The 122286-nt window shown below is 48.8% G+C and overlaps 1 protein-coding gene across 1 annotated transcript; it reads right to left on the bottom strand.

Moving 5' to 3' along the window:
• Nucleotides 1-20273: 20273 nt before the first annotated feature.
• On the bottom strand, nt 20274-112463 carry PDIA5 (protein disulfide isomerase family A member 5). Its single transcript, XM_082839860.1, has 17 exons — nt 112305-112463; nt 90874-91000; nt 87895-87982; nt 78494-78577; nt 78191-78236; nt 74202-74294; nt 71174-71234; nt 66279-66346; nt 59698-59789; nt 59533-59604; nt 53100-53236; nt 36513-36583; nt 35816-35976; nt 31585-31715; nt 27212-27282; nt 21000-21134; nt 20274-20495 (listed from the first exon to the last, which is right to left on the bottom strand). Exons 1-17 carry the CDS (start codon nt 112350-112352, stop codon nt 20415-20417), a joined length of 1566 nt encoding a protein of 521 aa, XP_082695986.1. The 5' UTR covers nt 112353-112463; the 3' UTR covers nt 20274-20414.
• Nucleotides 112464-122286: the final 9823 nt, after the last annotated feature.

The raw sequence follows: 122286 nt of genomic DNA, 5'->3' as shown, positions 1-122286 counted from the left end.
AAAGAGGAAAACAGGATAAGAAAAATCACAAATGAATATTGTCATAATGAATTAATGGAAAGGGTGACATAAATATAAACCCAATATAGATTCCAAAACACATTGGGGAATAAGACAAATTAATATCCTATCAATAATCCTGAAAACATCCTTGAAATGGAAAATTTTTCAGAAAAAAATACCAAGATTGTCTAGAGAAGGAATATAAATCCTAGATAGACCAATAACTAATTTCAAAAATTCTGTCAATAATCAAAAATTGACCCCCCCCCAAGGCATGGGGCCTAGACTTTTTTAACTTTTTATTTTGAAATAATCATGGATTACAGAAAAGTTGTAAAAATAGTACAGAGAGTTCCTGCATAATCTTCGCTCAGCTTCCCCTACTGGTAACAAATTACATCACTACAGTATAATTATCAAAACACAGAATTTAACATTGATGCAATAACTAAAAAACTATAGACTTATGGAGAATTTTACAAGTTTTCCCAAAAATGTCTTTTTGTCTTGGGATTCAATCTAGCATCCCACATTACATTTAGTAACCATATCTCCTTAGTCTCCTCCATCTGTGACATTTCCTCAATCTTTTCTTGTTTTTCATGACCTTGATACTTTTGAAAAATAACAGCAAGTTACTTTGCAAAATGTCCCTCTGTTTTCTTTTTTTTAATTATTATTATTATTTTTTATTTTATTTTTTTTGCGGTACGCGGGCCTCTCACTGTTGTGGCCTCTCCCATTGCGGAGCACAGGCTCCGGACGCACAGGCTCAGCGGCCATGGCTCACGGGCCCAGCCGCTCCACGGCATGTGGGATCTTCCCAGCCAGGGCAAGAACCCATGTCCCCTGCATCGGCAGGCGGACTCTCAACCACTGCCCCACCAGGGAAGCCCCACACTTTTTTTAATCCAAGGAAATGTACCATTATTTTAAGACATATTAGAAAATACCATATTTTAATATAAACTGTACATGCATAACTTCCCCTTTCTTGTCACCTGTATTTTTCTACTCATATGAATTGAAGGGAAGATGAAATTATTTCAAAAGTAGTGAACCAAGGCCTCCTTAGCTAAGAACCAGAACTTGAAATAAATTAGGTTTGGTTCAGTCTGGAATATTAATTGGATTTAATTATTTATAAGCTAAGTGTCATATGGGTCCCTGATCCTTAAAAGAACTAATCACACTTCAAAGGGCAATGAAAAGCATATAAATGTAATAAAGTTGCCCAGTCTAATTATCAGCACATTATCTGAGAGTCTGTGGAGAAAGTGGCCTATTTGACATTCTAGAAACTAGCCTAGACTTTTGCATCAGACTTTGTACAATGTCATTTAATACCCATGGAGAAGAAACAAAGATTTTACACACACACACACACACACACACACACAACACAACACAACACATACTTCATAAGGATACATGCATATTTAAAAACATATATCAGGTGCATTGGTGGATGACTATCTGGGGGAGAGTAGAGATGAATGGGTAAAAATAAAATTATATGAAACAAGAAAGGGACCTTATATGGACTGACAATAATTTACTATGAATTGAAGAATAAGATTAATCCAGCTCTCAGCACTTGAGATTACAAAAAAATTCAAAATACAAAAAAACAAATACAAAACAACCTGGACCTTTCCTTGACCTTAAGGTGCTTATAAATTAGAGGGAAAATGATTTTGTAATATAAATGTGATAGCTTGTAAGGTGCTAAGAACTTCTGGATTCTTAGCCAAAGAAATAGTACAGTAGGGCTTCCCTGGTGGCGCAGTGGTTGAGAGTCCGCCTGCCGATGCAGGGGACACGGGTTTGTGCCCCGGTCCGGGAAGATCCCACATGCCGCGGAGCGGCTGGGCCCGTGAGCCATGGCCGCTGAGCCTGCGCGTCGGGAGCCTGTGCTCTGCAACGGGAGAGGCCACAACAGTGAGAGGCCCGCGTACTGAAAAAAAAAAAAAAAAGAAAAGAAATAGTACAGTAATCTTTCACTTAATGAGTTACCCTAATGCATTAGTAATTTGGTTACCAAAACAATTTTTTTCCAAAAAGGGGGAAAGACTACCATAATGCATTCAGTGGGAGATATCTCATAGTTTATACCATTCTTCATGCATTCATCTCTTTTGAACTGTCACATTTGGCTACAAGTGAAGAACTAAGGCACACAGGTTAGAGAGAAGCCATAGGGAGAACAGTGAGCCTGGTGAAAGACGTTACAGCCCTGGCATGGGTAAACAGGAGCCCCTCTTTTGTTTTGGAGTGAAAAGAATGTAAAGGCAAATATCCAAGTGATGCTACACATCACATGTAAGGATGCAGACTGCGTGAACATCTGATCCTAGTTACATTGCTAAAGCAGAATATATAAACCAAAATTATTCACAGTTACTGTGATATGACACCAACCGTCTAATGGGAGAATTCGGGAGTTTCTGTGTTAAAATGCAGGTTTGTTTTAGATTAGACAAGGTAGGCTCAACACAATAAAGTTTTACGTATCACTCATGTCATGGTCCAGTGTCTTGGGCTGCTCCCTTAGCAGCTATTCTCCAAAGGGGGACCCAGGGATCTTGGTTCCTTCATCCAGAACACATGGCGTCCAAGGGAAGAGAGAGCTGGAGGATCATTACAGGATGTTTTAAGAGTCAGACTGAAGGTTGTTTCCACTGCTCCCCCTGCATTTCACTGCAGAGAAGCCAGTCATAGACCCCACAGCATAATTATAAGGAAAGCTGGGAAATGCAGAACCCCCCGCTCCCCAGCATCCAAGAACAAACAGAATGAGGAACGCCCTGTGTTGCCTCTGCCAGCCAACCGGTATCAGGAAAATTATTGAAGAAATCAGAAATTGCTACTTTCTGATGCTTCTGACAATACACAATATGTGACCACTTATTTATAGACACAAAATGCTAGTCATTAAAACAACTAATCCCAATTTTTCAGGTTGATCTGGACAGCAAGTCTCAGAATAAAAAGAGCAAAAATCCAGCCCAATTTTCCCCTAGTTGTGCAGAAGCTCAGTAAAATGGTAGAATTTACGGTGCTCCTGTTGAGACTGATCTGATAGAAGTAAATAAACCTGTATTTCATTAAGGTTCATTACTCTGTATCTCTTGAAGTGTAGTCTTGAACCCAACAAGGTAATTTTATTTAGTTGAAAAAATTCAAAATTCAACCATTTATTTGGATGTGAATTTTAAAAAGAAAGAAAAGGAGCAAATTAATTGTACATAGCGGCAAAACTGAAAAAAATACCTTTGCCTGGCCTCCCTTTGGATTCCACAAAGCTCACAGAAAAAAATAACCAGTATTAGGAATTCAAAATGTCCAGGACACCAAAAGAATGCTTTTCCCAACATAATCTGCAAAAGCCCTGTGAGTCAGGGAGGTACCCTCCTTGCCCTCCTAACTTACAACGAATGACCAACTGGCAGACAGAGGGCCTTGCCACTGAGGGTGGTGGTTCTTAACCCTTTTTGGCATTGTGGATCCCTTAGTACTACCACCACTAGTACTAATACCACTACTATTACGACTCCTATCCCTAACTTACATTTATTGAGATTGCCATATGTCATGCACTCTGTTCTGCACTTACACAAACTCTTCTATGTTAATGCTCAAAACAACCCAGTATGGAGAAATCATCATGATGTCCTTTGTGCAGAAGAAGAAACTGAGGCACAGAGAGGTCCAGGTGACTTGCCCAAGGTTGCATAACTAGTTATCAGCAGCCTGGAGCAAGGACTGTGACCCAGGTCTGTCTGCTCCAGAGCTTCCTTAAGCTCTTAACAGCACTGCCTCGCTGGACCTCTGATATTACATAACAGTTATTACTGATATACTTTATAAGACAACGCTCATTATGAATACTGGTTAACACCAAAAAATAGGAAGCAAATGAAAATCAACCTGTCATCCTACTATCAAGAGGTCATGGCTACTAATTTATTGCTCTATTTCCTTCAACCATTTTTAAAACAGCTTTGGGTCAAAATAAAGGTGTCATTCTTTTTTCTGTTTAACTGCGTTGTTGAAATATAATTCACATACCACATGATTCACCCATTTAAAGCCTATAGATTCAGTGGTTTTAGTACCTGCACAGAGTTGTACAATCATTACCACCATCTAATTTTAGATTATTTTTGTCTCCAAAAAGCTTGGCATCCATTCCCCGACCCTCCTACCTCCCAGCTCTGGCAACCACTAATCTACTTTCTGTCCCTATTGATTTGCCTATTCTGGACATTTCATATAAATGGAATCACACAATATGTGGTCCTTTGTGACTGGCTTCTTTCACTTAGCATGATGTTTCTGAACATGCATCAGAACCTCATTTCATTGGATAGCATGTATCAGAACCTCATTTCATTGGATAGCATGTATCAGAACCTCATTTCATTGGATAATATTCCACGGTATGCATATACCACATTTTGTTTCTCTAGTCATCTGTTGTGGACATTTGGGTTGTTTGTACTTTTTGGCTATTATTAACAATGCTTCTTTGAACATCCATGTATAGGTGTTTTGTGTGGGCATACATTTTCATTTCTCCTAGGAATGGAATTTTTGGCTTATAAGGTAACTCTATGTTTAATCTTTTGAGGAACTTCCAAACTATCTTTCAAAGCAGGTGCACCATTTTACACTCCCACCACAATGAATGAGAGTTCTAATTGCTCCACATCCTCTCCAATGCTAGTTGTTGTCTGTCTTTTGATTACAGCCAACCTACTGAGAGTGACGTTGTAGCTCACTGTGGTTTTGATTTGCATTTCCCTAATAATTAGTAAGGTTGAGAACCTTTTCATACCTTCTTTGGAGAAGAAGTCTATTTAAATCCCCTGTCCATTTTTAAAATTGGGTTATTTCTTTTATTGTTGAGTTATAAGAGTTCCTCGAATATTCTGGATACAAATCTCTTATCAGATATCTGATTTGTAAATATTTTCTCCCATTCTGTGGTTGTTTTTTCACTTTCTTAATGGTATCCTTTGAAGAACAGAAGTTTTTAATTTCCATGAAGTCCAATTTATTTTTTTCTTTGGTTGCTTGTGCTTTTGATGTCATATATAAGAAGGTCATGCCTTATTTTTAATAAAAATATTTTTAAACAAACCAGAATCATATTAGATGAAACATTTTATATCTAGATTTTTTTCACATCATATTTCATCATATGCATTTTCACCTGTAATTTACCTAAAAAATTTCCCCAAAATTTTACTTTAAGGTTATGCTACTTAGTTTTATCAAGGCTTCAGAGATATAGTGGGATTGGAGAAGATGCTGGAAAACATTGCAAAAAAAAAATCCCAAACTAGCAAATCAAATCTCCAATCCAAAAATTTAATAACATTCTTTTTTTTTTTATTTTTTTTTGTGGTATGCGGGCTTCTTGCTGTTATGGCCTCTCCCGTTGCAGAGCACAGGCTCCGGACGCACAGGCTCAGCGGCCATGGCTCATGGGCCCAGCCGCTCCGCGGCATGTGGGATCTTCCCGGACCGGGGCACGAACCCGTGTCCCCTGCACCGGCAGGTGGACTTTCAACCACTGTGCCACCAGGGAAGCCCAATAACATTCATTTTTAAAGTAATATAATTACATTACAAAAATGTAGAAAGAAGAGAAAACAAAAATACCCATAATCTCATCACCATAACAGCCCCATCATTATCATTTTAATGTATTTTCTTCTGGTACTTTTTTTTTTAAGCATACCTTTGAAGAATTGCAATCATACAGTATATACAAATTTGCATTCTGCTGTTAAAATTTAACACACCATAAGATTTCTTCCATGTTTCTCCCTAGTTTTCATAACTATCATTTTTACCAGCTGTAGAATATATCAAATGAATGTACTATAATTTACATAACTATTCTTTTATTTGACATTTGGCATTTTTTCTGGAATCTCTCCCTCTTCTTTTTTTTCTTTTTTCCTGTTATGAGTGATGCATAGATTAATGTTTTATTGCTTATAACTGTTTCCATGCTTGGGATTATTTCCTTAAGATACATTCCTAGAACTGGAATTGCTAAATTGAAAGTTATAATTTTTTTCATGTCTCTCAATATTATATTGCCTGATTACTTTCCAAAAGATTTGAATCACTCTGAAATGCTATTGATGATGATTGATGATGATGCTTTGGGTACTATCATTTTTTAAATACTTTGTTAATTTAAGTTTTTAAAAAAGCTTCTTGTTTTAATTTGCATTTCATTTTATTACTCCTTAAACAGCCCACATAGATGGGATGTTCTGGTTTCATTTCCTTTTAAGTTAATTATTAATGCGAGGAACACAGTTAAGCCTGTAATATATTAAATATGTAGCTATCTATATTTATAGATATATGAATACAAATATATATTTCAGGGGATGCACTACTTTCAAGTTTTATTTCAATGGTAAATTTATGTTTATAACTTTGCCATAGAGATATAATTCTAGTAAATTTCTTCTGTACTTGTTGAATCAGGGTCTATATATTAGTGAGACTTTTTTTTTCCCTAAGCAGAAGGGCAAGTGGGGTGAAAAGATAAATTAGTAAAAAAAAAATTCATTTAGATAAGGTATTATTATATCTTGATATTGCTCATGTTAAAATTTTATAGCCAAGTTCCCATCATTTTGTAGACATCTTTTAGTATGTATTATTTTAAATATAGCTTATTATTTTAATTATCTCCAATTAAAAGCACTTTTACATATCAATGTGTATTCTAGTAAAAAGGAGCTTTGGATTCTTTCCATTTTGTAATATATGGCCTCTATTTCTCTCTTTAAAGTAATTTTAAATATAGCCAATAAGTCCCAAGGAGTTCCTTTAGATAAGCTATGAATTTAAAAATTAACCCACATTTTATTTTATTGTGCTACAGAATAAATGTTAAAGGATTTTCACTAAGTGTTTTTGTGCCTTCGCTAAGTACTTTTCTTTTATCTGATTAGGCACACACTGCTTTCAATGAATACTAACTACTTCTATTTGGCATTCTATTTCTTAGTGAGAAGGTGGATTCACCACATCTTAATTATCATTATGATTCCATTACTCAGGTAGTCCTTGGAGACCACAAGAATTTGTCCAGTTACTTGCAGTTACGGTCAATCATTGCCACCTGAAATTAATGCACAATTAAGTCAAGTCATGAATATCCCGATTCAGATGTCTATCTTGAAAAAATGAAGTTAAGAAGGCATTTTGGCAATTTCAGAATACATTTTTTCTTCACTGCTTTTTAAAAGAGCCTATCAAAAATTTACAAAATGGGGCTTCCATCGTGGCACAGTGGTTAAGAATCCGCCTGCCAATGCAGGGGATGCGGGTTCGAGCCCTGGTCCAGAAAGATCCCACATGCGGCAGAGCAACTAAACCCGTGTGCCACAACAACTGAGCCTGCGCTCTAGAGCCTGCGAGCCACAACTACTGAGCCCTTGTGCCACAACTACTGAAGCCTGCGTGCCTAGAGTCTGTGCTCCGCAACAAGAGAAGCCACAGCAACAAGAAGCCCCCACTCATAGCAACTAGAGAAAGCCTGTGGGCAGCAACAAAGACCCAATGCAGCCAAAAAGAAATTTAAAAAAAATTTTACAAAATGATATCCATTTACTTACCACTTAACTTTGGATTTTTTAGAAATTTAGGAAGCTCTGAGGGTGGGCACTTATTTGAATCAAAACGAGGGCATTTTTCTGTTCCACTTCTCCTCCTCCATTATTATTTTCATCCCTCCCTGTGGTTGGTTCCTTCTTTCTTTCCCTATTACTCTTTTAACTTTATCTAATCCAGGTCCGTATTCCCACTTTACTCCCTCCTTCTGGATGCCCCTCCTTTTGTCTTGCCCTGCCCTTTCTTTGAACACCACCAAATATCTAGCTGTGTCTCTAGTTATCTCATTTTTCATAACTCCTATTCTTTTTTATATTAATATTTGTTGTCCTAATTTTCATAGAGTATCACAGTAATTCATGCCCATTACAAAGACTGCAAAAACAGAAAATGTAGGAAGAATTGAAAACCACCAGTTATTCCAAGAAGTAACTACTATTAACTCATTCCTGTATGTCTTTTGTCTTCTTTTCATTAAAAAAAAAAACAAAAAAAAACAGGGCTTCCCTGGTGGCGCAGTGGTTGAGAGTCCACCTGCCTATGCAGGGGACACGGGTTCGTGCCCTGGTCCGGGAAGATCCCACATGCCGCGGAGCGGCTGGGCCCGTGAGCCATGGCCGCTGGGCCTGCGTGTTCGGAGCCTGTGCTCCGCAGCGGGAGAGGCCACAACAGTGAGAGGCCCGCGTACCGCAAAAAAAAAAAAAAAAAACTTAAATCAGGATCTTATTAGATATATTTTGTATCTAACTTTTCTCACTTCATATTTCATCACAAGCATTTCACCTCTAATTTATCTAAAATGTGTAATACCTCATTGAAAAGAAATTGGAATATCTATAAAAGCAAGATGAAGAAAATGAAAATCACCCAGAGATAATCACTTTTAACATTTTGATCTGTTTATTTCTGGTCTTTATTCCTATGCATATTGTTACAAAAGCTGGATCATACTCTACATATATTTTATAAAATATTGAATTTTGTGTAAAAATTTTCAACATTTCCTCAACACACATTTATTGAGCACTTAGTAAGTTCTGGGTGTTGGGAAATATAGAGAAGGAGACGGAAAATGCCTTCACTTTCATACAGCTTACTTTCTAGTGAGGAAGAAAGACAATAAGCAAACAAATAAGAGATATGACATCCTGAGGGACAGGTGCTAGAGAAAAAGAAAGCAGAACGAGGGAATGGAGAACAATGTAAAGGGTGTTGGCTCCTTTGTATGGGGTGGTGAGAGAAGGAGGGGCGCCCAAGGAGATGATATCTGAGCAGACATGTAAAGAAACAAATTTAAAAAATATTAAAAATACAATATATTTTTTCTGGATTTTGTGTTATTTGTAGTGGATTTCCGCTTTTTTAAGTGTTTAACTTGAAATTTCTCCTTTTTATCTTTTTTTTTAAAAGATTTTTTGACGTGGACCATTTTTAAAGTCTTTATTGAATGTGTTATAATATTGCTTCTGCTTTGTGTTTTGGTTTTCTGCCCATGAGCCATGTGGGATCTTAGCTCCCCGACCAAGGATCGAACATGCACCCCCTGCATTGGAAGGCGAAGTCTCAACCACTGGACCGCCAGGGAAGTCCCTCTCCTTTTCATTCTAAATAAATATCTGCCTTTATCCCAAATTTTGTATTCTTTTTCTTAAAGAGGGCCCCTAAATAGAATAGGCATCAGTGCCCACAAATCGCGAATCTCTGGCTGGCAGTGCTCTCTGCGATGGGGGCTGGCAGACATAACTCTTAAAGGGAGAATGATGTTGGGTGTCAGTCCTTAGACTCCACCATACTGATGGGTGGTCAGCAGATCAGAAGCCCAATCTGGCAGTGGAAAAGCCCAGAAGCAGATTCACATTACATAATTCTGAGCAGGTTTAAGATTTGGGTCAGGAATTCCCTGGAGGTCCAGTGGTTAGGACACGGCACTTTCACTGCCATGGCCCGGGTTCGATCCCTGGTTAGGGAACAAAGATCCCACTAGCTGCAGGCGCGTGGCAAAAAGGATTTGGAGCCCCAAGTACATCTGAAAGTGATGCTCGAAACAAGAGGATGGGTTGAATACACATATAGCAAAATACACATATGCCCAGATTCTACCGCCACCTCATGCATCACCCTGGCTGATGGAGCTTGGTTTACTCCAATTCATTCTCTGAGCTATTGCTATCAGCAATTTACCTTCTTCAGACACCTCTGTTTTTTTTTTTAACATGTCAAAGTCTTCTGAAAACCCAGGGTCTGCTTGCACTCAGATAAGCCCCTCTATGCCTTCACGGGTTCGTTTATTTCTTGACAGAAGAATTTTGAAACCCAGACCAATTTGTTTCCACGCTGCAGAAAGTGGAAGGTTTTAAAGCAGTCAGATGATGAAGGAATTAAAGTCTGTGTCTGCTGAGGTTCTAACGTCCTGTAAGAGGAGACATTTGCTCGGCACACTCCCACCCTCGATGCCACGCAGAACACTCAGTGATGTGGCAGCGTTTGAAACGCCATGTTCCACACGTGCTGCTTATTCTGTGGTCTGGAAAAGTAGAGGGGGGTATTATTCCTGTCACTTACTTTGCTGCCTTTTGCGTATTAGAGCCAAGATTATTTCAGCTGCATAGATCCTGTATTGCAACGATAATGTGGATGGATTTACATATATAGCTCCCTAGCGAATGATTTTTAGAAACAATTTTCAGGAGAGTTAAAGGCAGCAATAGATGAAAAGCAACTTAATTACTTAATCATAATGAAAAATTACCAACCTTTCGGAGGATAATGTTGTTGGAAAAACGTCTTTCCCTTCATTTTTCCATTGTCCCAGCCTTGGTTCCATATATACAGGTAAGCACCGCACTCTGGTGAAGCCTGCCGTACTCAGCCCACCGTTTCTGAACTCCAGCTGCAGTTCAGAACAACCTGGAGGTCTTTTGAAACGTATCAGTGCCAGGACCCCATCCCCAGACACTCAGGTTCAGTTGTTTTGGGGGTGGGGCCCTGGCTCTGATAGCTTTTCAAGCTCCCCAGGTGGTTAATCATGGAGCCAGGATTGAGAACCGTTGCACCTGGGAAAAGATGGGCAGGAATGTGATCTCTCCTGCTCCCAAGGAGCAAAGTAGCAGACAATACTGGTGACTGCAGGGAACTCAGTCCCTGGGGTTACCAGTTTCCAGTGACAACATGCTGATGTCACCTGTTCCTTCCTTTTCCTCATCATGAGGTACTTAGGGCTTGAAATAGGAGGGTATCTGGGGTCTGTGGGGCACAACTCTCAGCTCAGGCTGTGAAGGTAACTGTCATAGAAAGGATGCCCTCCCTCTCAGCTAAATATTCAGAGTCAGAGATATGGGCCAAGAGGATGAGGACATTCTCAAAGTGACGGAGACTTTATTGCTGGAAGTGGTTCAGTGAAAAGAAAAGGAGGATCTACATAAAAGAATCCAGTGGCGGAGGAGCACAGATCACAAAGCACAGGGAGCAAGAAGGGCACACATAAGAGGCCTTGAGGAGAGTTCCTGGAAAGCCTAGCTACTGAGGCTCGCAACAAAACGCTGTGACAAAGTGAGAGAGAGGCACGGACATATGTACACACTACCAAACGTAAGGTGGATAGCTAGCGGGAAGCAGCCGCGTAGCACAGGGAGATCAGCTCCGTGCTTTGTGACCGCCTGGAGGGGTGGGATAGGGAGGGTGGGAGGGAGGGAGACGCAAGAGGGAGGAGATACGGGGATATACATATATGTACAGCTGATTCACTTTGTTATAAAGCAGAAACTAACACACCATTGTAAAGCAATTATACTCCAATAAAGATGTTTAAAAAAAAAGCTATGACAACAGAAAGGGCTGTTTTAATTAAGTCTAGAGTAAGAGGTTCAGGGAGGGACATCTGGGCTCACTAGTTGGAGCCAACTGCATCATTTTAATGGATGAGAAAAGAAAGTGAAACTCCACAACTTTTTATTTCTGTTTACTCTGTCAAACAACATGATCACTGAATAAAACAGGATGGTCTTTGGTTAGAAAGAACTGAGATCCAGGATAGAAATTTTAACTGGAAAAAAAAAAAAAAAGCCAAAACAGCTAAGAAAATTCTATTTGAAAAGAAAGTAATTAAAATGGGGTTTAAAAATAAAATAAAATAGGAATAGATAGATTAGTGGAACAGGGCAGAAAAGTAAGGCATCTGAACACATTTTGAAATTTACCATATGATAAAAGTGGCATTTCAGTGGGGAAAAGGTAAATTAATCAAAATGATGATGAGGCAAGTGGTTAGCTATTTTGAAAAACAAAACGCTGGATTCCTACCTCACTCCTTATAACAAAATAAATTTGAGGTATATTTTTAGATACCAGAAAAGCACCAGTAAATAAATATATATATGATCTTGGAGTAGAAAAGAATTTTCTGAATCTATATATCTATATACACATATACATGTACACACATACATACACACACATGAAAAGCACACTACAGGGACTTTCCCGGTGGTCCAGTGGTTAAGACTCCACGCTCCCAAGGCAGGGGACCCGGATTCCATCCTTGGTCAGGGAACTAGATCCTTCATGCTGCAACTAAAGGTCCTGCATGCTGCAACTAAAAATCCCGTATTCGGCACTAAAAATCCCACGTGCCGCAACTAAGACCCGGCACAGCCAAATAAATAAATATTAAAAAAAAAGCACACTACATGTTTGTTTATGAACCAAAAAAAAGCACCAGACAAAATGCTTGGCAGGATACACACCACACTTAACAGAAGTTATTTCTGGGGCATGAAACTGGAGGGCAATAAAGTGAAACAGTTTCTCTCTCCTCTCTCTCCATTTATATTCTCTCAGAGAGAGAAAGATACACATGTAGATGTAGATATATAAACGCTAAGTTAATAACTAAATACATATTTTATATATAATAGAAATATATAATATATATTTAATATGTATTTAGGTATTAGTTTATTTAGCTTTATAGAGAAGATATATAGAATTTTAAGAACTGTAAAAAATCAACACTGGTTAACAGTTTGAAGAAAAGCACTTGCATGCTCTCAATAATTTCAGATTTTTTTGACCCAGACAAATCTCCCCTCAGGGGTCCTGAAAGAATGTGAGACGCGGCTAAGTCATAGGCAGGAAAGGGAAGACTTCCCGAGCTAGCATTATGCTGGGTAGCTCAGTACTGACTAGTGGGGCCTGGAAAGGAAGCAATAATTACTAGAAGCAAGCATCACCCACAGGAAGTTTTGTTGGTCATGGAAGTAAGGAAGGAAACCTGCACTGCCTCTGAGCTCCGCTACTTACCGCCTCTGTCAACTTCTATGAGTTACCTAAACTCCCGGAGCCTTGGCCTCCTCATTGCAACATCATGGAGTTGTGCGAGCGTTGTACGAAAGGGCCCTAGAAATGATTCCCAACTGTAAGGGGCTGTGCACAGGTAAAGGATTCTTATTTTTTCACAGGGTTATTAGATTGGTTCATCAGAGGAATGTGGTAGACACAGTATATCCAGATCTCAACAAAACATCTGACGATATCTTCCACTGTATCTTTTAGGAAAGGTTGGAAAATAGGAGTTAGATGCTGGGACAAGGGAGGAACTTGTGGAATGACTGTGCCTAGGGAAGCTGAACTAGTAGACTGACAGGAAATTTCTATTGGCCTAATACAGGAGTCTAGCTTACACTCTATCTTTTGCAATGTTTTAATTCTCATCAAATTTGCAAGGGACATGAAGTTAAAGACAGAAAACTTGTCAGAGACAGAAACCCAATCTAAAACATCCTGGCAGGCTAAAACAAAGAATTTTCAAGATAAAAGGTAACTAGAATAACTGTGTTTTATAATTACTTGGGGGTTAGGGGCACCGATCTTTTGCGTGGTCGAAAATAGCGTGTAACGTAGAATTGGCCCCCCACATCCTCCAGTCCTCTGTATCCATGGTTCTGTAGCCATGGATTCAAGGAACCGTGGATCAATTGTGTAGTATTATAGTATTTACTACTGAAAAAAATCCAGATATAGGTGGACGTGCAAAGTTCAAATCGATGTTGTCAAAGGGTCAACTGTATATCAAAAATAAAATGTGCCAAGATCTTTACAAAAATATACATCCCAGAGCTAGCAAGGGTTAAGAAAACAGGTTACTTCATAAACTCTTGGTAAGAGTATAAATAGGTACACTGATGAAGGAAAATTGACAATATATATCACTGGCCTTAAAAAAACAGGCCTTAAAAACAAGTATATTCTTTGACCCAGAAAGCCACTTTTGAAAATGTGTAAGATGCATAAAATAACAAAACCAGAGCTGGCCATCCCAGCATTATTTATGATAGAGAATAACTATATATAACATATATATCTAATGGTATGAATTTATAAGTAAAGGATAGTATTTACATAGGATAAAGTACTATAAAGCAGTGACTCTCAGCTAGGGATAATTTTGCTCCCATGGGACATTTGGCAAAGTCTGGAGATATTTTTGGTTGTCACAACCTGTGGGGAAGGGGAGATGCTGCTGGCATTTAGCAGGTAGAGACCAGAGATACTGCTAAAAATTCTATAGTGTGTAGAAAAGTTCCCCACAACAAAGAATTATCTGTTCCAAAATGTCAATAGTGCCCAGAAATAGTGTTGAGAAACTCTGCTGTATGGTCTTAAAAATTATGTGGAGAAAGAATAATGACAGGAAATGATACGGGAGAGTGTTTAAACATTTTGTAAATTTTTTAAGTTATAAAATACTAAGAGATTTTATTTGTGTGTGATTTTTAAAAATTGGAAGATGATACGCTAATCAATAGTAATTGATGAGTAGCAGGGCTATGAATGATTTAAATTTTCTTCTGCATGCTTTTCTGCATTTTTCAAAGTTTCTTATAACATATATTACCTTGAAAATAAGTAAAGAAAAATATTCAATGAAAATTAATTATCAAGGATTGGTCTTTTCTGTGAGCAGTATGAAAAAGTTTTGATGGTTTTTGCTGACAGTGAGCCTGTAATCTTAGACTACATTAATGGAGATATAGCCTATAAGATCTGGAATGAGTGATTCATGGTCCTCTCCCCCTTGTGCTGGCCAGGTCTCACCTGGACTCTTATGTTCAGGACTGGCCATCACATTTTATCAGGAATGTAGAAGATGTATATTTACACTCTGCCTATTTATACAGAGAAAAGTGTGTGTGTGTGTGTGTGAGTGTGTGTGTATTTTCCTATTAATTGATTTAGTAGAAGTGGTTACCTCAGTCTGATCCAATAAACTGAAAGTTCTCTTTAGGTAACTCTAGGATGGCTCCCTAGGTAAAGGTCCAGTCTTTCAAAGCCCCTCTTCTCCACGAGGTGTGGACAAAGTGAAACTGACAGAGAGAGGGACCTAGATTCACACCAGGCCCTGCAGATCCTAGCGCCCCCTGCTGGTCAAGGCTGCACCTGGCGTGGTGGCTGCTGAGGGTCACAGGGTCCTCCTGCTTCTGGGGTATTCTGTTGCTGTCTGTTCCTAAAGCCTGAGCTCATGCACTTCCTTCCTTCTCTAGACCTGGCTGGGGCACCACCTCATTCCCACTGGTGCTGTGGACCCCCGAGGTCAGCCTGTGATCTCACTGAGGTGACAGCTTCTGGTAAGCACATTACCTAGATTATCAGCCCATTTCTGCACCCCTCTGTGTGGGCACAGAGGAACTCTGGGTCCTGGCCAGACAGGAAGCAGGGCTGCCTAGAGAGAGTTAAAAGTCAGGCCCACTTTGCTAAATTGGGTCACTTAGTTTATATATTTAGGGCATGCTCTTTTTAGGGCATGTGTAATTTTTTGGGGGGTGTGGGGGTTTGGGGAGAAGCACTTTTTATTTTGATGTAATTTCACATGTAAAAAGCCACATATGCCCTTTACCTAGATTCACCAGTTATTTACATTTTGTAAATGTAAATAGCCTTATCTATGTGTGTGTTTGCACATATATATATTTTTTTCTGAATCATTTGAAAGGATATTAAAATCCCAGGAAAAATTCATGTATAGATAAGATTATTCTAAAATTTATATGGAAAGGCAAAGGAACTCCAATAGCTAAAACAATTCTGAAAAAGAAAGGTAGTGGGAGAAATCAGTCTACTTGATTTCAAGGCTTACTATATAGATACAAGTAATTAAGATTGTATGGTGTTGGTGGAGGGATAGATATAGATCAATGGAATAGAACAGAGAATCCCAAAATAGACCTCTGTAAGTACAGCCAACTGATTTTTGACAAAAATGTAAAAGCAATGCAGTGGAGGAAAGACAGTCTTCAACAAATGGTCTGGAGCTATTGGACATTGACAGGTCAAAATATGAACCCTGACTTGAGTCTCATATCTTATAAAACAATTAATTCAAAATGGATCATAGGGCTTCCCTGGTGGCGCAGTGGTTGGGAGTCCGCCTGCCTATGCAGGGGACTTGGGTTCGTGCCCCGGTTTGGGAGGATCCCGCGTGCCACGGAGCGGCTGGACCCGTGAGCCGTGGCTGCTGCACCTGCACGTCTGGAGCCTGTGCTCCCCCACAAAAAACAAAAAACAAAAAAAAAATGGATCATATATTTAAATGTAAAACTTTAGGAAAAAAACAGAAGAAAATCTTTGGCAACTAGAGCTTGATGATTTTTGACTAGCGTGCCAAGACTGTTCAATGAAGAAAAGACAGTCTTTTCTACAATTGGTGTTGGGGAAACTGGATATCTACATGCAAAACAATGAAGCTGAACCCTTACCTTATACTTAACTCAAACTGGATCATAGCCCTAAATGTAAGACCTAAAACTATAAAACTCTTAGAAGAAAACATAGGAGAAAAACTTCCAACATTGGATTTAGCAATGATTTGTTAGAAATCACACTCAAAGTACAGGAGACAAAAGAAAAAAATAGAAATATCAGAGTTCATCAAAATTAAAAACTTTTGTGCATCAAAAGACACTATCAAGGAAGTGAAAAGACAACCCACAGAACGGAAGGAAATATTTGCATATCATATATCTGATAAGGGACTGATATCCAGAACGCATAAAGAACTCCTACATGGGACCAATAACAACAACAAAAGAACCACACGGACAACCCATTTCAAAAATGGACAAGGAACTTGAATACACATTTCTCCAAAGGAGATATACATATGGCTAAAAAGCACATGAACATATGCTCAACATCATTAATCATTAAGGAAATGCAAATCAAAACCACAATGAGATACCACTTCACATCCATTAGGATGGCTATTATTAAAACACACACACACACACACACACACACAAACCCAGAAAACAACTTTTGGGAAGGATGTAGAGAAATCAGAACCCACGTGCATTACTGGTAGGAATGTAAAATGGTGCAGCCACTACTGAAAATAGTATTATGATTCTTAAAAAAACTAGACATAGAATTATCATATGATCCAGCAATTCCACTTTCAAAAGAATTGAAAGCAGGGACTCGAACAGATGATTTGCACAATTTTGTTCACAGCTGCATTATTCACAATAGCCAAAAGGCACAAACAGCCCAAATGTCCATTGACGGATGAAAGGATAAACAAAATGTGGGTGTATCCGAACAATGGAATATTATTGTCTTAAAAGGAAGGAAATTCTGACACATGCTATAACATGATGAACCTTGTTCATCATGCTAAGTGAAATAAACCAGACACAAAAGGGTAAATACATGCTTTCACTTATATGAAGTACCTAGAATAGGCAAATTTATAGAGACAGAAAGTAGAATGGTGGTTACCAGAGGCAGGGAGGAGGCGGGTATGGGGAGTTGTTGTTTAATGCATACAGAGTTTCAATTTGGGATGCTGAGAAAGTCCTGGAGGTGGATATTAATGATGGTTGTATAATAATATGAATGTACTTAGTGCCACTGAACTGTATACACTTGAAAATGGTAAATTTTATGTGTATTTTACAACACAAAAAGGCACACACACACACACACACACACACACACACACACACACACTCCTCAGTTCCAGCAGCTACATTTCAAATACTTAATAGCCACATGTGGCTAATGGCCACTGTGTTGGATATTCTAGGCCTAAAATAAAGGATTTGGGGGGAGGCGTATATTTGGTGGGCTCGTAACAATAATTTGATTTTCACATGTAGCTCAAGGATATCAGTTTCATCTTTCCAGGCTTAACATAATAAAATAATGGTAAACAGTAAGAGCATACCGGCAGGGAGCTCAGTGTGACCAGCAATGCCCAGTCACTCTAACTGGGAACAGGACTGGCCCCTCCTCCATTCTATGTGATTTGGGCAAGTCACGTGAGCCACAAGCTTCGCCTCTGATACATAAGAGGGCCCAGTGCTTTCCAGATGAGATTCCACATCTTTTTATACTGGTGGAGCAAATCAGTTCTGGAACCCAGAGCATCACCTTTCTGTGCCTGGCACAGAACAGTTTCTGGAACCAAACATCTCTAGAAAGGGAGGGCACCATGTGGGGAAGAGGAGAAGGGTTGGGGGCCAGCTCTGGGAGGGTTAGTGGTGATGGGGAATCACTGGTGGGCGAGAGGTATGCGGGACGCAGAGTAAGGCAGACCCATGGCGAATGGAAACAGAAGCAACGACCCAAAGCGGGGAAACTGAGGTTATGCCAAAGCCACCAGAACGAAGACTGGGAATCAGTTCTTTCCCAACTCTACACTTGCCTCTTGCAGAGAAATCAGCCTGCAGAGGTAAGATCTAGGGGAACCGAGGGGATAATGGCAGGTCCTCGAGTGAGGGCTAGGGCGGGGTCTGCACTGAAGATCAGTGAACCCCAAATGAACCAAGCGAGGCCACTGGGAATGGAACTAACCAAGGGCCATGATCTAACCAATCTGCAGAGCTCCAGAATTGGGGCACAGGGTTGAGGGGTGGGGGTCGGGGGGAGTGGAGGAGGGGAGCTCTGTCTGCACAGAGGCAGCTGCCCAGAGCTGGGAAGAACTTGCTCAGGTCATGCCCAAAGTCATGGTAAACACTAGACCTTCTGACAAAGGCCCCATAATTAACAAAGCCTGCATATAAACAGTGAAAGGATGCCATTTCCTGATGCTTTCAAGTCCTCACACAGAAGCCAACCCAGGCTATGGAACAGATGGAAAGAAAGCCCTGTGCCTTGAATGTGAGCGCCCATGGTCCTCTGCCAGGAAGTGGATTTTGTCAGGTATTAAAGATGCAGTTAAAAAACAGCAACGTTTTTGGAGGCACAAATAAATATGTTCCTCCACAAATACTCCAGGTGTCCATTAAGTGTGCCCATGTGCACACACACTCCCTCATGAGCCCCTTGCAGGAGAGGGTACATGATAATCAGCGTCAGGACTGCACCAGCTGAGCTCAGTAAACGTGACATCTAAACGTGTGCTCCTTTCATACCCATGCACCTGGGGGGAACCAGGGGGCCACTTAAAAAAGTGGGTGCTTAGGGAAAAGAGAAGGCTGACCTTAGAGAAGCTGGGACACGGGCTTTCAAGACCTTTGACCTCACTTAACGGAGATGTGCGCAGTGGCACTTTGTCAAGGGCGCCATGGGGAGCTCTGCGGCTCTCAGCCCCGCCCTGGGGGACACATCAGAAAGAAGGCAGGGGCTGCAAGGGACGGGCCGGCCCAGGAAATAGGGCTGTGCCCACAGGCCAACTCCCCTGTAAGGCCACCAAAGTGTGCTGCCCAGTGTTGCAGCTCTGGCAATGCCACCTCTGAACTTCCCCGAGGAGCCCAAGGCTAGGACTGCCGCTTACCACGAAGTCAAGACAGGGGAGTGAAGCTGTTCTACTCCCTTCTTCTCCCCATGGAGGAGGACCACGGCTTTGGCAGCATCACTGGGCACAGGCCCGGTGTTAGTCATGCAGGGATGCAGAAAGCAGACCTAGTGGGAAAGAGTCAGGAGAGAGACGTGACAGAGACAGAGTGGGACCTGGGTGGCGCCCATCCATGAGAATGCAGTGCGAAGATGTGGAGGTTCCTGCGGCAGGGCGAGGGGAGCTGGGTTACAGACCGGCATCTGCACACGGAGAGGAGGCCACCACGTCCCACACACCGTCCCTTCCAGCCCGTGTGCCGAGCAAGCAGCTGCACAGAGGCCCCTCCCCCAGTCCACCTGAGATGCCCCTTCCAGCCTGGGCTGGACAGCTGCACTCATCCCTGAGTGGAGACTTACTTTTCTTTAAAGGGAGAGCTGGGAGGGAATGGAGAGAGCAAGAGAAGACAGAAATAGCCGGAGAAAGAGAAATATGTAAATGCATTCCAGGAAAACGCCAAAACTGAAACCGCAATGACCCAGAAAAAGCTAATGCTTGGTTCCCGTCAGCGTCACAATCCCATCTTCCCTGATCATCTTAACGTGTTTCCCCTCAAAATCAGTCATTTTCCAACAGGATATTTTGTGGTCTGATTCCGCTGTCCTGCTCTCCAGTGGCTGACAGGGGCCCGTATCCCATGCCTCCCTCCTCGTCCCCCTGCCCCCCAGTCCCTTCTGGGCTGGCGTGGGGCTCTCCACCTCCCAGGAGAGGACGTGGAAGGAGGGAGAACACGGGTATCTATCTGTTAGAACAGGCTCCCTGGAAATAACCCACACCACCAAACAACTGGTTTAATTTTATTTCAAAATTGTACAAAACGGCCGTAAGCGGCTATAAAAAACTTCATCTTCAGAACACGTGGAAATTCAGAAACAACAACAAAACAGGTATCCTTCACAGTGTAATGGAAAAGCTTTCTCTGAGGCAGAAATTACAGCTCCTCCTTCTTCTTTCCTAGTCTCTCATGGTCTCCCTCCCGGAGTGTTCGAATAAAACTAGTAAATCCCAACTCCTGTAGCGGAGGGAAAGAGAAAAAAAAGGAACTTTAACCTGATGCGGATGTGTGCCCCCCGCCTCCTTACTCCCCTTCCCTGACCGCCACCGCGTGCTCACTCCTCGGGACACAGAGAGGAGGCCGGGGGGGTGGGGGAGCAGGGGGGTGGGGGAGCAGGGCCGCGGGGGAGCGGGCGGAGGTGGGGGCAGGGGGGAGCCGATGCGGGGGTGGCGATGGCTGGCCATGTGGGGAGGGTCTGCTTGGCTACAGAGAAGCCCTAAAAAGTGGGTGAGGAAACTGTCCTGCACCCTGGAATCCGCACCACACCCCCGCACCCCTCGGTTCTGGGGCCAGGACTTGTGTGAAAACCCCTTGAGATTTTCTTCCAGCCCGGCCAGAGCCTTGCCTTCTCAGCTCTGAGCACTGCAGCTGACCTCTGTGCTGTCCGGGAAGCCTCCTCAGCGGCTGTTTCCCTGCCCGTCAGCAGACAGAGCTTGGGGCAGGTGCCTCCCTGCAACTCACCGTCGGATTGGTGTCGTACTTTTCTGCAAACTTCCCGTAGTGGTAGTAGTGGAAAGTGGGGTAGGCCTTGATGGCCTCCTGCTGACACAGGTCCTGGTTCTTCTCTTTGATGCAGTCAACAGCGGCACAGGCAATCTGTGGGGCCGAAGACAGGGAGGGTCAGCACAGGGGTCTCCAGTCTGAGAGCTGAGGCCTGGACCAGGCTGTACTTGAGACCCACATCATCTGCTTTTGGATCTCCTCCCCAAAAGCAGGGATACGCTGAAGCAAAGCAGCCCCATTCCAGAGCTCCACCGAGACCGAGACTGCCTGTTTTCAACCCCCCAGGCAGACAGGTGAGGTTAGGGGACTTAGCTTGGAATGCCCTCAGACCACCCTTTAAAATCAAGAGTGTAATGACTGTAAAGGAAATTATGACTTGAAAGCATCTGTAAATACCACAAGTTTTGTGATGCTTTCTGTGAGGCGCTGTGGGACTCATTCGTTCATCAACTCATATTTCCTGAACATCTTCTGGGGGAGGCAGGGTAGTACCAAGGTTAAGAATAAGAGCTTTGAAGTCAAGTTTCCCATATTAAGACTTAAGGAGAATTACCAGCCTCTTGGGGCCTCAACGTCTCGTCTGTAAAATGGAGATAACAGTACCTAGACTGTCAGGACATTATGAAGACTGAGCGAGAGAAGTCAGGTGAGGTGAAAGGGCACACGACCTGGCACATGGTGAATGGTCAGTACACGTTAGCTGCTGTTAGAATGACTCCTACTGGCCCCGGACACAAGCTCTGTCCCCAGTAGGAGCTCAGCATCTGGTCAGGGAGTTGGATAAAGAGGTGAATCCAAGGCATGACAGGAGGTGTGTGGAGGTGGTCCAGGGTGCCAAGACGGCCCAGGGAGTGGCACAGAGGCGCTCTGCAAAGTTTGCCACGTGGGCCAAGGCCTGATGGCGGAGGAGAAGCCGGTTCCAGCCAGGGGAGCACATTCCAGAAACCGGGACAGAGTTCAGCATGAGTAAAGCAAACAGTTTTTGGTCAGAAGGAGGTTAACTGGCCGTTGGCCTATTCTTGCCCACTGAACAAATTCCACATGCAGGGTAGTTTTTCCTTATTTATTGTTCTTTCCCAATAAGAGGGTAAAAAGCAGACATGGGAAACTTTTCTCCTGTTGAGGGTCACAGAGCAGGGAAGGAGGGGAGAGGGTCAATTAAAGGCAACAGCAATCCACAAGCATTACAGAAGAGGGGCCGGCAGCTTCTGAGGAGAGGAGGCATTGATGGAAGTCCTGCTATGGGCCAAGCCGGTTCTAGATGCTACGAGGACAGTGGTGACCTTGACAAAGTCCATCATCAAGCGACTGACATTCTTACTGCAGGCAGGCAGTTAACAGACACATCACAAGTGAGATCACTGCAAAGTCCAAGGGACACTCTGAAGAAATCAAAAGAGGGTGCTTGGATAAGACCACGGCTAGAGGGGTTGCTTTCGCCACGAAGGCCAAGGAGGCCTTTCCAAGGAGATAACATTTGACCTGAGACCTCAGTGATGAGGAGGCAGCCAGCTGCGTGAAGGCCCGAGGAGAGAGCACCCAGCTAGGACCAGCCCATGCTGGGACCGGCCTGGGAGAGGAATGGGCGCAGTGCCTCCGAGGGCTGGAACCCACGCAGGAGCCCTGGCAGAACTACTACCACGCTGGAGGTTTAAAACTACTGAACAGCCGTGTCTCACAGAGTTTTCTGGCTGCTGGTTATTTCCATTTGGATGGAGGCCCCCTTTCCAGGTAGGAGAGCCCTGCAGGCCGCCAACAGTCAACGCTTACCGGCCTCTTACCTGTGCCCAGGTGAGCGGGGCTACCGTTCCGCAGGCAGCAGCGCTGACAGGCAGTGAAGAGTGAGCTGTGGCCTGCACTCTGGTTACCAGTCACTCATCCTCCCTCACCTGCCCTCATGCCCCCCTTCTACCTCTTCGGCTACGTTACGTTCTACATGATGAGACTTCTTAGAGCAGAGTCTGCAAACTCTGCACGCAGTCCCTATCTGGCTCTCAGTCCTGTTCTATTTGGCCCACGCAGAATATTTTAAAAACATAAATCTGAATTAGCTGCCAACCTAGAAAAACAGCCAGAAGATTTGATGTAAAGCTTGGCTCTCCAGCTTCTCTTTAAAAGCCAAATCTGAGGGCCCTTGCCCTGCCTTCCCATAGGCAACGTGTGGCTGGAAAAGAAGGGCGGCTGTCTCCTTCAGGCAGGGTCAACTTGCCGTTTGCCTGCGCCCCTGCAGGCTTCTGAGAACCCCAGCTTGCCCTCCAAAGACCTTCCTGAATTATTCAGAAACGTGAGGCAGAGCCTCCTCTGGCCGTCCTCAGGGTTCCGTTTCTCGGGGCAGGTGCTGAGCAGCCGGCCCAGGGGGGGACCATGCACATGGGGCAGCCTCTGTGTCCAGCCCTCGGCTAGGGGCTGTCACTTCCCTGCTAGGCTGTGAAAGCGTCTGATGAGCGCTGCTCCGGGCCGCTGCTCTCCCTGCATCCAGTTTAAATTATGAATTTAATTTGTATACATTAAAATGGGGAAATGTGGGAAGCAGTGGGAAATGTCGTGTACAGTTTTACAAATCGACTAAAATAAAAATGGGTCCTCATTCTGAATCCCCTCGAACAGCTGCCAGCCACATACACAAAATGCTACTTCTGGCTGCAAAGGCTCCTTTGCTCTCAGTCTCTGTAGGAAGAGGGGAGACAAGCCCAGGCCCTCTCCAGGAAGTGACTGAGACTCTTTGGAAAGAAGGCAGCAAATAAACCTCTTCGCATCTATCCCAATTTCACCTGTCCAAGCGCCTGCCCCCCCTTATACCCACTCAAGATCTGCAGTGACTCACCTACGGCACCAAACGTACACTGACTTCTAGATTCGTTCCATGGTAGGTGGCTGTCGTGCCCTGCAATGTCCCCTTCGCCCAGCACTTGACTTGCCACTGGCACCTGCAACTCTTGGCTGCAGGGAGCTAGAAGTAAGGCCCACAATGGACGGGGCTTGTAGACATGTCCCCTGGCTTCCTCGCCTCTGAGGGGGATGGTTCTGTCCCTGCTGAGGTCTCCAGGGACTGAGCCTAGTTACCCATGCAGTAATTTGCTCATTAACACACCTGCTCTGGCTTCCCTTCCTCCATCCCCTCAACTGCTTCCTAAGACCACCTCCCCCAAAATCCCCTGCGTAAGAGTCCCAGGCCCTGAGTCCACATCTGGGAGACCTCTGACGATGCCTATTCTTTCAGTTCTGATGCTGCCCCTTTCCAGCTGGGTAACTTTGGGCTAATCATTTAACATCTCTGAGAGTCAACCTCCTCATCTGTAAAATGAGTAATAATACCTAGCTGACTAAACGACTGTGAGGACAACACAACGTAAGGCTTTAAAAGTACTAGCAGAAGAGGAGCTCACAGGAAACATCAAATACATCATCTGGTTCCTTCATCTAGCCAACGTTTACAGAGGTTTCAGGCGTCAAGACTGTGGGGGATTCAAGGACAAACGAGGTCCCTGTCTTCAGGGAGCTTTCCCTTCTGATGGAACTCGGGGGACCACACACAGCACACGCAACACGGCCAGAGCCTCGTCAGCCAATCACAGAGGGGCTCCTGCTGCCCCAGAGCCCATTCCTGGGACGACCTTGCACCTGGTCGGGAGCTGTGCTGCACTGCTGTTCCCTCAGCCCCTACCCCCAGGCTGGGACACCTTGAGGTAGAGGGAGAGAGAGGCCCCACTTTGCCAGCCCGGTGATCCCCTGACCCCCACCTGCACCCACCAGCCTTCCACCTGAGATCCTTGTCCTCCATGGCCACGTCCAGAATGCTTCTGTTCCAACACTAACAGTGTGCAGCCCTTTCTCCCCCGCAGCATGTCAACTGCTAAAGTCCCCAGTAACCTCCTGGGAGGGGGAGGCTCCCCAGTTAAAATATGGGCTGCCTCACACAGCTTTATTGATTCAGTAAAATAAATCTCTGCAGGAGCTAATATTGACTTTGGCTATGAAAATGGAAGTGAACAACCAACTGCACATTGATTGGGGAAGGAACAGGGACCAACTTCTGGGTGGAAAAAAAAAAATGCAGTTCTGGCTCAGAGGTGGCAGCACGGGGTGTCAGGAAGGAGTCAGGAGACCCAGTTCCGGCTGTCAGTGACCCACTGCGCGTCCCTGGGCAAGAGACGCAGCTCCTCTCTGGGGCTTGATCTGCTTGAGGAGAAGGAGAGGGCTGGACAGGCCAGTGGTCCCCAAACACCAGCCTGTGGCCAGCAGAAGAGCCAGCTCTTAAAAATGACACATTCCTGGAACCATCCCCCAGAGGCTCTGAGATGATAGTTCTAGGATAGCACCCAGCCATCATGGCACCAGTACCCCAGACCAGAGACAGAAGGCTTCCCTGCTATTACTGAGAGCCGCCTCTAGGAACCCCAGGCCTGCCGGCTGCCTGGGACAGAGAAGTTAAGTGTGTTCCTGAAAATGAGTGAGAGTGATGCCTGGCTTGGAATAAAGGAAGTTGGAAGGAGGGACAGAGGGAATAACAGGGGGAATGATTCCAGGAAAAAGTCAGCGACATTACTGGCCCAAGTTAAGACAAGTAAGCAAAGGCATATCAGTATCTCAGAGAAGGAGGGGGTCACCATGGAAATGGGACCCCTCTGCATCAGCAGAGGGGACAGGGAAGAGGAGGAATGGCCCTCAGCTGCCTACCGTGGGCACGGCCAGCCTGGCCTCGTTGGGACTGATGTGTTCCCTTCACAGACCCTGGAGCGCGGAGACCTGAGCATCTCGTGGGGCAGGAAGCCCCCACACCTGTCACTCTCCTGCGTGTCCAGAGCACCAAGTGTTCTGGGTGAAGAATGATGGGAGTTGATATGGAGAGACTGCCAGTCTAGTCCTGGCCCCGGGGAGTAAAGGCCTCCCCACACCAACCAGCACCCAGCCCCGCAGGGACGAGCAGCCTGGGCTGTGCTGGAGCTCTCAGACTGGAGGCAGCCACTGTGCTCAGGCCCCGGCTGGCAGAATCGGCTGGAGCGGTGAGGGAGACGGAAGACAGGAAGTCCCTTCTTGCCGTGCCCCTCTCGATGCAGGCCAAGTGGCAGGGAGAGGAGAAAAATGTTTCTGGTCCTTGTATTCCCTGCTGATGGTGAAGGGTGCCTCAAGGGCACAGGCAGGACTTCTGGGTGACAACGGGACTCCCCAAGTTCAGGGAAGGGGCTCGGAGTCTAAGTCTTCACATACGTGCCCGTGGCCTACCCTGGCTTCCTCTGACTCGCTGTCCCTGTACAGCTCTCACCATCCCATCTCCACCACCGTAGGGCTGATGCAAGGTGATCTCATCATCTGTATCCCACCTGCCCTGGCCACACCTGACAATTCCACCTGGGAAAATAAGGCAGCAGGCAGAGATGCACCGGACTTTGGACTTGGGTGTGCGTGAGCGCATTTTGGGGGTCTTTCAGGGGACAGGTTCCTATGATGGAGCCCCAGGCTGGGAAGAGCCTTTGAAACCATCTAGACCAGCACCCTGACTTTAGAGGAAGGGAACTCGAGGCCTGGAGAGTCTTCCAGCTCACGTAGTTTAACAGCAGCCCCGATGCACCAGTCTGAGTTCCGGGGTCTTCTCCCTGCCATACACCCCCTCAGCCTTGGAGTCTGCCCTGGCTGCTGGAGCGGCCTGGGGGAATGTGCCCGGGGCCCCCTCCCCGCTCTCTAATCCAATCTGCAGCTCTAGCTTGTTAATTTTATGCTTCATCAGTCAGCAGCTGCAGGAGCCTTTCACTTAGGTGGGATGAGGCTCGCACACACGGCCGTGCTCTCCTCCACCTTGGCCGCCTCCAGTTGACTTTTGTTGGATTTTTTTTATTTGTACTTTTAATTATACAAGTAATGCATGACTACAAATCCTACCGTAAAAAGATTTGAACACTAAAGAATAAACAAAATGACCCCTTTGCCACCCCCTCCTCCAAGGAAGGGCTGTAACAGTTCAGTGTACCCTTTTTAGTTGATTTTGCAGCATAAATGCAGCCTGCTCTATCCTGCCTTGTGAAAAGGATGTCCTGGTTGCCAGGAATCCCCGGGTCTCAGCAGAACCTGTCTGGGGAGGGAGGGCACCTGAACAGAAGGGAGGAAGGTGTGGGCACTGGTGGCAGGGGGAAGCTGGAGGTGGGACGAGAGGTGAAGAGGAAGGGGGTTCTTACCTTTCGGTCATCTTTGAAGGCATCAGCAGTGGCAGTAAAGTGTGGAATGACCTTCTTACAATGCGGGCACCCTGCGTGAGAGGGGAGGAGAGAGTTACACACATGGGGGAGGCTGCAGAGCCAGGGGCCCTGCCTGGAACCTCCAGAGAAGCCTTTCCAGGAGTTTCTCTCCACCCAACAGACTTTGGGGTTCATCTGATTCCCACCCCCTGCGCACCCCACTGTCAGGGTTCACGTATCAACCCCACCACTCAGACCCTCCACTGCGCATCTGCTGTTGGCAAGAGGGCTCTGCAGGAGGCCCGTGCCAGCATCAGGTCCATTCCTGCCCAGGACCTCCCACCCCACACGCTCCCATCACACACACACCCACGAGGCTGGGGGTCAGGGAGACAGACACTGTGGTCTTTCCCTGCAAGCTCCTTCCACACAGGGCTGCCCTCAGGGTCCATAAGAGCCTGATCCAGGGTGCAGTGGGAGCTTTGGGCTTAGAAAGGAGGACGCGTGCTCGGGATTCTCTGAGCCTGTCACAAGGTCCCTTCTCTCGCCCCAGTGACAGTAGCAAATCTCTCCACTTCATGATTGAGAAAGTGGGGCTGGGGAAGTAGGGGGCTGGGAGCACGCCCTCTGCCTGACCCGGCAACTCTTGCTTTGCCGCTGTTTCCCACATTCCCAGCAGCCCTCACCCCAGACTGAGCAGCCAAACCAGGCCCCTGGTCCTCATGCTGTCCTTCCTCCCTGCTCCACAATCCACCCGAACCCCAGATCCAGGAAAGGGAGACTCAAGGCCAGGCTGAGAGGCGGGTAAGCTGCCAGGAGTCCCTGACGCTTCTCAGGGCCTGGGTTCCCAACCCAGGGACGAGGATCCGTAGTTTTGGAGGCCCTGGATGGGACAGAGGTGTATGTGGTGCCCTGAGCCCCTCCAGCTCCAGTGACAGGTCTCAGGCCCGGGGCTGGGACCTGTGTGGGACCACTTCCTCCTCCTGTTTCAGCAAGCCCGGGGCAGCGTCCACTGAGCGGAAAGCCCAGGAAGCTGCAGGCCACTCTGTCCCAGACCCGCTTCCCTGGCCCTTCCCTCAGTGCTCGCCAATTAAACCCCAAGCCCACTCCTCCCAACCACCCTCCAGACACTGAACCCAACTGCCAAGAGAACAGCACTGCTTTGAGGGAAGGAGTTCCCTGACTGTGGTGACTAATTCTGATCAAAACACGGGTGGGAGAGGCCAGATGCCCCATGGGCAGACCTGGCTCCAGCCAGCTTCCTGACAAACAGCCCTCCCATGGCCTTGGGGAAACCCAGGCAGGGAGGGAACCGAGACAGCCTGGCTCATCTGCTCTTTCCCTTTTCAAAATAAGATAATAATGACTGGCGTTTCAGAGGGCTTTGTGAATCCAAATTAAGGCTGAGCTACATGTGAAATTTAGCACCTGAGCCTTTTCCTGAGATGGGCGGGACCACCCATGTGGCCTGGCTGGCAGAGTGGCCAGCTGGCCCCAGAGCAGCGTGGATGGTGATGGGGAGGCAGCTTCAGGGGATTTTCCCAGCATCCATCACAGGAGTAGAGAAGACAGCTAGGCTGGTTACGTGTTACACCAGAACTGAGATAAAGTACCTCGCAGAGCCGAACTCATGGCAGGTGCTAATGGCAATTACAAGAACACTGTACTAATTTGACCCAACAGAGGGAAGAACGGCTCAAATTCATGAAAACATCATACTACAAAGGAATGATGGTATATAGCTTTCAAAACGTGTAAAGAGCACAACGTGCTGGTTGAGAGCGTGTCAAAGGGTGCCCTGTGGCACCTAGAGGTCCCCTGTGAGCAGCACATGGACACCCATTAAGACATCATGCTGGCCGGAAATAAGCTACTCCTTCCCCCAAATCTGGTGTCACTACTCATTTCTCCTTTCTAACCTCTCTGCTTACTGAAAGTATAAAGGTCACTGTGAGCCTAGTGCAAATTCCTGCTGCCATCAATTTAAAGCATCTAGGTCTCAGATTAATGGCCTTCTGGTACATCTCATTTTCTCATTATCCAAAAGAAAGAGCATGGCAGATGAATAACTAGAGGGGAGGCTGTTTTAGAAAGGGCACGAAGATGTTTCCCAGAAGTGTCAGTTAGGCCAGAACAGGCATGATTTTTTAATTTGGGCTCTTTAAAAAGGTACCACCTCTGTGTAACTGGAAATGAAAGCAGCCTCCCAGAGTGGGGAAAGAGGAACAAAGACCAAGGACAGGACAGAAAATTCCAATTCTAGAGACTCAGCCAAGCTGGCCTAAAAAGGGGTCACCACGACCAGACCATGATTCAGAGCAATGTGGGGGGCTTGGAACAGAAGAGAACAATGAAACAGCAGGAGGAAGAGCCGTGTAGAAACTGGGCAGGTAGGAAGTGGGGGGAGAGGAGAAATGGGGGTTGGTGTTTGCTTTTTTACTTTATACCTACCTTTATCTGTAGTATTTAGGTTCTTTATATAAAAGTATATGTTATATACTACATAAATTATAAATGAGGATATATTATTTTTATCATTGAAAACATTTTAAAGATTTTTTTTGTCTTTAGCTAGTTCCCTCTTTCCCTGTCTCTGTCCACTGATGAACACACACGTCTCAGGAGCCTGGAGCAGAGCTCAGGACAGGAAAGTGCAGCAGGAGAGATGGGAGACTCCAGGCACCAAGCCCTCTGCCAACAGGTGAGTCGCTCAGTGACGGGGCCCCGTGTGGACCGTGTTTAGTTATTTTTGTCAGGGCAGTCTGTGAGGCCCTTGAAGCCGGCAGGGACCAGGCCTCCTTCCCTTGTATCCTGGGTCCCCGAAAACATCCAGCACACAGCGGTTACTTGAGGCAGGTCGTTAGCACCCCAGCAGGGTAGGCGTCCCCTGAGGTCTGGGGGGAAGCGGGGAGCATTTCTTTTTCTTTTTGCGGTACGCGGGCCTCTCACCGTTGTGGCCTCTACCGTTGCGGAGCACAGGCTCCGGACGCGCAGGCCCAGCGGCCATGGCTCATGGGCCCAGCCGCTCCGCGGCATGTGGGATCCTCCCGGACCAGGGCACGAACCCGTGTCCCCTGCATCGGCAGGCAGACTCCCAACCACTGCGCCACCAGGGAAGCCCGGGGAGCATTTCTAGGGAAAGTATTTAGTCTGGACTTTCTCAAATCCACCCAGTGGCTGGTCAAGGACTCCTACTTCTCTGGCCAGGTTCCCGCCGGCTGCCGGGAAAGTAATCGCCCTCTGAATCGGGACTGTGACTAAAGGAGGGCACCAGCCCAGGCTGCAGGAAGGGCTCTGTCACAGACTTGCTGCCGTGGCTTGGGCAAGTCAGGCATCCCCTGAGTCTCAGTCCTGCACCCCCAACTCTGCCCAGAAGGAAGACAACTTCTTAAAATCCACTCAGTCTTCCAGGCTTACTCTAAGGACAGAGGAGGACAGCAAGAAGCTCTATAAGGAACCGACAGGGCACAAGGCCCACTTGCGGAAGAAAAGGCAAAAACAGACGGAAGTGTCAGCTGCCTGAGGGCAGGGTCTGAGGCTGGGCCGGGAGGCGACCTGCCCAGACAGTGAGAACTGAAGAGAGACTTTACAGATTATTGACACTGGAGAGGTAGGGGCAGGAGGTTAGGACTCGACTGAGCTGCCTGCTTCTCTGTGGAGCCCAGCTTTATTATCCCCATTCCATTACACGGAGCTGTAACCTGGGGGAGAGAGAGGGCAACAGAAGAGTGAGAAATCCAAGAGCCTTTCCTTTAGGTATCAATGAACAACTTGAAAATGGGAATACACAAAATTTGAGACCACAAACACCAACATTAGCAGACGTGTCATTCCTTCCACTTAGGCTTGGATTAAAGTGGGGATCACGGTGAGGACCTCTGAGTGACTATGACGGTACTTTTACCCCAGTTTCAAATCCATGGCTTCAGAGCCACTTGGGAAGGTCAGGGAAAGGAGGCTGGGCTGGGAGTGCTCAGCAAGATGAGGGAAGCAGAGGCCTAACCGGGCTGGCTGAATTCCCAGCTGCTAAGTTGCAGGGTTCAAAGGTGAAGTCAGTGCCTGCGGCCAGACTAAGTTGCAGGGATGGAGGGAGCAGACAGGAGGGAGGAGGCAGCCGGGTGGGAGTTTCCAGGCAGTTGAGGGGACTGAATAATTACAAGGCAGGCCCCTGGCACAGACAGAAGCAGAGGGCTTCAGGACTGATGTGAGGACAGAACCTGACAGAGCTGGACCTGGATTCTGAAGGACCTCAGCCTGGAATGAAACCTGCTCACAGCAGACAGCCCGGAGTCGGCCTGCGGCTGCCCTGATCCCTGGGGGGATCTTCTCAGTTCAGTCAGGCCCGCCCCTCAGCGAGCGCCCCAGCTACTTACAAGGGGCGTAGAACATGACCAAGGCGTGCTTCTTCCTCTTCAGGGTGTCCCGGAAGTTGTCCCCAGCCAGATGCACCACGCTGGTCTGCTGCTCTTCCCAGGCGGGCTCTGGGGGTGGAGGGGACTCAGGACTGCAAGAACCGGGGGAGGAGGGGAGACAGTCATTAGGAGAAGCTCGTGTACAGGCAAGCGCTTCCGCCGCCCCACCCACTCGGAGAGCACGTGAGAAGAAAAATCACTTTGCATCCTTTCTAAAACTGAATTTAAAACCTCAGTTTAAACATGAAGAAGTGTGAACCATCTGCAAAGATCCCCTCTAAGGAGCCTATTAAGAAGCCATTTTGTGAAGGTGTGGAAGACCTGAGTCGCTTTTACGACCTCTCCAGTCGTCTCCTTGCCATGGGGAGAAGCCCCTGCACCTGGGCCCCCTTCCCCTCCCTCCTGCCTCTTCTGGGACCCTGAAGCATCCTCCATTATCTTCTGCTCCTGAGCCTTTGTTCTGGTGGACAGAGCATGTGCCACGGAGGTGGGTCTGGGTTCAAATCCAGATTACTGATCACCTGTGTGACCTTAGGTAAGTTACCGAACCCCTCTGAGCTTCCATTTTCTTTTCTGCTAAATGAGTAGAGTTGAGACCTACTTCCTGGGCTCCTTATGAAGAGCAGAGACAGTGTGTATGAAGCACCTAGTCGGTCAAGCAACTGACAGTTGCTAAGAGCCTATGTGCTCTCATAAATGACAGGCATTCGATAAGGGTTGATAATTTTTCAGTCTCCTTCTGTTCACTGGTTCCCTCCACTCTGCCTCACAAAAGTATAGATCTCCAGGGTCTTTTAAAGCCTTTGCTGCCCTTGTCCCCCTCCCTACAACCACACTTCTCTCTCCCTTCTCTGAGAAGTGTCTCTGGGGAGCGGTCCGGACCCCGTGCTGCCACACGCACCCCCTGCACTCCCTCCTTCACGTCGGCACCACCTGGCTTCTGACCACCAGGCCTCAGGCCTTGTACCCAGCGAGGGCAGCATGAGCGCAGCACCAGGCACCCCATGGCCTCTCTCACCTTTCAGAAGCCCTCCTACCAGAGACCCCTCCCCTACCTTCCCGACAGCCTTCTCTCTTCTGGTTCTATTTCCGTGCCCCTGCAATTCTCATAAGATCTCATCCCTCTGCGTGGCTTCCATAATCCCCTGGGCTGAGGATGACTCGAGCCCTGGCCTCTCACCCAAGCCCCCTATTTCCAGGTGTTTTTCAGGTATTTCCACCTGGAGGTCCCACTGTCACCCCAATCCCAACAAGGCTTAGAACTCTTCCCTCTCGTCCACACTTCCCAAAACAGCTTTCTTCCCCAACTTCTTCGTTTTGGTTAACGGCACCCCTGCTCTCGTGACCAAGACTGGCCCCTCCCACCCTTCCTGTCTTCCCCACTTCTTTGCCCTCCAGGTGCCCTGTCAAACACCCTGGACTCTTCGGCTGACACCAACCTTCTGCTCTGCCCTGTCCCTGCATCCTGCCTCCCCGGGCTGGCCTGCTGGTGGGCACATCTCAGTCACCCAAGCGCGGCCACGTGTGCACAAGCCTGGAAGTACCATCAGCCTCCCCCGACACCGTCTGCTTGCCCTCCTGCTGGTGGCCTCAGCCCTTCATCTCAGAGCATCTGCTGTTTATGCTCTGCCTGGAGGATTCCTTCCAAGCTCCCCAAAGAACCACTATTTGTCCCTAGGCAAGGCCCTTCACCTCTCTGAACCTAAGTTTCTTCACCAAGGAAATAGGAATAAAAACGCTGGCCTCAGTAGGATCTGAGTATGAAATGGGGCAACAGCTATCAAAGCACGCTGCAAAGGCTGGGAAGGTTCTAGCACTTAGGGGGTGGTGCTGTCAGTTACAGTGCTGCATGAGAGCTGGCTCAGCGGCCATGGCCCACGGGCCCAGCCACTCCGCGGCATGTGGGATCTTCCCGGACCGGGACACGAACCCGCGTCCCCACAGCTTCCTCTCTTTGAGTATTTCCACACACCATGCACTGTGCTAAAGCACAATAATCCAATTTAATTCTCTGGACAAGTCTATGGGAAAAGTATAGTCTCCACTTCACAGATGGGAAACTGGGGCTTAGCAGGGTCACGTAAATGGCTTGGGGTCACGATCTGCGTGCAGGGCTCTTAGACTCCAAAGTCCATGCTCTTGGGTTTCCCTGGTGGCGCAGTGGTTGAGAGTCCGCCTGCCGATGCAGGGGACACGGGTTTGTGCCCCGGTCCGGGAAGAACCCACATGCCGTGGAGCGGCTGGGCCCGTGAGCCATGGCCGCTGAGCCTGCGCGTCCGGAGCCTGTGCTCCGCAATGGGAGAGGCCACAACAGTGAGAGGCCCGCGTACCGCAAAAAAAAAAAAAAAAAAAAAGTCCATGCTCTTACCCTAGTGCTTTTCAGGCGCTCAGCAGTGGTGACTATGGACAGGAAGGACAGAGACCCTCCATGCTCGCTATTTGTGTCCAGGCTTCTGGAGCAGGGATTAGCAACGATAAATGCTCTGATTCCTCAGCTCTCTAACCACAGTGCAAGCACCAGGGACCTCACCTGAGGCCCCATCCTGCTCAGTCCTTCCCAGTAAAGCAGCACTGGCACCACAGCGAGGCCAGAGAGGCGGGTGTGAAGAGCAACCTGCCTCCTGCACCAAAGGCCCGGAGGAGAGAGCACCTCACCCCTCTTGGAGATGAACCACTGCTCCGTTCTGGTCCCTAAGACAAGGGCTGGCTACTCTTAGAATCTACCCCCAGTGATCAGCAGGAAGCTGAGACCTGGACCTGGCCAGCCCACTCACCTCTTGCCAGGGCCTCTCCCGAACCTAGTGGCTCATCCCATTCCATAAGCGGACATTTCTCAAAACCTCATGGCTGAGGGTTTCATTCACACCTCCTGAATCAAAGCTGCAGGGACAGCAGCCCTAGCATCTGCACTTTAAGCAGCACCTCAACACCTGTAACGCTTACGTCCACCCAGGTTCGAGGACCGATGTCCTAACAAAGTAACTCCTTCTGGATGCTGCTGTTCTGCACAGTTCTCGCGTCACTTTGTGACTCTAAAGTCTTGGTTCTCACGTGGACATCATTATGCCACGTACCAGGGGCCTCTGCAAAGGCTGGAGTCTGTCTTCTTTTACCTCATGTTCCCCCCAGTGCTGAAATAAGGCAGTATTCTCAAATATTCAAGTTATGTGTGGATGTGCGTGTGCGCGCGTGTGTGTGTTTGTGTGTGTGTGTGTGTCTCGGGGGGGGGGGTGTGGACAGGAGAAAGCACCTGTGTGGTGGCCCAGTTAGTTCCCTCACAGGAGGGGGAAATGCTAAGAACTGCGGGTTCCACGGTCCTTGGATGCGCAATTGCAAGGCTCCTCGTGTTCTCTGGACTTGCAGGCTGTCATGGGCTGAACTGTGTCCCCCGCCCCAAATTCATATGTTGAAGTCCTAATGCCAACTACCCTAGAATGTGACTGTATTTGGAGACAGGGTCTTTAGAGAGGTAATTAAGTTAAAATTAGGTCATTAGGGTAGACCCTAACCCAACTTCACACTGGTGTCCTTTTAAGAAGAGGAGATTAGGACACAGACACTGAGGGAAGACGGTGTGAAAACACAGGGAGAAGATGGACATGGAGAGGCCTCAGAGAAAGCAACCCTCCTGACATCTTATCTTGGACTTCTGGTCTCCAGAATTGTGAAAAAAATTAACTTCTGCTGTTAAGCCACCGGTTCTGTGTTCCCTGTTGTGGCAGCCCTAGCAAACTAATACCCAGGCTGAGGGAGCTCTTCAAACCTTTATTTTCAACCCCAAACCACCACAGGCTGCACTGTGGACGCTACTGAAGGCCCAGACCTGGGTCCCTGAGTCCAGCTCTGGATGTGAAGAGCTGTGTGTTTCCTTCATTCACTCAAAGGGAATGGAATAAAATGTAGACGATGAAACCCGGGGCCAGGACACTGGGGAAGGAGTCCTAAAAACAGAAATACACGGTTTACTGGAGCTGATGAAACCGCACCCAGAAAGGCTACCCGTGACCTGCTGGATGAGTACACGTGATCAGCACACCAGAGGTGGCGTCGGGATTGGGAAGTCATAGCTGTCTTGGCGTTCAGGACCTGAGCCAAGGTCAGCGGCTCCTAAGGTTTACTTCATCTCCTCAAGGCCCTCTCCAGCGGCCGACAGCCAGGGACCAAGATGTGCTATCAAGACCAGCAGACTTACTTTTGCATCCACTCAATAAAGCTCTTCTTTGTTCTGAGCGCAGGCACTGCATACTTCTCTCCATTCTTAAAATACTTGAGTGTAGGAAACTCGGAGATGTGGAATCTTTCTGCCAGGGCCTTGTTGACGGTCGCATCAACAGCTGCAAGGACACCAGAGCTCTGGGACGGGGGAGAGGCCAACCATGCATGACAGCCTCAGATGCGGTGCTGGCAGAAGAGGAGCCTGGACACCAGCCGCCAACCCACCGAGGGCCTGCCGAAACCTCACAGGGCGGGAACTTCATACATCCCGAGAACAACTGGACACGGGCATGTCCATCATTCTCATTTGTGGGCTGAGATGAAGCCTTTTAATCTCCCCCACCAACCAGGCTGTGTAGACTGTGGCTGTTCCCAATTGGCAGGCTCCCACAAAAGAGAGGGAGAAACTTGGGGCTTCACCCCAGAGCCATGACCTGGCAGAGGTCACCTGGAAGGGTATGGGAATGTGACTCTAATCTCTCTGCACCCCTCCATCCCTGGTAGGGGCCCCACCTGTCTGACTAAGACACATCTACTCGGGGACACAGAAGTTCCGCAGGCCTCCAGGGGCCAGGAGAGCTGCTACAGAGCTTGCAGGGGAAAGTCACTGTAATGATTCCTATCACTGACTCTTTAGGAGAGAGCGGTGGAGGAGTTAAGGAAAGGAAGCTTACATCTGCTTCTCCGTGGAGGACTTCTGCTGCATTCTCAAACTCTGGTTTCATTTTCTTACAGTGTCCACACCCTGCAGGAAGAAATCAAGAGAAACCACGTCCATGGCACAGAGGCTCCAGGGATGTCCTCTGCCTCCGTAAGAGAGCTGGGTCCTAGTCCCAGATACCAGGGGTACCCAGGAGAAAAGAAGGACAGCACCAGCTCAGAGAAAAGAAATCTTTTGCCTGATCCACTGGGGGTGGGGGTGTGGGAGGGGCACAAGAGGCAAAAATGAAATAATTACATCAACAATACTGGTGATATGCATATAGGTCCTGTGTGCCAGGCGTGGCTCTAAGTGCTTTATACCCTCACAACAGCCCTACAAGGTATGAACTACATTATCTCCATTTTACAGATGAGAAAACTGAGGCACTGAGAGGGTGGATGACTGCCCAAGGCTACATACACAGCCACAGGTCACAGAGCTGGGCTGAAAACCCAAGCAATCTGGTTGGAGGCCACAGCCACTGGCAGCGTGTGCTTCCCAGCACTATGCTACTGTCACCACTATCATCTTCTGCAGGGCAGAAGGGATTTGGGGCCTTGAACTGGGAATAAGAATTCACATAAGCAAGAGTATGGGAAAATGGCAAGTTCCAATTATCCCAATAAGGGAAGAGGTATGATATGACAGGCACAGTGATCTGACTTGTCATTCCCAAATAAATGGTATTTTCTTGGGACAAAGACTGCTTTGCCCTCCTCTCCTTACAACACTTGAACGCAGTAATATGTTATGAATAATGACATTTGATACATTAAAAAGGAAGCAAGCACTTTGTGTCAGTGATGACAGGACATTTATAAATTGCTTTCATTTCAGTAGAAAGAGTACTCTCTGGCATCTACGCTGAAGGGGCTGTGAGGCGAGCAGGACCAGACTGGCTCAGGCTGGAGATGACTCTAAAGGGAAACCTGGCTGGGAGTGGGGGGTAGGGGGGCACAGACAAGGCTAAATGGATGGCGGACATGTGACTTGGCCTTCTCATGGGGTGTGCTACTGCTTGGGAGCTTAGCGCATCACAATTCTACTACTGATTATTGGGAAAAAGAAAGACAAGAAAGGAAGACACGTGGAGACCAAGCAACATGCTACTAAAAAACCAACAGGTCAATGAAGAAATCAAAGAGGGTATCCGAAAATACCTCGAGATAAATGACAACGGAAATACAACTTTCCAAAATCTATGGGATGCAGCTAAGAGGTAGGTTTATAGTGATATAGGTCTTCTTCAAGAAATAAGAAAAATCTCAAATAAACAACCTAATCTACCATCTAAAGGAGTTAGAAAAAGAAGAACAAGCAAACCCCACGATCAGCAGAATGAAGGAAATAATAAAGATCAGAGAGGAAATAAATAAAACAGAGACCAAGAAAACAATACAAAAGATCAGTGAAACCAAGAGGTGGTTTTTTGCAAAGATAAACAGAATTGATAAACATTTAGCCAGGCTCATCAAGGAAAAAAGAGGACCCAAATAAATGAAAGAGGAGAAATAACAACTGATATCAGAGATACAAAAAATCATAAGAGAATACTACAATCATATACCAACAAACTGGACAACCTACAAGAAATGGACAAATTTCTAGAAACATACAACTTTCCAAGACTGAATCAGGAAGACACAGCCTATCTGAACAGACTGATCACTAGTAGTGAAGTTGAATTTGTAATAGAATCATACACCATGATCAAGTGGAATTTATTCCAGGGATGCAAGGATGGTTCAGTATCCACAAATCAATCAACATGATATAACACATTAACAGAAGGAAGGATAAAAATCACATGATCATCTCAACAGATGTAGAAAAAGCATTTGACAAAATTCAACATACATTCATGACAAAGACTCTCATCAAAGTTGGTATAGAGGGAACACAGCTCAACATAACAAAGGCCATTCATGACAAACCCACAGCTAACATCATACTCAATGGTAAAATGCTGAAAGCCTTTCTTCTATAAATTATTTATTTTTGGCTGTGTTGGGTCTTCGTTGCTGTGCACGGGCTTTCTCTAGTTGTGGTGAGAGGGGGCTACTCTTCGTTGCGGAGCACGGGCTCTAGGCGCGCAGTCTTCAGTAGTTGTGGCACACGGGCTTAGTAGTTGTGGATTGAGGGCTCTAGAGCTCAGGCTCAGTAGTTGTGGCGCACGGGCTTAGCTGCTCCGTGGTACGCAGGACCTTCCTGGGCCAGGGCTTGAACCCTTGGCAGGCGGATTCTTCACCACTGCACCACCAGGGAAGCCCTGAAAGCCTTTCTTCTAAAATCAGGAACAAGACAAGGATGCCCACCTCTTGCCCTTTTCATTCAACATAGTATTGCAAGTCCTAGCCACAGCAATCAGACAAGAAAAAGAAATAAAAGGCATCGCATCCAAACTGGAAAGGAAACAAAATTGTCACTATTTTCAGATGACACGATACTATATATAGAAAACACTAACACCTCCACCAAAAAACTATTAATGCTAATAAATGAATTCAGTAAAGTTGCAGGATAGAAGCTTAATATACAGAAATCTGTTGTTTTCTTTACACTAATAATGAACTCTTAGAAAAAGAGAGCAAGAAAACAATCCTGTTTAAAAACTGCATCAAAAAGGAAAGAATACCTAGGAATAAACTTAACAAAGGAGGTGAAAGACCTATATTCTGAAAACTATAAAACAATGATAAAGGAAACTGAAGATGATACAGAGAAATGGAAAGATAACCTGTGCTCATGGATTGGAAGAATTAATATTGTTAAAATGTCCATACTGGGACTTCCCTGGTGGCGCAGAAGTTAAGAATCTGCCTGCCAATGCAGGGGACACGGGTTCGAGCCCTGGTCCGGGAAGATCCCACATGCCGTGAAGCAACTAAGCCCATGCGCCACAACTACTGAGCCTACACTCTAGAGCCCGCGAGCCACAACTACTGAGCCTGCGTGCCACAACTACTGAAGTCTGTGCGCCTAGAGCCCATGCTTCAGAACAAGAGAAGCCACCGCAGTGAGAAGCCCTCCTCACCACAATGAAGAGTAGCCCCCACGGGCCACAACTAGAGAAAGGCTGCACGTAACAACGAAGACCCAATGCAGCCAAAGATAAATAAATAAATAAAAATTTTAAAAAAGTCCATACTACCCAAAGCAATCTACACAGATTTAATACAATCCCTATCAAAATACCCATGACATTTTTCACAGTGCTAGAATAAATAATCATAAAATTTATATGGAACCACAAAAGACCCTGAATTGCCAAAGTAATCTTGAGAAAAAAGAACAAAGCAGCTGGAGTTATCACTCTCTCTGACTTCAGAGTATACTACAAAGCTACAGTAATCAAAACAGTATGGTATTGGCACAAAAACAGACATAATGGATCAATGGAACAGAATAGAGATCCCAGAAATAAACCCACACACTTATGGTCAATTAATCTATGACAAAGGAGGCAAAATATACAAAGAAGAAAAGATAGTCTCTTCAAGCAGTGGTGCAAGGAAAGCTGAACAGCTAAATGTAAAAGAATGAAATTAAAATTACATTTTCTCACACCATATATGAAAATAAACTCAAAACAGATTCAAGACCTAAATGTAAAACCTGAAACTGTAAAACTCCTAGAAGCGAACACAAGCAGAACACTGACAAATTGTAGCAAAATTTGTTTGGATCTGTCTCCTAAGGCAAAAGAAACAAAAGCAAAAATAATCAAATGGGACCTAAGTAAACTTAAAAGCTTTTGTACAGTAAAGGAAACCACTGACAAAATGAAAAGACATCCTACTGAATGGGAGAAAATATTTGCAAATGATATGACTGGTAAGGGGTTAATATCCAAAATACATAAACAGTTCATACAACTGAATATCAAAAAAAAAACCCCAAAAAACAAAAAAAAACCCAAAAAAACCCTAACAAAAAAACAACCTGATTAAAAAATGGGCAAAAGACCTGAACAGACATTTTCCCAAAGACATCGCTAATCATCAGAGAAATGCAAATCAAAACCACAATGAGTTATCACCTCACATCTTTCAGAATGGCCCTCATCAAAGTCTACAAATAACAAATGTTGACAAGGATGTGGAGAAAAGGGAAACCTGGTACACTGTTGGTGGGAATGTAAATTGGTGCAGCCACTATGGAAAGCAGTATGGAGGTGCCTCAAAAAACTAAAAATAGAATTACCATATGACCCAGAAATTCCACTCCTGGGTATGTATTTGAAAGGAACAAAAACACTAATTTGAAAGGATACATGCACCCCAATGTTCATAGAAGCATTATTTACAATTGCCAAGATACAGAAGCAGCCTAAGTGTCCATGAACAGATGAATGGATAAAGAAGATAGATACATATATACAATGGTATATTACCCCGCCATAAAAATAATTCTGCCGTTTGTAACAATGTGGATGGACCTAGAGGGTATTAAGCTTAGTGAAATAAGTCAGACAGAAACAGACAAATACTCTACGTTATCACTTACATGTGGAATCTAAAAGAATAAAACAAGCAAATGTATATAATGATACAGTAACAGACTCACAGATATAGAGCACAAACTGGTGGTTACCAGTGGGGAGAGCGAAGGGGGAAGGAGCCAGACAGGGGTATGGGATGAAGAGATACAAACTACTATGTATATAATAAATAAGCAAAAAGGATACAGCACAGGGAAATATAGCCATTGTTTTGTAATAGCTTTAAATGGAGTACAATCTATAAAAATATTGAATCACTACGTTGTATACCTGAAACTAATATAACATTGTAAATCAACTATACTTTAATTTAAAAAAAAAGAATCTGGACCAAAAAGAGAAAGAAACAAAGGAAGGCAGACAGACACATACCAGTATTATCAGAGAAGACCTCCCACACCCTCCAGGAGCCACTGGGCCATGTAAACAGCTTTCCTGCCTCCATCTGAGCACTTGGCTGGGACAAAAATTCCTCTCTCCTCCAAGGTCATTCCTGCAGAGCTCAGCTCCACATGGCACTGAGACAAAAACAGGTCCGTTCCATTCCTGCCTGTTCCAACTTCCTTAGTCCATTCTCAACTTGTTCCTCCCAGAGACAAGGGGCCTCACAGTGGCTACCCTAACTGCCCCCCTCAACACACACACACACGCTGAAAACAGAAAACCCTGGCCAGTGTTGTCAAGCCCTCCTCTGGACAGAGTGCTCTGGGGGAGCCATGAGATGACTCGGTGGAGGAAACTCACTGATGGAATCCAGCCCAGGGAGTGGCTACAATTCTCAGCCGTACCAACATGTTGGTCCTTCTCAAATGGGCCCAAGCAAGGGGGAGGGACACCCGTGGGCTCATGGTCTGACTAGAGCCCACTTGGGACCCCCATGAACCATACAGGTATCAAAGTCATCATGATATTAAAATGTAAGAACATTATTTTCCAGAAATGAACACTTAAGTGTTATCACAACCCATTTGCACTTTCTAAACAACTGAGTTACAAAAGCATTTTTTGTTTTGTTTTGGTAAATTGTTTGTTTGGAACTGAAAATGTGATTTCCCCACAGAACCAATCTTATACACAGATGCTATGCAGAGTCTCGAGAGTGACCACAAAAGTCCATTTAACAGGATGTACCTGAAGCATGTAGAGCACGCAGTGCTATTTCTGTTTCACTGAGCCGTGCCCCAGATGGAAAGCACACAGACCATGGTCCAGCTCGGGACTCCCAGCGGGCCTCTCTCCCTGCAGGCAGCAGCCGCCCACAACAGCAAAAGGGAGAGCATCCTCCTCCGCTCAGGGCAGACTCCGGGCTTTTCTGGGTCACTGACTTTGTTGAGAATTTAAGCTTCTCCCCCACTTCTCCCGTACTGATGCATATATGTTCCATACTGATGAATAACTGCAGAGGGCTCCGAATGCCCTGAGCCACGCATAGACCCCTGGTTAAGAGGCCAAGGCAACGAAGGGCTGACTGCGAGGCAGTCACTTTCCTGGCGGGGGGCCGTAGAAGAACAACGAGCTGTCCCCACAGGTGTCCAGGCTCAGGTATCCTTCCACGAAGATCTGCATGTCTGGAGTAAATTGGATATCCTGAGGAGGATTCTACTGACTTAACATGACATATATTAAGACTTAAACTTTTTTTTTTTTTGATTCTCACTAAAATAAAAAGAATAAATCACTCTTTGGGGCTTACAGTCAGGAGGCTCTACAACTCTCAAAGGAACCCTCAGGCCTGCCTCCAGGCTGACCGCTCCCTGAACCCTGCCCCGAGGTGACCTCCCCTGACAGGGGCAGAGGGAGCTCACCCTGCATGAAGAGACACGGAGAAAAGGAAGCTCAGAGGCTCTCCTGCTGATGGAGGGTCTGTCACCCAAGAGTTCGGTCTCCCCTGGAGAGTAGGAAGTGAGTGGCCTGAGTGAGAGCCGCTCAGCCCATCAGAGCACAAGGGAGGATGCCCGGGCAGGCCTCAGGAGACCCGGGCTTCAGGCTCCAAGTGGTCTCCATGGCAGGCGGGAGGGGCAGGAAGGGGATGCTCCCCTGAGCACCCTCTCCTCTACCACGTTATGATTGGTGCTGTCAGGCCAGTGCTAGCAGGCCCCACGGTCAAGGTGGGTGGTGGGACTGGGTGGGAATGGGGGGAAAGAAGACAAACCCACCCATAGAAAACCAGTTTCTTTCCAAAATGTCCCAGTCAATGAGGCAGGACCCCTGAAGATGAGGGAGTTCACCTTCATACCTTTGCCAGGCTCAGCCCTTTGATGCCACTGTCCGCTGGGGAAGCAAATAGACTCCACATTGCCTGCCAACTTCTATTGGTGGCGGGCGGGAGATGGCCTCTTAAGACAGAGAATTGGCTCACTGGGAAGAAGAGCTGTGATCGACCCACGATGTCTGCACTGGACACAGGAGGGGTGGCTGGAGGACATGCCAGGAGGCGCCAGATTCTTTGGCTTGTACTCACAGCTCTCTCCTGAACCTCTGGCCCCATCTCCCAGGACTCTGCCAAGGAATAAAAGCGCTCGCTCTCTGCACTGGCCTTCCACACACTATCTCAGCAGCCCCATGAGACACAGGGCAGGGATCATCAGAAATGACGGCTCTGGGAGACAGTGATAAACTGGGGATCCCAGGGCCACCATTAAACAAGATGGGATTAGAAGGTGGATCTTCTGGCTGGAGCTGTGACCACATGAGCTGACCTGTTCCCTGAAGTTCTGTCCCCCGGCACCCAGCTCACTTCGTCACAGCCCCTGCCCTCATGGATGAGACCTCTCCATGCGGAGTGTCCACCTGGGCTCTGGCCCCTACTTTGAGTCTCCAGTTCACTCCAGCCCCACCAAACTACCTATTTCTCTTCTACTCACAAAAGACATCTTATTCATATCCTCCTATGGCATTTCATTTTGTAGTGCCCTGTGACTATTATATTGCTGTCTTTTGGTATTTAGGGGCGGCCAGGGCATCTTTTCAAATCATAAATCATATCAAATTCCCTTGGTCAAAACTTTCTAATGGGGCTTCCCCGGTGGTGCAGTGGTTGAGAATCTGCCTGCCAATGCAGGGGACAAGGGTTCGATCCCTGGCCCAGGAAGATCCCACATGCCACGGAGCAACTAAGCTCGTGCGTCACAACTAACTACTGAGCCTGAACTCTAGAGCCCGTGAGCCACAACTACTGAGCCCGTGAGCTGCAACTGCTGAAGCCCGTGCACCTAGAGCCCATGCTCCACAATGAGAGAAGCCACTGCAATGAGAAGCCCGCGCACCGCAACGAAGAGTAGCTCCCGCTCGCTGCAACTAGAGAAAGCCTGCACACAGCGACGAAGACCCAATGCAGCCAAAAATAAATAAAATTAAAAACAAAAAACTTTCCAATGGCTCCCATCACAAGTGGATCGAAATCCAAACTCCTTCTCACAGCCACAAGTCCCACACTGTTGGACTTTCCTACCCTCCAACCTCAACTCAGGCCATCTCCCTCCTGTCCTCTACTCTGCAGCCTGTGGCCTCTTTCTGCTTTCCTATCTCACCAAGCTCATTTCTACCCCCATGGCTCTTATCGGGCTGTTTGCCTGGAACACGATCTTCCCTCAGGACTCTGCGTGGCTGATCACTTCACATCACGCAGGCTTTAGTTCAAATTTCACTTCTTCAGAGAAATTCCCTGACCACCTGACCACCTAACCCCAAGAAGCCTCAACCCATCACACTCACTTCCAATAGCCTGCTTATTTCCTTGACTGTACTCAAAACAGCTGGAGTAATGTGCTTACTTGAAACTTCCAATCCCCCAAGTGGATATAAGCTCTCTACAGGCTTGGACGTCCGTCTCACTCACCACTGAGGATGGCATCCCACACACTTTGTGAATGAATGAACCTCATGGCTGTGTTGTTCAGGTTATACCTGTGCACACGAGGTTTAACTGAACTAAATCCTTTTGGGGCAAAAGTCACACCAAAGAGTTGCTAGTTTAACTAAACACCTCTACTTAGTAAAACTAGGAGCCAAACCAGTTACTATGTGCATACGCTCCTCTCCACACCACCATTTATATACACTTCCCCCGATCCTTACTAGGTCTGGAAAACAGCTTTGGAAATCTCCAACATCTCTGGATGTTGTTCTGAAGTTACCATACATTCCCAAGAGTTCTCTTGATAGCATTATGGTTTTCACTACTAACATCAATTCCCTCTGCTCCCTAGACAAGATACTAAGGCTAAGCAATAAACCTCTGTAAACAGAGTTTGTGACGATGAGACCAGCCAGGCCCCAAGAAGGAGAGGGGCCCTGGCGGAGCAAACGTCTCCCTCGGTGGCACCCGCCTGGCCTGGGGAACTGTGGGTCATGAGCAGTGACTGCCTTGACCCCAGCCTCCGGGCCTGGCCTTCAGGCTGTCCTGGCCGTGTGGGCTGCAGGAGAGCCAGAGGAGGACGGTCAGAAGCCGGAGCAGGACTCCAGCCCACTGCGTTTTACTGTCCTGATTGTGGTTTGATGGGCCGTTAAGTTTTACTGCCAAACTTCCTTGTTGGGTTTTTATCAGCTTGTAAGTGCACTTACACTGACTTTCATGACCTGGCAAAGAGGCTGCCCGTCAGTTCCTTGACCACACTCTTTTCTGGCTGTGGGAATGTTGGCTTCCCGTCAATCCCAAACCTTCAGATCCCTCTGGATTCCGTTAACTTCAGTTACACCTATGATTTTATTGCAGGCCAGCTATGGAGACTCTCCTGGCTCCTGTAACCAGAATTTTCCAGGAGACCAGATTACTTTGGAAAGCTCCCTAGTACCTGGCTCTCAAGAGGAGCCTGGATTTTCCTACCCACATTCCTGCTGCCTTGCCTGGACCTTGGCTTGGGTGTGCCAGGGAGGTGGGGCTCCTACAGATGCTAGCAGAAACAATGATGCTGTAACATTGTGATGGGCCCCCCCAGAAACCTCTGGGCTCTTTCGAGGCTTCCCGCTGTATATGCACCAAAGCTGACTTGTAGACACTCAGACACTCTGGGGCAGACCCACACTGATGAATGCCTCATCTACCACGCAGCCCTCTTCTTGCACAAAGAGAAAGTTGGGATTTTTTTTTTCTTCCTTTACGTTAGTGTAAAATGTAGATAACAAGCTTTAAAATTTTTTCTTCCAGGATTCTACCCTAAGGAAATAATCTGACATGTGGACAAATAATTATGCACGAAAATGCTCTCTGCAGCCTGATTTATAGTGGGGAAATACAGTAAACAACTCAAACCTTCAACATTATCGTGCTGGTTAGCTAATTTATGGTGCCATTATATAACAGAATATTATATGACCACAAAAAGTATGTACAAATAAGCATTTTTAATAACATAAGAAAATACTTACAAGATAATGTTAAGAAAAATGTAAAGGAAAAAGCAAGGAAAAAAGAATTTAACGAATGAAATGAAATCCCTTCCTCCCACGTGGCACAACAAATGAAAAATCCAGATGAATTGGGGCTTCCCTGGTGGCACAGTGGTTGAGAGTCCGTCTGCCGATGCAGGGGATGTGGGTTCGTGCACCGGTCCGGGAAGATCCCACATGCCGCAGAATGGCTGGGCCCGTGAGCCATGGCCGCTGAGCCTGCGCGTCCGGAGCCTGTGCTCCGCAACGGGAGAGGCCACAGCAGTGAGGCCCGCGTACCGCAAAAAAAAAAAAAAAAGAAAAGAAAAATCCAGATGAATTAAGCAAAATGAGAAAAACAAAAATACTATCACAAAATGCAGGGCACTATTTTTATATCCCGGATGTCAGGATGGGAAAAGGCAGGCTCGCAGAGGGCTTGGTGATGAGGCTGTGGCCTCTAGAACTTGGGTTTTAATCCTGGCTCTACCTTTTTGGCTATGTGACCTTTTGCAACCTTCTCAACCTCTTGGTGCCTCCCTTTCCTAACCTGTAAAATGGGGATAATCACGATATCCACTTCACAGGATTTGCTGTGAAGATTAAACGAGTTAATATATGGAAAGTGCTTCAAACAATGTCTGATCCACAGCAAGTGCTCAGTAAACATTCTAGCTTTTATCTGACTACAAAAATGTAGTGCTCTTTTTTTAAAAAGTTTTTTTTTTGATGTGGACCATTTTTAAAGTCTTTATTGAATTTGTTACAATATTGTTTCTGTTTTATGTTTTTGGTTTTTTGGCCATGAGGCACATGGGATCTTAGCTCCCCGACCAGGGCTCGAACCCGCACACCCCTGAGTTGGAAGGTGAAGTCTCAACCACTGGACCGCCAGGGAAGTCCCGAAAATGTAATGCTTTTTGTACACTGAAAGGCAGCATAAAGAAAGTTAAAGTAAGCAACAGACTAACAGAGAACATCTGGAACACAGAAAATAGATAAAGATTAATATCCATAAGTATGGAGCTCTAGGTCAAGAAGAAAAAGACAACCCAGTAGAAAAATGGGCAAAGGGAATGAACAGGTGGTTCACAGAAGAAACATGGAAGGCTGATTACCACATGAAGAGATGCTCACCACCCCTGGAAGCCAGGGAGCTGTGGACAAGTTGCCCCTTTGCCCTTTTTAGCAGGAATGTAGACAGCTGATAGCATCCACGACTGGCGGGGATGCAGGCTCCGCCATGCACTGCCAGGTGTGGTGAGCCCTTTCTGGAGGGAAGTCGGCAGGTATCTATCAAGGCTCAAGCACACTTACCCCAGGGCGCAGCACCTTCCCTTCTGGGAGGCTAACGTGCCTAAACGTTTAGACACGCTCCCAAATCCATATGTTTACAAATGTTCACTGCATTGTTTGAACAAAGACTGGAAATAGATGTCTATGACGGGGATGGTTTAAAATCTATGGCATATGTAAATTATAAAATACTATTTGTTAGTTTAAAAGATTGAGGTAGATTTATATGCTAACATCTACATTTACACAAAATTATCTTTAAGACCTACTTACTGGTAAGTGAAAAAAATGCAAATCACAGAAAAATGGATAAGAAATGATCCCTGTTGTTTAGGTAGAAGCACAGGAGAAGGATAACCAACTGGCAGCACTGGTCAAACCTGGGAAGGGAGGCCGGGCGCGGAGGGGACTTTCACTCTTTACACCATATTCTTATGCATCCCTTGAACCTTGCACTGCCAATAACAGGAATGTTGTTAATACTGTTCTTAAATTATCTGTGTAATTAAAAAATAAAAGTGGTAGCACAAAGGAGTTTTACAGCAAGATGGTTACACAAGTCTCCACGTGTTAGGAAAACAAATCAATTTAACTTTATGGTAATTTAAAAAGATAAAAGTTAAAAACGAGGGAATGATAAAAGAAAATGCAACTAGGAAGAATGATGACATAAAATGGAAAGTGGTTCCTACCTATGGGATTATAGGTAGTTTTTTTCCTTAATCATTTATATTTCTCTGTACCGTCTATGTTGTCTACAGAGATCACATATTACTTGGGAATAAGACATAAATGAAGTAAGAAGCAGAAATTCTGGAGTCTGACAGGGACCTGCTGCCAAATCCAGAGAGGCAGCCCAGCCCTGGAAGGCAGGTCAGGCCCTGTGGCCTCCAGCACACTCCTGCTGCTGGGAGTTATGGCAAGGGAAACATCTCATCCCAGGCGGCCCGTTGCCAAGGAAAGGGGCAGAGCTGTGGACGGGCCGCCGTAGCCCTGGGGAAGGGGCAGCAGGGGTGCCCTGGTGCCCCAGCAGCTTCTTCTTAGGCCCCTGTCTGCCCCGTCAGCACCCACATGGGAGAGACAGGCTGCTCCTCAGGGTCCCCCTTCCTGGAGGCCCCACTTTATCCCTTCTACCTCCCCACGCGAGTGACACTCACTCGGGGGAGGGGGGGTCATTACAGCACCATGTCCTTCCGGGCCTAACGCAGGGCTGCAGGTACAGGGAGAGGGAGAAGCAGGTAGACATTACTGCAGCAAAACGGACAGTGACAAGAGAAGACGAGTAACAATGTACAGTGACTCTTCTCGTTCAGAACGCTGCGGAAAGAAACAAAAGTCACCACGGGGCGGTGGCCTGCTGCCTCGCCCTCTTCGGACACCACTTAGTGCTCTGTGGGATTAGGGGGCCAGGCCTGGTGCCGTGGCCTCCCTCACCCACTCAGGGCCCCGCGCCGAGGGCCAGATGGACGGCAGAGGGGCCTGGGCTCTGTCCTCGCACCGCATGGTGCCCACGGCCCTCTAGGAGGCCACTGTTTGCATCACACTGTCCTTCCCAGGAGGCCCAGGATCCTGGACAGTGGGCTCTGGAGGGCACACCTGCCTGCGAATCTTGGCTCTCCCTGCTCCCTTGGTGTGAGCGGGGCCGGGACTGGAGCTCACGTACGTGGAGGGCCGCGCACTGTGCTGGGGGGCTGAGCTTATCTGTTCAATGACAACTCAGGCACCAGGAGTACAGGCTGCAGAAGAATCTGTGTGGGGTTTCTAAGGGACTCCAGCTGGGAGGGGAAGGGAGGAAAGGCTGAGATGGGAATTAAAGTGGCAGGAAAGCTGGAAAAGAGGGAAAAGAAGCAGGGGGCCCATGGAGATGTTTACTAATATGCAACAACCAGTGGCCCAGGTGCCTTTCCTGCCAAGAACCGAGGAGTATGGCTCCTCCGAAGGCAGCCAAACAAGGTTCCAGGCAAGTGGGACCCGGAAAGAAACGAACACTGAGCACTTCTGTACAGAAATAACACTGCAAAGAGAGACCATGGCTCTTTCTGGGAGTCGGTATCAGGAATAATGTTAATCCTCTTCTCTATATTTTCTTATATTATCCCTTTATAAAACATACATGGGGCTTCCCTGGTGGCGCAGTGGTTGAGAGTCTGCCTGCCGATGCAGGGGGCACGGGTTCGTGCCCCGGTCCAGGAAGATCCCACATGCCGCGGAGCGGCTGGGCCCGTGAGCCATGGCCGCTGAGCCTGCGCGTCCGGAGCCTGTGCTCCGCAACAGGAGAGGCCACAACAGTGAGAGGCCCGCGTACCGCAAAAAAAACAAAAACATACACACACTCCTTTTTAATTATCAAAAAGGCATCAAGATAAATTCAGCTTTTTAGTTTGAGCTCCACTATTTCAGTCTGTGGGGATCTTTTAAAATCTTAATACCATTGTTCGATATTTTAACTAGCTTCCTTTTTCCAACTCTAACCCTTGCAGATTTGAAAGCTTGCCTTGCTTTTTATAGTTTCAACAAAACTGCTTATAAAAAAAACAAGTACCACCCTCCAGACAGAACCAGGCCAGACTCACAGTCACAGAGCACCAAGGGGATGGTCCCCTCATGGTGGCCGCATCCTGCCCGGTTCTCCCTACTGCACTTAGGAAAACAATTCATTTTTGATAAAAGAAAAGACACACTAATTCATCAGCTCAGCAATCCTATCCCAAGAAACAAACCAAGCACATGTGGCAATCCTTAGTAGAATCTATGGTCTTCTATGTTGATAGATCCCAACTTGTTTTCCTAGGTCTCCAAAATGGTCTGTTTCTTAACCACTCCCTATTTGGTCTGGGATCGGCACCTGTAACACTGTAATTTCCGGAATTCACATTTTATTAGCTTGGGAAACATGAGGCAGCACTGCCAGTCTCTGGCCTCCTGACATTTGTCCTTTTCTCTAGGTCCCTCACACACCACAAAAGTGGTTTTCTGATCAGTGTTTGCTCTCGGGAACACTCTGGCACGAGATGCCCAGCTAGGCAGCTAAGAGGGCCCTGCTGTCAGTTCACCCCTCCTGGGCTCAGATTCTTCTCTAAACCATGTACAGTCCATCCCTTCTAAAGCCCACACTCCCAGATAAAGGAGGAGGACTGTGTAGAGAGATTATTTAATGAAAAGCCACTCCCATCGGATGGGAATTTAAACAGGCAGTTCTTCAGGGAGCTTCACCTCGGGCTTTTGCCCTGATCCCTCTCACTCTGCCAGTCCAACAGAAATACACACACACACACACACACACACACACACACACACACACACACACACACACACACACACACACACAGAGGCAAAGCCAGGGGGCTGACAGACACCTCATCAGAGAATGCAGGGTCCCTAACAGGCAGACACCCACCAATAGAAGCCTCAGATATTTCCATTTCCTAAATTTGAATCGGAACCCTCTCAACAAGGGTAGTGTACTCAGTAACAAAGACTAATGGGGAAAACAAAAGCTGCTATCTGGTTTCTAGTTCTCGTTCTCTAATTTAGCTCTCAACAACCTCATTTGTTCGTTTTCTCATTCATTAAGCCCTTACTCTATACCCATAGGTGACTTGGATTGGGGGAGTGATGATCATTCTGGTTCAGAGAGCGAGGAGGGTGCATTATAAGGGGAGGGGGCAGGGAAGAACTCTATAGCCAGGCTCTGGGGTCCAGACCCTGCAAGCATCAGGTACTACAATGGATTGCTTACAACCTAAGAGTACAAGAAAGAACACAGACCAAAATTTTTGTGGGTCTGCAACCAGGGTTCTATAAAGAAAGGGCTTCATAAACAATTATTAAACAATTCCAATCTATCAGGTACACGTTGTTAGGATTCATCAAAGGGGATACGTACTCTTCACGCTGTGATGCATAAAGCACTGCTCAAACCACTCTGCACTCTTCCAGGAGCCAGATGGCTCTCAACACAGACTGGAAGCACTGACACACAGGGGGGAAGTTCCCAGGGGGGACTGAAAACAGTGAGCTGGTACCTGCTTCTCCTGCTGGGACAGGGACGCAGGCAGGGTGAGTTCAGCTCTGGATGCGCTTCCATCAGCAACGCTGAGACTGGCCGGGAGAGCACACCTCAGCGGGGAGAGCACTGCAGTGCTGCCTGGCGGGCATTCATCAGGTACCTTCAACCACAGGGATGCCCTCACTGAGCCCTTGCAGGGCTGGGCGTGACGTGCTCCTAAGGCCCTCTCTGTCATTGCCCCTACTTAGGAGGCCCTTTGAAACTTCGTGTTTTGGGGGTTTTTAAAGATTTTTTGCGGTCATTCTTCTAGATAGTCAGAAGAAGAAAGGCCAAAAATAATTTTCCTTTGGATTCTCTTAAGAATTTGGCACTTATAAGAAAGGAGGACTTGGGGAAATCCCCAGTAGTGGTCTGTATATGAACAATTCCTGATTAACCAAACCCATGTGATACTACAGGGGAAGCGGAAGACGGGAAGGCCAGGGCTCAGCAGTGCAGGACTCACAGAGCAGTGCCAGTTCTCCGTGCAATAGTCTCCTTGTCTGTAAAGTGGGGCTAATCATACTCGCTTTGCAGCACTGTGGGTAAGATAAAAGGAGATGACCCTGCGGGCAGCCACTTGGCCACCGTAAGGCAATACACAATGAATAGCATAAGGGTCTCTATGACAAAGATGATTAATAAAGTATTCTCTCACTAAAGATGCCTCTGTGGACTGGGCAATTATGACACTGATCCATGAAGTAGTTCTTTTTGCTTTTTTTTTCCTCTTACCCACCATCACTGGGCCCAAGAGCTGGCAAGAAGCTATGAGAGAGGAGCACCCCACACACATGCACTCTGTCCCAGGGTGCTGGGGACCCACCTTCTTCACCCATCAGGATGGGCCCACCTTTCCCAGGAGCTGCTCCCTGGAACTCTGTGCCCAGGGGCTGTCATCCCCTTGCTCACCTTTCCAGAAGCAGCCTTCTCCCTTTGAGAAACGAATTACAATCAATTTTCCATTCTCCACGGGAACGGGGAGGACACTGGCCTAGAAAACTCCTGAGCTACAGGGCTTTTCAGCCAATATGGCCAACACATTTTACAGCATTCCCATGTTTTCCTTCCTTGATGCACAAAGGCTGCTTCAGGCTGTGACGGACGCCAGCTGAAGCAGAAAGAAGCTGTTCTAGGTGCTGCGGGGTCTGAGGCTCCAGCCCTGGCCTCACTGTGCCCTTGCAAGTACTGGGCAAGATTCGGGCCCTCTTGGGGCCTCAGTTTCCCCACCTGTAAGCTGAGGGATGATTGCCGTCCTAGGTAATATCTAAAGGCTCAGAGCGGCGCCCGCCCTGCAGCGGCCGAGGGAGGGAGGCGGTGGCAGAGAGGAGCAAGGTTCCACTCACATGGGGCGTGGAACAGGACGAGCACAGAGGAGTGTTCCTTCACAAACTGGTCAAAGTCTTCATCGGTCAGGTGATAAACGGAGCCGCCCTCATCTGCCCAGGGAGTCTCGGGGACCTGGGGCTGTGGCGGCTGTGGACTGGAAGACCAAAAACAGGCAGAGCTCAGAGCACGCGCCGGAGCCCGCGCAGCCCTTACCCCCAGCGGCTCGCACGGCCGGCTTCAGGGGCGCACCGCGACCCCCCCGGAGGAGCGGAGCAGGACTCCTCGGCCCTGCCCACCTCCACCGTCCCCTCAGAGCCCAGAGGTGCTCAGCTGATAGCCTGTGGCAAACAGTCGCTTCAGCTGCAGCCCTCTGGGCAGATCAAGAAACCTCACTTCCTCCCTAGAATCCGGGGCGTTCGTTAGCATCTCAAGCTCCTTCAAACTCTCAGCCAACAGCAACAGCAAAGAGTGACCTTTGGCAAAGTTAACCGTTGTGCTGCGTGGTGCCCACAGGGCGGGGAGCGGGGAGAGGGAGTTAGAGGGGAGGGGTGGTGGTGAGGAGGAAAGGCAGAGGCCAGGTGTCTGAGAAAGACCAAATACCCGGGAAGGGCTGGGGGCCGGGGAGGCGGGTGCAGGGCGTTCACCGACCAGGGTGGGAGGAGGGTCGTAATGAGGAAGGGTGGGGCCCAGGGGAACAAGGCACCCTAACTATGACAGCATCCAGGCTACATCACGAACCCTTCCTAGAGACTGGAGCAAAGTTATCTGGTTCTCCAGAGGCGGAATGCTGGAGCAGAAAGGGCCAGGTTCAGAAGTCAGTCCAAATCCGCGCTCTGCCACCACGAGCTGCAAAACCTCGGGCTGGTGCGTAGCCTCCCTGGAGCCTGTCTCCACCTGGGACAGCCATGTGCTGACATCTGTGTCACCAGCTGTTGTGACGGGGGAGGCTCACAGCCGCCCTCTCTTGCTCCAAAGTTGAGGATGAGGCTGCTCGTGACACAAACTCCCTGATGCTTTATGAACACCTTGGCCAGAGCACCTTAATCGCTACTTTGAAGAAACGCTTTAGGATGACAGATGTGAAAAGACAACCATTGCTTCCTGCCTCTGAGAGCTTACAGTAGAAAAAAAGTGTAAAGTTCCAGCAGCCAGGGCTAAGAATTCATGAGACCAATGTTGCCCACGCAATGGAATCTGCAGCCCTCCCACGCAGCTGACACAGTGGAACCTGCCAGCCCCACCCTACGGCAGAGCCTGGGTCTGACGGCACCTTCAGAAGCCCTCTCTGGTGCTTTGACGAGGCCCCACCGGTGGCTTCAGCCACCCTGGTCTGGGGAGAGGGCAAACCACTCTGAGCCCGTGCACATCCAATGTCAGGCAGCGCTCATGGCAAAATGAAGCTTTAGAATGAGTCACCAGCCAGACAACAGTCCCAGACCAACACCAAGAAACCCAGGTTCCAAAACCTGGGCTCAAAACACCAATCCCTGAAAACATCACCAACTCCACTTCAGGGAATCTATCTTTCCAATACACCTGGACACATGCAAAATTACGTACATTCCAAGGTATTCATTGTAGATGATTTGTCATAGCAAAGACTATAAGAACCCACTGTTCCTTGGTAGGTAAACTGCAGTCCTTCTGCACGATGGAGGGCTGAGCGTGGTAAAGGAGGACAAAGAAGCTCCCCTACACTCTGATGTGGATAGACTGCTGGGATATACACAACAGGCCATAATGTGCTAACTTCTGCATAAAATAGAGAGAGATAAAAAATACTTATTCATGTTTGCATGCTATCTGCATAAGGACTAATTAAAGTTGTTACCTCTAAGGGGTAGGAGGGAGATAGGATGGAGGAACCAGATAAAAGGAAAACTTCAATGTATAATTTTTAAGTATCTTTTAAAAAATTATTTTAATTATGTGAAAGGAATCTATTCTAAAATTAAAATAATTTTTTAAAATCCAGCAAGATTATACACACAGAATGGAGAAGTCAGGCCTCAGCAGCAGTACAAGCATATGAAAGTGCCTGAGAAATTTCTAGTTAAACATGGAGGACATACTCCAAAACCACTAAAGTAACAGTACAAGAGTTTAAAAAAAAAAAGTATGAACCCACAAGAGCAAAAAGAACAGGAAGACAGCAGCAAAGAGAGAAAAAGAGGTCAGTGCAAATTTAGAAGCTAGAAAACCGACTTAGCAAAAAACTTCTGCCTTTCTTAGAGGGTGGAAACTTGAGGTGCTGAGTGCTCAGAGGGGGCAGGGGCCCAAGAACCACCCTAATATGCAAAGGCTCTGAAGGACCAGGAGGACCCCCTTAAAGCAGGGCTGTGGCCTGGGGCTGAATGGGAGGCCCTCAGATCCTGTCCATCTCCCCAGCAGCCAGGTGGGTGCCCCTCTCCCACCCGGTGGACAGCAGGAAGTTTGCTTTCTAGAGGCCTGCAGAGCTGGGCACAGCAGTAAGAGGCCCTATGAACTATGCTTTTCACTGTCTCTCTCCTTAAAGAATGGGGCTCCCTCTAGATTATCTCTCTACCTCCTACGCCTAACACAAAGCAGATAAACTCTTTTTGAATCAACAAGGGAATGAGGGAAGAAAAGTTGAAGGAACTGGAGGTGTCTAACCAGGAGAAGAGGAGACATGGGGAACACAACAGTTGTCTTCAAACATTTCAGACTGCACTGGGAAGAGAAACGAAGATTTATTTTCTATGGCTCCATAAAGGAGAACCAACACCAAGTGGAAGCTCCAGAGAAAGAAACTTTAGCTCAACAGAACTAAGAATGTTCTATCTACAACAGATAAGAGAGAAAGAGCCGGACTGGGAGTCAGAAGACCTGGCTTTGAGTCCTGTTTCCTCCACCTTCCAGCTCTAGGGGCTTAGGTGACCAGCCTGACTTAAAACACCTACAAGGCAGTATATTTGTAGGCCCTTCGTCATCTGCCTTGCAGGTACATCTAGACAGATAATGGACGTGAATGTACGAAGTACTACCCAAATGTTCCTAGATATCATTCATAACCTCAATAAGAATCATTCAAACATGAATGGACACCCTCAAAATGAGTCGAGGCCCTGTCCTCTGAGGTGTTTAGGCAGGATGGAGTAACTACATCTGTCCTAGAGGTAACACGACACACGGAAAGGGAATTGCCGGGGGCAGATTCGCTGACTTTCACATTCCCTTCCAATCCTGCAACTCTGACTTCCGCAGGTTCTCCAGGACTGGGAAGTTCACACAAAGCACGTCCTTGCCTGAGGCAGGTGCACATGCCATTGATAAGAAGATGCAACTGAAAACATGACAAGTCAAGAATGCTTTGTGTTTGTTTTCAGTCCACTTCTGGTTAGTATAAAAATACACAGGCAGAAATGGGTAGCTAGGTCAAAATGGATCGCCACTTCTGCACCCTCTACCTGCCAAGCCCAACTGAGTAGCAGGAAATCTGCAGAGAGTGGAATAAGAAACGCAGCTGCCAGAAGCACAAAGGGGCACACTGCCAGGATCATCGCATCTACCCCAGAGCCCTGGGGCACTCCGACACCAGGGATGCCCTGCCTGGCCCACTCGCCAGTCACATGTCAGACAGCAGGACTTGGCTCTTCTCTCCTGGGCTTCTGAAAGTCATCTAGAGCAGCGGCCCCAACCTTTTTAGCACCAGGGAGCGGTTTTGTGGAAGACAAATTTTCCACGATGGGGGTGGGGTGGGGGTGGGGGATGGTTCAGGCAGTAACGCAAGCGATGGGGAGCCGCAGATGAAGCTTCGCTCGCTGGCCCGCCGCTCACCTCCTGCTGTGCGGCCCGGTTCATAACAGGCCGTGGACCACTAACCGATCTACGGCCCGGGGGTTGGGGACCCCTGATCTAGAGAATTAGCAAGGCTGGATCCACCCTCATCCTTCTACATTTGGTGACCATAGCCATGAGCAGCCAATGGAGAGGCCCAAGGAAGAAGTGCAGGGCAGCAGGAAAGGTAGGATCACTGCTACCCACCCACCAGGATTTGGTGGAAACCTGGTGAAGACTTAAAACACCTGGCACCAGGAAAACACACACACACACACACACACACACGCACGCACGCACATACGCACGCATGCACGCACGCACACAGCTGGGCATATGTTGGGGGGAATCTAGAAGGAAATTTGCCAAATATCACCACACATTATCTTTGGGTAGTGGAGTAAGGGGGCCACTTTTCCCCTTGTTTAAATATTTACGTTTTTCAATAATGATATAGTTCACTGATAGCCTTAAAATCAGAAAAGACTTTTTAAGAAATGCAGCTAGCTGGCAGCACAGTGACATTGCTAGATCTTGCTGAGGCATGAGATGAGGCAGCTCACTGGGGGTCCTCCCTGCCCCCGGCTGTGCTGGGGGAGTGGGCTATGGTCATGCCTTTGGAGGAGCTGCCCCCATGTGTGCACCTCCAGCACAGGGACCACAGGTGGTTGGGCAGCTCCGGAGGTGCTACCCAGGGGGACCCGGATGCTGTCTTCCCTTCCCCGGAGTTACCCCACCAACCTCAGCCGCCTGGAGACTGGAGACCCAGGGTGAACCAAAAGCTGCTAGCAAGGCCTCCTGTCCATGGGGGTGAGGAGGGGAAGGCGGAGGTGGGAAGTGGGGAGGGCCAGCCCAGGACAGGGATCAGGAGACAGCCCCGGGGGTAGGAGTGGGGCCCGGGACAGGGTCTGGTGGAGGAGCTGCGGTGGGCCTGGGTGGGGTGGGGGACGGAGTGGCGGAGTCCACCGGGGAGATAATGCCCCGTCTCAGAAAAGCCACTGACGTGCTCCCCTGGTCCAGGGCTAGCAAGCAATTCTGAACACTTTCTAAAAAAAATAATAAACCTTATTCTTCCAAGAAGATACGAGTGTATTTTGAAGCCAGAAAAGGTTAGAGAAGGGGGAGGAAAGCAGATTTTATGCTCTGGTGACAAATGAGACTGCCATTTGTTGAAACCTTCTCCCAAAGCAGAGCGAGATATGTCTGGCTGGAGGAGAGGACATGCTTATTATCAAGTGTAAAATGAAAACAGGGGTGCGAAGGCCCAGGTTAAGACACAGGATAATGGGGAGCTGCCTTCCTGGGCAGGGGCTGGAAATGAGGTAATAGATGGAGACAGAGATGTGAAAATGCTTCCAAGAAATAAAGGACACCGTGCAAACATGGTTCTGCCATAGTGTTTTATCTCCTGGGCCCCCGGGAACCCACGGAACAGAAGATTGAGAGTTTCAACCTTCAGAATCAAACAGTTTGTTGTGGGTTTGGGGGTATTTTTTTTTTTTTTTAGTACAAAATTTATCTTCCTTTCCCATTCTGAAAATACACATTTTCAACCTCACTGCTTTGGATAACTAATCCTTTAACCCCGTGCCCCTGCGGTAACGATGTCAATAAACAGCCACCGTGCTGGCAGCTGGGCAAAGGGCAGAGGCTCCAGCCAGAACGCGGGGGAGCTGCTGCCGGGGGCCGACCCCAGCCCTTCTGCTTGGCAGCTGCAGGAGCTTGCACGAGCTACTCCATCACTCTGCTTAGTTACCTCATTCAGGAAATAAGGGTCATAATAGTATCTTCCTTATGGGGCTGTCCTGAGGATTCCATGAGACATAAGGTGCTTAGAACAGGGTCAGCCACAAAGTGGAGCTCCCAAAATGCTCCAGAATGCTGTTCTTATTCTAAGCACTGTGCACAAATAAACACACACTGGCGGTGACAAGTGCCAGGCCGGTGACAGGCAGAGCCCAGAGCAGGTGAGTGCTCCGGCGTGGGCTTCAGGAGAGCTCCGGCCACGGAGAAGGTGTTGGGGAGACAGACTCCCCATCCAACACACCAGTCAGGGTCCAAGCGTCACGCAAAAGTCACACACCTAGCATGGGGGGCGGGGGACTCCAGGTGCACGGGCGGTTTGGGTTATAAGGATCTAACCACATTATAAACAGGACCACAGGTTGCTACGAAGCAGCTCCGCGGGGCTGCACGGTGAACGGCAAAGCAGTCTGCAAATCTAAGGCACGAGGACACTTCTTAGCTTCAAGGCACATAATACAAAGTGTTATGTTTGAAATGAGTGTCTGACTGACAACTCTATTTTCAGAGAGACGTGCAGCGGAACCTCTCTCAAACCTGCCGTCCTGGGTGAGAGATACTTCTAGCCATCAGGTAGACTAAGGGGAAAAAACCTATCTGAAATGCAGTCGTCACGGCCAGTCACATGAAATCCTCCCGACTCGCACATTCTGCACGCACAGATCCCCACCCTCACCTAGATGCAGCCCACAGACAGTTGCGTGGGCAGCACAAAATGGTCCTTTCTTTCCTCATTCTCTTCCCAACCACCAGACGGAGCCCTGTGCCCAGGGACACCCTGGGGCCTGGCGGATGCCCCTCCCCCTCTGGGTACCCTCCCCCGCCCCACCAAGGCAAACGCCAACTTACTTCTTCAGCCACTCCACAATGTCCTCAGCTGTGGACCCATAGCTGTCGTACTGGAACAGAAACCGTCCTTTCCTGTGAAACATGAGGAGACACTGTGGGCTCAGCCAGGGAGGCAAACGCCATCATGGAGGGGAGCGGGCGTCAGCAGAGAAGCAGGGGACTTACTCGAAATAGCAGATGGTGGGGTAGCCGCGCACACTGTACTCCTCCTTGATGTTTTCAAATTCCGAGGAGTAGACATTCATCCCGGCCAGCACCTGGGAGCAAAGGGAGAACAGACCTGTCCACTCTCCACCCACAGACGCCCTCACCTTGTCCATGCCTGCCCAGCCGTCCCACCAGAAACAGATGATGGGGACGAAGCCTCACAGTCTGATGCACAGCCCAGGGCAGCGGGGGATCAAGGATAGCCAAGCCAGCTGGGAACAATGCCCGAGTGCTCTGGAAGAAGCAGTCATCTGGGCCCAAGGGCTGCCCCCCATACAGGCATTCCCTCCTGCCTGCCCTGTGGGAAAAACCATCCCAGAGCAAGACAAAGTTCTGAGGGTTGAAGAAGAAACCTGGCCTTGTTACCAAGGTCAACCAGGTCCTAGAGTGCGCTCACTGCCACCCAAGTACATATTATGCCTTTTCTCTGCCCATGTCAACTAAGGTTGTACTCTTCTCCCAAGTTATGGAATCACCACTGAGCCACTCTGCCACTCTAAGGCACCCTTGGACACCTTCCTGGATACCTCAGTCTGTCCGCCCCGGCTTCATGTGCAACATTCTCAGATCTCACAGTTAAGGTGGCCAAGGAGGTTGCATGGTTCTCATGACCATCCGCCTGCCTAACTCTCCTCCCTCCAAACCCTGTTAGGCCTCCTGTGGGTGACCGTCACCTACAGCATCATTTGAGCATCATCTCTGAAGTCTGAACATGTTCTGGTGGCAGGGGGTCCACATACCCAACACCCCTGAATGGGAAAGGAAAACTGTAGTAGCTTGTATTACTGATGACAAGCCTATGTACTGAGAACAACCCAGAATGGGTCCCCTAGAACTCCTTTCCTGAAGCAGGAACTTTTTTCTATATGGCAGGATCAGGTGCCCGGAAAAAGGACTTTGAATCTGTTCTCACGAGAGAACACAGTGTGGCCAGATGTAAGAGGGCTGTTCCACAACGCCGGGTGGCATAGGGGGGCAGGCAGAGGAAGTTCAAAAAAGTCAGCAGCAGTTACAGAAGCAGAAAGAAGAAACCAGGAAGCGGAATTTTGCTGAATAATATGTAAGGAGGCATAGGGAGAGAAAACGGGAAAGAGCAGTCTCAGTGGACAATGAACTTGATTCAGAGGACTGTTTCCACTTGGCAGTCGCGTGACCTTGGACAAGTCACTCACCCTCCCCGAGGTTCCCTGTTTGGAAGATGTGGGTGAGCCCTATCACAGGGCTCTTGAGAGAACTGAATGGGATGACCCAAGTCAGAGGTTTTAGCACAAAACTGGTGCTCAAGTTCTTTATTTCCTACCAAATCCTGGGTAATGGGAGCTACCTGTGCCTCTGGCAGCTCCATCCCTACAGGCATCTAAACGTATCTTATGAACCATTTTAAGTACCTAGCACAGTGCCTGGCATACAGCAGACACACAATAAATGCTTGCTAAATCTGTTTTTTTTTTCCTCCCACCCCCTTGTGGGATGCTACAAGGAATACAGGGAAAATAAGCCTGAGACAGAACTTCCTAGAAGCCCTGGAACACTCTAAAAGCCCGTCTGCTCACTTCCCCAGACTGATTCAGCAGCCTGTTCCAGTAATAATTGTCTACTTTAGAGTTCTTTTTTAATGTCTAATTGGTCTCCCCAGTGTCAGTGCACATTCACCACGAGGTTAATCTTCCACATCCTCCTCTTTCATTACATCACTTCCCGGTGCAAAACCTTTCAATTCCACTGAATGCAGGCTAAAGTCTAACTCCACACTCAAAGACCATATGGTCCCTGTCTCGTTTTTTAATTCTTCTTTCCTACAAAAGCCTTAATTGTGCACCTGCTAGGGTCTAGGTTTTTAATTCTCCCAGGAATGAGACAGTCTGAGATTTCTGCAGAGAGAGGAAGTTGGACTGTTTGCCGTCTGGGGCCCCCTGCAGATGGGAATATACCACAGTGGCTAGGAGCCTGGGCTCAGGGCTTAGGATGCTGGGTCTAAATCCTAACTCCTCTCTCAGTAGATGTTTTCCTTGAGCAAGTCACGGTTACCTCTGTGCCTCAGCCTCCTCATCCGCAGCCCCTCCTCTGGTTGCAGTGAAGCCTACATGAGATGGCGCAGGCATCTACAACACTCAAGATCTGTTAGCCGTCTTCACTAATACCCCTAAGAAGCTCCGCAGATGCGCTCACACTCCCAGAGCCCATGCTGGATTCTCCCGGCCCTGACTTCGAGTATTCTACCCCCTTTGCCCATGTTGCCCGCTCCCCCTCTCTCGGCTACCACCGAAGACTCATCCACCTTTTAAGGCAAATCACATCCCACTCCCCTAGGTGGCCTTTGCTTGTGATGAACTCTTACTTCTCTGAGTTTCTGTAGCGCTTCTGACTACTTTGGGGTCATTTATTAGTTTATGAGATAACTGTTTTTTGAACAACTACTTACAAACACTTTTTGGAGTCTCTGAATCCAAATGAGGCAAAACTGGTCTCAACCTAAGGAGAAGTTAGGGTCACCGTGCCTGACACCGAGCCATGTGCGCCTGGGGCCAGTTGGCTGACATAACATGATCTTCCTCGTGTCCAGCCCATGCTGTGACAGGAACCAGCAAGGAAACTCCACAAAGCAGGAGCGTGTGAGCTAGTGGTCAGGGAGGGTAAGATTTCCACAGACATTCCAGGAAGAGAAAATGGAGACAAGACAAAAGAAGACATGGCTCACGAACCGAGACCATGTTGGTTTAACTGTGGGACACGCAGAAGGGAGTAGGGGGAGAAGGCTGGGCGAGTTCACCGAGGTCGCTGTGGACCGGGCTTTAATGTCTCAGAAACCAGGACTTTATTCAGGAGGTGCCGGAGAGCTATCGGGGGTTGTAAGGGGAAAGTCACAGGTCAGGGAGACAAGTCGGCAGTCTTTGGTAACCACCCTGTATGGGCTAACCAGGGTCTGACCCGGGCTGGTGGGCAGGGAGAGGATGGAGGACGTGAGGGGGACAGATGGATGACAATGGCCCGGCAAAAAGGCACACTGATGGAGGAGCCTGCGGTGCTCGGGAGGAGTCGGGAAGGAAAGCTGGCCACTGCCTGATGGAAAGACACTGAATTTCATTTTAGACATCCTGCATCTGGGATGCAGGGAGAAGAATGCAGCCCAAGACGGGAAGCAAGCAGTCTGCCACGCGGTACTGGAGCTTAAGGCTCAGGCTCCACAGAGCTACATTTTGTTGAGCTATAGATGTAGACAAAAATCACTGAGGGACAGTCCATAGGAGACAAGGAGAGTACAGTGCCAGGCCCTTGTTCCAATGTGTTAATAATAAAGTAAGGAGGGTGTAAAGCAGACCCTTGGCAGCACCCCGTTCAGTGAGTGGAAGGAACAGTAGCACAGAGCAGTGGGAGCCGCGTGGAGGTGTCAGTCATCTGTACCTGTGAAGCGTCTGCAGGCTAGAGAGCGTCTCCACGCACCAGCCCATTCGCGCACCCAACAGCCCAGTGGGGTGGGCAGGGTTGGTGTTATCATCCCCATTTTAAGGATGGGGGAAGTGAAGGCTCCAAGGCAACTGGCCCAAGATCTCCCAGTGGTTAGCAACAGCCAGCACCACAGTCTGATCTGCACACATCTGTCACCAAGACCGACACATTTCACTGTTTACACCCAGATGGCCCATCATGGCCAAGGTGAACAAAAGACTCAGTGTGAACATCAATAACTGGCAAGGCTGGGAAGAGGAGACAGACGAGGGCGGGCTCTGCTCTGAGACGGGGAGCGGCTGCTGGTGAGGATGTCCATTAGTAGGAGTAGGTGGGACAGGTGCCGGTGACTCAGCAGACGTCAGTGACAGCAAAAAACAAAAGAGGCAGATCTGAGTCTGGAAAATGGCAAAGGCTGTGCCTCCCTGACCCAGCCTCGCTCCCAACTTAATGACATCATTAGGTTGGACACCTCCCAAGAAATCTGTAGAGGAGGAAGGTTTCTAACCCCTGCCACAGACACGGCCAGTCAAAAAGGGCCCAAAGATGACAGAGATGAAGAGGAAACAGGAGGTGCTAACCCAGCTGGATTTCAGCAGTGCGGTGAGGAGCAAGCTTTTGATTTCAGGGGACCAGCAGCCCATCTCTGCCCCGTGTGCAAGGACAAAAAGGAATCCACACCTCTGGCTGCCCCGTTCCTGGGAAGCTGTGGCTGCACCAGGAGCCCTGGCCTCTAGAGGCCTCCTGAAGCAGGTGATGGCCCCGGTGGCTCGGACCCTTCCTCCTTTATGGAGCTGGGAAAGGGTGAGAACTTTTCAAAAGGTGCTTTCCTAAGAAACTAAGGGGAAAGCAGAACAAAACAAACCCCAAGTAATGGATGAGTTCACGTAACACAGAGGTAACTGACACCTGGCCAAAGCTGGGCTTGAATCGGCCAGCCTCACTGGATACCTGAACAATCCCACTGACTTTTCCATAACGTTGTCTAGGGAACTGGGAGGGTCACCTTTTTCTATTTCTTGACCTGGGCCCAAGCAGGAAAAGCAGGTACTGGGTGGTTTTTTTTTTTTTTTTTCCATTTTTGGAAGCAGGTACCCTTAACAAGTAATCTTCAGGGCTAACCTTGCAAGTGAGCCTATTGTGAACCCAGGGCCCTTGTCCCACAAACATCCTTCCCACTTTGCCTCTGTCCTTAGGAACTGATGCTCTGAATTCCTTTCTAAAAGGAGAATATCGCTTTTAATGTAAATATAGAGCTTAAAATAAAATGTACCCAGTAAGCCACATGCTCATTCATTCATTCATCAGCACCTACTCTGAGCTTGGCCTGTGCTCTGTGCTGAAGAAACGCTCGAGAACTCACATCTCAGTGAGAAAACCTTATTATAATTAGTATCAACTGGTGGGCAAAGCGATCCAGAACAGAAGCAAAGATGAGCAGACACGACCATGCAAGGCAGGGACAGGCTCTGGGGGAGCACAGGAGGGGCCTGGAGGAATGCTGAGTTCGGCAGGGAGAGGCAGCATTGGCTGAGAATCTTCCAGAAAGTGCCGAGACTGGCACCAAGACCTCACCTGCTTTGACGGAGCTGGCCAGCTTATCTGTCATCTGAGTGGGGCTGGAGTTCTTTACCCTCCACTGCACTACAGAGTTCGGAGGGTGAGCTGAACGGTTGTCTAAGTGTATACGGGTGCAGCAGAAAGAACTCTGTGGGTAATTAAGTCTCTTCTCCAGGCGAAATAATCTTAAAATATGGTATCTACTGAGGCCCCAAAATGTGAAGTGAAACTTCCCCAGAGTGATATACGTGTGCCCCAGGGCCAAACGTCTCCAGGCAAGCTGCTAGAAGTTTATTAGTGAGAAACAAGCAGGACACTGGTGTCTCCCCAGAAATGAGGTCAAAAGAGAAAGCACCTGGTTCTTTGCAACCCAATCCTGGGGCCAGCTAGCAGGGCTGTCACCGTGCTCAGGGGCTGCCCTTTTTTAATTGACTCTGAACTAATCAGCAACTTAGTTTGGTCCATAAAGATCACGGTGCAGTTTTAAGATCTCAGGACTCCCTTGGTGGGGGCTCTGGCCCACCCCACTGAGATGGCACCTGATGACCTTTCACGAACGGAATATGGACTTGGCCATGCTCTCAGAGGAGCTAGCAGTTATTTTTCTGTTGCCACCAAGAAGAAAAAAAAAGAACAAACACCCAAAACTAACGAAACAAAAACCCCCAAACCTCTGTGGCTCGGGGTAAGTGCAAAAATGGACAGACCTATGGCACAGAAGAGACAAGCCTGGCAAGGCGAAGGACACACAGACACGACCAGGCCCGTCAGCGACTGAGGCTCAGCGCTGGGTGAGGTCTGACTGCCCCGGCCTCCCCTGCTCCCTCACTGACCATCCTGGTTGCTCCTACTTCTCTGAAGGCCCGTTTCCTCAGTGGCTCCCCTTCCCCTCCTGTCTCCTAAAGGTGGGCATCCCTGAGACAACCCTGTCTCCCGCCTGCTCCCCGGCACACTCTCCTTCCGAGAACCCGTGGGCCCAGGTTTCCAGCTCCCCACCGCCTCTCCCCGCTGTGGTTCCAACGTTCTTCCTGCCCCACAGGAACCACTGAGCCCTGCAAGCCTGGGCAGGAGGCTGCCTCATGGACCCTCTTGTGCTTTGGGCCCACCCTTGGTGTCACCGTGCCCCCCTTTCTTTGCCACTGGGCTCCCCGGGGACCGAGAGAGCCTCGGCCTGCTTTGGAGCCCAGCCCCCGTCATTCTAGGCCCCTGACAGTCTGCTGTTGGCCCCTGGCCTCTCGGCGACACCGAACGTGCTTTGCTGGTTTCCTGGTTATTTCATTACTGGTCTTTGACAGGCGCCAAATTCTCCTGGTCCCAGCAATTCTGGCCAGTTCTCAGCATCCACTGAGGACAGGTCTCTGAACCACACGCCTGGGGCAGCAGGGGCAGCAGTAATAGAAAAAGTCTTTCCCGTGATTTCAAAACCTGCCCTCTCCCCTCTTCCTGCACCCGTCCTCCGCCATCTCCCAGGGAGAGAGGGAGAAGTAGGGAGCTGGCAGGCAGCCCCGCCTGGCCCATGGCGCCTCACTTACGAACAGGCCCCGCAGCTGGGTCGCAGCCTTCTGGAAATGCGGCATTATCCTCTTGCACACGCTGCACCCTAGTCACCGGCAGGAGAAAAACCAAACGGTTACAACTGGCCCCATGCTCCGCCCTCTCTCCCCTCAGGCCAACCTCCACCAACAAGCATTTATCCCACCTCCAGAAGCCAGGACTGCCCCAGGCTCTGGGAGCACATGGGGACAGAGGCAGAGGTCCCAGACCCCCAAGAGCTGACAAACCCCAGCCCAGCAGTCACTCAATAAACGCGGGACTGACAAGCAAACGTGACGCAGCTGGGGGAGGGCAAAGCACTGAATAATTTAGAGCTGAGGATGAGTTCAACAGGAATTCAGGGAGCCGGAGCAGGTGCCAGGAAAGCACCCCCTTTGTGCGCAACTAAAAGCCTCCCCTCGCTGCCCAGCCAGGGGCTGCAGATGAACCTGAATCAAATGCTATTAGGAGGAAAAATGTGCAACCATACATACAATGGCTTTGAGGATTTTCTGCCTCTTTTCCTTCATTAACAGTGAATCACACCATGGCTAGAGGGAGCCGAGCGCTGGCCAGAATCAGACACTCAAGTTCTCATCTTCCTTCGACCTGCTGGAGGACCCCGACAGGTCACCTCTTTGGGCTGCTGCCCCTTCCGGCAAATGAGGGGTGTTGGACCAGATGGCCTCAGGCCCCTTCCAGCACTGACACTGGGGAACTCTGTGATGTCTTTGACTCAACCCTCTCTGGTCCACCACGGTCACACTCCTCTCCTGGGTGGTGAAACCTCCAAATTTGGGGGGCTCAGGGCCAAGACAGCCAGGCCCCAAACACCCACTCCTACTTCAGAGAGACTCTGATTTAAACCCACCCCTTCCCTTCAACCAGAACAAGCCACACATGGGCACTGACACCGCAGGACACAAGCCCCAGTTTCCTCAGACAGGAGGAATTCTGACACACAAGGCTGTTACTCTTTCTGACAGCCGCTCTGCTGCAAAACAGGCTCTGACATGCTTCTGAAGGCCACAGACACCAAAGCTGCCTGGAACCCACGTCAGTCCGGATGTCATCTCGACACGGCACAGTGGGGACAGGGCCACGCAGCAGCAGACTAACAAGCTCTAACCCACATTTAGCTAATGCCTTGGCAGGCTGTGGGCAGAGTAACGCAGGTAGAGAGCTGCTCTCAGCCACTGGGCCAGATACAGACACTGGAGAACAGTGAGCAGGTCAAAACTCCCCAGAGACCACCTGAACCTCCCCAGCACCAAGTCTACTAGACAAGATGCACTGCAGGATATTTTGACATAGAGCTCTCAAAATGCCCACAGCCCCCTCCTTGACATTCCTGCCTGGCAAACAGATGGACACCCACACACACATCAGCGCATTACGCCTGGGCTTAAGTACATGCTGTTAGTTCAGGCTCAGACTCAAGGAGACACAGGAGCTGCTGTGAGGTCAGCCTGCAGCGCAATCCCATAGCATCTGCCCTCAGAAGACAAGAAGCACCTCTCCCCAGCAGCTGCCACCACAGCATGGTCCCCACAGGCACTGGAAGGGAGGAATATGACACTTGTCAGGGGGCCTTGTTCCCTCTGTGGGGATTCGGAGAGAAGAATGGAAACAGAGACAGCAATGCCAACTCCCTGGGGTGCCCAAGCTCCACCAGGTGGATGCCACGTGGTAGGGATGGGATGCCGCACGGCAGCGGCAGAGGAGGGAGCTCAGCTCTGGGGAGAATGAGACCCAGGTGTGCATCGCCCCTTGACCACTGCTGCCTGTGTGACCCCGGCCTAGCAATGTAAGCAGTCTGAGCCTCAGCCTCCCCATCTGTAAGGTGGAGACAACACCTGCCCTGCAGGCTGAGGGCAGAGCCAACACCTGGGAGGGCGGGCAGAACTAGGCGCCAGCAGGGGGGCCTCTACCAGCACAAGGCCTGAGAGCCTGCCTCCCTATCCACGGTGGGGTGACACTTCCACCGGGAATGGGGATGTCACTCCACTCCCCAGGAGAGAGGATGAAGGGGGCACACATCAAGCCCTCCATCCCCCCCCTTTAGTCAGTGACTTGATGAGATGGGGGAAGTTGGACACCCACTGGGTCACACTCAGGAGTTTACTGCCTATCCTCACAGGTGTGGCCTCTCTCCCCCAGCTCTGCCGGTCTACAGCCTGCAACGACAGTATCCCCCGTGACTCCTAAACAAGTGTCAGTCAGCCAGCTGTCCCCATGGGTGGAGTACCGGGTGAAGAAGTTATTGAGGGGAAGAAGAGATGGAAGAGTAACAGGAAGCTCTGGGCCAAGCCAGTTGCCACTTGAGCTTTACCAAAAATAGAGCTCGTACTGTGATCCCTATTTGAGTTTATCTTTCAACTGATTCATTCGGGAGGAAGGGGAAGAGAGAAGACTAATTATCACTCTCAAACCCCAAAACTTAGAGCACCAGTCCTTTTATTTTCTCATTAATTCAGTCAACGAACATTCACTGAATAATCAGTAGGTCCTTGGGACCCAGATTTGTCACAACTAAAGGCTTCCACTGCCTTTAGGCTCCTTCATCCCAATCTTTGATCCGTTAGGATAAAAGAATCCTAAACGACTTCCCAGTTAGGGAATTGGTGTTTCCCAGGAATAAGCTGAATTATGAGGCCATGACTGCTTGGTTGGACTAGTATAATAAAAGCACAAGCTCGTTTCATTAAGAACAACAGCAACAACACAATCTGGGGATACCTGGGACCCAGGAGGCCAACCAATCTGATCCCACACAAGTGTAAACTTAACAGCCCCGAGTTTTCTCCCTCCCTCTCCACTATTCATTGTTCTATGACACCTACCAGGATCCTAGCTTCTTCTGCCTCAGCTTCCTATTCTACAAAGATAATAAGCCTGCTCGCAGCTCTGCCTGCTCTGATGAGGACGGTCGCCCTTCCTGACAGCCTGGAGAGTTGGGGTGAGGCAGGGGGACTGGCACACACACTTCGGTGCACATTGCTAGTGAACCTCTCCCCGTGATTACCTACTGTCGTTACGCTGAAACCTGCACGGTTATACCATGACCCTGCCTTGTGACACGTACTGTATACTGACATCACTGTTTTAGTCTCATTTAACCAATGTGTTGAGACCTGAAGAGTTCTAAGATAAACGAAGGGAGGCCCGTCCTCAAGGGACTACGCAGGCAGGATAATTCCTGAAGCAATTCACAGCTGGGCAGGTAGTAAGATCCCTCCAAGGAGAAACAAAAAGGGGTGAAACCAACAAGTGAATATTAATAGAGAGACTGACCCGGGGTTAAAGAGCAGACCGCCTGGGCAGCGCCGGCTCTAATAGGAAGTGGGACTCCAGGGCCTCTTTCCATAGGCAGGCACACCCCTGGGGCAGGGAGGGGTGGGGGGAGGCTGGGTGGGGGGCACCCAGCAAGCAACATGGGCTGGGGACAGGCTGTTGTCATAGTGAACAAGCCACAGGCCCAAGTCAGGCAGAACCCACAGAAGGGCATCCAGCCTGGGGAGGCATGGTCAGTAGGGTTGAGATGGGAGGAACCTGTGCTGGGAGAACTTCTCAGGAAGGGGGATGGGAGGCAGGCTTTTAAGAGGAAACAGAACCCTGTGCCACAGCCTGTGGTACCCACTCGAGCCACAGACATGCCTGGGCACACCCACCTCCCGTCACATACAACCCCCCCCTCGCTCCGGCCTTTAGTCCTTTGGCTTCCTGAAGGCGCGTGTAGCTCACAGAGATCGAGCTCTAAGGCCACACACAGGCTCTAATCCAAGGTTTTTCAGTCTGTGGCGGGGACCAGTTAGACTTCAGAGGTGGCCCAGATGGGGGAATATCTGTGGCTTTGAGGACATACTGTCAACTACTCTACTCCACAGTTGTAGCTTGAAAGCAGCCACAGACAACATGCAAATGAACAGAGGTGGCTGTGTTCCAACAAAAATTAATTTACAAAAAAGGCAGCCGGCCCACAGGCCATGATTTGCTGACCGTTTATTAGAGGGTTACGAAGTAGTAGGAAAAACCAATTAATGTTTAAATAAAACAATGAAAAAGAAAATATCAACGTGCTCTATACCTGGTGGAGTGGATGGCAAGTAGCAAGGGTAAGTATGGTTTAGTGAAACTTTTCAGCTTACTTATATACTGGGCTGCCATGTAAAATATGTTTAATACTACAAATACAGTCAAAAAGTTTGAAAGCCACTGCACTGATCCAACCCCTTCCTTCCCTTACAGAAATGGGAACTGAGGCACAGAGTAGTGAAGGACTTGACCAAGGTCACCCAGCCTGCTGGGTGGCACAGCTGGAATCAGAACCCACGTCTCCTGGTCGTCATCTCAACGATACTACTGCTGTTCCCACGACCTCTTGCCTCATATAGAGACTGAGCCCCAATAGTGGGCCCCTTTCTCCCTGGTCCTGATCCCTCGGCCCTCCCAGGTGGCTCTGCAGGAACCAGAGCTGGACGTGCAGCCGCCCCGAGGCCGGCCAGGCTCTGGGCGGTCAGCAGCCGCCGCCAAGGAGAGCGAGCCAGGGCCGAGGTGCGGCTCCACCGGGCACACGGCTGCCAGCAAAGGGCCACAGGCCCGCAGGAGGCAGAGGGGACCTGGAGCAGAGGCCCATGCTGCTGCTGGGGGAAGAGGGCAGAAGGATGCGGAAGCCAGCGAGAGAAAAACTGATGTGGACTGCAGGAGAGGCGGAGCCAGACGAAAAGGCAAAGACAAAGGAAAAGAGGTGCAGGCGGAGACGGTGTGAGCGCCGCGCCGTGACTGGGCGTTCTAAGTGGAGGCCCGGGGCTAGTTCCCAGTCCCCCTTGCGCCCCCAGCGGCCCCACCCAGAGTCTGAATGTCTGACTTGAACCCAAAGGAGAAAGTCACTCACAGGAAGCATAAAACATCATCAAGATCGGCTTCTCTTCTTTCTTCAGGAGTCGTCGGAAGTCCTGAGGCACAGAGAACACTGCAGGTTACAGACAACGCAGGAATGGAGACGACATTCCCGGGGGAACCACAGTGGCGGGAGGAGTGCAGCGGGGGTTTGGAAACCCCATGGTCTGACTTGGGGGCTGGGGGTGCAGTGCAGAGTCCTGGCACGTCAGGGGCTGAAAGACCCTCAAAGACCATCTATTCTAGCCACCTCACATGTTACAGATGGGGAAACTGAGGGCCGGGGGGACAGATGGCTTTCCAAAGGCCACCTGGTGGGATGAAGTAGTCGGTACCAGGTTACCAGTGTTACTTTCAGCTCCCACTGAACAATGAATACAGCAAGGAGCTAACTGGGTCCCATGAGGCTGTCTCTTCTTATGCGATCTATGAAGTGGCTCTGTTGTGGTGGTGCCTGTATTCACGGAGGCCCAACTTGGCCAGGTGCGGATCTGCTCATCACGTAACACGGGGTTAACCCACCGCTATGAATCTTCCCCAGCCCAGCCCTACAGCCACCATCCAGGGCCCGAGGAGACCATGGTGCACACAGGAGCGTAAGGATGAGATGCACCCCCATTCCCAGGAGGCTACAAGCTAAATGGATCATTTGTGTTTGTACCCTTAGAACAGCGCCTGGCTCGTTATCAGACAATATATAATCATGTTAAAAGAATATAATAAATGTAAAAAGACAAGTGGTCACAACAGTGCTAAAGGAGATACTTCAGTGTAAAGCAGGGTAGGAGACTTTTCTCCCAACCAGAGTCAATGATGTTTGGGAAAAAGCAAATCTGTCAAGACTGCGGAGTAGCACCATGACAGAGCATATTTTGATTCAAATAAGCTCCTCTAACCAGTTTCCATGGAAGAAAATTAGAGGTTTTTCTCTCTTGAATAATAAGGAAAATAAGAGGAAATTTCAAAATGCAGCTTTCTGGCAGCAGCAAGGCATTAGGTAAATAGATGATGGTACATCCCGCACAATGGAATACGACTGCATTATTAAAAATGATGAAGAGGAATATTTAATGTCATAATAAGATGTGCATGTTACATTAAGTAAGGGTGAAAAGCAAGTTACAAAACAGCATGTACAATGTGATGACACTTTTGTGAGTAAGAGTATTTATGTGTGCATTAAGCAGAAAGCCTGGAAGGCTACAGAAAACACTGGCAGTGGGTATCTCTCAGCGGGGAGGGATGGGATGATTTCTTTTCTTTTCTTCTATGCTTAAGCTGAATTTTCTAAATTTTCAACAATAAACATATAGTACTTATAATTTTTCAGTTAGATAAAAAAGATTACAAATATTTTTTGGGAATTTATAACACTGCATAACAAATTCTGAAAATGTTTACTCTTATTTACGTAACTAGCGGGTTAAGGCACTCATTTTAAGACAGAATTAGTAACGAAGGTCTTTGACCCTGACTAGGGGTGGAGGATGCTTTGAAAATGATCTTCTGGAATCCCTGGAGCTAAAACCGGTGAAAGATCTGAGAAGAAAAGGTTTTTCTGAGCCTGTAGCAATTTGGTTTCACACCCTCAACAGTAACAATATCGCATTACATTCACAGATGCTTAATTACCTTCAAATTAAGTGTGGAACTCTAAGCTTACAAACAGAAATTGGCAATTCAAACTTGAATTTGGAACTTGTTATTTTACGGGGATTCTATTAGCAGAAAAACAGCAGCACACAGTATAACAAGAGGATTGCCTACAGGTGTAGAAAAAATATTTCTGCTTAATATTTCTAGTTACAGAAGAGCAATTTCAGGAGTTTCAGGACATGAACATTTTGGAGGAGCGAGGCGGCAGGCAACCACTTTCCAGAGAGGCTGAAAGCACGTATTACCACAAAATCTACCCGGGAGAAACCATCAGTTCAGGCTGTTAGTCTTTTCTTGGCGACAGGCACAGGTGCCGCCACCTCCTGACACCTGCCCCTCCTCCTTTCCCCCAACATGCCTATTAAAAAGGCTTCATCTTCAAGCTGAGGACACTGGCACTTTCTATCCCAGAAACGTTGATGCCCATCCCCTAAATCGAATCACCCCTCAGCTGAAAGGCCCACTTGGTTAGCCCACGATGATCACACATGATCTCTCCTGCAGCAAGTATAAATGGCATCATTTTCTTCTGAGCTAACAAGCATCAAGAGTCAATACTTTCAAATGAAAAGGGGAGGCAGAGGAAGATAAAAGGCACATTTTATGTTATCAAGAGAAAAACGAACATTCTCCTTCCATCTACGAAAAAGCACTGCTTGTCTCACAGGCCATCTGAAATGTGACAAAGAAGTCCTTGCCCATCCTAATGTAAAGGCACAGCCAAGCAAGTAAGGCACACGTGTGTGCGTGACACAAACACAGGTACACACGGATAAAGAAGCACGTGCAGCTCAGGCGGGGCAGGCTTCGAAAGGAGGAGGGTCAGGGCTGTATGGAGACCGTACATCAGAACCACCCTTCTGACCCCAGTCCCCCACACCAGCCAAATCCAGAAACTGAAGTAAATAACTTGTTCAAAGTTAACACAGTGACCCAGAATTGTGAAGACCTGACCCAAGTCTCTGGCAATCCAACCCAAACCTCACAGATTATTCTTCAAAAAACAAACAAAAAACCAAAACCCACTTTAAAATAAAACCCAAAAAACACAAAGGCAGTTCCAACAATTGAATAACCTAATGAGGAGAAAACATTTAAACAATATCCCTATAAGGAAAATCTAAACACGCTAAAATACATTACATAAGGCAGCAAAGGACAGGGGAAGGGCTCAGGCAGTCAGCCTGTAATCTCCTGTTTGTTCCGTCACAGAGCTGGGAAGGGGAACCAAATGTTAGGGCCCTGGCCCAGCTCCCTTGGAGGCCCCCAAATACTCCCACTTCTCAGTTCCTTGGGCATCTCTCCTGGGAGACCCGGGTTAGGGGGGAAGCTTCCAGAGCCCATCAGAACTGATACGGAAAAATTACCTTTTCATTATCAATGTGGACAACATCTTTGGCTCCAGGATCTTCTTCCCACAGTGGGGGCCCTTTTGGATCCTTCAGAAATGCCACTACGGACTGACGAAAAGAGAGAAGGGAAAACTCGTTTTAGCCAGGAAAAGAGGGAGGTGGGGGAATCAGGAACCTGCCCTGTTCCCTACCTGGAGACCCAAGTGCCTGGAACGGGATGCACTGTGCCCTATGGGGGAGTGCCACACTATCACCCACTGACAGCTTACTAAGGGCCCTAAAAATGCACCCCACCAGGATTTTTCAGCCACATGACACCTAACTCTGGTCCACTGACACCTACGATGCTTCTTCATGGACAAGAGAGGAAATCTGAGACAATTAGTTGGCTTATTCAAAACAGAGGCACGAGCTTCTAATAAATCTCACCTCCTCCAGAAAGTCTCCCTGATCAATCTGAATAGAGGTCTTCAATCCTGTGCAAAGTAAGATACTTACACATCAGGCAGCCACTAAAACTGTCAATCGCATAAGCAAGTGATCACAGCTGCTTGTACCCGGTTTGGTATTTCATGATCTAAACTGGTTTGGGAGTGTGTTAAATCCTGATCATCCTGTGAGGCTCAGGTGGGAAGCCCCCAGGGCAGGGTGCTCATCGCTGTGGCCCCCTGGGTGCTGGATTTCTCTCCTTAAGGACCCCCTTCTAGACGGACCAAGACCTTCAGGATAAAGGGCTTACTTAGCCTTTGTCATGTGGACAAGTGAGCAAATGCAAATCTCTGCTCCCCTCGGGCAGGACACACATGCAGCAGGGAACAGGGGGCACATCCCTCTGCTCCCCTCCCCACTTGCCACAGTTCACTGATCCAGGACAGAAGCTGCATTCCCTTCCCTCTCAGACAGTCATGTGGGAAATGCTGCTCAAAGCCTGTGAGAGCCAGAAACGGGTAACAGAAACCAGCCGAGGCTCCATCCCTCCAACCCTGGAAGGGAGTTGCTGGCCATCCATGTCAGCAGATGACCCCTCAGTGTCCCCCAGTTTGATGCAAGATTCTGTTATTTCTGCCCACTCTGACCAAGCTCCAGGGAGCAGATGAGGAACTGGGTGTGCTGGGGTGGAGAAGGGAGGGAGGTCTGCAGTGAGAAAGGAAACACCCCCGTCGTGAGCCTGTGCATGCAGCCCACCCACCGGTCACACATAGAGGACCTGGGAGGCTTGTTATTTCTGGAAACTCCTATTTGGAAAGAGCACTATGGGAGAGTGGGAGACAGCCAGGACTTCGCAGAATTTCATTCAGGTAATGCTCTCTGTCTGTCCAAACAGAGCTGTGAAATGCCTGCTGGCAAGAAAAGTGGGCCATTTCCACCAGGCAAAGGCAGATCGCCTTCTCTCAGTCCCTAGTGAGAGCTTCACCGTGACAATACAAGCCAAAGTGGAAGCAGCAGGGCTGTCCTGAAACCCATACTCACAGCCACGAGCCATGTGAGAAAGACGCTTATAAGTGCCCACCCGCCCGCTGTTCCAGAAGATCCAGTGCCGGTGCTCTCAATTTGGGGTACACAGTGGACTTTAGGAGTCTGTGAAGCCCCAGACTCACAGGAAAACACTTCCTTCAATGTATGCATGCGCACTGTTTCTAGGGAGAAGGTCCATGGCTTTCAGGAGATTCTCAGTGGGATTAGGAACCCAAAATAGGTAGGACCTACTGCTCTGGGAGGCTCCTGTCCCATCCCAGCACGAGCTAAGTTAAAGGGCTACCACCCCTACCCCTGCCTCAGCATCAAGGAAAAAAGACGAACGTGGATGGAAAAAGGAAAAAAAATCACTTCTTTTAATGTAATAATTGAAACATTCATACTACCAATCTTTTGCTTTTCAGGTGATTCTTCTTTAATTGAAGTTGAATAATTCCATCCACAGGTTCTTAGTCTCCAAATCAGTCTAACCAACAAGACCTTGGGTAGAAAGGTCTGCAGGGAGGGGCACCTGGGACACTGACGTCAGCTGTCCTATTCTGGGTGCTCTGAATCCCAGGAAGATTGCCCAACACCCTGCACCTTGGTCTGCATGGCTGGGAAACCACACCCACGGCCACAGGCCTTGGGAGAAGGTCACCCGAGGGCCCCCCGAATTTCGCCTTCCAGGCACCTCTGGTCCTCACCACTCATATACAGTAAGGATTTTGCTGGACAGTCAGCTGACAAGCAAAAGGCCGCTTATACAGGAAGGCCCCCTCTTTGAGTTCCCCGCTCTTTACACTCTCACTTATCTGGCCTCTGGACTCTAGGGACCCTGGCCTAGTCCCTGTGACCCGGCCCCCGCAGGACCGTACAGGGTGACAGCAACAAGAGCCAGACCATGAGCCTGAGCCTGTGCACCCACCCTGCTGGGGGCCTCCTGCATCTTTCCGGAGTTAGAGGCTCGAGAAACCCTGAAAGGAAAACGGATCCGTGACCAAGGAGGGCTCTGCTCGTGGCTGCTCCCTGTAAGAAGCGGGAGCCATCAGGCAGTCACGGGGAGCTCCGCCATCGCCCCCCACCCTGCAGAACCCCAGGGGCTCTACTCCAGTCCTCGATGGCCCCACGCACTTCGGGGACCCTGGGACCAAGGACGCCCTCTCTCTGCCCAAGGCCCTGACCCCGTACAATGCTCAGCCCACTTCTCCAGCCTCTTGATGCTGAAATCACAGGAAGGACGGGAGCAAGTGGGTCCCACACACCTGGTCTTTGTAAGGAGGCAGACAGAGGCCAGGACTTGGCCTCCCTCACCCAGCCAAGTCCAGACCACCCGGGCTCCTCTCCTGCTACTGCAGTTCTGAGCAGCTGCTGCTCTCTGCTCCACAAGCCCAGGACAGACTCCTCGGAGGGCCAGCTAAATATAAACTGAACACAACCTCCAAACACAAAACGGAAAGCCCCCGCCCCTCTCTCCATCAGCACCTCCCCCACCCCACCCAGCGAAGTCTGATTCCTGCGGAGCACGTGTTCCCTCCAAGGACTTCAGCTGACGCCTTAACACAGAATAAGAGGGGTTAAGTAACTCTAGTTGGGAGAATTTTCTCTAAGTGGCTAAGTGGGTGTTAAGATGATGAGTAATCAGGCTGAGCCTGTGTACAGTAAAAGCTGCAGCAACTTAAAAAAGAACAAGTGTTAGTGGATAAACAAGAAATGACCAGGGAGGTGGGGGGAGAGAGGCAGAGGGAGAGGGGCACAGCTGCACAGACAGATGGACAGACAGAAAAGAATGGAAGGAAGCAGATGGAAAGAGAGAGACAATGAGAGAGGAGCCCAGGGTCTAACACAGTCTGAGAAGCAGGAGAGTCAGAGAGGGTGGGTTCAGCACATGCTGGAACAGAAGAAACACATGGCCCCAGCCAGGGCAGGGGGATGCTGCCTGGACCAGAGGCAAAAGAAGACTGATTTGAGGAAGGGAATGCACATGTTGAAGGAGGAGAATCCAAGGGCAGTGCAAAGACTCAGGGCTGGGGGAGCTGCTGATTAACAGGACAGCACCTGCAGGTCAGAGGATCTCCATATTTATTTTCACTGATGCGTTTCCATCTCCTTCTGAATTGCATTTGTAGCAGGGAACGATCTCACTGACATGGGCATCTCATCTGCAATGAGCTGCATCAGCCCCAGAGGTGCTGCTTTGCCCGGGTTCTACAACACTGTGCTCACCTGGGCACAGCTGGCCCCCTCCAGCCTGTGGGTGGCCCCTGTGGACACCACTGCAGAGGTGAGGGAGGGGTCTGAAGCCACAGCGAAGGGAGACTCAGGCCTTTGCAGGGGAGGGCATGACGTCATACGTATCACTGGACAACTGCTGATAGAGTCACAAACTGTCTACAAGGTCGGTTATCCCCACTCGTTTAACAGTTACAAACTTTTCCAGGTATTCTGCTGATCTATGTTCTAGAGATGAGAATCCCTCAGGTCATTTGGAAGGGCATTTGTACACTCTGCCCTTCCCCCTCTGCTGAGAATGAGGGAGGGAAATTTACCTTAAATGTCACAGCTCGGTTATATTCAGTATGAAACGCACCATCCCTGTCAAATGAGGAGAAAAACGTGTCTTTAGGAATGGTTGTGAAGACACTTACTTACCTTTGGTTTCCTGCAGCATCTTAATAAGATTCAGTTACTGAACACAGGTCAAGTTTTTTTTTTTTAAGAAATAATTGTAAACACAGAAAAAGAACCATTCTGAAATAAAATTAATCTCACTAAAAATCGCGGTTTGCTGAGAATACCAATGAAAGCTTTCAGCATTTACTTGGAAATTGGAAATGCCCACATGTACTTACTGGTAATGGAATAATTCGACCTTTTTGTCCTTTGCGCTTAGGTCAACTTTCATCTTCTTGCACAATTTTCTACTCTCTGCGTCACTGAAAGACACAAATGTCAGGAAAAAGACACTTGTCACCTGAAGCCCTCACGAAGGTGCTAACGGAGTAAAATTTGCTGGTGGCCCAAGAGTAAGGCAGGTAGCTTGGAATTCTCAGTAGCAAGTGAGGCCCTCACTACGCATGGGCTCTCAGGGAACAGGAGGAAGTAGAGAAACCAACAGGATCTGGACTGATTTGGAAAGACAGGGGCAAGCAGGTGGGGAGGACACATCACTACTTGTAAGGGGCAACGTGATGGATCCAGACAAAGGAAGTGCCCCAGAAGCTTAGAAGGCAGATGGTCCATTCTAAGAAGGAAAATAAGCTCAGGACAGTGGTTCCCAGTCCTGGCTGCTCATTAGAATCACCTGGGGAAGTTTTTAAGCATACTGATTCCCTGACCCTCCCGCAGATCACGACTTCAGAAGCTCTACCTGCAGCCCCAGCAAGTTTTTGCTTTTACACCTCTGATGTGTGCCACATGCCACCTGCTATATACCATCAAACCAGAGTAGGAGGGAAATGTTCTGCGATGTTGAAGGAGTTATGAAATCTGACCAGGTATTGACAAAAGCCGAAATGACAAAGGGGAAAGGTTTGGTGAAGTGCTAGCGTCTGCAATATCACACTCCTGCAACTCTTCTCATACAAAGAGTCTGCCAGGCTCTTTACCGAGTGCTCATGCACGACCTCTTCTAATCTTGGCTCCCTTTCCGTTAGACCAGGGATCTCAAGATGTGGTTCCTAGACCAGCAGCATCACCACCACCCAGGAACCTGTCAGAAGTGCAAATTCTCAGCCCCATCCCACACCTGCTCAGTCCAAACTCCCGGCGGGTCCTCGAGCGACTGTGTTTTAAGGAGCCTCCCAGGTGATTCTGACACCTGCCCCTGCCCTGCTCTGCTCTTCCTCCTCTCCCCGACATCTCTGCCCCCCACCACGAGGTTCGGCTTCCCGTGTGCCCTACACCGGCGCCCCCAGAGACCTCACCTGTTCTCACGGCCTCCCCACCACCTCACCACATTCAGCCAGGTCTGCCCGACAGCCAGCCAGAGGCAGCCAGCTACCGTGCCCGCAGGGCCGTGCTCCTCACTGCAGGACCCTTCCCCACATCTCAATGGACTCAGCGAGGGCACCTCCGCCCACACCCACACCCACTAGTCCCCGGTGTCTACACCGCATGAGGAACCTTGTTCTGCCAGGGATGACAGCCACCTGAGGGAAGTCCTGTCGGCTCCCACCTGTCTACCTACCTCAGCACCTTCGACGGCCACCAGCTTCACACAGCGGAGCACCAGCCCCAGAGCAGATGAACTAATTACACCATTCAGCTCAATTCTAAAAGCCACACTCATCGATGGACAAGCAAAATTATGGGACCTCATTTTAAGTGTAAATGTGCAATCTGCAGTTCAAGAAGCATGTCTTGCGGGACAGGTGTGTGGGTCGGAGAGGGAGAGTGTCAGGCACTCCCAGGGGCCCCCCAGCCCAGCCCAGGCCCAGAGCCTTCCCTCCCTGTGTAGCCCTACCTGTGGTGGCCATCACTGCAGCCGCTGCAGCTTCCAGCACCCCCCATCGGCACCCCCAGCAAACAGGGGACTAAAGAAACACACGAAGAACTTAGAAAGGAAAGGCTGTGGCCTCTCCCTCAGGCTGGAAAGGGCCTTCTGAGATAGGGAGTCCAGAGAGAAGGGATAAGCTGGGCTGCGGAGGGGACCCAGAAGGGCTGAGAGCGTGCATCAGGAGGCCCTATAAGGGCAGCCCACGCAGCCAGTGGCTGAACTCTTACCCTAGAGCCCTGTGGGGTTGCTGGGCTCACCTCCACTGACGGTGGCGATTACAGTTCAGTCTGCCCTGTCCTGAGGGCGCTCTGTGGAGAAGCCACACTGACAGGCAGAGGGTCTGTGTGTGACAACTGCGTCTGAGGCGCCGTTTCCCTGCCCCAGGGGAGACAGGAGGGCTCGACTTAGATGTTTGTAACTGTTCCCTTGGCACTTTCCCTGTCCGGCTTTGTTCTGTTGCGTGCAACTGTTTCTGTGACCACCCACCGTCCACCCAAATGTGACATCAAATAGTGGCTGCAGCAGGAACGAGGTCCAGGTGCCCACGGCCCCCCTCGCCCCATGCTGGCATCCAGCGGGGGCACCCAGACTGCAAGGCAGCCCCATGTCAGCTCTCTCCTCCATTGAGCCTGGCTGGCAGCCTCTGCCTATGACTTTACAAAGCAGAGAGAGAAGCGATGGGGCCCATCATTGCAACCCCAATCCCTGCCGGCTGTGTGGGAACCCACTCCATGGAAAAGTGTCACTCTCCCGGTGAGCCCAGGCCAGGCTTAGGAGCAACATTCCAAAGACACTGGGTAAAGCTGGAGGGGCACGGAGGTTCCCCGAGAGCACATCCAGCCCAGCCCGCAGCCGGCCAGCGACCACAGCTCTGCCACTGCCACAGGATTCCTTGTGGCAGACTCTGTGCAACCCTCTCCCCTCCTTAAGTTATAGGACACTCCCCGAGGCTTCTCTCCTCTTCCCTGCCCCCTACACACACACACACACACACACACACGCACACGCACATGCACACGCACACATCCTCCGAGGGGTAGGTGGGGAGCCAGCCTCCCGTCCTCTCCGAGCATCTCTGGCACAGACCCCAGAGCCTCAGCCCCCCTCATCCAGCACTGTCACATGCCCTTCCCCGCTGTCTCCACACCTGACCAGCATGTCCACTGTCAGCCCCCATCAGAAAGGTTTGCTCCACCAAGCCGAGGGCTTTATTTTGTTCATAGCTGGTTCCCCAGGGTTCCAACAGCTGCTGGCACATAGCAGGCGCTCTATAAATAGCCTGAGTGAGTGAGGGAATGATGCCGGCTGTTGCGCTGGGATGAGGCACTCACTGCTGGCTCTCTGGGCTCTGCCTACTGAGCTCCAGGAATCCTGCCAGGTGAAAATTCCTGACAGTGCGCTCTCAGATTGGCTCCCCTCCCTCCTACGATTCTGTCTCTCAGAGTGTGTGTGTGTGTGTGCGCGCATGTGTGCGCGCACTAATTGCACAGGACAATAAAAGTCATAAGAGTTCAGGAAGGGGAGAAATTACCCAAGCTCAGGGACTTAAAAGGATCTGGGTTGATAGATTATGCACAATTAATTGTGCTGCCACCCTTCTCTAGCCAGTGACTGAGGCTCTGGGGGGAAAAGACAAAGGCAGTGAGCAGGAAAATGAGCTGTTCTGCCGGGGATGGAGAGGGAGGGGACAACCACAGAGAGTGGACTAGCCATGCAGAGGCCCTCACCTGCCACCCCCAACTGTCCTGCAGGCACCAGCCTTTTCTGCTGGGGAGGCTGGAGCCTCAACACCCTCTGCCCATTTACTCACCCATGACCTGCTACATCCCCTCCTCCCCCACCTCCCTGGGCTCTCCTCTACAGAGAATGTGAAAGGTCACCAAGGCCTTTTCACACTTCCCTCCCCACCCCTGACCCAGACAGACACATACACATGGGCGTTTTCGTTTGGCTTTGATGTGGGTTGCTGGCCAGCAGCGCAGAGTGGCTGCAGGTACGTGGTGCTGTGTTTACTAGATGTACACGTGCAGTGGCGATCATTCAAGAGACTGGCAACTCACACTCCTGGGAGTCAGACCCAGGGATGAAAGGTGGGGGGTAAGAGTAGGAAGAAAGAGAAGAAATAAGGTGCTGGAGGCTCGGGAAGGGGAGGTACTCGACTTTGAGAAGTCGCAGCCTAAGTATCAAACCCTCCCCGGAGTCACTGTCAGTTGGAGTGACTGATGGCTTCTAGATCTGGCTCTGCCGCTAGCCAGCCTGTGGCCTCTGGCAGGGCCCTTGGTTTCCCGAGCTGCAGAATGCGGGAGCTGTCCATATGAGCTGGGTGGAGCTCTCTATTCCCCTACAGGGTCAAGTATTACTGAAGCATCAAGGCAGGCTGCCTGTATCCTGACGGATGGACCGGGAGCCAGAAGCCAGGACAGAGGGTGGAGACTGGGCCGCCTCCGGCAGCGGGTAGAAAGCGGACTACGCTGAGGACCAGAGGCGGGGCCCCCAGCCTGTCTTGGACACCGTGTGCCTCGGCCAACTCAGCCTTCCTGGGGTCCCTTTCCCCATCAAAGAAGGGGTAAATCCCTTTCTTCCATCTGCTCGGGTCTAACACGGGATTCTGAGTGGATGGACCTGTGACCCCAGAGGGTGGGTAGCAGAGGAGAGGTGGGACGTGCCCCCACTTCAGAGACGTGAAAAAAAATGCAAGATAAGGAACGAGTGAGCAAAGCAACACCGTCAGCATGCCTGCAAGGTGCCCCATGCAGAGGACAATGTGGAAGGAGGTAGCCGGAGGGCAAAGGCAGGAGACAGAGAACAGCCTAGAACAGCTGGGCCTTCAACTTGCCCGGACCTGGGTGGCTGGTCACTAGCCCTGATGACGAAGGGACTCCCACAACAGGAGTCTGGCTGTCCTCCTTGGTGCCAACCTCAAGAAGGCACACGAATCATGTAGCAGAGTTCATGAGAGTGATGGGAATACGAGAAAGAAGAGCGTGCCTTCTCATCCTCCACCTGCCTCCCCGGCCCAGCAGTCCTAGGGGGGACACGTCACCCCCACGAGGGCACAGAGTGTGCCACAAGGTATCTGAAGCCACGACACAAAACATGGTGTCTCTTCTGGAAGGCTGCTTTATCCCATGGTAATTTCAACACGCTCACATGTAAAGGAGCAAATGCTAAGTTCGAATCATTTTTGGAAGAAAACATGGGCTTCAAAATATGTTATGCCTGCCCTGGCAGGCCCCACGTCTTGGATCTGGGAAGCCAGCACTGCTCCAGGGGAAAGAAAGCAGATGGGAGAATGAGAGCAGGTGGTAAGGTAATGACCTTAAACCCACAGGAAAAGAAGGCAGCAGGCGCCCCGTCGGGCAGCCTCAGCCCCGTGAGAACCAGCCTCAGGAATTAGCACCCCGGGCATGGCTCCCGCCTGCTGGCTCCGGCTCCGCTGCCCAGAAAGCAGCCCTCCGTGCCAAGGCCGAGCCCCGATGCCAGGCTGCAGGGCACGTGGGGAATACCAACTCCCTCACACTCAACCCACTTAAGAGCTGGACAACTACCACCAGCCAACCCGAGCGTGGCTGCTGAGATCTGAGCCAGGAGGTGGAGTGAGGGGAAGGGAGAGCTGACAGATCCCTGGACAGAAGCCAGAAACCCTACGGACACTTCAGAGCCACAGGTTACGGGGGCCCGGGGCCCAGCGAAGAGGGCTATGTGTGCCTGCCGGCACGCAGGCAGGAGCGGGGAGAAAAGCACCAGAAAAGCAAGAAAAAGAGAAGAAATATCCACACACAGAAGAGAGGAGGAAAAAGACCAAAAGAATGGGGGAGGCAGGGACCCGAGAAGGGAAGGAGCAACAGAAACTATCAAGGGAGAGGGAATAAAGCGGGAGAGAGGAGAGATGCTGAGAGGGAGGGACCGGAGAGACGTACGAGGCAGACACCCAGGGTGGGGAGAGACACGAAGACTGGAAGACACAGCCTCCCACACATTTCCATGAATACATGGGTCTGTATACACATGCATACACACGAGCACGTATGTGTACACACGTATGAGCCTGGCAGCTTCTGGAACGCTCTGAACCAGGCTATGCAGGGATGAGAGCACCTTGGAAGATTCAACTCCATATTTCACACAAGAGCAAACTGAAGCCCAGAGAGGGGCAGTGACTTGCCAAAGGTCCCATATCTATTTGCTGTCAGAGCCTGGACTCAGAGCCAGGCCTCCTGACCTGCAGTCCTACAAGTTCCACAGCACCGCATAGCTCTTAAGGGCCAAAGCAAAACACCCTGTCCACTGGGCTGACTCTCACACCCAAAAGCTTCTTCAGGAGCGTCCTCACAATAACCAAGGGGTCCTCACCCAAGGAAGAGCTCTTGAAGACAAACACAGCATTTCCCGCCCTCCAGCTTCTTGGAATGTCCTGACAATCTGGCCCAGATGAAAGACAACAAGAGTAGAATGGGATCTCACATTAAATCCTATTCTACAAAGATCTTCAACACAGACCCGGTAAGAAGGCAGAATATGTATTATTGTTCCATTTCACAGATGAGGAAACAGACTCAGGGTAACCGACCTGTCCAGGGTCATGGGGCTAGTAAGTAGTGGAGCTGACCCCTCAGCCGGGGCCTGTGTTTACTGCACACACCTCTACAGACGCCTCACCCCGGAGCACTGTCTTCTCTCCCCCTAGGATGCCCTCTGTCCCCCTCATCTGCCTTTTAAGGGGGGAAAGCAGAGGGGCCATCACCCACCCCAAGCCCTGGCATCCCCATTCCCACCTCCGACCCTTCACTGGCAGGGCAGGAAGCAGAGGTGGGGAACCACACACAGCAGGGCCTACTTGAGGGCAGCTGTGCTCTGGCTGCCCACCTGCTGTTCCCCTGCTCACTCTCCCGCAGAGAGCACCCACCGGAGCGCTTCTGCCCATCCCAGGGCATCTCATTCAGACTCATAAACACAGACTGAGTGCGTTTAGGACAACAGCTGAGGGCTGTCATCACAGGGTCCGGAGTGCACACGGTGGGCTCCCTTAATTAACGGGGCACATTCAGAAGTCTCAGAGCAGGAGTGGCTGAGCAGACGGGCAGAACCAGCTCATGTCCTTGGGGATCTCTTTGTGTAACGGTGATCCGTGAACTGCCACCCAGGGTGGCCTGCACGGACCAGAGCTCCGAGTTCTATCCCTTTGGCTGTTCTGGGAAGATTTAGCTGTATCCTGCCTCTGACTTCAAACTCGAACCCAGGTATTCCTGCTTGCAACATCATCCGTTATAGCTCCATATTCCACCTACCCATATTTAATATCGCAGTTTATACTTCCTCTTAGAGGCATAAAGTGAGTAGCAATTATGCGAACAGTCAATCCTTTTGTCTTAAGGTTACCTCTTTTAAGCTCTAAGGTGCCCCCCCAGATTTTCATTTTAGAACATCAAAAGTCACAGGATTATTTCTCCCATTTGCACTTTTATTGATTCCAGACAGCATGTCTCCAAATGAGTCCTGAATTCTATTCTTGGTCTGTGTTCACACACTAACCCTGGCCCCATAAAGTCCTGCCTGTCCAGGGCCAGATGACCCGAGGGGCCCACACCACAGGGAGCTGCCTGCAGGGAAAGCCAGGGCACTTTAAAGACCTGCTATTCTGAGGTCTTTGCCCCAAATTTGAATTCGACCTCCTCTGTGAAGTCTTCCTCAACCTTTCCAGGCAGAACGAAGTGACTAATCACCTGGCTAGGTGTCTGCTTCCTCTCCTCCTTGCACGCTGCGCTCCTCGAGGACACTGTTAGCCATGTGTGTCCCTCAAAGCACAGAGTAAGTGCTCGGGAATGTCTGCTGAATGGACCCAGATGGATGGCGCAGCTAAATGAAGCTCTTCTGCCCACTTCTGCCACCTACAAGCCTGATGAGAACTCCCTGTGATGAGGCTCTGTCAGCTTGGCAGGACTGATGTCATCTTTGGGTATGGAGATTCCAAAGCACCCTGTCCCCTCTAATAGGCTTTAGTGCTTTGCCAGTCACACAGATCACGCCTGGTAAAATATGGGAGACAGAGACACACCTGGAAGATAAGAACACTTCCAGCCCAACTATGAACTAGAAGTAACCAACAGCTACAATCTCGCCAACTGTCTAGTGAGCCGTCTGTTCCATTTCGCTGGTGTTTGAATCAACTGGGAGGCGTGAGGCCAGACAGGCACGTGTGTGTGTACATGCACGCACATACACAAACACACACACACGCACACACACACACCCCCTATAGCAAACACCGACTGGCTAAGACTTCTCCTGGTCTCATTCAGTGCTTTGTCAAAATATGAATCTCCTTCAATTCTCTCCAACGATGGGCAGGACCAGCTTGAGGCTATCAACTTATAAAACTGTGGTGTCCCAGAAGTTCATTTGCAAAATAGCCACTTAGAACTCAGAATAAAGCGGAAGAAGATTGCACTGGAGTGCAGCCCATAAAAGCTCACTGAACCCCACAGGGTAGCAGCAGGGCTTGTGGCAAAGACAGAGACAGTAAAGGTTACAGAGATCTTTATGGGCCATGCAGGAAAAGAACTGCCTCTTTTCCCAGGAGAGCCCACCTCGTCCCCGTACTAACAAGACTGAAATACCGCCTATGCTCCTCTCCTCTCCTCTTCCCAAGCCCACGCTCCCGATAAACCCCAAGTCCAGGTGAGGAGTGGCTGCACTCAGCGGCTCTGGAAACACCTCCTGTCCTTGTCAAAAGGACATGTAAATGCTGGCATCCACCAAGGGCAGCGCAGTGCCTTGCGTGCAGCCAGTGCTCAACAAACGTGCAAAGAATAAACCTATTCTTCCCGACCTTTTCCGTATGTTTCACTGTCTATGTGTCTTTGCTCTGTTTTTGCCCATCTATGCCCAACTGGGAACTAATTATGTGACAAAAGGTGTGTGTATAGAAATCCCAGCAGCAAAAGCACTGAACACAGGGAGATGTGGCAATTACTCCTAATGACTGAAAGGAAAGGGAAGCTGAGCACACCGTGGACTCAAACCTCCCAAACTCAAAAGCATCAGAGGAATTCGAGCAAGAGCCCCCTTCGCCACACTCAGAAGCAGCTCTCCCTCCCACGGGCCGGCGCTTGCTTCTGCCACCGCAACACCGACAAGGACGTCTCCGGGAGGGGCAGGCGAGGCAGGAGGAGAAGTAGCTCACAGCATCATCATCAGGACGCGTGGGGGTAGGGACGCAGGCCAGAGGAGAGAGCCGGAAGGACTGAGCCACCTGTCCAGGACTGACACATCTAACGGAGCCACCTTGGAGCCAAGGCAACAGACAGGTCGTCAGCTGGCCCCACCGTTTTTGCACCGTGGGCACTGGAGTCCTCTATTAAGGGCCCGGGCTACAGACCCCCCCGCCCAATAAGCAAGCCCCCCGAGTGGCCCTGGAAATCATCTTGCGTCTTTGGGCACCAAGGCCCCCTCTGCCACCCACTGAGAAGGCAAAATCAAGTGACACAGGACAACAGAGTAAAAAGCAAAAGCACTACGGAGAGGGAAGAAGAGGGGCGGGGCCGGAAAGACAGGAGCGGGGCCACGCCTGCCCCTCCTCCAGCCCACAGCGCCCTGCAGCATTGCGGGGCCAGGGGTGGGGGGTGAGGTCCTTCTGCAGCCATCTCTCCATCACATCCCCTCTCCCAGAGTATCCATCAGGAACAACTCCCACCCCACCCACCAGAGCCCACGCCCGGCCCTCCAGCCACCATACCCCACATCCCCAGGACATACCCACAGTCCACCCAGCAGATGGTGCCTTGTCCTTTCACTGCCTGGGCCACAGTAGACAATAACCTGAGATGACTTTCAGCTGCAGCCTCTGTGAAAAAACAAAAAATTAAACATCTGTACCCAAGTGCACCATGGCCTCCCCTGCCACCTTCCCTCAGGGGCAGGGAAGGACGGAGACCAGTCCTAGAGGTGAGGTCCTGAGCACCAGTTAGAACGTCGTCCCTGCAGCAACGGTTCTCTAAGAACAGCCCAGCTCGTCTCGGAAAGCTCTGCTCCCGCCATCCTCACAGACGCAGAACCCTAACCCTAACCCGCCTTCAAGCCACACCTCACGCCTCACTCTTCCCAGAATCTCTCCGCCGGATCCTCAACTTCCAGTAGACTCTCTGACTCATTACTATTCTGGGACACATTCTGAAAATCCTAAAACCGAACAATTACAATTCTATAACTAAGCGGGGACCGAGTCTGCTGATTCCACACTGGTCTGCCCTGGTGCCCAACCTGGGAGCTGACAAGGGAGCTGGAGCTGACCAGACCCTTCCTTCACTTGTGCGTCACACACTCACCTAGGGACACGGTACAACGTGGTGATTTAATGAGGTTTACGTGTGACACTAGTCTCTGATGGACTGATACTAAATGTACACAAGTCACTTTCACGGCCCTCTTTCCCAGCACTGGCAGTACCTTGGGGGACAACCGCAGGACCGTGGACTACGCCCCGGGGCTGGGCGGATGAACATGAGAAAGGAAGAGGCTTTGGGCAAAGCCCCTGGAAACTAGGAGGGCGGGTGCTTAGAAACGGAGCCTCTGTGGCCAGGATTTCCCCGCTGCCAGCCTGCAGCGGTCCACTGCTGGGTGGCTGTGGCCAGGCTGTCACCTTGCCCCGTCACCCCTATGAGCTCCCTGGCAAGGGCCTCCACGCAGACACTAAGGAGAGCGCAGGCTGCCTGCCGCCTTCCCCCAGCAGAAACCACAGGACACACTCCAGAGCCAAGCAGAAATGATATGCGAACTAGCTACCTCCTCAGATCTCCTCTTCTAGTGTGGCTAACGGAAGCTGTTTGTGAACACAAAGCACGCTGAGCCTTTCACGCAGCGAACGGAAAGCATCCCGCAAGAGCCGTGCACGGAGCCTCCTGCAGGAGGCCCTCCCAGGAACTCCCCAGGCCCACAGGAGGAGGGGACGCAGCCGAGGTGGGAAAGGCCGCCCCCCACCCTTCCAGCTGGGCTCTGGGAGGCAGGGGAGGGAAAGCAGAGCCATGTGAAGGCCCTCCCAACCCTGCCTTTCAGCCGTGGAAGGGGAGGCACTGGCTGGAAGGGGTGGCGGGGGGAGAGAAGCCAGTTCCCGGCGCTGCTCCCAAAGCCCCGGGAGGTCCCCAAGTCTCAGGAGCAGGGCTGGGCAAGAGGCAAGGAGGCAACATCACCCAGCCCGCGACCAGCAGTCCAAAGCAGGGAGGAGCCGGGCACACGGGCAGCACTGAGAGTTCCACTACCAACAGGCAGAGGCAGAGACAGAGGCTGGGCGACGGCCCGAGAGAAAACAAGAGTGCTCCCAGCCCTGCCTCCGGCCCCTGCAAGCCCTGGTCTTGACACCTCGCCTTCCCACTCTCCTTTCCGAATCCTTTCCTGGTGGCGAGTCTCCTGTCGCTGCAGACTCAGAACATCTCTCCGCGCACTCCAGCAGAGGAAGCGAGGCGGAGGCAGCAGCGGGACCAGCTCTACCGTCCACTGGCTGGTAGACCTCAGACCAGGCAGCTGTTCTCCCTGAACTCTAATTCCTCCCTCAACTGGACATTACCCGCAACCTCACAGCAAAGCAGCAAATGAGAGTGTGTCACACAAGTTCCTGTCAGAGTCCTTCTAAGAAGATGAGCTTATGTGAGAGGACCCACCCAGGGAAGGACCTGAGTGAGTCCCTGGAGGGCACTGACGACCCCCCAGCTCCGGAAGCAGCCAAGGGGGCTGAGCCACGCTGGTCCAGGGCCCTAGACCCCAGGCCTCAGGAGCAACTCTGCTTTCCCCCTGCTTCGGTTTCCCCTATTCTCGACAGGAAAGGACTGCTAGTCCCACGCTGGGCTCCCAACAACAACCCCAGGGAGTGTGTGCCAGGCCCTGGGAAGGGCAAGCACATGCCTGGGTGCTTGGAGGATGCAGGTTCAGGAGGGACACACATCCAAAACATCCATCGGTCCCCCACGCCAATGGGAGTCGAGGATGAGCTGCCAGGGAGAGCTGCACCCGGAACCAGCCCCGCCACTGGCCGCTGCTCCTTCGGGGCACAGAACACTTGGCATCCTTGGGAGCAGCGAAAACACTTAACTCTGCTGGACCAGCATCAGCAGTCAGACGTTCAAAGTCGCGGCCAAGAGCTGAGCAAACCTCTCTCCATCCGTGATGCCCTCGCCAGCTTCAAGGTCAGAAGAGGCAAACCACTAGTCCTACCCCCACTGAAGCCACCCTGTCCTGAGCGTGGAGCCCACTCCAAACTCAGTCTCTTGTTCTGACCCCAGAGCGGGACAGACTGGGGCCAGGCAGGGCCAGGGCTGCCAGCCTGGGTGCGTTCCCCCAAGCCTGGGACCAATTCAGCTGGCGACAGGTTGGCCCAGTCGATTAATCAACAGCTCTGGCGAAGCATGCCCTGGCAGGGCCGGCCGTGCCGTCCAGAGAGCCAGAGCGTCCATGCCGGGTGGTCACTGTCCTCTGTCCTCCTTCACACACATGTCCTCTCCCCCTGAGGTACTGAGGGACTCCAGAGGGCTTTTCCTAAGAAACACTGGTAAAAGGGAACTGAAACGCCCTCTTAGGGATCCAAAAGCAGCAGAACTGACACCCCTGCATCTTCTGACGGACCTTCCCTGAGAGGTTTTTAGTCCCACTTTAGGCACTTTAGTGCCTCCCACTTCTGTCCCCGTTCCTTCCTTTCCATCCCGCCGCATCCCTGACGATGGCCCCAAGGCCAGGAGGGGCACTCACCAGATTTGGAGTAAAGCACCAGCACGTTATTCCGGGTCCTGAGAAGTTTTTTCAAGTCCTTGGGGTCAGAGATTCTCTCGACGAGTGAGGAGAACTTTGTAGAGGACAGCCACGTCGGCAGGACCACCTGGGGATCAAGGAGCCAAGGACCATGAGTCTCGGGTCCCAGCTGGGGCTGAGCAAGAAGGGGTGCCCCAGATGTGCTGCCTCTAGGCACAGTTGCCTTGGGAGGGATAAGGCTCACCCCTCCTTCTCTCAACTCTACACCTGCCTTTCGCCTCATCCCCTCTCCAAATCGCCCGCCCTCCCACAGGGACTCTTCCGGACCACTTCCAGTCACCAGCTCACCCTTCATCTTTTTTATGAAGCCGTATGGACTGCACAGGTACATAAGCACGCTGCATGGACATTCTTGTCATCCTTTCAATCAAGACCTCTCTGGGAGCTCAATATCTGTTCCCTACACTGCACCCAAACACCACACACTGGAGCAATGTGAAAACTCCATCCCACCTGGCAGCACCAAAGCCCCAAGTCCACAGAGAAGTATGATCACCTCTTAATGTGATCCAGTTTAGGGTGGGAATGGATGGGTGAGGGGTTTTCCACTCTCCCCACTTAGCCAATGATCTCAGGAGATCAGCCAACAAGAAACAAGCCAATTCTCCCAGAGAAAACCCTAAAAAACCTTGGGCCCTAGAAGTACCAGGCACCTCCGCAGGCATGAAGAGAGGTGGGCTGAAAAGCAGGGGCAGGGAAGGGGAGGTTGTTAAATGTTTGAACAAAGAGCTGTCACACAGCAGATCCCCTCACCCAACCCACACAGCCCCCTGCCTAGCCGGCAGAAAACACAGGGGTTACCATCTGCAAAGACTGAATGAGAAAAGCTCTGCCAGGAGACACCAGGCAAAGGTGGGAGGGAGTATGGACAAATTGAACCTAGAGATCACCCATCTCCCCTAAGCCCCTACCCCCCAGCATCTCCCTTCCCTTTTCCAGAATGTTGCCAATCTGATCCCCCCAAGTAGGTTAGAGAATTTTTCTCTAGGTTAACTGAGGAGCATAAGAAAAACAACCAAAAGATAGTGATTTGGAGACTCTTCCAATGAAACAGCTGACTTCCCATTCAGATACCCACTGTGAGGCCCTCCCAGTAAACAAGTGCCCTCCACCCCCTCCCCACACTCAAGAGTCTGCAACCCACAGCCTATGTCTTGATCTTCATTACACACAGATAACCAAGATTCACCAGACGTCTGAGGGAAGCCCTCAACACAAAGACAGATGAGAACAAAACAATGGAAACTTAAAAAGAACAGAAGAAAACAACTAAAATTATTATCCTCAGAGAAATAAAATGGTGCACCCATAAGACAAGAATAGAATGCTATGAAAAAGGAATAGTCAAAGAGAATGATGAAAACCTCTCAGAAAGTAAAATCCTTGCAGAAACAAAAAATTTCCATAGGGCTGAAGGTAGAGCTGAAAAAGCTCCTATGAAATAAAACAAAAAGATCAAGAAATAAAAAGCAGAAGAACAAGATAAGACAAATAATAGGTATTCACTAAGTGCAAGAGCCAAATTAAAGGAACTAAAGAAAAAGGAGAAAACAGAGGAAAAGAAATTATCAAGGAAATAATTCAAGAAAATATCCCAGAACGGAAGGATGTTGAGTTTCCAGGTGAGAGGGCCCAACATCACCAATAAAAAAAAGACTCTCACCAAGTACATCATTGAAAAATTTCAGAACACTGCTGACAAAGAGGAGATTCTGAAAGTTCCAAAGGGAAACAAAACAAAACAAAACAAGAAAACCACCACACACAAAAGATCAGGGGTCAGAACTAGCATAGGACATTTCATCAGCATACCAAAAGACAATGAAGCATTGCCTCCACAATTCCCCAAGTAACATGATTTCCAACTGGAATTCTATAACCAGCCAAACTACCTGTCAATTGTGAGTAGAGATTGACTCAGACAGACTTAAGGTCTCAGATGTGAAAAATTTACCACCAAATTTCCCATTCTCAGGAAGCAACTGGAACTCACGCTCTACCAAAACAAGAAATAAATAAAAAATGAGAAAGACATGGAACCTAGGAAACAAAGGATCGAACAGAGGAGAGAGGAAAGAAGTACCATGTTGATGGTGAAGAGAAGTCCCAGAACAAATGTCCTGACCCCATGGAGCAAACAGCCCAGAATGGAACAAGGACAGAGGACAGAGGAACGTGGTCAATAAGAAGAGGCAACTACAGATTATCCTATATGCTTGATCTTATAGATCAGTTAAATAATCTGATGAAAGTCACACAGCTAATAAGAAGCAGGCCAGCATCTGAACCCCAGTCTCTCTATTTGACCCCAGGCCCTCTCATGCCACTGCCTCTTTGTAGCCAGAAGTCTCACATTGAGTCTGAGCTCTACCACTCAATAGCTAAGATGCCCGGGCAACATCACTCAATCTTTTAGACGCTTAGTGCTTTGCATCTGATGTGGAGAAAATGATACCTCCCTCGTGGGGCAGCTGTGAGGATGAAATGGGGTAACTTATCGAAAATGCTTTATAAATCATAAAGCACTCTAATAGGATCAGTTACCGTAATATATAATACAAATTTCCATCTCAGCGGAGTAGGAGATGGAAATGTGGCCATATTTTAGTGTTTCTAAATATAATCTGCCATTGGATGCCACTTTACCCTTCTCCCCAGGGTAAAACCATCAGGAGGAGCTGTCCAAGAATGATTTCTCCCTTATTCTGCCCCAGCAGGGCAGTGCATGATGCCTGAGGACCCCCTGCCCTCATGCAGCGACCTTGAGAGCTCACCAAAAAGTTCATTCCACCTTATTATCACGTTATTCCATTGCTCCCAGGGAGCTAACACACTTCAGACTAAAAGGTCCATAGCACAGTGCACATGGTTAAAGGAAAAAAATACAAGAATCTGTTGGACACTGCTGTTTTAAATCCTCAAATAACCTGGCCAGTCAGAAAAACAATTACCCTTGCCCAGTGCCTCAGGACTCTGACCCGAAGACCAGCTCTCCTGAGGCTGGCCGGCACCTGCACTTCTGGACAGGGGAGCAGGAAAGGGGAAGGGAGGGCAGGCCCAGTGCCCACCTGCCTGGGTAGCACAGCAGGGTGCAGCTGGGCCAAGCGACAGCAAAGTGTCTACAGCAAAAACCACAAGAGCACCAAGTTTCAAGGCTTATCCACAGCTTCCTTCCTAGAAAGCCCGGCGAGTCCCTCAGGTCCTCTAACCAACAGCCACTCTCAGAGTAAACAAACCACTTTGCAGCCAGCCACCAAAGCCTCTGAGCCAGTGTTCACCCTCACACAGCAGAGAGCTTCAGCTCCGCCAGAAATACAATGATGCTGGGGCTTAAACTCACGGTCTGCGGCCGGCCTGGTTAAGAACCCTTTGTGGAGGGTCCATCTCCTCTTCATCTCGTCCCATCCCTATTCCACCCCCTAGACTAGGAGCACCTGGCCCCTTGAAAGCCCTGTTTGTCCAGCATAATAAACATGACAGACACACTGGCTGCCACACTCTTGAGCTTTGCAGAGGTACCCTGCTGGGAGCATGTGACAAGGTAAGTCCATGACAGCTCTCAGGAGACCCAGAGGGACCACGGAAACCAGACAGACCTAGGGCAGTCAGAGAGGGTCTGGGCTGGAGAGGGGTGGGAGAAGGCAGATGGGGCCAGGCTGGGGTGGAGGGTGCGGTCTTCAAAGCCTGGCTCAAGAGCCCCTTCTGGCCCCATCTCAGACTGGACAGTCGTCAGAAGGCTGGAGTGAAGGGACCTGCTGGGTGGCTGCCCAAGTGGAGCGAAATGGGTCAATCCAAGAGCCTCAAGGGAAAAACAACAGAACTCAATGATTATTCATATGTAAGCGAGGAAGAAAGAGAGTAGAGGCTAAAATGACCCAAGGATTCTGTGCTCAGAAATGGAACAAGAACCAAAACTGGAAGAACTGGGAAGCAGCAGCAGCAGAAGAGGCTTCTGTCCTATGTTGAGGAAGGTGATAATAAGCTTGGGTGCAGACATGTGGACAAGATGCCCCAATGCAGGTGTCCTCCAGGCTGGAGAGTGAGCCTCAAGGTCAGTGAAGTCTCAGGGATCGGGGTCCAGGGGGAGAAGTCAGGAAAACCCTCAGCTGAGGAGGAGGGGGAAGGACCAGGAGAAAGGTGGGAAGAAGGTAGGAGGTACCACAGACCTGGTACCTGGTCAACACAGACCAGGGAGGAGACACACAGGAAATCAGGTGTGATTTGCAGGCGAAGGTCAGGGCCAAGTCCCCAGGGATGTTCCGAGAGCATTCTGGTGATGGAAGGGCGGCCGGAAGCCAGGCTGCAGAGAGAAGCACACCCCACGCAGCGGGGAGCACAGGCGGCCACAGGGTCGGGAGAAGGATGGGCTGTCTCCACCTAAGACAGGGAGCTGCATGGACGTTTGTGGGCACTGGAGAGGCAGGATTTGCAGGGAGAGGATTTGAAAATTTGGGAACAAGAGGAAAATAGGATAGGTAGATCCAGGGGGAACTAGGGGGAACCAGGGGACTTTGGTGTGCAAAGAGCTAAGATGCTCAGTGTAAGATCCCTGAGAGAGGAGGGGGAAAGGCCCTTGTGTCTGGCCTCAGACAGACCCTCACCTTAGCAAGCAACCACAGGGGCAAAGGGAGCGAGGCCCTTTCCTCCCTCCCCTAACCCCAAGGGGACTCTCCTCCGGCCACTTAACATTCTCCTTTCTCCTCCACTTCAGTCGATTTTAACCTTTCCAGTGTGCACGCTCCTTCCTTTCCTTAAGATACAGCTCCAGTAAGCCTTGGGTCTCCTTGCCAAGAGCCTTCCTGCGGACTTCATAAGGCACAAGCCACAAACCTTGCTAACAACAATAACTAAGGCAACTATAACTACTTAACGATGCACAAACTCTCTGCTCTGTCAAGCCCTCAGCAGGGATGGGGCAACGTTTGAGAAGGAAGCCAGCCACCTTCGGAGCCAGCCATGGAACTGTTCCTGGGTTCCGCAGGCTCTTTACATTCTAAGTCTTTCCCTTTGGAGGTAGAGGAGAGAAAAAAAATCCCCTTTGTGCCCTATGCAAACTCCTTCTTTCCCCCAATAATTGTTTCCTTTCTGCCCCAGCCTTAACAGTATTTACATCAGGGCTGAGCTACCCCATGGGCTGGGCTGAGATCCATAAAACCTTTGCCTGGGTGCAGGGAAGAACGGCTCCCTTCCGCTACTGCTAGGGAATTACAGGCCCCCAAAGCCAGGTCCTGCTTGCATCAGAGTCAGTGCCCGCCCCCCCCACCCCGCCATCAAAGTACCAGTCCCCCCAGCCTCCAACCCCTGTCATAGTACTACACCCGCCTCAGAACACTGGGCCCCTCCATCAGAGAAGCAGCCCCCTCCACCCTGAGCCCCTTCCCCCGTCAGAGTGCAAGGCGCTCTGCAGAGCCCACTCAGGGTGCCTGGCACGAAGTCCTCACCTCCACCCTCCACCACGGCTGCAGGCAATGAGGTCGAGGACACTGACTTCTCCCCCTCACCTTCCAGACTCCCTGCAGTGCTCTCCTAACAGGTGTCTGCCCTGTTCAGGGCCCACCAGACAAATGGTCCTCCAGCCTGGAGGCTCACGCTCCTCTCCTCCCCTTGTGGTTTCCCCACACCCCTCAGACACCACAGAAAGAGCACTGCTTCTGGAGTCAGACAGACCTGGGGTCAAAGCCAGGCACTATCACTTATAGCTAAATGATCTCAGATGTTACGAGTGTCATTTCCCTGCCTATAAAGTGGAGAAGATCATACTGATATCTGCGGGGTTGCGGGGTTGGCTGAGGATTAAAGGAGGGGGAGAAAAGTACATAGAGAACCTAACATAATGCTTGGCACACAGTACACAATCATGGTGATTATCTGTATTAGTACCATTAGTGAGACAAATCACAGAGCAAGGGCAACAGAAGAAACGGCACCACCTTTTCCTCTCCAGGGCCCTGCCGGCAATCAGGCAAAACAGCACATCCAGGCAGGAAGAAATGTGCACGTACACACATGCAGCATCAAAACCTCGAATGGTCACCCGTCAGCACAGCAACCATCGGGCCACACAGCACATGGAGGACGGTCCTTCCAGGTTGTGTGCCCATTTGCCCCTCACAATAACCTGATGAGTGGGCACTAGCCTCATCCTACAGATGAGGAAACTGAGGCTCAGGGAGGTTAGCTGACTTACCAAGGTCACACACAGTAGGTCAAGTTGCAGAGCTCGGACTAGGGCTCGGGCCTCTCGGGTCCTGGCCAGAGGTGTTTGCTTCCCTCCACCCCACAAGCTCCTTGGACTCGCAGCGACCCAAGTGGACCACCTTCCCAGAAGTACCTCCTTCCCAGGAGCACCTCCTTCCCCAGCCAGGCCCATCAAAGCAGCCAGGAAAAGCCCAAATCTTCCAGAATCCCTGGCAAGGAGAGTCCCAGCAGGGATTTACACTAACCCTCTGCTTCCCGCAAGCCTAGAGCACCCTGTTGTCGACCACCCTTCTCGGGACCCTGGGGCAGTCAGCCCAGATCTGCCATTAATCAGAGGTGTGTACAGGGGTCTGGGCTCCCTTCTGCCTCGCTGTCCCTCTAACACACCACACTCACAAGCTCCTCTCTTCACTTAACCTCACCCACCATCACCACCAGCCTAGACATAGAGAGTCATACAATTCTGGAAAATAACAGGGAGAACAGTCCTTGCCACATTACACCCTCAGCTTTAAAAAGCTCCAGATCTCTGGGGCGCATGCCAGCACCCTCACATTCTCTATAGCCCGGGAGGCTGTCTGTCGTTATAGATTCACTATTCAACGCAGATCATGAAGCCAGAGGTATTCTATTATGTAAAAGCAACTTGCTAAAGGAAAAAGAGTTGAAGACAGAAGGTTAACATTACGGAAAAAGGGTGGAGGTGGGACTTGACCTTTTTTGCTCTGTCACCTGAAAAAAGATACCCTTCTTATGTTGGGAGCTGTGAAGAAACTGGTTTAATTTAGTGTAGCCCACATTTTGCTCAAAATAGTTTTGAAATGTCAGAATCTAAGTCTAGACTCCTAGGAAGCTAGTGGTAAAGGGATCCAGGAATAAGGTTAAAAACAGATGACTTGAACCCAAGGTCAGAGAACTCCAGCTGGCTGAGTATTTGAGAGCTAGAGGTTTGTTAGAAAGAGTCAGAGACCCAAGTTTTGTGCTGGCTTTGATACTTACTGACTATGTGACCTTGGACAAGCCATGTCTCCTCTCTCCTTTCTCTGTAAAATGAAGGGGTTGAAAGTGATTTCCAAAGTCCCTTCCAGTTGTGATATTCTGCAAACCTAGTTTCATGACCACTACCAGAGAAGTATGGTGAGGTAATTACACCTCATGAAGGAACTGCTGAGTTGCCCTGGACATGTGGCCACCCACATTAAAAGTCAAACCTCTCAGTCTTCCTTGCAGCAAGTGCCCCTGGCATGTAAACAGAAGTGTTATGTGGCAACTTTTAGGAACTGTCCCTCATAGACACCTGGTATGAGTCTTCTTAGCCTCTTCCTGCTTCCTGCTTGCTAGAATTTGGAAAGATGGCTGGAACTCAAGCAGCCACCTTGAGACAATGAGGTAGAAGGACTTGCTAAAAATGTGGAGTTATCAAGATAGAACGTACCTGGGACCCTGATACCACAGAGGGATATACTGGCCCTAGAACACCCCTTTCCAGCTTCTATGTGAGTGAAATAAACAGTCGCTTTAAGGCACTATCATTCTGGGTTTTCTGGCACACATGCAAATAGATCTTGTATGCCTACTGAAACAAAAGCTTTAACTAGAAAGAAATACTAACATCTGCTCCAGTTGGGATATTTCAAATCATTGAATCATGCATTATACTTTAGATAAACTGTTACAAGGAAGGAGACAGCGAGACTATCAAGGATCTGATTTACTGTGTTCCTCCTAATTACCCAAGTTGCACTATGCCTGTTCCTAACAGTATCTTGGTCACCTGGTGACAGCTACCCACAAGTGAAAGGAAAATTAGCTAGTAACTCTCCAGTTTCCCCACAACCTCAGCCCTTTACTAGTAAGGGGACCACTGCAGGCGACCAGAAGGCCAGGACATTCCTTGTAGTTCACAGGCTTGAGCTGGGCTGGTTGGTTTCCCAGATACAAGACTCCTCTCAACGTTCCTCACATGCCATCTCCAGCCTCCAGGTAGCCCTCCAGAGCCAAGGCCTCAAAATCTCCTGAGGCTGCGCAGTACAGAGGAGCCCGGAAGGCTGTGGAAACTAAACATGTTAATACATAGAAATCCGTGTCCCACCATTTCATTTTGGATGGCTCCAGTCATTAGAAAGTCAAATTCCTCCCCCTCCCAAGCCATTCTGCCAGCCTATCACACTCTGAAGACAGCAAACACATTCCCTTTTAGGATTCTGTAGGGGAAATTCCCCGACTCCTCATGTGCCCCCAAGCCCCTCACTGTCCTGAATGATCTGCCCTAGACACCGCCATGTTCCTGGTTCCCAATGTGACTGACCCCAAGGCTGGGAGCACGGTGGCAGAGCCTGAAGAGGGTAACGTGCCATATTACACTATAATTTACTTTTGGAAATAAATACCTACGCTTTCATAATTCACAATACAGGAAATTAATCTCAACACAAATCTTGATTTTTGGATCATGGTTTTCTTAAAAAAACTGAGAAACACCATTAGTGAATCTCTTAAAATATGGCAGCCAACTGCCATACAGTGCTGGCAAAAGCCTAAACCAGTACATTTCTTTTGGAAAGCTATTTGGCACAATTAATCAAGTATGTTAAAAGTATTTACGCTCCTCGACTCCGTAACTCCACTTTTGGGAATGTGTCCCGAGGAAATTAGCAGAGATTCTGACACATACATGACTTGCTCGGTCCTACTCATAAGAGTCAAAAATTGTAAACGACCTAAATATTCAACAGCGGGGGAGTGATTACTGAGAGTAAACCACTCAACAGAACAAAACGTGCATTTACGCGATGTTTTCAAAGACTGTGCAATGAAAAGATATATTTTTAATGTTAAGTTTTTAAAAATAGAATTCAAACTGTACATGGTATGATTACAACTATACACAAAATTATGCTCAGAAAATAACTGGAAGAAAAAATGCATCAAAGTAAGGCTTCGTCCTTGTGCGTATTTTTCTAACTTACCATAATAGGCATGTCCAATAGAAATACTTAAAGAAAAAAAATTTACCATCATTTGATTACCGTCATGGAAATAATTAACAATCTCAAAGCATTTCCCCACCACAAGAAAATATAACTGTACAGTTGAGACACCTGACAGAAACCTCCTCAACTAAGGGACCAACAATAACACCACCAGTAATGGGTCAAATCAACTTATGTCTCCTGATACAATGCTCTAAAGGGAAACATCCAAAACCAAATTGAGGGACATTCTTCAAAAATGTCAAGGTCCCGGGCTTCCCTGGTGGCGCAGTGGTTGAGAGTCCGCCTGCCGATGCAGGGGACGCGGGTTTGTGCCCCGGTCCGGGAAGATCCCACATGCCGTGGAGCGGCTGGGCCCGTGAGCCATGGCCGCTGAGCCTGTGCTCCGCAACTGGGAGAGGCCACAACAGTGAGAGGCCCGTGTAACGCAAAAAACAAACAAACAAAAATGTCAAGGTCCCGAAAGACAAAGACTGAGAAACTGGCCCAGATTAAAGGAGACTAAAGAGATATGACAATTAAATTCAACATGTGATTCTGGATTAAGTCCTGAGCCAGGCGCTACATTCCTGACTTTGATCATTGTACTCTGGTTATGTAAGAGAATGGAAACACTGAAGTGTTTATGGGGGCAAAGGAGAGTCATGTCTGTAAACTTTATATATGCAGAGGGAGAATATGATAAAACAAATGTGATAAAATGTTAATATTTGTGGAATCTGGTGGCCGAAGGGCAGATGGAAATCTTTTATATTCTTCTTGCAGCTCTTCTCTAAGGCTATTTCAAACTTAGAGTTAGGGGGAAAACACCTAAAATAAGACAGAAAAAAAAGAGATGCCTAGAATACAACCAAATACTGCCCCCACCTCTTCCACAGGCTTCCTGAAATCCTCGGCCATCTATCCAGTGTCACGGGCACTTTCCCATGTAAGAGCAGTGCTTATCTGCCCTTCTTCACTTCCAGCTGACTGACTGCTCACCTGACATTGTGTAGTTTTTTTAATAAGAACTATTATACAGAATCTGCAAAGAACTTTGCATGCAACACGTACCTAGAATGGCTTTGATGAGTGAGGGTGGGGGGGGAGAAATGCTAATTTTTAAATATAGGTAATTTATGCCCCTTAAATGGGCAAATTTTAAGCATCTGTCACCGAGCACTACGGCGAAATACCCTCTTCACAAGGAGCTAATAAGGCCTAACCTCAAACCTAGTTTGAAGATTTCGCCACTGATATTTCCCAATGTTCAAATAAATGTCCACCACCCAGCAGACTTTGAAATAAAAACAAGCACCGCCTGGATGACGTGTGTGTGTGTGTGCGTGTGTGTGTCTGTGTGTGTCTGTGTGTGTGTGTCTGTGTGTGTGTGAGAGTGACAGAAAGACAGAAGCCTGGCCCTGGGATGTGGACCCCTGACTAGCTACAGCTGAGGAGCTAAATGTGCTTAAGAAAGAGAGAGAAGTAGGAAAGCGCTTGGCTGGCACAGAACCCAAGAGAGGATTCTTTAATTCCTACATCGAGGGCCTAGGGATGCGGCCATGATAATGATAAGAGCTGCAAGTACAGAGTGTTTGTTGCGTGACCAGGAGCCAGCTAAGCTGCTCATGTGACTATCTAGTTCATTCTCTTGGCAAGTGAATTAAGTAGGTACTTTCATTATACCTATTCTATAGATAAGGAAGCCGAGACAAAGAACAGTTAGAAACTTGCTCAACGTCACTGGCAAGGAGGTAAGAGAGCTGTGACTCAGATCCAAGATGAAGTGGAAAGACCGATTCCTAGAGCCACACACGTCTCGCCGCTTGCTCCTATAAATGCACAGCCAGCTGCACGTCTTATATTTTGCTTCCTTTAAAAGCCACACCTTATACATGGGCTACACAGTTTTCCCACCTGTTTCCACAGCACAAACGTGGCTGTCAACAAGGGAGAGTTCAGAGGCAGGACAACTGATCTGAGAGCTTATGAAAACAGGTTTTCTTATCCTGAAATTGCAACTGCAGTGCATTTAACCAGGACTTAAGTCCTAAAGCTTTTAATGTTGTGGAAAACCTTTTCTAGAGCCAAGAGGGCTCTGGGTTGCTGCCAGCCTGGTGTGCCAGGCCTGCTAATGAGGAAGAGCTGGTGGAGGGAGCAGAGAATTAGGTAGCAGGGACGAAGGAAGAGCAGGTGAATTCCCACTCCGGAAACCCAACCCTGCCTCAAAGCTCCATTAATTGAAAAGAAAATAACAATTCAAGTGCTCATGACTCATGAGGTAAATCTGTGCTTTGACATACAGTATATCATTCAGTCCCCTAAAGCTGAGGGTCTAAACCGGCATTTTCTACCCCTCTGGCCTTAACCCAAGAGCCAAGTCATAAAATCACTTCGGTGGGTTACCACCAGCATTTTTAAAAATAACATTAAAAAGGAAACATCCATGCTCCCCTGGTGGCACAGTGGCTAAGAATGCAAGGGACATGGGTTTGAGCCCTGGTCTGGGAAGATCCCACATGCCACAGAGCAACTAAGCCCGTGCACCACAAATACTGAGCCTGCGCTCTAGAGCCCGCAAGCCACAACTACTGAAGCCCGCGTGCCTAGAGTCCGTGCTCCGCAACAAGAGAAGCCACTGCAACGAGAAGCCTGCGCACCGCAACGAAGAGTAGCCCTCTTCGCCGCAACTAGAGAAAGCCCGCATTCAGCAACGAAGACCCAACGCAGCCAAAAATTAATTAACTAATTTTTAAAAATTAAAGAGAAAAGGAAACATCAGTCTGTACCATAAGCAGCAGGACTGTTTTTGGTGAAAAATCTGCATGTTATGTTCATATAGACATATATGTACTTGATTATAATGTAAAATGCAAAATTGTTCTTCCAGGAGTTGCAGTAAAAATGTTTGAAAAACTGCTATAAACAATCTGTGTGGGAGGTGGTACCATCCCCACTTTACAGATGTGAAAACTGAGGTTCAAAGAACTTAAGGAGGGCTTCCCTGGTGGCACAGTGGTTGAGAGTCCGCCTGCCAATGCAGGGGACGTGGGTTCGTGCCCCGGTCTGGGAAGATCCCGCATGCCGCAGAGCGGCTGGGCCCGTGAGCCATGGTCGCTGAGCCTGCGCGTCCGGAGCCTGTGCTCCGCAACGGGAGAGGCCACAACGGTGAGAGGCCTGCGTACCGCAAAAAAAAAAAAAAAAAAAAAAAAAAAGAACTTAAGGAACTCAACTTGGGTGAAGTCTAAAAGGGCAGAGCCGGGACTCAGAGGTCTTCTGGGCACAGATTAGAAGCTCTTCTCTTTGCCCATCAATGTGCACACTTCCCACTGGTATCCCTCGAGGTCTCTCCACTCCCCAGAGCTCCACCCAGAACAAGACCCGAAAGGCCAGCAAGTCTGCTTTCCCTTCCAATCTAGCTACTGAGCACAACCAACAAGAAAGAGCTTCGATGACTGCCTGAGCCATCTTCTCTGCTACCCGCTTGTGCACACTTCCCTAAACGCCTGCAGAGAAACGCAAAAACGGCCCATGCTTCAGCCAAGTGATGCCTCGCAGTGTCACTAGTGCATGTGACTTGTAACATGGGCAGAAGTTGTGCCACACCACTCGGCCCAAAGCTGCAACCTTGGCTGGCAAAATACTGTCCACCACGTAAAATTAATGTTAACTTGTAAATGTCTCCAGTTTGTAGTTGCACAACAGCAATAAGTATAAGCTTTTTGGAAATACAGATTCCTGGGCCTTCCCCTTGAAGAAAATCACCTCGTGGATCTGGAGAGCCCAGGAATCCATTTTTACACATACCTCCCTAAGACGGTTGGATTCACAGCCAGGTTGGAGGGCCATTATTCCATCTTTTAAAAACCCCCTCCCTGGACTCCATACCACTCCCCTCTCCCTCACAGCCAGAATGTTCCATCTCCCTCCCCGCCTTCTACCCACTCCTCAGCATTGTCAGAGCTGTCAGCCCCCCACCATCAAAGAGGCTCTTGGTGGAGGTCCAGCAATGACCTCCACATGGATAACCCAACGGGCACCTCCATTCTCGTTTTGCTCAGCCTCTTGAACCCAGGCAGAACTCGCTTGGTCTCCCTTCTACCTCTCCAGCCACCCTTCCTATCTTCTTTGTAAATCCACCTCCACCATCCTGCAAATGCGGGAGTTCCTCAGGGCTCACTCACTCAGTCCATCTTCTCTTCCTGCCCCACACCCTCCCCTGGGGTCCCCCACCTGAGCAGCACCCCTAAATTAACATCCTCAGCCCAGACCTCTTTTCTGAGCGCCACACCCTCACATCCTGCTCACTCAGCGGCTCTTAAACCGGGGTCAAGTATAATTCTCAAATGTTAAAAACCCAATTCTCATACAAACAAAGACTGAGCATATTTCAAAGGGTTATTAACTCATTAATAAGGGACCCACTAAAATGACAAAGCTTGGTCAAAAGAGGATATAAGAAAAAAAAGGTTAATAAAAAGATTTTAAAAAGAGGTTATAGGGAATTCCCTGGCGGTCCAGTGGTTAAGACTCCATGCTTCCACTGCCGGGGGCCTGGGTTCAAACCCTAGTCGGGGAACTAAGATCCCGCAAGTAGTGCAGCACAGCCCCCCCCCCAAAAAAAAGAAGTAGTTATAAGAAACTTACAAGTGGTCGATGAAAAACAGGTATGATATGATTGCTAAATGAGATACCAAGCCGGTTAATGTCCTGAAGGATCTCTCTTCTCTACCAAACAGAAATCATTTGCATCCTTTCTAACTTTACAGAGTATGGGTCCTAAGGAATAATAAACAAAGTGACATTCCCTAAAGTACTGGATGCCGCTGAGGTGGGCTTCCTAGACAATGCTCCAGTGTGACATTAGAAAGTCACTAGATCATCTTTTATTTCCAAGTTTGGCGATAATTTTTCTTACACTGGGGTCTATGAATTTGGATGGGGAAATATCACATCTCTATTTTCACTAATTTCACTAAAATTTAGCCTTCCCTTTATTATGAATGTAGGTAACTAATTACAGTAGCACTTACAGTGTCTGTGACTTTGCCATCAACAGAAATCACATTTTCTCATCACAAGAGGATTGCAGCAGATATCTTGAAACACTGTCTATGCTTATCACTACTTAAAATTACAGAAATTATCAAACTTGCCACTAGATCTTCTTATATGATGCATTAAAAAAATACATACTATTTTGTCACAATTTATTATATTTTAATAACTATATTTCAATATCACTGGTTTCTTTTGTAATCCTATGCATTCTGTTTTATACATTTAAAAACATTTTTCTAAGAAAGGGTCCATAAGTCTTCAGAGAGGCCTTTCCTGACTCCCTGCAGTAGGATAGGGACCCCTGTTACACATTCTCTTACCACCTTATCTTCCTCCTTCCAGCACTTACTACCTGAATTAAATAATAAATTAGTGGCTCTCTCACTAGGCAATGGGAGGAAGGGATGGTGTCCATCTTAGTTATATTTTGTCCCAAATGCCTTGGTATAGTATGTCTGGCTCATAAAATCCTCTCAAGAAGTATCTGTTAAAAACAAAAAAAAGGGGGCTTCCCTGTTGGCACAGTGGTTAAGAATCCGCCTGCCAATGCAGGGGACACGGGTTGGAGCCCTGGTCCGGGAAGATCCCACATGCAGTGGAGCAACTAAGCCCGTGACCACAGCTACTGAGCCTGCGCTCTTGAGCCCGTGAGCCACAACTACTGAGCCCACGTGCCACAACTACTGAAGCCAGCGCGTCTAGAACCCGTGCTCCGCGATAAGAGAAGCCAATGCAATGAGAAGCCTGCGCACCGCAAGGAAGAGTAGCCCCTGCTCGCCGCAACTAGAGAAAGCCCGCAAGCAGCAACGAGGACCCAACGCAGCCAAAAATTAATTAATTAATTAATTAATTAAAAACAAACAAAACACCAACAAAAAAGAAAGATCTGTGGAATAAATGAACATCTGTGACACGTGCAACATGCAGACAGTGGTCCATGTTTCTTTGAAATGAGGAGCATGTACAACACTCTGCCCAGGACCCAGCGGGTCAGACCCCTTGATGACAGCAAACCTGCTTGTTCCTCGGGAGCCTGCCCTACTTGGCCCTAGAACAGCGCTTTCCAGCCAAGCCCACATCTTGGCTCAGAAGCTAGATCACCCTAATGTTTTAAGCCCCAATGTAAGGCCCTCGACCTAGATCTCCATTAATACCTTCCACGCGAAGGATTAAAGGATCTGCTCACGAATTAAAGACATCTGCTCAAGCCAAGGGGTTAGACAAATGGTGGGATTCTTTGGGGCGATGGATTCTCTACCCCTGCCCCAGCCAGCTGTGAGGAGTGGGGAACTCTGAAGCGGGGCACAGGCTCACCATCAGGCCATCTGGGAACAGAGTGCACATCCACCTGGGGGCTCAGTATGACCTTGGGGGATAAAAAGATGCAAAAAGGCTATTCTAATCCCATACTCCTTCTGAGTGTCTAACCCCAACTCCCCCGCACTGCATGACTGCAAAGCTAATCATTTAGAAGTGGTCATAAACTGGTGTGTGGAAAGAGGCCCTGTTGGACGTAGGTGGTCAGAGGGGACAGCTATCTAGAGCCATGAAGGAGGGTGATGAGAAGGGCAGGAAGGGTGGTCAGTGAGGGCCTGGCTATGGCCCCTACTCAGGCCATCAGGGAGCTAAAGAGCAAGGTTCACAGACTCCCCAGGTAAACGGCTGGTGCTGCGATTTCAGAAAACAGCGCGTGCCAAGGAGGCTGCTCAGACATTCAGGCGACCCACTCATCTGCCTATGTCCTCCCCTTCCAGGCCATGACCATCAGTGGTCTCTCTCTTCCTGCTCTGTCAACCTACTCATCCCTCTTTCGGGGTAACAGTACTCAACCAGCTTACCTCACCCAGCTCATGTGGGACTCAAAACTACACAGGTGTGAAATATGTGGAAATGCTTTGCAAACTCTAAAGCCCTCTACAAATGTACCAGGTGTCTTCTAATTCTCGTTGCCAGGTCAAATGGGTAGCCAGAGGCCTGGGTCAGGGCCACAGGATGGGCCAGGCAGGAGGAACAGAGCTCCTTCCCTCTCCCACTGAAACCTAGGACACCAGGTGTGGGGGAAAAGGAAGCGGGGGGCAAGCAAACCATGGAAGTCCGGCAACGTGGGAGAACTTAGGCTCTCCTACACCCCATGTGCACTCTCTGGTCCACTGTCATTTAGCCTCCAAAACCTACCACAATCACCAAGGGAGACACAAGAGCCCCACAGAACAAAACCACAAAGCTGGGGCATACCTTCCAGGGAGGCGGTGTGGTTGGTATCTCCATTCTCAAGAGAGGATCCACTTTCAGAAGAAAGGGGAAACACAGAGCACTTAGATCCTCAGTTCCTCTGTCCGCATGCACGCGTGCCCGCGCGCGCACACACACACACCCCCATCCAGAGGCTCTGCAGCGGCCCAGTGCAGAGGGGCAAGGAGCCATCAGGAGCTCAGCTCCAGGGGACTGTGCCGGGGAGAGTCCTGGCTGCACAGGCCCCCCAGCCGTGTCTCGCAGCCTCCGCTCACACCCGCTCTGGCCCTTCACTGGCTTCCGGGCGCCCCTTCTCCAACGATCTGAGGTGACTGCTGTGGCTCCTACTTAGTGGGCACGTCCACGTGCCACACAGTGTGCTGGGTGCTTCCTGTATTATTTCTGATCCTTTCAGCTTTGCAAGATGGGTATCATTACCACCACTGACAACAAGAAAACAGTCAGGGCCCAAGGTCACATAGCTCCTGAGTGTCTAGCTGGCTAAAAGCCCATGTTCTTTCTATACCATCGCACTGGACTACATCTTGTAGATAACAGAGAAGAAAGTAACAGGAAGAAAGTGTTGTTTTGGGAAAACTAATCCAGTCTCTCCCGCTCCAACCCAACCCTCCACTGTGGCGTAACTGCTCTTGTTAGTGAAAGGGCCGTTTTCATCATATCTCTCCATTACCTAAAGAATCAAGTCCCTAAAGCTTTGTCAGGCATTTAAGATTCTTTCCAATTCACTTTTCCAGCCTCGTTTCCCCAACCCCACCCTCAAATCCTCCCTTCCATCCAGCCCGGCCCATCACTCCTCATCGCCCACGTTTCTGTCTTGGCTTCCCTGCCTGCAACACTAATTCCTTCAACCAAACACAGACTGGGGGTGACTGCACGCCAGGTCTGGACGAGGTGCTGGGACAGGGAGGATCCCCGCTGTCACAGAGCTCAGAGTCTGCCTTCCTTGTGAGGCATGAGCTGCGGCCCTTCTCTGGCCCCTTGGTGCCCCAGAGCATGACCCTGGTCCAAATCCACAGCACTGTGTTTGCCACTCCTACGGCACTCAGTCATTCCAACTCGTGTGCCAGTTCTGTTTTAAAACTTCCTCTGTAATGTGTTTACTTCTGTGGGAAAAGTGCACTCCAGGTTCCAAGCAGCATTATCAATGGCAGTTGGGCTCTCATGCCAGCCCACAAAAGCCTACTAAATATATAGCGGTGTAGAACCTAAATACGTGTACATTAAAAGCTCTGCAGGAGAGACCAGGGCAAACGTCTGCTGCTTCCTGCACCCCTACCCACTGTGCCATCAAGTTCTGAGCTTCACGCCACCCTCTGGGGCAGAGGCCTGAGCAGTGGGAGGAGGGAAGCAGGTGGGAGCTGGCACGACAGAGATGGAGGGGGAAGAACGCTGATGTGTAATTCAGGGGCCTGGCTCCCATCCCCACTCTGTCTTTACAAACTAGGCGGCCTCAAGTGGGTGAGTCCCTGCCCTCTCAAAGCCTCACTTTTCTCTTTTAAAATCAGGGAGCTGAGTTAGGTCAGTAGTTCTCAGACCTCTGAAGCTCACAGATTGGCAGGATATATTTTTAAACGTGTATTTAAAGTATATGTTTAAAAATATGTAGTGTGTATTACATATATATTTTAAAATAAATTTTATCAATTAAAGGACTTTTTAATAAAATCACAATATACTATCACTGCTTTCATTTTTTTCAAAAGGACATTATAAACCACTCCTCCACCCCACCCCACCCCCCACATGCACTCCCTCAATATGGACACCGTGTCAGAGAAATGAAGTTTTTAAACCGGAAATATTTGGAATCATGAAAAAAAAAGCCATTCACCATTGTTATTTTTCCAATTTGTCCGTGAACCAGTGCAAACTTCATCACAGCCCAGCTCCAGGCCTCAGCCTGACGATGGAACCCTTGAGCTGGGTGAGGCTGAGTCCTCTCCAGCTCTGACATTACTCCACTCTGAGCGAGCTCTGGATGGAGACTATACAACAATCAGCATGGATGGCCCCGGGGAAGGGTCAGCTGCAGGAAGGAGCTGAGTGGGACGGCAGGAAGGGGCAGTCGGCTGCAGGGGTAGGGACAGGACAGCCTGGCCTCCCCAGCCGCAGGCCCAGGGCAGAGACACCCAGCCTGGAAGGGCTGGAACTAACCTGTCCCAAGTGTTGACTAGCGCTGTTTCCACCCCAGAGTGTGGAAGGCTGCGAGTCCCCAAAGAAACTTTTTTAAAAGTTCCTTTACTAACTTTTTCTGATCAAAAACTAATGCACATTCATATAGAAAACTCGGGAAGTACCAAAAAAGCATAAGCAAAGAAGTAGGCAAAAGTCACCCACAACTCCACCTTCCAGAACAATCACTGTAAACATTCTGATGCAATGCTAATCCCTCAAACACTTTTGTAGCGATCTTCAGCCACCCTGGGATTCAGTTTTGTATCCTGCTTTTCCCCTAATTATCACACTCAAATACTTCTCCATGTCCTTAGATATTCTTCATAAGCATCATAACATATTTTGATAATAAACCCAGCATTGTAGTAAATACCAATATTCTTTATAAATATTACTTTCCGTGGTATGGATAGGGCCAGAAATCATTTAGACATGCTGCCGTTGTTAAGCATTTAAGCCACTTCCATATTTTTGCTATTGTAAAAAACGTGGTGGGTGTACACGCCTGTCCATGAATCTCTGTAGACCCCTTTACACTTCTCTGTATCTCTTGGGTCACAGCCCGGTGCTCTGCGCGTATCTGCCCCCAGTAAATACTGAGTGGACAAAGAAACCCAATCCACTCCCAGGAGCTGCGGAACCCTTATCAGATGGACGTAGAGTTTATATTTACCAAGGCCCACCCTGGTGTCCACCCGCCACTCATCACTGACCCTACACCTCAGGCTCACACCTGCTAAGTCAATCTTGGCCTTGGGGAAAGGAGAAGATGTCAATTCCTTGTTGAGGCCTCCCAGGTTCTAGGGCTCTCAGCAAACCTACCCACTCTCCACACCTCCAGGTGGAGGGCATCAGCAGACCTCAATTGCCTAGAGGACTCCCACAGCCCCTCCTGAGGGCTCAACCCACCCCTTAGGAAAGTCATGGCTGACCTCCCTCTAAATTAATGTATGGCTCCCCTTCAGGCGTGCTCCCAGAACTTCAAGTATCAGCACTCACTGTTCTGTCTTTATCTGCTCACAGGACTGACTCCCCTGCCCAACGCAGGGCAACACCAGAGGGCAGGAACAATGTGTGCTTTGCTCCCTGCCCAAAATCCAACCCAGTGCCAGCCAAACAATGGGGCTGATAAATAAATGTTTGCTGAATGAAACTTCTTTCTGGTCTGAGTCTCAAGCCTTTTATTTTCACAGGAGGGAGAGGAAAGGGAAGAAGAGAGGAAAGTAGGACCTCCTAAAACAGCCCAAGTGCGAAGACCTGATAGCGGGTGGCACTGGAGATGGCCCCCTCTGCACAGTCCAGCAGTCCTGCCTGGCCTAGAAACCAGCCCAGACCAACCGGCAGCAGGAACAGAATACAAACAGATCAAACACACCTAGATTTTGGGAAGTGACACTGCCCCACTCCAGCCTCGTTTCTCTCCAAGAGAATGGTCAGATCTAGAGGAGCAAGGACCTTCCCTTCCCACCCATTTTCATACCACTAGAAAATACAGGGTCACTCCTCACTGGCGAACCCAGAAGGTCAGGGTATTGAGAGATGGAAGTATTTAAAGCAACTGAAGCCACACTCCATTTTTTTCTCCTCACGTTTCGTCCAGCATCCTCGCCACACCCAAAAGAAAAAACCTGTAAAATCTGGGTTGGAGAGAGTGCCAGCAGCAGGAGGTTCCCTTCAGGAACTTCAGGTAAAAAAGGAGCCAAGATTGTCCTAAAATAAGGCAGACCAGAAGTTATACTAGAGGTGTGGAAGGAGGCCGTATTATCCTATCACACACCCACAGCAACACCAAGGCCAAACCCGGGGCCCTGGGTGCTGTGGACACACCCATTCCAACCTCTCTCAGGGATGCCCTGCGGCATTCCTCCCCCACCCCACAAGGGTAGCAAACTCCTCCGGAGAGCCTGCACTCCCATCACCCTGGCCCACCCCTTCTCCACTCCTGTAAGGTTTTGCAGTTTAGAGCTACGTCCTCCGATTTCTCATCCGACCCTCCTGGCAACCTTGTTAGAGTGGTATTTAAAGCGTCCCCATTTCATGGATGAGAAGATTAAGTCAGGTACATTAAACGATAGGCCGCGTCACAAGCCAGAAAGTGGCTGAGGTTCCAGCCAGCCTCAGTTGGGTGAAGGAGCTTAACTCCCCCGCGGTGACCCCACCCGGCCCCACCAAGCCTGGCCGGCTGGCGGAGATCCACGTGGTGACTGGAGGTTCGCGGCTGCTCAGAGCCGAAACCAAGAACTAGGTGGCTGGCTCCAGAACAAGGTTTCCGGCAGTGCTGGTGGCAAGCACCCCCTTCTTACCCCGTACTCACACAGGTACAGGGCCCGGAGTCTGGGGTGCAGCACCCCCGCAAGCCGCCGGCGTCCGGCCCTAGCCCGCGGCCGCCCCCTGACCTGCGCCCCTGCAAAGTTGTGTCCGCGGCGTAAGCCCCCCACCCTCGCGAGGGATCGCCCAGCGCCCCCGGGGTCCCCCACCCCGGGCTCCTTTCGACCTTTGAGCCCCGGAGCACCCCGCTGCGAGTGCACGGCGACCGCCCCGCTGCCTCCCCCGCAGCCACCGGGTCCCCGCCTGCTCGGCACGCACACCCCCAACCAGGCGCCCGGAGGCATCTATCTCCCCGCACGTCCCTGGAGGGCCGGGAGCAAGGAACTCGGACCCTCGCCGGGCGCACGTGCCGTCCCGGCCCGGACCCCAGCGCCACAGCCTCACCCAGACCGCCAGCAGCAGCAGCAACCACGCCGGCACGACCCGCGCCATCCCCGCCGCAGCTGCCCACGGCCGGTTCTGGTCCCCACTCGGGCTCCCGCGACCGCAGCTCCGCCGGGGGCAGCCACCGCCGCCACTTCCCAGCCGCTCCCCGCCTCCGAGTTCCCGGTGCCACGTCTGCCAAAGCATGCGCACCGCGCTGGCAGAGCCTGCCGGGGAGAAGTGCGTGCTGGGAGTTGTAGTTTGCAGCATGGCTGAGCAGGGGTCCGCGGGTGTGAACTTGGCCCCCAGGCCAGGTAGAAGTCTGAGTGGAGTGCGACATGGTCAGGGTCAAAGAGTAAGGGAAAGCAGTTAATTTGGGGGGCTTGCTCTGTGCCTAGAACTTTAGAAACAAGATCTCCTTCAGCTCAGGTAAGTTTTATTTTCCACACTTTGAGGATGAGGTGGCGGCCCAGAGAACTTAATATGATCCAGATCACACAGCCTGGAAATGGCAGAGTCCAGTGCTGCTTGTGGAGGATAGGAAAAGCCGTCGTCCCTGCGTCCCTCCTACTGTTTCTTTTTTTCATTCAGAAAACTGTATTGAGCTGTTGGAAAACAGTTTGACATTTCCTCAAAAAGTTGAACGGAGATGACCTTATAACCCAACAATTCCATTCCTGGGCATGTACCCAAAAGACTTGAAAACAGGTATTCAAACAGATACTTGTACACAAATGTTCATAGCAGCATTATTCACAATAGCCAAGAGGTAGAAACAACCCAGGTGTCTATTGAGAGATAAATGGATAAACAAAATGTGATATATTCATACAGTGGGATATTATTCAGTCATTAAAAGGAATGAACTACTGATGTATGCAACAATGTGGATGAAACTCGAAAATATTATGCTAAGAATGGAGCCAGACACAAAAGTATGCATATTGTATGATTACATTTATATGAACCATCCAGAAATAGGCAAATTCATAGTGACAGAAAGCAGATTAGTGATTGCCCGGGGCTGGGGGGAGGATGAATTGGGGAGTGACTGCTCAGTGGGTACAAGATCTCCTTGGGAAGGATGAAAAGATTTTGGAAAACGACAGAAACGATAATTGCACAACATTGTGAAGATACTAAGTGCCACTGAATTGTACACTTTAAAATGGTTACTTTTATGTTATGTGAATTTTATCTCAATAAAAAAAATTTTAAAGAAAAAAAACCATCATTGAATCCATTCCTTGTGCTAAAACATTCATGTGTGGAATCAGTTATTCATTCAAGAATTTTTATTAAATACCTACTACACCCTGAGGCTCAAGATATATAGTAGTGAGATGGACAAGGAAGTGCACAGTCTAGGATTGATAGGTTATAGCTGGAAGATCTTTGCTCACTGTCTGGAGGTTCCAAGCTCAAAACCTAGAAGTCATCCTTGATTCATCCTCACTTCTCAACAGGCCCATCCAACCCATCACCACATCCTGTCAGTTCTACCTCCAAAATATAACTCTTCTGCCACCTCCCAAGTCTAAGTCACTGACATGTCTCAGCCACTCAAGGGCAAGACTGCGCCTTCCATTTGCCTGCTCCTTCCTCCTTGTACCCCCTACAATGCAGTTGTTAATGTCAGTGGGATTTTGTTAGCCATTTCCTGGAAACCCTCCAATGGTTTCCCATTGCCCATAAAATGAAATCCAAACACTTCCCCATGACCTGTGAGCCATGCATGGTCTGGGCCTGGCCTCTAGACTTCATCTCCTGCCTCTCCCCTATGCTGTCCACTTGGCTCCAGTTACACAAACCATCATTTCCTGCCCATCCCCCACCATCAGAGCTGTTCCTACTTCAGGGCTAGTACTTTTCCTATTCTCTCTGCCTTAACACTCTCCCTGGTCCTTGGTCTGACCGCCACCTTCTAATCCCTTTAGGGCTCTCCTACATGTACATCCTCAGAAAGGCCCTTGGAGCAACCCATCTAAAGGATCTCCACCCCCAAGCCCCTTATCCTCTAGCTCAGGTTCTGCTGATTCCTTGCCAGCCCTTGCCACAATCCGCCACTCCTCGTTTAGTTGGTGTGTCCATGGTCTCCTGCTACAAGTGGAACGTAGGTTCATGTCTCTCTTGTTAGCCACCTAACTGCAGAGCCTAGCATAGGACCTGAGCCTCAGGTGGTTCTCAGAGTTCTTTTTGATAACTAACTGATTGAATGAAGTGATGTGTTGGAGAGTTTCAGAAATTCCTGAATCAGGCGGGAGACAGGGCTTCCTCTGCATGCTCTGCATCCTCAAGCTCATGATCTGCATATGGGAGAGTGGGCCTTTCAGCGCCTCCTCTCTGTGTTTTTTGGTGACTCTGCGCCAGGCCAGGAATGGAACCCCGGCCCTCGGCAGTGAAAGCGCAGAGTCCCAACCATTGGACCGCCAGGGAATTCCTTCTGTTTCTCATCTGTAAAATGAAGTGGCTGGTAAAGATATAGAGCACCTGTACTCCCATGCATTGATGATGGGAATGTAAATTGGTTCGTCCACTTTGGACAACAGTATATGTATAAAATATGTACCAAAATGTTCATAGCAGCTTTATTCATAATAGGGCTTAATTGTGCCTACTCCCCCACAAGTTCATATATTGATGTCCTAACCCCCAGTACCTTAGAATATGACTATATTTGAAGATAAGGCCTTGAGAAGTAATTAAGTTGAATGAAGCCATTGGGATGAGCCCTAATCCAATATGACTGGTGTCCTTATAAAAAGAGGACATTAGGACACACAAAGAAAAGGAAAGACTGTGTGAAGACACAAAGAGAAGATGGCCAGCTACAAGTCAAGGAGAGAGGTCCTCAGAAGAAATCAACCCTGCTGATACCTTGATCTTGGACTTCTAGCCTCCAGAATCGTGAGAAAGTAAATTTATGTTGTCTAAACCACTCCTTCTGTGGTACTTTGTGATGACAGCCCTGGAAAACTAATACAGTGGCTAAACTGAAAACAATCCAAATGTCCTTGTAAAAGTAGATAAGTAAATGATATCCTATTCTGCAACAAAAAAGAACAAACTACAGATATATACAAGAACATGGATGAATCTCGAAACTCTGATGTTGAACAAAAGTAGCCAGACACAAAAAAGCACATACTGTATGATTCCATTTATCTGAAGTTCAAGAACAGGTAAGCGTAATCTATGGTGATGGAAGGAAAATGAGGGTTCCCGTCATGGGGGCGGGGAGGAGGAGAGATCAACTGGGAAGAAATAGGAGCAAACCTCTGGGTGTGAGAAATGTTCTAGATCTTGATTAAATGATGGTTACATGAGTCTACATGTATAAAAATTAATTTATTAATTGAGCTGAATTAGTTGAGCTGTATGCTAAGATTTGTACACTTTACTGTATATAAATCATATCTTGATTTTTTTAAAGTTCAAAAAATGAAGGGTGGAGCGAATCGGCTAATCTTCAGGATCCCTTGTAACTCTTGTATGTATCTCCTGAGTCCAAGACTGGCTGAAAGCTCCTGGGTCCAGAGGAGGGCTGAACTCTGCAGAAATTAACTGCCAAAAGGGAAAGAATCCAGGAGAGGAAGGAAGGAAGGAAGCCAGGGGTCTATGAGCCAGAGAACCAGAGGGCAGGGGACTGAGAGGGAAAAACAAAAATTGCCAAGAAAACAAGCCATTTCATCCTGCAATTGAAACTAGCTAAAATGAGATTTATGGCCCTTCTGGGAACGTTTAACAATTCTAAGCTTCACTCTCTTTGAAATATTAGGAGAACAGCACAGGGCAAGTGCTGTCCCTCCTCCATGACAGCCCTCAATGGGAACCATCCATTCTCCAGCAGCAGCCCCACGGGGCCCGGCCAGAGAAACTTCTCGTCCTGCGGTCTATCGTGAATTGTGAAGCCACCTTATATTTGTGTGGCCAGTTCCTCTCCATCATCTGAACTGAGATGAGGACTAGCACAATGACCGTGTTCTGACATTCAAGCATGGAGGAGAATTGGCCAGAACAAAATGGGAGGAATGTTACGTCCAAACACAAAAGAATATGTTCTGTATAATTCCACTTACATAAGCTACGAAAAGGGCAAAAGGTCTCTGTTTTGTTAGAAGTCAGGATCATGGTTACCTTTGAGGGAAGGGTGTGGGTACTCACAGGAAGGGGTCTCTCGTGGTGCTGAGGTTCTTCTCCTCCACCCGAGTACAGGGTACCTGGGTATGTTAACTCTGTAAAAATTCATCACACACATTCATGGGTTATGCTGTCCTTAACTTATATTTGAGTAAGAAGTTCACAGTTTTTTTAAACAAAAGAGGAGGAATGAGATGGAGAGAAAGAGAAGTCAGCTCTGAGCAGGGAAGGTGGAAGGAGAGGAGAATTCTAAAGAAGAGACAGCTGGGAAATCATGACTAATCCCTACACCTGGGTGAGCACGGAGTCCCACCAGAACACCCCATGCTGCTCACAAGCCTTTGCCTCTGTTCATCAAGTCTGCTGGCATGCCGCTACACCCGTACTCCCACTCGGCTGATACCCACCCAGCTTGGGCACCCCCTCCTCCAAAAGCTTCTTCTGATACTCATCATTTTCCCACCAACACCCCCAGCAGTCCAGGGCTAAGTGTCCCTTCTCTGTGCTCCCACACTTTCCTGTGTGGAATGTGGTCCTTAAGATCATGGACTGTGACAAATTCATAGAGACAGAAAGTAAAATAGTGGTTTTCAGGGCTTGAGGGGAGAGGGAAATGAGGAGTTTGTGTTTAATGGTTATAGAATTTCAGTAGGATGATGACAAAGTTCTGGAGATGGAGAGTGTGGGGTTAGTTGCCCTACCATATGAATGTACTTAGTACCACTGAACTGTGGACTTTAAAATGTTTTAAGATGGAGGATAGTCTTCTCCACAAATGATGCTGGGAAAACCAGATATCCACACACAAAAGATTGAAGTTGGACCCTTACCTCACACCATATACAAAAATTAACTCAAATTGGTCACAGACCTAAATGTAAGAGCCCAAAGTATAAAACTCTTAGAAGAAAACGTAGAGGGAAAGCTTCATGACACTGGATTTGGCAATGATTTCTAGGATATGAAACCAAAAGCACAGGCAACGAAAGTAAAAATAGATTAAATGGACTACATCAAAATTAAAAACTTCTACACGTCAAAGGACACAATTAACAGAGTGAAAAGGCAGCCCACACAATAGGAGAAAATATTTGCAAATCATATATCCGATAAGAGGCACTGAAGAAAACCAAAACAGAGACCACAGTTTGAATATACTCAGAGACACAACACTCATAGTCACATAACCAAAACTTAAGACTGTCCTGATTTTCCCAAAAACAAAACTTAAGCTTTCTTCATGTCAGTGTGATCTTATGGCTTCCTAGCCAATTAGTTACAAACAAACAAGCTAATGCAATGAAAAGGAACATGAGTTTCTAGGAACCAGTCAACAACAGAAAACAACGTACGCCTCATTCATGCTTTATAAACTGAGCCATGACTGCTGAAAGCAAATTTCTAAAGTCTCCCTGTTCCTGATCAGTTTATTTCTCCCTCAATAAAATATTCATACCAAGTAAAGCTTTCTGGATTTTTCTGACAGGGGTAAATATCCAGAATATAAAAAGAACTCCTACAACTCAACAACAACAAAACCCAGCCTGATTTAAAAATGGGCAAAGGACTTCAATACACATTTCTCCAAAGAAGATATGCAAATGGCCAACAAGCATATGAAAAGATGTTCAACATTATTAATCATCAGGGAGATGCAAATCAAAACCACAATGAGCTACCTCCTCACACCCATTAGGGTGGCTACTATAAAAAACCAACCAACCAACCCAGAAAAAATCAAGTGTTGGTGAGGATGTGGAGAAACTTGAACACTTATGCACTCTTGGTGGGAATGCAAAATGGTTCCGCAGCAGTGGAAACCAGTATGATGATTCCTCAAAAAGTTAAAAATAAAACTACCATATGAACCAGCAATACCACTTCTGGGTATATACCCGAAAGAATTGAAAGCAGGGTCTCAAAGAGATATTTGTACGCTCATGTTCAGAGCAGCACAGTAGCCAAAGGTGGAAGCCACCCAAGTGTCCATCAACAGATAAATGGATAAATAAAATGCAGTATATACATACATTCAACCTTAAACAATAAGGAAATTCTGACACGTGCTACCATATAGATGAATCTTGAGAACATTATAAGTGAAATAAACCAGTCTCCAAGATGACAAATACTGTATGAGACCTCTTAAATGAGATACCTGGAGTAGTCAAATTCACGGAAACAGAAAGCAGAGTGATAGTTGCCAGGAGTCGGGCTGCAGGGTGGGGATGGGGAGTTGTTATTTAATGGATACAGAGTTTCAGTTTTAAAAGATGAAAAGAGTTGTAGAGATTGGTTGCACAGCAATCAATCAATTGGTTGAAAATGTACTTAACACTCTAGAATGTACATTTAAAAATAGTTCAGAGGGTAAATTTTGTTATGTATATTTTACCACAATTTTTTAAAATTTTAAATTATAAAAAAGAAAATGTGAAAATTTCAAAATAAAGTAAAAAAAAGACTTCAGTTTTTAAAAAAAGATGGTTAAAATGGTAACTTTTATGTTGTATATATTTCACCACACACACACACACAAACACACACACACACATGCACACAAAAGAATATGAGCTGTGACCTTAGAAAGGCATGGGTTTGAGTCCTGTCTCTGCCACTTACTAGCTGCGTGGCCTTAGAGAAGTCACATGACTTCAGATCCCCATTCTGTAAAATGGGGATAATAATAGTACTTTCCCCATTGGGCTATATGAGGATTAAATGAGATTATATATGCAAAATATCTAGCTTGCATTTGTACTGGACAAATATGTCTCTCTTCTTTGATAGCCCTGTTCATAATATAATTTCCTCTAGTGTCTAGTTCCTCAACCACCCTAACCCCTGCATCTCAACACACACACACTAGATGTGAACTCTTTTTATTTTTTAATTAATTTTTACTGGAGTATAGTTGATTTACAATGTTGTGTTAGTTTCTGCTGTACAAAAAAGTGAATCAGTTATACATATATATATATCCACTCTTTCTTTAGATTCTCTTCCCATATACAGTACTGAGTAGGGTTCCCTCTGCTATACAGTAGGTCCTTATTAGTTATCTACTTTATATATAGTAGTGTGTATATGTCAGTCCAAATCTCCCAGTTTATCCCCACCCTTCCCCCTCTGGTAACCATAAGTTTGTTTTCTACAGGTGACTCTATTTCTGTTCTGTAAATAAGTTCATTTGTACCATTTTTTTAGGTTCCTAGATATGAACTCCTAAGAACAAAGACTGCATCTGGTTTACCTTGTTTTTCTTTGTGTCCTCCAATGGTCAGGCCAGTGCCCAGCACATAGTAGGAGCTCCTTAAATGTTTAAAATAAACTTTAACAAGAGGGCTTGACAAGGCAGAAGAGAAACCTTCTCAGCATTAATATGGACAAACAGCAGAACAGGCCAAGTTATTTTAAGACCAAAAAAAGAATCCTCAGAGACCTGGGTTAGAGTACATCCTTCTAAAAACAGGGGTATAGGGCTTCCCTGGTGGCACAGTGGTTAAGAATCCACCTGCCAATGCAGGGGACATGGGTTCGAGCCCTGGTCTGGGAAGATCCCACATGCCGCAGAGCAACTAAGCCCGTGCACCACAACTACTGAATACACATGCCACAGCTACTGAAGCCCGCGCACCTAGAGCCTGTGCCCCGCAACAAGAGAAGCCACTGCAATGAGAAGCCTGCGCACCACAACCAAGAGTAGCCCCTGCTCGCAGCAACTAGTGAAAGCCCGTGTGCAGCAACAAAGACCCAACACAGCCAAAAATAAATAAATAAAATAAATTTATTAAAAATAAATAAATAAATGAAAATAAAAACAGGGGTATAGAATAGACAGCTTAAGGGTGTCTCTGTCAGCCCCTTGTTTCTACGGCAGGCCTGGAAAGAGTGTGCTTGGTTATTGAATAATAATTAATAACTCATTATTGGGCATTGATTGAACATTCATCATAGACTCATTGCAGGGCCTCCCTCTGACATTTCATTAAGAAAACATCACATTAAAAAGCCCAGTCCTCAACTCAGTAAGAGCACTTCCTGCTTGTCCTCTCCGGCATTGATCCTTAGCTCTTCCACCTGTCTCACACACCCATTTCCACCTGTCTGTCCTGGCTCCAGCTAGCAGGACGCTTAAACCTGAGGCCCCCCAAGCCAACCCCTTGGCCTTCACTTAGAACAGTCATCTTCCCCATGTGACCGTGTTCCCCGTAAGCCTCCAGCACTCTACCTAGCCATGTCCCCCTGGCCTGGACCCCCGGAGTGAGACCATGGCAGCCTGAAGTTGTGCTTTTCACTTCTTTGTTCTGGTCAGGTCTCCTAGAGGGCCATATCCCTGAAGTCTCTGTATGTTTTTCACCTTCTCCTTTTTTTCTCAGGATTTAGCTCTCTAAATGGCTTCAACTACAGGGCCCCAGGCTCGAGCTCATTAAAAAAAATTTTGGCTTGCTAAAACTAAATCCAGAGTTGACCTTAGATGATACCATTTTCTCCCTTAACAATAGTATTCACATTACTAACGACTTCAAGTTTATATTTAAAGCCAAGTGCCAAAAGCCAGGATGTCCTCTCATCCTCTACCTTGTGGGCTCACCCTTCTGTTGATAGTCACACGTAAATGACTCAAAACCTCGTCCCACATGTGATGGGAAACCCAACACCTTCCTCCGCCAGATACCTCTGAAGAGTCCCTGGAACAAACCAGGATGGGATTCTGGGAAGTGTCAAAGATAAGAGCTCCAATGTCTGGTTTCCACTGAAGCATTTGAATCTCACTGGCACTTTGGTTTCTCTCCACCCTGTGCTGACACGAACATGATGCAGCCCCCTTGCCTTTGATTCTCCAAGGCAAGCACAAACACAAGGATATAGCAGAGTTTTATTGAAGGATTTATTGATTACAGAGGACAGTTACATCACCACGCAACTACTAGGCAATACCACAGATGGCAAATGACCTAAATGGAATAAATACTAAAAGTCCGCAGCACTCCACCCCAGGGAACTCCTCTGGTTAAGACTTCTCCTCAGAGTCCCTGCCCACCACCACCCCCCACCACCACCCCGTCCCACCCCCCCACCAATCTGTTGCATCACCTGTCTTGGGTTTCTGGCACAGAGTTCCTGAAACTCTTGGAATTTCCTGAGTGGTGACGGGAGTGCATGTTTTTATTCCCAAAGAGCCTCTTTGGACTATACCTGAGTTTATGCTAATGAGTGACTCAGGGTGGAACCCTTAGAAAGCTTCTGAATAGGACCTGTCCGTAGAAAGACCAAACACCTGATTAGCTCCAGGGAGGGGTAGCAAGCTGGAGACTGAGATATAAAAACTCTTGAACAATAAGATTTCCGAATTGGCAAACACATTGATGTGCTGGGAGGCTGGTGTACCTGGAGAGGACGTGGAAGCTCTGTGCTCTCCCCATAAATACCTTGCCCATTAGGCTGTGCCAGAGTGGTATCCTTTATAATAAGCTGGTAAATGTAAGTACAGTGTTTTCCTGCATTCTAGTGAATTAGCAAACCTGAGGGCGATTGTGGGAACCCCCAAATTTTTAGTCAGCCAGGCAGAATTGTGGGTCTCCTGGAGACTCCATTTTTGCCTGGCATCTGAAATGGGGGCAGTCTTATGGGACTGAGCCCTTAACCTATGGGGTTTATGCTAACTCTGAATTGAATTATTGGACCCCCATTAGAGAATCAGACAGGATTCTTTCTGTGATGGGCATTGCTCTTATGGGGTGTGTGTGTTTGGGGGATCTGCAACTACGTAGGTCTTGGTGAGAGTCAGGTCCTGCATCATATTACGGAAGTCCCAAAGGCCATACTGCAGGCAGGGTGTGGGCTCTGTGAGCCAAATCAG

Source organism: Leucopleurus acutus, assembly GCF_964270905.1.
Source record: "Leucopleurus acutus genome assembly, chromosome: 5".
NCBI lineage: Eukaryota > Metazoa > Chordata > Mammalia > Artiodactyla > Delphinidae > Leucopleurus > Leucopleurus acutus.
Note: the sequence above shows the minus strand (reverse complement) of the source record. Positions and strands in the feature narration are given on the sequence as shown.

Bases quoted from the DNA above. Each gene is read 5' to 3' on its own strand.
- PDIA5 (XM_082839860.1), bottom strand. From the start codon at position 112,352: ATGGCGCGGGTCGTGCCGGCGTGGTTGCTGCTGCTGCTGGCGGTCTGG. The intron at 36,584-53,099 runs GTGAGTGGAACC...TTCTTCCTGCAG, and splicing joins CGTCCTGTTCCACGCCCCAT to GGTGTGGACACTGTAAGAAA. The intron at 35,977-36,512 runs GTAAGCTTCCTT...CCCCCGTCCCAG, and splicing joins TCCTCCACGGAGAAGCAGAT to AGCTCTGGTGTCCTTGCAGC.